The sequence below is a fragment of the Thalassophryne amazonica genome, chromosome 10 (assembly GCF_902500255.1).
Source record: "Thalassophryne amazonica chromosome 10, fThaAma1.1, whole genome shotgun sequence".
In the NCBI taxonomy this organism is placed as follows: Eukaryota; Metazoa; Chordata; class Actinopteri; order Batrachoidiformes; family Batrachoididae; genus Thalassophryne; species Thalassophryne amazonica.
In genome coordinates, this window is record NC_047112.1 from 24,264,683 (window position 1) to 24,391,584 (window position 126,902).

General features: G+C 41.7%; 5 protein-coding genes across 9 annotated transcripts; 2 read left to right on the forward strand and 3 right to left on the reverse strand.

Annotated features, from left to right (window-relative positions):
• Positions 1-6,042: 6,042 nt before the first annotated feature.
• On the reverse strand, positions 6,043-50,047 carry lurap1 (leucine rich adaptor protein 1). The gene is made up of 2 exons (XM_034179566.1): positions 49,660-50,047; positions 6,043-7,992 (listed from the first exon to the last, which is right to left on the reverse strand). The coding sequence occupies exons 1-2, from the start codon at positions 49,858-49,860 to the stop codon at positions 7,078-7,080; spliced, it is 1,116 nt and encodes a 371-aa protein (XP_034035457.1). The 5' UTR covers positions 49,861-50,047; the 3' UTR covers positions 6,043-7,077.
• A 4,582-nt stretch (positions 50,048-54,629) lies between these two features.
• On the forward strand, positions 54,630-76,841 carry ttc22 (tetratricopeptide repeat domain 22). The gene is made up of 8 exons (XM_034179567.1): positions 54,630-54,892; positions 54,974-55,274; positions 57,156-57,211; positions 57,288-57,403; positions 60,508-60,626; positions 66,700-66,861; positions 74,479-74,631; positions 74,903-76,841. Exons 1-8 carry the CDS (start codon positions 54,630-54,632, stop codon positions 75,437-75,439), a joined length of 1,707 nt encoding a protein of 568 aa, XP_034035458.1. The 3' UTR covers positions 75,440-76,841.
• Positions 76,842-82,591: 5,750 nt separating this feature from the next.
• On the forward strand, positions 82,592-94,790 carry LOC117518451 (placenta-specific gene 8 protein-like). The gene is made up of 4 exons (XM_034179572.1): positions 82,592-82,721; positions 91,112-91,213; positions 91,398-91,585; positions 94,181-94,790. Exons 2-4 carry the CDS (start codon positions 91,150-91,152, stop codon positions 94,331-94,333), a joined length of 405 nt encoding a protein of 134 aa, XP_034035463.1. The 5' UTR covers positions 82,592-82,721; positions 91,112-91,149; the 3' UTR covers positions 94,334-94,790.
• Positions 94,791-96,256: 1,466 nt separating this feature from the next.
• Positions 96,257-112,345, reverse strand: ttc4 (tetratricopeptide repeat domain 4). Of its 3 annotated transcripts, XM_034179569.1 has the most exons (11): positions 112,138-112,345; positions 111,462-111,579; positions 110,950-111,111; positions 110,622-110,699; positions 110,354-110,478; positions 109,256-109,342; positions 101,005-101,240; positions 100,019-100,103; positions 98,462-98,544; positions 98,231-98,362; positions 96,257-98,075 (listed from the first exon to the last, which is right to left on the reverse strand). In XM_034179569.1, exons 1-10 carry the CDS (start codon positions 112,237-112,239, stop codon positions 98,263-98,265), a joined length of 1,176 nt encoding a protein of 391 aa, XP_034035460.1. In that variant the 5' UTR covers positions 112,240-112,345; the 3' UTR covers positions 96,257-98,075; positions 98,231-98,262. The 3 variants fall into 3 exon arrangements, with proteins under 3 accessions (XP_034035460.1, XP_034035459.1, XP_034035461.1); XM_034179568.1 differs by having other exon boundaries at positions 96,257-98,362; XM_034179570.1 differs by having other exon boundaries at positions 96,272-98,362; positions 101,018-101,240.
• A 1,633-nt stretch (positions 112,346-113,978) lies between these two features.
• pars2 (prolyl-tRNA synthetase 2, mitochondrial) lies at positions 113,979-124,175 on the reverse strand. Of its 3 annotated transcripts, none has more exons than XM_034179573.1 (4): positions 124,038-124,175; positions 122,085-122,427; positions 115,118-115,363; positions 113,979-115,033 (listed from the first exon to the last, which is right to left on the reverse strand). In XM_034179573.1, the coding sequence occupies exons 2-4, from the start codon at positions 122,394-122,396 to the stop codon at positions 114,155-114,157; spliced, it is 1,437 nt and encodes a 478-aa protein (XP_034035464.1). In that variant the 5' UTR covers positions 122,397-122,427; positions 124,038-124,175; the 3' UTR covers positions 113,979-114,154. The 3 variants fall into 3 exon arrangements, with proteins under 3 accessions (XP_034035464.1, XP_034035465.1, XP_034035466.1); XM_034179574.1 differs by having other exon boundaries at positions 122,085-122,424; positions 124,038-124,150; XM_034179575.1 differs by having other exon boundaries at positions 122,085-122,404; positions 124,038-124,137.
• Positions 124,176-126,902: the final 2,727 nt, after the last annotated feature.

A 126,902-nucleotide genomic window follows, 5' to 3' on the forward strand; every position in this document is an offset into this window, starting at 1 on the left:
GCAATATACAACTCCCACGGCTTTTAAAAATGTGTGCACAGTCGCTGCAGATGCACGATTAGAATGTAAGGTGAAGAGCAGAGGGGGAAGATTTTACTCGAGTTGAACATCCAGTTTTAGCACAGTTTTCCTTTGAGTGATCTTCTGTTGGTGTTTCTGAAGTGGTGTCATCTCCAGGGAGAGTGCACGGTGTGAGCATGATGTGTGCTGGCACAGAGTCAACATTTCCATCAAATTTTGTTGGTGGGAAGTGAGATGAAAAGAAATGCAGGAGGAGGAAACATGACAGTGAGGTGGAGATGTTAATGATGAAGATCATACAGAGATTCTTTACAGTAAAAAAAGAAATCAGCAAGCACAAATAATTTTATATTTTATCTTGTAAATGTCATTAATATGAAAATTCACTATAATATTAATGAAAGCACACATAGTTACACCTTCAGCTGCTTCTGGATTGGGTTGTGAGGGCAACACCTCCAGGAGGGGATCCCAAACTTCCCTTTCCCGGGAGACACATTAGCCACCACTGACTGGGGGATCCTGAGGCGTTCCCAGGTCAGTGTGGAGATATAATCTCTCCACCTAGTCCTGGGTCTTTCCTGGGGTCTCCTCCCAGATGGACATGCCTGGAACACCTCCCTAGGGAGGCACCCAGAGGGCATCCTTGCCAGATGCCCGAAGCACATCAGCTGGCTCCTTTTAACCCAAAGGAGCAGCAGCTCTACTCCGAGCTCCTCACGAATGACTGAGCTTCTCACCTTATCTCTAAGGGAGTCGCCAGCCACCCTCCCGAGGAAACCCATTTCAGCCACTTGTACCTGCGATCTAGTTCTTTCAGTCATGATCTAACTCTGATGACCATAGGTGAGAGTAGGAACGAAGACTGACCAGTAGATTGAGAGCTTTGCCTTTTGGTTCAGTTCCCTTTTTGTCACAACAGGACGGTAGAGCGAATGCAATACCGCCCGTGCTGCGCCAATTCTCCAGCCAATCTCACACTCCATTGTCCCTCACTCGTGAACAAAACCCTGAGGTAATGGAACTATTATTCTTCCATTATTATGCTTCCAAGCATCACAATAATGAATGCTATGACATAAATTTCTGCCTTCCAGTCCTGGATTAAGGGCAACACAGTGACTTAGTGGTTAGCACTGTTGCCTCATTGCAAGACGGTAGTGGGATTGATTCCCACCTGTGGCCTTTCTGTGTGGAGTTTTCATGTTCTCCCTGTGTTTGCGTGGGTTCCCTCCGGGTGCTCCGGTTTCCTCCCACATCCAAAGACATGCAGGTTAGGTGGATCGGAAACTTTAAATTGTCCGTAGGTGTGCGTGCAGGTGTGAATGTGTTTGTCTATATGTGGTTCTGTGATAGACTGGCGTCCTGTCCAGGGTATACCTCGCCTCACGCCCTATGACTGCTGGGAAAAGCTCCAGCCCCCCATGACCCTTAATTCGAGTAAGCAGTTGAAAGTGAGTGACTGAGTCCCTGAATAATTACTGGATAGAGATCAGCTGATGCCAGTGGGTACATATGTACAATTTTATATTTTTATTTTTTATGAATGACTAAGTGTAAAAGGTGGATTGTTTTCCATACCCTCAAACTGCCCTCAGAGTTACAGCATGACCCATGAATGGGTAATTTAAAAGTCAAAAACAATAATTGTACTATATACTTTAATATAAACTTTATACTATATATAAATTACTGTCTTGTCCTGTCATCACTGAGGGAAGGTGAGAAATGAAATTTCGATTCCTTGTAGGTCTAGTACATGTGAAGAATTGACAATAAAGTCGACTTTGACTTACTCACTAGCCACTTTATTAGGCACACCTGTTTGATTATCTGTTAACACAAATAGCATGGCATGGAACTCAATGCATTTAGACATCTAGACGTGGTGAAGAAGACTTGCTGAAGTTCAATCCAAGCATCAAAGTGAGGAAGGATGGGGGGTTTAAGTGACTTTGAACTTAGCATGCTTGTTGGTGCCAGATGGCCTGATCTGAGTCTTTCAGAAACTGCTGATCTGCTTGGATTTTCACGCACAACCATCTCCAGGGTTTACAGAGGATGGTCCGAAAAATAGAAGATATCCAGTGAGCGGCAGTTGTGTGGATGACAATGCCTTGTTGATGTCAGAGGTCAAAGTAGAACGGGCAGACTGGTCGAAATGGGCGACAGCGTGATGCCATCATGTTATGGACCAACATCTCTGAGAAATGTTTCCAACACTTTGTTAAATCTAAGCCATTAAGAATTAAGGCAGTTCTGACTGCAAAAATGGGTCCAACCCGGTACTAGCAAGGTCTACCTAATTTCGTGGCCGACTCTGTAATATTTAGGATGAATGATGGAGCATTCCAAACTGCTTTGCACTGTAGTTGTGAATAACACCAACACAATGTAGGGGATGTTTTTCTACACATAAACAACATGTACTGATTAGATAAAAGCATCTCCATCAGTGAAGAGATTCTATTGTGCCTCCAGCATGAACATGACCCAGTGCAGGTTGGTACCAGCTACACAGGCTCTCAATATAATGAATGAGCTAAAAACACTTAAAACCCTCAGACTCATCTTTTCTGATCAGAAACTGACATTCCAGCTGCGCACATGACCAACAGGCAGTCTGGCACACATGCACACACGCTCTCTCCCTGTCAGTAGACTTAGCGATTGTTGAGGAAAAGGCAATATTATTAGATTTCATTTGCTGACAAGAGGCCGGTTATGTAATGTAAGCCACCACAAAGGCTTCAAAACATTACTTTTTTGTTGTTTTTGCTCTGATTGTGCTGGGTGTGCACACGTTACTCACCATCCACCAAATAAAGCTTTCAGCACAGGGCATGCAATATTCCTCCAGCCTACATAAACACATTCATTACTGCTCAGCACTCGCATGGAAAGAACAAACTCCACCGTCGCATTCGCCATTTAAGGCAGCAAGCAGAGGTCAACAAAATATCAAAAGATCTGTCTAAAAACTCAGATTATCAGAAGAACAGTGCAATCATCTTATAGGAGAGAAGGTACAGGCATATTCAGGTTTACATCAGTCAGGCACAACATGTGCAACAAAGGTCGCCAAAACACACACTCATAATTTACCTACAATCAGTCACGACTAGTACCTGATGCACAGAGTAGCTGCATTGCAATTCAGTTAATATACAATATTGCAGATTTTTTTCAATATTTATTTAGTTCAAGCACTGAAGCTCCACAAAGACACAAATGTATACAAGGAAAAGATTATTTCTGAACGAGGGAAACGTACATTTATTTATTTTTTATTTTTTTACCTCAGTGTTGTGTCGATAAAATCACTGTGAATTTGGTCATAACACCCAAATGCTCAATATTATTATTTTTTGGCAACATTCTAGCAAGTAATACTGTTTATGTTTAGATGTGTCAGGTTCTCTACAATGCAACTTTATTGATGTCTTAGTGGTAATTTGAGAGAAAACAACATCATTCAGAACTTTAAATGCAGTAAAATTGGCTATAACAGTGCAGATTGTGGTGGGGAGGAAAATGGTGATATTTCCCAGAAAAACACCCATAAATTTGTTTTCACAATTTTTAAATTCTTTGTCTTTTTAATGCACTCTTGGGTTTGACTCATGGAGTGAGTACAAGCAGACGAAGTGTCATTTTTTGGAAACATGTTCAAAATAAATTGTATTTATTGTGTGTGTGTGTGTGTGTGTGTATAATTTCAATCAATTTGCATTAAAGTGTATGTTACAACACCTGCTATTGCAATCACCTACTTGGTCTTTAACATGATTTATTGTTTTTGGACAATAGATCAAGGGGTATTCAATGACTCCTATTTTCTTGGAGCCATCCTCTGACTTGTGCTTTTCAGTCATCCTTTCTGCAGTTGCCTGCTGTGTGTTTTTCCTCTGTGCTGAAGGCTTTATGAAAACATTTACTCATCATAAATTAGATCATCTGGATGCAGACATATTTATGCCACAATCATATGAAATCCTTTAAATACACATGGCTTCAGTGTTGGCAAAGTAACTTTGGAAAGTTACTTCATTAGTTACTTTATACAGTTATATTTTACAGTTACTTTATAGTTACTTCATTAGCAACTGCGAACAACTTGTCGGCAGCTGCTGAATGTAATTAACATAGTAACTCATAATCTAATTTGGTTATTTTTAAAGGAGACCTGCATTGAAAAAAATGCAGTCAGATTTTTTGAACAAAAAATGACTTACATTTACACATGAGATCCTTCTGAATGTAGTAAAGTAAATCTGCAAGCCCAGATCTGTCATTCAACGGAGAAATCTTCAAAAATGAAAATGAACAAATTTACAGCTAACATTTAGCCCTCTGCAAATTGTCCCTCTCATCATGGACGCTGCCGAGACGTCACGGACAAGACCCTTTCCCAGCATGCATTGCACCAATTGTAATTTGTGGATTTAAGTCAGTTTGCATCTACACCTTTTCTTGTCTTATACGGAAGGATCTACTTTTTTTAAAACTTCATATTGTCTTGCAGCACGTTTGGTGAGTACACATTTCTTTTATTTGTGCCTGAAAATTATTTTGGGGGACTTTTTCATACGCCCGTTTGATTGACTGGTGTCGCAATGAAAATCTACTGTCTTTCGCCTCCGGTACCATCGCGGGATATGGAGGCGAGACCCGCAAAGAATCCCAGTCATTAAAAATATATAAACCTCTCTCAGCGTCCATGGAGCTCTGGGGCTCCGACTGCCGAGACGTGCGGTGCTGTGGATTTTGCTGCAAGAAGTCTGTCCTTGCAGCAACAGGTGTACCGGCCGCTTCGCATTAAAACAGCGAGTGTAATCTCAAGACTTGTGCCAAGTGTGCTGCAGCTCCATTCGGTAGACAGAGAGGTGATGCCGATGTTGTGCGCTGAATCTGGCACAACACCGGCTGCAAAGCAGACACGGGCAGTGTGAGTGGCCCGTGTCGGCGGTTAACGAGCTCGTTAACGAGCCCGCAGACTTAAGCGCAGCGGAGGCAGAGAGCAGGAGAGGAAGAACGGCGCCCGCTGTCGATGTCGTTGCTGATCTGAGCACACAGATCTGTATCTTACATTCATTGCAGCTTACTTTTGGATGTTGAAACCAGGATGTGTATAAGTAACATTACTAACAGATAAAATCAATTTCAATGCAGGATCGGACTGAAGGTGGGAGCGCGTCGTCTTGTCCCTGACGTCATGGAAATGATACGGCTGTACAAACTGTTTTCACAGAGGGCTAAATTTTAGCTGCAAATTTGTCATTTTAAACGAAGATTTCTCCGCTGAATTACAAATTTGGGCTTACAGATTTACTTTACTGCATTCACAAGAGTCTTATAAATACATATCAGCTATTTCTTTCTGAAATCTGACCACATTTATTTCAGTGCAGGTCTACTTTAAGATTTAGTACTCAGAAAAGCAAATTTGTTACTTTGCTGATGAGTTACTTTGCTAATTGCTCAATCTTAAGAGTAACCAAGTTACCTTAAGATTACTAGTTACCTTATTAGTTACATACATTACTTATTAGTTGCAAGTTTTTGGCAGGTTCTAATAAAGTAATTGCATAAAGCTGCTAATGAAGTAACTGCATAAAGTACCTGTATAAAGCAACTAAAAAAGTAACCTGTCAAAGTTACTTTGACAACACTGCACGGCTTATCGCCAGTTCACTAATTAAATACCTTCTAAAGCCAACTGGCTGAAAAGTAATCAGTTGTTTGTGTTAAAATGAGTATTTATCAGAGGCGGGACAAAGTCACAGTGAAGTCATTCTCAAGTCATCAATCTGCAAGTCTCAAGTCATCTTGCAAACAATTGGTGGTCATCACTTGAGACTTGACTTGGGACTCGCTGATTCATGACTTGAGAGTGACTTGATGGTGACTTGGTCCCACTTTACTTTTGACTATTTTACTTAACTAATCATCCTAGATTGTTTTTCATTTGAGATTAAGGAGCATTTTTTGCAATAATTATTTTACTATTAATTTTTTAAAATGTTTACATCACAAAATAATTAAGTCCTGTAATGCCTCGGTCACATGTCGGCAGAAAGTGGCAGATGAAAAACTGGATGTTCCATTGTTTTCAGTGAGAGGTTGATGGAAAAATTCCACCACCTCTAGCTGTGACTGTGGCAGCTTGTCCACTGCGACAGCACTTGCCATCAAAACTTTAAAAATTTCAACTTGGTGCTGCTTACTGCAGCATCAAGAACAAGATGGATGTTGTTTAATCTTTAACGGGGAGGAAAAACAGATTGTGACAGATGTATTATTTAAGTGCAGAGAGTAGCCTGGTTTTAAACAGGTAAATGTGAATAACTTGATATATTTCAAAAGGGAATTCACTCATAACCTCACAGAAAGTTAACTTTTTAAGCTGCTATCAGAGCCAGGATTTCCTGTTGTAATATAACGCTGGCTAAAGCTCTAAGGCTAAATTATTGTCTCTATTGTTATCACTGAAAAATGATGGCGCTTCTTCACCTGCAGTCTGCTGCTGCAGACGGCATAAGTTCTGTTGTAATGACCGCTGTGACAGTTTTTCTGACACCGACATGTGAACGCAGCATTGGTGTCCAAGTAGGTGATTATTTAGAATATTTATAGGTACTGTTTGTCAAACAATATGAAATTATGTTTCAGCTCTCTGGCAGATCCAACTGTGCTTTACATCCCAGATCAATACATTAAAATAAAATAAAAATCAGGGAATGCCAAGAAACACCCTGAGAATAATACATGAATTTATATTAGGTTTTCTTATGTTTGTGTGAGGCAGCTCTGACGGGCTAAACAGCATCTAAATCCTGTAATGTGCATCCATCTTCATAATGACATCAGTGTGTTTTAGAAAGTTAGTGCAGTCACATTAAGGAACACAAAACATATATCTTTGTGATTCGTCTGTCGGCAAGCAAAGTCCCACTGTGTGCATTTCAAAACAGCAGTTCTTTCCACCTTGTACCCCTTTGACATTGCAAAGGGCTTGCGCAGTTGTGGCTTTTGTTATCTTGGTGATAAACTGTCTCATAAAAATGTCACGTCTTCTTGCGATTGCACCCACCGCCAGTGCGCATCGTACTCCAGATGAAGTTTGCCATTCATTTTGCAAGTATCCATGTCGATTTTTCCGTTTTTGTAAGGTTTGCGTTTGGGGCTCTGACTCATCCCTAGTTTCTCTTTGAGGTTGGCCCGGGTTTGTTCAGGGCCGCCTGTTTTTGTGGTTGTTTTGTCCTTTATGGCGTTAGACATAATGCCGTTTGTCTGAGCATTATTCTTAAAAGTACCTCCTTCAGCTGTCTCTTCAGCTTTGTTCCAGATGGAAGTGTCTTGTTTGGGGCCCTCAATCGTGGACTGCGGGCAGTTAACAGGAACTGCAGAGTTCCCGCTTCCTGTCCCAGAACTTCCAGTGACGGCAGTGGCCGGACCAGTTCCAGACCTGCGTTTCAAATCCATCCCATTTCCAGCCCCGGCTCTACCCTCATTCACCACAACTTGGCTCCCTGATCCAACTTCATTTCTAGTGGCAGCAGTTCCAGACCTCACTCCTACCACAACTCCAGTCCCAGACTGTGCGCCCGAGGCCCCGGGGCCTCCCACTGTCCGACCCACGACTGTTACCTCTGAGACTAACGGTGTGGATGAGCAAATCACCGACTCAGAGCTGGAGGCGCAGTACTCATCCATGTCATCGGCCAGGGTGTCCAGGTAACTGCCAACAGAGATGTTGTCTAGCTTGTCGTTGGGGTCCTGCAGGCTGCTCCAGGAGCCTCTCCAGGACGTGTCAGGTCCCTCGCCCAGACTGTACTGGCTGCTGGTCAGGCTGCTGCAGCGGCTGGTCAATGTGCTACGTTCCTCCAGCAGCCATTTCACCGCTTCGATACCCTCATGGAGCGCCAGCAGCTGTTGCAAGATCTTCACATCCACAGAACGCAAGTGGGCCTGTGAAGTAAAAAAAAAAAAAAGAGAAAAGTTGTGGTGAAATTACACATTTTAATGAACATTTTCATGAAGTTTATGCTTTTACAAGATGATTATGTGTCCATCAGATAACAAAAACTGGTGCAGGTTTGAACACAAAGTGTTAAAAAATGGGGTAGAAAGTGCAACAAAAAAGATGATGTGAGGAAGTGTGACATTTAGATGTTGAAAGATGAAAACAATACAAAAGATCCCTTATTTGAAAAGACTTTTAAAAAGTATTCTGTCTCTGTAATGCAGCTTTTGTCATCTGTAAATAGAAAAAATAATTCAAAAATTTATTTGTGAGTCATCTGGTAGAACGGAATAAAGCAATAAATAATTTGACGTAACCTCCACTGTTGGCTTTTGGAGAAGGGTGAAAAAAATTTAACAGTGAATAAGAGGAAAAAGACAACTGCAGTCATGGAAAATTCCTCCCCAGAACACATTACCAGAGGTCTGTGGTGAAGTGCAGGGCCAAGAGGTGATAGATGGTAGAAACATTCAAAGCTGGAGTTCTCTGTGGGTAACAGTCTCTCCCTAATTCAAGTTTTGGTCTCTCTCTCTCTCGTCCACATAATCAATTTCTTCTTTATTTTCTTTCTCTGTCAATGTTTCCACACGTTGTCAGTCTCTCTTTGTCCAACAAAAGTGCTGCAGGTGACATTAGAAACCATAAGTGATATATAAACTGTGTACTTAAACTCACCATGAATGTTATATTATTATAGCTAATTTCACACCAGTTAAATTACAAAAGCAACGTATGTGCTAGTGCACTTTTTTTTTTAAATCACATTTCAACAGTCAAATGCAATAGGGCAGCGCAGTCTCGTTTGACCCCTGTGTGATATCGTGGGATTTGACCACATTTGGGGACAGCCTGTACAAACAGCATCACTTTTAAAGGAAAAATGGTGTGCTGTTTTGTTTTCGGCTCCAATCACCGAAGCAGTTGAGAAAAATGTGTATTCTCCACTGGTTCCCAGTGGAGAAGAGAAGACAAGCCAAATAGGAGAGGTCGTGTCGGTAAGTGTTAGCCTACACAGCTAGCCAGACTAGCTGTGTTCTCTCACCTGCACAACCGCTTCAACATGTTTGAGCTCCGGGTCATAAACAAACTGCAAAACATATCCACTTTCCACCACATCGTCACTTTTTCTGTGCATTTTCACTTTGTTTGCTGTGTAATTTACCCAAAAACTCAGAGCAAGTGCCATGTTTCTGATGGGGACATACGAGGGCTGTCCCCGGATGTCAAAAAATTGTCATATTTTACCCCTTTTGCGCCCACCCTCAAGCACAACTGTGGTGCCCAATAGTGGTTAGAGTTTGCTGTTGCTACCAGTGTTCTATCCATTCTTTAATCCTAGTTTAATCTCCCTGTTTTGTTGTACATTTTATCCCATGTCTTTCCCACATAATGTTTTTTCATCCTTAGCAAAAAGGGGAGGTGATGGTGGTTGTACAATGGGCTTGAGAGCATACCATCCTTGGTTCAAACTCATCTTGCTGGAACATCACTAATGTCCCTTGTCTATGGGACATTACACTGGAAAAACAAGTTTGCCTTTTCAGTTGATGTAGTCCATCAAAGTTAGCCACTGTCTAATCATCCTCATTATGTGCTTTTAATTTGGTGAGTTAGGGTAATAGCATTCATTGTTTTTTTTACATTGTTTATACAACCTGACAGGGATGGCCTAATACACTCACCCACTCATCTATATTTTTGCTATACAAGCCCTAAACTCTTTCCAGCACATATATTATATTTGAGTATATCTTTTGCCCCCAAAAACATCAAAACAAGCTTGTTTTGGGGGAAGAGACTAGTGGCTTGGCAATAGCAATTTTGCTAGGTTAGCTTATTCACTACAGTATCCAGGGTTGTTTTACAACCACCTGTAAATGACATCTCGATTTATACAACACTTTATACTTCAGGGCAGCAGGAGTTTTTAAATTGTAAAAACATGACATAGCTAGCGAAAATATTCATTTCTGCTGTTGTAATTTTTCTAGGTTAGCCTATTCCGCTCTTGTTTTTAAAACACCTACAAATGACACCATTCTCTTTATAGAACACTTTACACTTCAGTGCATTGGGATTTTGTAAACTGTAAATATATGAGTTAGCTATACTTTTTCTATCGCCTAAAATATTAATGTCCACTATGGAAATTTAGCTAGGTCAGCCTATTCGCCATCTGAATTATTTTAGTTGCTAGAAAGGAATATTAGGATTAACTAGTCTTGTTTACAACCAGCTACAAACTACATCAAGGTGTATGCAAAACACATTATATATGAGTGTAGCAGGATTTTGTAAAAATGAAATGTGTCACAGCTAGCTAAAACAATACTTGTTTCCACTATGGACACAGTTTTCCACAAGTACTTCAAAAGTCAGATCAAGACAGTTTGTATTTAAGATTAAAGTGACAGACTGCGGCTGCCCACTGCTCCTAGTGGTTGGATTGTGTCCCTAATTTCGTTCGTACAATGACAATAAAGACTATTCTATTCTATTCTATGTACGCATGTATGGACAATGACATTAAAGGCCTTTCTTCTTTTTCCACCAGATGTTCGATTCCATCCATCCAGCATGAAAGACGTACGTGTGTGTGTGTGTGATGGTAAACCACCAGGCCTCTTGTGGAACTGACATCACGGGTGGGGTTCAGATTTGACGTTTTACCCTGGCAGGGACTATGTGCTTAATGAGGCTCATAGTAAAACCAGCTCCATGCCTTTCAGCGCTGAGGTGGCACATTGCAAACACAGCAGTGTGCTCCAGCAGTCTGCGCTCACTCTACTGATGAACTGTACGCTGGAGATCCACCAAAATTACTTCATCTTTCACCACCACCATGAACTCATTGTTTGTAGCGGCACATAAGTCACTGATTTCATTAGACATAGTAGCATCCACTCAAAGCTACCCTAAGCTAAATATGCTCTTTCATGGTCTACCCAGCTGTAAATGGCTAACAGCCTTGACTCAGTAAATACAGTGTCTTAAGTCTGGTGTCTTATTGAGGGCAAGTCAGAAACTGTCCACTCTACGATATCTGGCGCCAGCGTGATGGACTTCAGCGATTAGTACTTCTTCTAATTAGGGCAAATAAGGATAATACATACGTGTGTGTGTGTTTGTGTGTATATATACGAGGTCTGTTAGAAAAGTATCTGACCTTTTTATTTTTTTCAAAAACCAGATGGATTTGAATCACGTGTGCTTGCATGAGCCAACCTTGAACCTTCGTGCGCATCGAATGGTTTCCACCTGGCTGGCGCCCAGTTTCTGGCAAAATTTGATGCAGTAGCGCTGCTCCAGTCGTTCCGCCATTTTCCTTGCAATGAAAATCCGCCGAGAGCACTACACACGTCCTCACACAAATGCTGCTTGTCAGCAACTGACGTAATCGACAGGTGTGAAAAAATTCACGCATGCGCACGAAGGTTCAAGGTTGGCTCATGCAAGCACATGTGATTCAAATCCATCAGGTTTTTGCAAAAAATAATAAGGTCGGATACTTTTCTAACAGACCTCGTATATCTACAGTACAGAATAATAGTAGTGCTATGTAACTAAAAAGATTCATCCTGATTTTGAGTATACAAGGTGTATTAGATAAGAAACCGACACTTTTATTTTTTTTTTAACTATATGGATTTGAATGATGTGCGATTACACCAATCATGCTTGAACCCTCGTGCGCATGCGTGAGTTTTTTCACGCGTGTCGGTGACGTCATTTCCCTGTGGGCAGGCCTTGAGTGAGATGTGGTCCCACCCTCTCGGCTGAATTCCTTTGTTTCACATGCTGCTCGAGACGGCGCGCGTTGCTTTATCAAAATTTTTTCTGGACCTGTGAGGAATATCCGAGTGGACACTATTCGAGAAATTTAGCTGGTTTTCGGTGAAAACTTTAATGGCTGATGAGAGATTATGGGGTGTTTCTGTCGCTGTAAGGACTTCCCATGGAGCGGGACATCGCGCAGCACTTCCAGGCGCCGTCGTCGGCCTGTTTCCACCTGAAATCATCTTAATTTAAGGCTTAATTCACCCAGGACGTCGTGAGAGAACAGAGAAGATTCAGAACAGGCCAGCATGAGGACTTTATGCGGTCATTCCACTGTTTAAGGACATTTTGTAATGAAAGATGTGCGCGCAAATTCGCCGAGTCGTTTCCGTGACGACTCGGCGAATCTGTGTGCACCGCGACAGGAAAAACACCTCCGTGTTGAAAACCATTTGTAAAATTCAGGCGGCTTTTGATGGCTTTCAACAAGTGAGTAACTGAGAAATTGTTTAACAGCTTGGGCATGTTCCAACTTGCCCGTTAAGGTTTCCAATGGAGGTGTTTTTCCTGTCGCGACCCCCCGCGGTCGGGTCCGGCCCGACATGCGACTCTGCCTGCACGTTCTTTCATTACAAAATGTCCGTTAACAATGGAATGTCAGAATAAACTCCTCATGCCGACTTCTTCTGAAAGTTCTCTGTTCTCGGACGACTTCCTGGGTCAACAGAGCCTGAAATGTGGAAGTTTTCAACTTGAAACGGTGAGACGCTGCCACCTCGAAGTGCAGATCGCCATCATATGCCGTGGGCCATTCTTAAAGTGACACTACCAGACCAAAATCTCTCATCAGCCGTTAAAATTTTTACCGAAAACCAGCTGAATTTATCAAATGGTGTCCACTCAGTTGTGCCTCACAGTTTTTGAAAAAAATTTTATCAAACAAAGCAGCAGTCTCTGAGCCATTCCTAAACAATGAAAAAACGACGAGAGGGTGGGCGACTCCTCACTCAAAGACTGCCCACAGGCGAATGATGTAACCGACGGGCGTGAAAAAACTCTCGCATGCCCACGAGGGTTCAAGCATGTCTGATGTAATCACACGTGATTGAAATCCATATGGTTTTTGAAAAAAATAATAAGGTCGGATTCTTTTCTAACAGACCTCGTATTTCTTATTGTTACATGGGAAACAAGGTAGCAGTAGATTCAGTAGATTCTTACAAATCCAACAAGACCAAGCATTCATGATATGCACACTCTTAAGGCTATAAAATTGGGCTATTATTAAAAAAAAAAGTAGAAAAGGGGGTGTTCACAATAATAGTAGCATCTGCTGTTGACGCTACTAACTCAAAACTATTATGTTCAAACTGCTTTTTTAGCAATCTTGTGAATCACTAAACTAGTATTTAGTTGTATAACCACAGTTTTTCATGATTTCTTCACATCTGCGAGGCATTAATTTTATTGGTTTGGAACCATGATTTTGCTTGTTTACTAGTGTGCTTGGAGTCATTGTCTTGTTGAAACACCCATTTCAAGGGCATGTCCTCTTCAGCATAAGACAACATGACCTCTTCAAGTATTTTGACATATCCAAACTGATCCATGATACCTGGTATGCGATATATAGGCCCAACACCATAGTAGGAGAAACATGCCCATATCATGATGCTTGCACCACCATGCTTCACTGTCTTCACTGTGAACTGTGCCTTGAATTCAGAGTTTGGGGGTCATCTCACAAACTGTCTGCGGCCCTTGGACCCAAAAAGAGCAATTTTACTCTCATCAGTCCACAAAATATTCCTCGATTTCTCTTTAGGCCAGTTGATGTGTTCTTTGGCAAATTGTAACCTCTTCTGCACATGTCTTTTATTTATCAGAGGGACTTTGTGGGGGATTCTTGCAAATAAATTAGCTTCACACAGGTGTCTTCTAACTGTCACAGCACTTACAGGTAACTCCAGACTGTCTTTGATCATCCTGGAGCTGATCAATGGGTGAGCCTTTGCCATTCTGGTTATTCTTCTATCCATTTTGATGGTTGTTTTCCGTTTTCTTCCATGCGTCTCTGGTTTTTTTTGTCAATTTTAAAGCATTGGAGATCATTGTAGATGAACAGCCTATAATTTTTTGCACCTGTGTATAAGTTTTCCCCTCTCCAATCAGCTTTTTAATCAAACTACGCTGTTCTTCTGAACAATGTCTTGAACGTCCCATTTTCCTCAGGCTTTCAAAGAGAAAAGCATGTTCAACAGGTGCTGGCTTCATCCTTCCATAGGGGACACCTGATTCACACCTGTTTGTTCCACAAAATTGACGAACTCACTGACTGAATGCCACACTACTATTATTGTGAACACCCCCTTTTCTACTTTTTTTTTACTAATAGCCCAATTTTATAGCCTTAAGAGTGTGCATATCATAAATGCTTGGTCTTGTTGCATTTGTGAGAATCTACTGAATTTACTGGTACCTTGTTTAAGCAATCTATTTAAGCAAAAAAATTCAAAAAGAAAAAATAATATAGCACCTTCAACTGCACCACAGACTAAAACAGTTAAATGTGGTCTATTAAACATTAGGTCTCTCTCTTCTAAGTCCCTGTTGGTAAATGATATAATAATTGATCAACGTATTGATTTATTCTGCCTAACAGAAACCTGGTTACAGCAGGATGAATAAGTTAGTTTAAATGAGTCAACACCCCCGAGTCACACTAACTGTCAGAATGCTCGTAGTACGGGCCGGGGCGGAGGATTAGCAGCAATCTTCCATTCCAGCTTATTAATTAATCAAAAACCTAGACAGAGCTTTAATTCATTTGAAAGCTTGTCTCTTAGTCTTTTCCATCCAAATTGGAAGTCCCAAAAACCAGTTTTATTTGTTATTATCTATCGTCCACCTGGTCGTTACTGTGAGTTTCTCTGTGAATTTTCAGACCTTTTGTCTGACTTAGTGCTTAGCTCAGATAAGATACTTATAGTGGGCGATTTTAACATCCACACAGATGCTGAGAATGACAGCCTCAACACTGCATTTAATCTATTATTGGACTCTATTGGCTTTGCTCAAAAAGTAAATGAGTCCACCCACCACTTTAATCATATCTTAGATCTTGTTTTGACTTATGGTATGGAAATAGAAGACTTAACAGTATTCCCTGAAAACTCCCTTCTGTCTGATCATTTTTTAATAACATTTACATTTACCCTGATGGACTACCCTGCAGTGGGGAATAAGTTTCATTACACTAGAAGTCTTTCAGAAAGCGCTGTAACTAGGTTTAAGGATATGATTCCTTCTTTATGTTCTCTAATGTCATATACCAACACAGAGCAGAGTAGCTACCTAAACTCTGTAAGGGAGTTAGAGTATCTCGTCAATAGTTTTACATCCTCATTGAAGACAACTTTGGATGCTGTAGCTCCTCTGAAAAAGAGAGCTTTAAATCAGAAGTGTCTGACTCCGTGGTATAACTCACAAACTCGTAGCTTAAAGCAGATAACCCGTAAGTTGGAGAGGAAATGGCGTCTCACTAATTTAGAAGATCTTCACTTAGCCTGGAAAAAGAGTTTGTTGCTCTATAAAAAAGCCCTCCGTAAAGCTAGGACATCTTTCTACTCATCACTAATTGAAGAAAATAAGAACAACCCCAGGTTTCTTTTCAGCACTGTAGCCAGGCTGACAAAGAGTCAGAGCTCTATTGAGCTGAGTATTCCATTAACTTTAACTAGTAATGACTTCATGACTTTCTTTGCTAACAAAATTTTGACTATTAGAGAAAAAATTACTCATAACCATCCCAAAGATGTATCGTTATCTTTGGCTGCTTTCAGTGCTTTCTGTCTGAGTTATTTTCATTAGTTACTTCATCCAAACCATCAACATGTTTATTAGACCCCATTCCTGCCAGGCTGCTCAAGGAAGTCCTACCATTATTTAATGCTTCAATCTTAAATATGATCAACTTATCTTTGTTAGTTGGCTATGTACCACAGGCTTTTAAGGTGGCAGTAATTAAACCATTACTTAAAAAGCCATCACTTGACCCAGCTATTTTAGCTAATTATAGGCCAATCTCCAACCTTCCTTTTCTCTCAAAGATTCTTGAGAGGGTAGTTGTAAAACAGCTAACTGATCACCTGCAGAGGAATGGTCTATTTGAAGAGGTTCAGTCAGGTTTTAGAATTCATCATAGTACAGAAACAGCATTAGTGAAGGTTACAAATGATCTTCTTATGGCTTCGGACAGTGGACTTATCTCTGTGCTTGTTCTGTTGGACCTCAGTGCTGCTTTTGATACTGTTGACCATAAAATTTTATTACAGAGATTAGAGCATGTCATAGGTATTAAAGGCACTGCGCTGCGGTGGTTTGAATCATATTTGTCTAATAGATTACAGTTTGTTCATGTAAATGGGGAATCTTCTTCACAGACTAAAGTTAATTATGGAGTTCCACAAGGTTCTGTGCTAGGACCAATTTTATTCACTTTATACATGCTTCCCTTAGGCAGTATTATTAGACGGTATTGCTTAAATTTTCATTGTTACGCAGATGATACCCAGCTTTATCTATCCATGAAGCCAGAGGACACACACCAATTAGCTAAACTGCATGATTGTCTTACAGACATAAAGACATGGATGACCTCTAATTTCCTGCTTTTAAACTCAGATAAAACTGAAGTTATTGTACTTGGCCCCACAAATCTTAGAAGCATGGTGTCTAACCAGATCTTTACTCTGGATGGCATTTCCCTGACCTCTAGTAATACTGTGAGAAATCTTGGAGTCATTTTTGATCAGGATATGTCATTCAAAGCGCATATTAAACAAATATGTAGGACTGCCTTTTTGCATTTACGCAATATCTCTAAAATCAGAAAGGTCTTGTCTCAGAGTGATGCTGAAAAACTAATTCATGCATTTATTTCCTCTAGGCTGGACTATTGTAATTCTTTATTATCAGGTTGTCCTAAAAGTTCCCTAAAAAGCCTTCAGTTAATTCAAAATGCTGCAGCTAGAGTACTGACGGGGACTAGCAGGAGAGAGCATATCTCACCCGTGTTGGCCTCTCTTCATTGGCTTCCTGTTAATTCTAGAATAGAATTTAAAATTCTTCTTCTTACTTATAAGGTTTTGAATAATCAGGTCCCATCTTATCTTAGGGACCTCGTAGTACCATATCACCCTAATAGAGCGCTTCGCTCTCAGACTGCAGGCTTACTTGTAGTTCCTAGGGTTTGTAAGAGTAGAATGGGAGGCAGAGCCTTCAGCTTTCAGGCTCCTCTCCTGTGGAACCAGCTCCCAATTCAGATCAGGGAGACAGATACCCTCTCTACTTTTAAGATTAGGCTTAAAACTTTCCTTTTCGCTAAGGCTTATAGTTAGGGCTGGATCGGGTGACCCTGGACTATCCCTTGGTTATGCTGCTTTAGACGTAGACTGTGGGGGGGTTCCCATGATGCACTGTTTCTTTCTCTTTTTGCTCTGTATGCATCACTCCGCATTTAATCATTAGTGATCGATCTCTGCCCCCCTCCACAGCATGTCTTTTTCCTGGTTCTTTCCCTCAGCCCCAACCAGTCTCAGCAGAAGACTGCCCCTCCCTGGGCCTGGTTCTGCTGGAGGTTTCTTCCTGTTAAGAGGGAGTTTTTCCTTCCCACTGTTGCCAAGTGCTTGCTCACAGGGGGTCGTTTTGACCGTTGGGGTTTTTCGTGGTTGTTGTATGGCCTTGCCTTACAATGTGAAGCGCCTTGGGGCAACTGTTTGTTGTGATTTGGTGCTATATAAAAAAAAAGTTGTTGTTGTTGTTTCCCATGTAACAATAAGAAATATACTCAAAACCTGGATTAATCTTTTTAATCACTTAGCACTACTATTATTCTGAACAGTACTGTATATATATATATATATATATATATATATATATATATATATATATATATATATATATATATATATATATATATATATTCTGTGTGTGTGTGACTGCTAGATTTAAAAAAAAAACTGACTTAATTTGTACTTTAAGCCAGTCCAGGGTTTGTCCCGCCTCTTGTCCATTGACTGTTGGGACAGACCCTAGACCCTGTGACCTGAACTGGGATAAATGGGTTTAAAAATGGATGGATGGAATTTATACTTTTAGTTACACAATGGTTACATGCGTTTTCCTATTTCCAGAATGTGGCGTATTGTTTACACCATCCCTCTGGATATTTGTCTGTTAGTAAAACTACTTTGAAACAAATACAAAAACAAATACTGATCCAATACATTTTGCTAATCAAGATCAATGAGTTTTTTTTTATAGATTTGCTTAATGTAGCAGTAATAATAATAGTTTTATATCATAAAAACATTAGGGCACAATAAATAAACATTTTACATCAATAACAATTTATATTTGACTCATCAAGTGCAAATAAAACATACCAACCATACAAATAATTATAGACTGTAGAAAGTATATTGGTTTATTAGCTAATCAAAAAAAAGGAGGTAACTCGGGGGGATAAGTAGTTAGGCCATCAGTATGCAGACCAACGTTTGATTCCCGGTCACACTATCTGTCTGTGTCTCTTGGACAAGACACTTCAACTGCATTGTTTCCGAGGTTTAAGTGGGCACCAGCCTTGAATGTAGGAGAAACCTACGATGAACCCATCCAGGGGGAGTCACGGACTCTCATTCGCTTCACTCTACGGAATCCAGAGATAAGCTCCGGCACCAATGTGCCTCGGGAACTGGACAGAACTAAATTCTCTGACTTCCTAAAAGATTCACTGGATATGGTCTAATTCCAACAGGCAAAATTTTCTACAAAGTCAGCGCATGATAAGCAAAGACTTTTCTTAACCTTGGGGGCACAGGTGATGATGGCATTTTGGATCAATTTAATCAAAACAAAAATGAATCTTAAAAACAAAACAAAAGCTGGTGGACTGATAGATGCTGTTTCCAAGAAAAAAAGAAATTCATTCATTTATTTTTCATGAAAGCTTTCTAGAAAAGTGGGTTATCAGTTTTAAGAATTATTTTGAGTTCATCAAAATTCATACAACTCATTAAAAATTCTGAAAAAAATACTGTTTTGCTTGATTTTAAATGTGAAAATGTATTCAATATCACTGTGTGTGTAAAATACAAAAATAAGCCAACATCAGAGGCCTGCCAGTCTATATGAACGGTCACATCTCGCATTCAATCAATCAATCAATCAAACTTTATTGCAGACGCCAACATCCAAATAGACATAACATCACATACAATACATACAACAAACATATTTATATTTATATCTTAGCCTACTAACTATATTTAATTTTACTACTAGTCTACATACTAATTACCTTTACTACAATCTTCTCCTGTGATGTCTTATCTTTCTTATGTCTTATTATTTATTATATTATATATACTTTTTCTTGAGCCGCTTGGGTGGGTAGAGAGAGTTCCCATGGGATAAAAAAGCTTTTTAACCTACCATCCCTGGTTCTCAAGACCAGGCACCTAAGTGGCTCTACTCTACTCTTTTCTACTCTTCTATTTTACCATTCCATTTGAGATATTTAGATATACCTTTATATACTAGCATAATTCCACCTTAGAATTGGAATATAATATATAAGATATACCTTACTGAATTTTCATATAATGTAAAAAGGTGTTATATCACCTAATATTAAAAACGTGCTTGTGCAAATTCAATAAAAGGTATCTAATAAATAAGAGCAGTAAGAAATGCCACTAAAAAAGTGGATACACATTGTTTGTAGTACAGAGGGTTTTGGTGGGAACTGTTTTCTCCTTGTTATTTCTAATAGTTGATTGATTGACACTGATTTCAGCCTTTAGCTTTTAAACACTCTCAATATGGAGCGGACTAACAAATAAGATCATCCTGGAGCTGTAAGACTGTCATGTGACAGGGTGGAGTCACATGACAGGACGGAAACATCAATAATCATCTGTTCTTATGTTTGTGCCAACAGTCCGCAGCGAAACGGATTTCAGATTTCCTACTCAGGCACGAGGCCAAACACCTCCTGACTGAGCCAAAGGATTCTGGAAAGCTCTTTTTTTTCAACTTATACACAACAACTCATATTAAGCAAGAGAAATTTCTGATGTCTGCCAAGGATTGACGAGGACGCAATATAAAACATATGTGATTCATATCGTGACCCGCAGTTTACCTGGATTTAGATTCCACAACACAAGGCAATAACTGTATACTGATCCAGAATGGTCCGTCTGATCAAGATGCAATCTGATATTTAATTCACAAGCTGAAACAACATAGTGTCTTCCTGATCTTGACTTTACATCGTGGTGTTGTATCTGTGAAGTAGTTTTGACGTTATCCTTAAAAGTCTACAATGTGAAATCCTGATCCGGAATAAATTCTATCTGTGGTACAAATTTGGTGAAGTAGTTTTTTTTCTTAACATAATCCTCCAAAGCCTATATGAATTGAAATCTTGATCTAGAATCCGGATCCGGATCACTCCCAGAATTTAATGGACTTTTCCATGGTATAATATCTACTGTATCTGTGCCGAAACGTTTGTCAAAATTCATGCAGTAATTTTGATGTAATCCTTCTGACAGACAAATAAATAAACATCGATCTATTACAGTAGTGTTCAGAATAATAGTAGTGCTATGTGACTAAAAAGATTAATCCAGGTTTTGAGTATATCTCTTATTGTTTCATGGGAAACAAGGTACCAGTAGATTCAGTAGATTCTCACAAATCCAACTGTCAGATCCTGACTGTTTATGTATTCTGTTGCTGGGGTTTTGGATTGTTTTATTTTCTTCTTGCTTTTGTATTTCTTTTCTGTGTTTGTGAGGTTTTGTTGCTGGGGCCTGTCTGTGGTTCTTTCTCTCTCTCGGGCCACGCCCCTCTTCTGGTTCTTGCTGTGCACACCTGTGTGTGATTCATTGATTACCACCTGAGGCTTTATTAGCTCACAGCTTGTACCAGCTGTTTGCCAGTTTGTTGCGCCCTGGTAAACAGCTGGGCGCAGCTAAATCCTCTCTCGGGATTTAGCTGCATACCATGATCACATACGCACCGTTTTACGAACCCTCCTTAATAACGGGCTCTTTGTGAAAGCAGAGAAATGTGAGTTTCACAGATCCACAATCTCCTTCTTGGGTTTCATTATTTCACAGGGTGAGATAAGGATGGATCCGGGGAAAGTGGCAGCGGTGCAGGATTGGCCAGTACCCATAACCCGTAAAAAGGTTCAACGTTTTTTAACGCTCGCCAATTTCTATCGGAAGTTCATTCGGAATTTCAGTACAGTAGCAGCACCACTGCATGCGGTCACCTCGTCCATTTACCTGGACCACGGAATGTGAGAAAGCATTCAAGACCTTTAAAACATCGCTTTACCACGGCCCCCGTGCTTCTCCTCCATGACCCTGTTCGGCAGTTTGTGGTGGAAGTCGATGCCTCCAATATTGGGGTGGGGGCAGTGCTTTCGCAGCGTAACCCCACAGACAATATGTTGCATCCGTGTGCCTACTTGTCTAAAAAACTGTTGCCGGCGGAACGGAATTACGGCATCGGCGACCGCGAACTGTTGGCGGTCAAAGTAGCCTTAGAGGCGTGGCGGCACTGGTTAGAGGGGGCACAAGTACCATTCATTTTGTATACAGATCACAAGAACCTTGAGTACCTCCGGGCAGCTAAACGTCTAAACTCCCGTCAGGCCAGGTGGGCTATTTTCTTTAGCCGATTTAATTTTACGCTGTCCTATCGACCAGGCTCCAAAAACGGGAAACCAGATGCATTATCCCGTCAGGGGGATTCAGATGACGCGCCAGCTGATCCCGACACCATACTACCCGAGTCTTGTTTTGTGTCCGCACTTACTTGGGACATTGAATCGAGGGTTAAATCAGCATTAGGTACAGATCCCACTCCCGCGGGGTGTCCACCGGGTCGTCTTTATGTTCCCACTGCACTTCAGGGTGAGGTAATTCGATGGTGTCATGATAGCCGGTTATTCTGCCATCCGGGGATCAAGAAGACCATCTCCGTGATACAGCAGCGGTTTTGGTGGATAGGACTTGTCAGGGATGTGACAGAATATGTGAACGCCTGTCAGGGTTGCGCTACGCAGAAATCTGCTAACCGTTCACCTGCAGGTGCACTATTATCATTACCGGTTCCTACCCATCCATGGTCGCACATCACCTTGGACTTTGTTAGTGGTCTCCCACCCTCAAAGGGTAACACAGTGATTTTAACAGTTGTCGATCGCCTGTCCAAGATGGTTCATTTTGTCCCGCTGCCACGCCTCCCGTCCGCTAAGGAGACAGCAGTAGTCATGTCATATTTTCAAATTACATGGATTGCCACAGGATGTTATGTCTGACCGGAGTCCACAGTTTGTGTCACATTTCTGGAGGGAGTTCTGCCGCCTTCTCGGGGTCAGGTCAAGTTTAACCTCGGGCTACCATCCGCAAGCCAATAGGCAGTCGGAGCAGCTTAACCAGGAGTTAGAAAAGGGTCTCCGCATCCTCGCTTCCCAACATCCGGCGTCCTGGTCATCACAACTTCCATGGATCGAGTTCGCGCACAATAGTTTGCCTTCCGCGTTACTCCCCGTTCCAGGTGGTTTTCGGTCACCAACCTTTCGTTTTTCCCTCAATTAACAACAGCTCGTCTGTTCCTTCGGCCCTTAGTCTTATCGTCCGTTGCCGACGAACCTGGGAGCGGGCTAGGCACGCTTCATTGCGTTCCTCCGCAGCCTATAAGACCACCGCAGATCGCAAGAGGTCTGCCACGCCACCGTACGCTCTCGGACAGAAGGTTTGGATGTCGATGCGTCACTTGACCCTACGAGGGGTTCCCAAAAAGCTGATTTCCCGGTTCATTGGTCCCTTCTCTGTGTCTAGGGTTGTTAATCTTGTTTCTGTGCATCTCCGCATTCCCCGGTTCATGCGCGTCCATCCCACTTTCCACGTTAGTCAGGTCAAGCCGGTCCAATCTAGTTCACTGTGCCCTCCTGCCGGTCCCCCTCCCTCCGCCCGGTTCGTGGATGGTGGCCCGGTTTACGCCGTGCGTCGCCTTTTGGCCTCTCGCCGTTGTTTCCAGTATCTGGTTGATTGGGCGGGTTATGGCCCCGAGGAGCGGTCTTGGGTTCCCTCCCGGTTTGTTTTGGACCCTGCTCTCATTCGGGCCTTTCATGCGGCTCATCCTTCCTCCCCTGGGCCGTCGGGGGTCAGCCATGGGGGCGGGGGTACTGTCAGGTCCTGATTTTCTTCTTGCTTTTGTATTTCTTTTCTGTGTTTTCTGGGTTTGTGAGGTTTTGTTGCTGGGGCCTGTCTGTGGTTCTTTTTCTCTCTCGGGCCACGCCCCTCTTCTGGTTCTTGCTGTGCACACCTGTGTGTGATTCATTGATTATCCTCTTGCTTGCCTCTACTGGTGGTTGGCTCTCACTGCGGTATTGTATCACTTCCTGTTCCGGAGCACAGCGGTGTTTTCTTGTATCTAGATAACAATTTGTTTCACAGTGTAATCTTCACGTGCCTTAACTAAAGCACTCCCTCTGCTGAATCACCTCTAAATTATTTACACATTATTCACTTTGTGTGTTGTTAGGAATCCGCTAGCTTAGCGCAGCTACTAGCTCTTAGCCGATTTAGCATGGCGGCTTCTCCTGTCTCTCCCGCACTTTTCTGCTCTGGGTGTGAAATGTTTAGTTATTCCTCGGCCTCCTTTAGCAGTAATGGTACTTGTAATAAGTGTAGCTTATTCGTAGCTTTGGAGGCCAGGCTGGGCGAATTGGAGACTCGGCTCCGCACCGTGGAAAATTCTACAGCTAGCCAGGCCCCTGTAGTCGGTGCGGACCAAGGTAGCTTAGCCGCCGTTAGTTCCCTTCCAGCAGATCCCGAGCAGCTGGGAAAGCAGGCCGACTGGGTGACTGTGAGGAGGAAGCGTAGCCCTAAACAGAAGCCCCGTGTACACCGCCAACCCGTTTACATTTCTAACTGTTTTTCCCCACTCTGCGACACACCCACCGAGGATCAAACTCTGGTTATTGGCGACTCTGTTTTGAGAAATGTGAAGTTAGCAACACCAGCAACCATAGTCAATTGTCTTCCGGGGGCCAGAGCAGGTGACAATGAAGGAAATTTGAAACTGCTGGCTAAGGCTAAGCGTAAATTTGGTAAGACTGTAATTCACGTCGGCAGTAATGACACCCGGTTACGCCAATCGGAGGTCACTAAAATTAACATTGAATCGGTGTGTAACTTTGCAAAAACAATGTCGGACTCTGTAGTTTTCTCTGGGCCCCTCCCCAATCGGACTGGGAGTGACATGTTTAGCCGCATGTTCTCCTTGAATTGCTGGCTGTCTGAGTGGTGTCCAAAAATGAGGTGGGCTTCATAGATAATTGGCAAAGCTTCTGCGGAAAACCTAGTCTTGTTAGGAGAGACGGCATCTATCCCACTTTGGATGGAGCAGCTCTCATTTCTAGAAATCTGGCCAATTTTCTTAAATCCTCCAAACCGTGACTATCCAGGGTTGGGACCAGGAAGCAGAGTTGTAGTCTTACACACCTCTCTGCAGCTTCTCTCCCCCTGCCATCCCCTCATTACCCCATCCCCGTAGAGACGGTGCCTGCTCCCAGACCACCAATAACCAGTAAAAATCTATTTAAGCATAAAAATTAAAAAAGAAAAAATAATATAGCACCTTCAACTGCACCACAGACTAAAACAGTTAAATGTGGTCTATTAAACATTAGGTCTCTTATTTACACCAGGATGTTAATAAAATCAATGCTGGCTATTCTCAGAATTAAGTACTTATATCCACAGTTTCAATTTGCATACGTCAAATGGTGTCCACTTTATTGTCTTCTCAAAACATTAAAATTACTGTTCTGGATGCTCAGAATGCATCTGAGCTTATCTAGAAACCGTTGGCTTCTGGGGGCCTAAAGCAGCACCCAGCCCCCCGGCCTATGGCCTTCTGCCCTGCGGGCTTCGCACTTTGTCCCCACCAATTTCTAGTTCTAAATTGCGCCCTTGAGAAAGATGTGAGATAAGGTGGTCATAAACAGTCGAGGACTTTTTTTGTTCATGCTGTGCAGTATGCACCCCCCCCCCCCCAAAAAAAATAACTATGTGCCACTCAAGATAAATAGATTTTTGTGACAATAACACAAAAATATGTAATACAGGGTTATGAATCCTCAATATTTAGATTCATGTTTTTGCAAAGTTAGAGTAAAATAACACTACTAATCATGCACAAAAAAAGCTTCACAAGCGTAGTTTTTAAACCAGGTTTGCAAAATGTGAACAAGAGCCGTAATATCATTTATGGTGCCGAAGAGGTGTGTGACACTACAGCTTTTGCTTCAATACTTGATACGAAAAATATGTTTTCACATTTCCAAAACATGATGTGATTGGCAAAAACTAACGCCAGATTTGTATTCAGCGTCCCCAAATGACCAGTTATGTAGTGTGAGCCAGATTCAAACCCAGGTCTACATATTAGCAGGCCACCTCATTATCCACTCAGCTACCTGCTCTATATTGGAAAAATAAATAAAAAGGTAGTGAAAAAAAAATCCTGGATATTCCTTGTTATCCAGCTCCATCCCAAATTTGAACTCAATCAAAGTGAGTTGGGCCAAACCCAACCTTTCCACCATGTTTCAAGAAAAGTGGTTCAGTGGTTTTTGAGTTATTATGCTCAAAGTCAAACAACAATCCATCTTTCTCACAGCCACAGGACCCAAAGTGAAAACAATTACATGGAAAAATAAAAAATGACACACCTAACATCTACCCTAAAAAAAAAAAAAAAAAAAAAAGCAAATCTGTTGGATTTACATAATTCAAATCAAAATGTGTCGTTCGTCAGTGAAGTGACACTGCTCTTCTTTAGGTGGCCCTATTCTTCCTCACTCCACTTCCTGGATGAGACTGTTTGCTGAGCAAATAATACCTTTATAATCCTGCCAGACATAACAAAATACACCTTTGCCTTGTGTGAGTGCAGTGAACCCTGAAACCTGGTATCACTCTTTGGACTGGACCAGTCAGGGTACGTGGAGCAGGAAAACTGAAGTTTTTGAGTATGAAATGACAATATTGACTTTCTCCACAATCTGCTCTGACCTTCTCTTTGAATATTTAGTCTAAGTACAACGTTCTACCTCTAAATACAGACCTGACACTGCGACGTGTATATACAATACAACTGAAGCCTGATCTGTGACGCAGTCTCGCCCATGTTGGCAAAACAACATCTCAGTATGACAAAGTTGACTAACAGACTGCTGTGCAGCGCCAACAGGCACACAACCCACACATGATGCACACGAACCAAATAAACAGCCACCTCGTTTACTCTGTGGTGACCGCCCCGCCTGTTCACCTTCCTAATCTGAGTCACACCTTCTGCACATGGACGGCGTCCTTGCAGAGTCACCGTCAGACACCGCAGGGTCGTCCATCTGGCTCCGTTCACGATGACAAAAAACAAAAAAACACTCTCTTTATGAATCTGTTTTAAGAAAATGTGTTAATTTGGTTGAATGTTGGTTGACATTTCCAGTGTGTTGATGTTCTCCACTGATGTGCACTGTTTCTTTCTCTTTTTGCTGCGTATGCATCACTCTGCATTTAATCATTAGTGATCGATCTCTGCCCCCCTTCACGGCATGTCTTTTTCCTGGTTCTTTCCCTCAGCCCCAACCAGTCTCAGCAGAAGACTGCCCCTCCCTGAGCCTGGTTCTGCTGGAGGTTTCTTCCTGTTAAAAGGGAGTTTTTCCTTCCCACTGTGGCCAAGTGCTTGCTCATAGGGGGTCGTTTTGACCGTTGGGGTTTTTCATAATTATTGTATGGCCTTGCCTTACAATATGGAGCGCCTTGGGGCAACTGTTTGTTGTGATTTGGCGCTATATAAGAAAAAAGTTGATTGATTGATTGATGTTCTCCACTGTCTGGATGCACGTCTGTCACTTCTTGAAGGGACGACTTGCATTTTGGTTCACTTTCTGTAATTCTGTTCAATGCACGCATGGACTGGGCGTTGGTTTGTGGATACCTATGAGTTTGGTGCCTTTGCTGGTGAGGAAAGGTTTACTGACTCTGACTTTGCAGAGATGCTGTAATCTTTGAACATCTTGAGAAGATTAGCTATGATCTAATTCAGTTCAATACTTTATAGCCATGTCAACAAAGGTTGAGTGGATTTTGTCTTGGTGAGCTCACACAACACCGACAGTTAAAAACACACCCATACAAAATGGTAAATGGACTGCATTCATGCTGCACTTCTCCATCTGAATCAAAGTGCTTTACAATGACGCCTCACATTCACACCAGTGTAAGGGTGCTGTCGTGCAAGGCGCTCAACTGCACACTGGGAGCAAATGGGGATTAAGGGCCTTGTCCAAGTGTCCTTAGTGATTGTTTTTTTGGTCCAGAAGGGGTTTGAACCAAGGATTCTCTGGTCTCAAGCCCACCTCTTAACCACCAGACCATCAACTGTCTTCAAAATGGTAAATCAGTTAAAAGGACTAAAGTAAATGCATATAACAGATGGTAAAAATGGATAAATAAGACTGTAAATATAGATAAAGTGCTAATGTGCAGAACATTCACTGAGCTGCCTTTAATGAAAACTGTTGTAACAGTTACGTCAGTGGAAAATCCAGGGAGTTAAAGAGGTGGGCAGCTTCAGGACATGTACTATTCTGGAACTTGGTTGTTCTTGTCTTAATACTTGAAAGTGTTGTGTGAGAAGGGAGATGTTTAAAAAGGCAATTACGTGGGTGAGAGGGCTCTCTTAAGGCATTTCTTTAGCAGTCTGGACCTAGAGCTTTCCAGTAGTGGTGGAAAATCACACCAGGGCCCAGTTTCATGAAGCAGTCTAATCTTTTAGTCTACTAAACTTATTTAGTCCACTAAGGTTAGTCGCCCAACATTATCTGTCTAATCTTGGTTTCACATCAATGGCTAAACTTGTACATTAGCCGTCTTATGTTAGTCAGTGATTTTCACGGTCAAAGTGGCCTCACAAGTGCTGTTGCCAAAAAAACGCCTCTAATGCGCGACAGCTTTGTTTACTTCCGGGTTGGAACATCTGCTACAAACATAGCCATCCGCTGCAGCAGAAGAGAAGTGCTCACAACCTTGGTGTCCGTAAACATCTCCAGTGGATTATTCCGGTCCTCGAACACCCGCTCCTGCCGCAAGTCTGACCATCCTTCCTCCCCCATCAAGTGGTTGTACATGACAGCCATCTTTTTTGAGGTAACACACTGAAGTTTGTCAATTAAAATAAGATTAGCCTCCTCTGTACCAGGCTAAAAACGTTTGTCGAGTAACGTGAAACTTCAACAGCCTTAGAAATAAAAGCCTGCAATGAGGTTTCTCCAGAATAATAATTAGAGCGTGTAGGTTCGCGGTTGTCCTGAATCCAAGCTTCCAGTTACTTTCTGGACTCAGCCATTATGTGGCAAAAGTGTCAAACTCACAGGGAGATTCAAGACAATCACTGACGTCACAGTCTTTGGGTGCTCAACCTTTGAGGTCAAGAGATGCCTGAGAGAAGAGCTTATAACGTCACAGGGTCACTGGTCAGAAGAGTTTGGTGATGCTGATATATTTGCTGATAAGTCTCGGTGCTTCCTGTTTGGTTGTAAGACTTGGATTCTCACTTGGAACTCCAGCAAGGACAGTCGCATTCCTCTCCACTTCCCTCACCCTGGGTTCCTCCTTGTCACCTGGAAGGCAGCGCGGTTTTTACTGCTGCAGCCTTCAACCCCCAAGCTGGGCGGCGCGGACCCCTTCTGCTGCAGCCTTCACCCACTTTTGCCTCAATTTGGATGACGGACTGCTTCAAGTTTAGAGCACATAAACAATGTCAAATGTATATGTGTTGTCTTTAATTTTGATGTGTGCCATTATTACGGTAAACAAGTAATAATTGTGGATTAATTGCTGTATCTTGTCTGAGGTAATTGGAGTGTAAACGTAACTGCCCTTTCTGGGATCAATAAAGTTGTCTGAATCTTGGATGCTAACCAGTGACATAAAGCGAAGACTGGATGCCTTTGGTACACTGTCTCTTACCGCTGGAATTACTTTAAGGCAAAGAATCATTACTTAGGGAGACCTGGATGAGCATTCCGTAGAATCATTATGGAATATCAATTATGACATTTTGGCCATGTGGTGCATGTCTCTGTGAATGATCCACTACACAGATGTCTCAGTGTTGAGGACCCCAGTTGCTGAGAAGACCAATGGGTCGCCCACGTTTCACCTGCTTGCAGCAGATAGATGGTTACTTTCAAGTGATGCCTATGAAGGACTTGATGTCTGCCTAGGTGGTTGTCATCCGGAGCCTAAAATGGATTTGTAGTGTGGTGGTTGCAGTGACACGTGGCACCAGTGCCCACTCTGTTCAGTGTGACTTCTGGCTCTCAGTGCAGCTCATTAGTCATTAAGACTGCTGTTCCAGCACGGGGGGGATTTAGAAGAACTCTTCATATTCCTGCACTCCCTCCCTCCGACCCGCTGTCTTTGTGCAGATCGCCACCAGCCAAGCAGAGAAAGAAGACAGGTGTAAAATAGATTTGATTTCGATTTCCTGCAGCGCTACTCTGCACTTCAAACTGACTGCTTTGACATCCATCTGTCTGGAGTTAAAAGGAAAACATAATAGTGACAAAGTCCAGCAGAGAAAAGAGACTGACGTACCTCAGGCAGGAACACTGACATCATCTTGTACGTCTCTCTTTGATAGCTAAAACAGAGTCTGTGGCGGCGTGCAGAAAGCAGGAAGGACAACAGTGTTTGAGTGTGTGCACGCCTGCCTCCAGGCAGCCGTCTGTGTCTCTTTAAAGGACTGTCTCTGATTCCAGTAAAGCTGTTTAGGTTCGATTTGACAGCCAGACACAAACGCAAAAGACAAGATGTTTAAAACGGCAGCACTGAAGTTATTAATAACAATCGCTACCTGCCTGCAGCTGACAGCTCTGTCAATGTTCCTACTCTTGTTTGCACGTGAACATTACACAGCCTATAGACGCTGTGTGTATTTTGCTTTTAAGATCTATTGTTTTCTATTTCTTTGCTGCATTTTTTTTCCAGTAATAGTGACAACATGATGTCTGGGATCTGGTGAGCAGTGTGAACACTTTAACGCTTTACTGCCTTATAGATCATTTTATACAAACGGTCTATTTATTCCAGTCTGTCATGAGCCTAGACTGCATATATGCTATACAAACCATCTGTGACATCACCCATAAGTTTTTTTTTTTTTTTTACAGAGACCATAGATGCTCAAATAGTGCGGATCTGGGTGTCGCCATATTGGCAGCGCTTACTCCGTCTAGGTCCCAGCTAGCCCATAAATAGGTAAATGGGAGAAGCGTGTGTAAGGCCTTCCTGGGTGGGAAGAATGAAGCCTGAACACACCCCCATCTCAGAGTCACCAAGCTAAAACTAACAGTCTAACTACTAACAGTAGAATTTTCCGCACCGTGGAAAATTCTACAGCTAGCCAGGCCCCTGTAGTTGGTGCGGACCAAGGTAGCTTAGCCGCCGTTAGTTTCCCTCTGGCAGATCCCGAGCAGCCGGGAAAGCAGGCCGACTGGGTGACTGTGAGGAGGAAGCGTAGTTCTAAACAGCAGCCCCGTGTACACCGCCAATCCGTTCACATTTCTAACAGTTTTTCCCCACTCGGCGACACACCTGCCGAGGATCAAACTCTGGTTATTGGCGACTCTGTTTTGAGAAATGTGAAGTTAGCGACACCAGCAACCATAGTCAATTGTCTTCCGGGGGCCAGAGCAGGCGACATTGAAGGAAATTTGAAACTGCTGGCTAAGGCTAAGCGTAAATTTGGTAAGATTGTAATTCACGTCGGCAGTAATGACACCCGGTTACGCCAATCGGAGGTCACTAAAATTAACATTGAATCGGTGTGTAACTTTGCAAAAACAATGTCGGACTCTGTAGTTTTCTCTGGGCCCCTCCCCAATCGGACTGGGAGTGACATGTTTAGCCGCATGTTCTCCTTGAATTGCTGGCTGTCTGAGTGGTGTCCAAAAAATGAGGTGGGCTTCATAGATAATTGGCAAAGCTTCTGGGGAAAACCTGGTCTTGTTAGGAGAGACGCCATACATCCCACTTTGGATGGAGCAGCTCTCATTTCTAGAAATCTGGCCAATTTTCTTAAATCCTCCAAACCGTGACTATCCAGGGTTGGGACTAGGAAACAGAGTTGTAGTCTTACACACCTCTCTGCAGCTTCTCTCCCCCTGCCATCCCCTCATTACCCCATCCCCGTAGAGACGGTGTCTGCTCCCAGACCACCAATAACCAGCAAAAATCTATTTAAGCATAAAAATTCAAAAAGAAAAAATAATATAGCACCTTCAACTGCACCACAGACGAAAACAGTTAAATGTGGTCTATTAAACATTAGGTCTCTCTCTTCTAAGTCCCTGTTAGTAAATGATAAAATTAGAAAGGTCTTGTCTCAGAGTGATGCTGAAAAACTAATTCATGCATTTATTTCCTCTAGGCTGGACTATTGTAATTCATTATTATCAGGTTGTCCTAAAAGTTCCCTGAAAAGCCTTCAGTTAATTCAAAATGCTGCAGCTAGAGTACTAATGGGGACTAGAAGGAGAGAGCATATCTCTTATAAGGTTTTGAATAATCAGGTCCCATCTTATCTTAGGGACCTCATAGTACCATATCACCCCAATAGAGCGCTTCGCTCTCAGACCCCTTACCAAAAAATAGTACTGATAAGTATATAAAAAGTAAACTAGAAGTATACTTGAAATATACTTGCATATACTACTTTTTGGTAAGGGACTGCAGGCTTACTTGTAGTTCCTAGGGTTTGTAAGAGTAGAATGGGAGGCAGAGCCTTCAGCTTTCAGGCTCCTCTCCTGTTTCTTTCTCTTTTTGCTCTGTATGCACCACTCTGCATTTAATCATTAGTGACTGATCTCTGCTCCCCTCCACAGCATGTCTTTTTCCTGGTTCTCTCCCTCAGCCCCAACCAGTCTCAGCAGAAGACTGCCCCTCCCTGAGCCTGGTTCTGCTGGAGGTTTCTTCCTGTTAAAAGGGAGTTTTTCCTTCCCACTGTCTCCAAGTGCTTGCTCACAGGGGGTCGTTTTGACCGTTGGGGTTTTTACGTAATTATTGTATGGCCTTGCCTTACAATATAAAGCGCCTTGGGGCAACTGTTTGTTGTGATTTGGCGCTATATAAATAAAATTGATTGATTGATTAACCTTGGTTCAGGTGTTGTATGAAAATATAATACGGTGAAATTTGTTGTTTCATAACAGGTTGACTGGGTGCGGCCATTAAAAATAATGACTAATAGGGCAGCGCAGTCTCGTTTGGGGGCGGGCACTAAAGGGGTAAAATATGACGCATATGATGTAACTTTTCTACTTCCGGGATAAAAACCACACCATTTTCAGTGGGGTTTTGGGCAAATTACACACAAACAAAGTGAAAATGCACAGAAAAAGTGGATGTGTTGCAGTTTGTTTATGAGCACAAACGTGTCGAGGCGGTTAGAGAACATTGCAGGCGAGAGAACTGAGCTATTCTGGTTAGATGTGTAGGCTAACACTTACTGACACGATGTCTCCTACCTCCTCGCCTTTTCTTCTCCACTGGGAACCGAAAAAAAAATACTTTTCACTACTGCTTCGGTGATTACAGCTGAAAACAAAACCATACACCATTTATCCGTGTGAAGTTATGCTGTGTATATTAAATGGGGGTCCCCGTAAAATCCTGGAGGGTTCAAATGAGACTACAGTCTCCGATTTATTTCTTCAGTAATTGTCATCATTGTGGTGTTAGATAATATCTGTGCTAATTCTTTAAGTTATGTTAGCTATCAAGTATTTGTCTGTGTTATTTGTTTGGAAGTTCTCAGAAATTTAAGTAAAGTTTCACTTCCATCATATGTCCAAGTTTCAGACACAGGGAGATCTCCCCCTGTTGGTAAGAGCCAGTAACATTAGAAATGTGAGACTAAACCACACCCACTAAAAACACCCACATTGTATAAAAGTGTTGTACAAGCTACTTCGTGTGCCTTTCACAAGATGGACACTGTCTGTGAGGGACCCAGGCCTGGTTTCTAATGTGACCTTTAATAAAGTCAAAATGAGGAAAATAATGGTTTGGTTTTTGGTAAGGGGCAGTAAATTACATGAAAGAATGGGGTAAAAATAAATGATGCCGTGACCCGGATGTAATCTGTTCCCGGTGTACGACGATGATACGTGTACTTTTATTGCAACCAACAAAGGCGCCCTGGTCATTGCGTAAGCAGGAAACCTGTTATAATCGAATTTCTGCAATATTGACTATTATAAAATTGATGTTGGTTGTTCTAAAGTCTGAAATTTTTGGAGCTAACTTGAAGAGTTGTTGAAAGTCACGGAAAAAAAAAAAAATCCTTTTATTCTAACAGCGGCAATCCCTTGGTGGCGAGGAAGGAAGGACTCCTTTCTTCCGCCTTCATAACATAGCGGTTAGGGTTCGTAACTGGCTTCCTTTCTCTGTGACGTATGATTTTAAGGTTGTGTTACTAACTTGCAAAATTATTCATGGATGTGCACGTCCCTCCCTAGTTGATCTAATTACACCCTACGTACCAGCTCGTGCTCTGTGAAGTGGTGGGCACAGCTAACCAAAACGTTAGCTTCAATAAATGGTAATCAACTAACTGAAAAGTTATCTTTTGTAATGCTAAACCGATAAACTGCCTAAAAAGTTATCAGAAGCTACAGATAACCAATTACTTTCAATTTTGCCTCCCATACTCTCTCAGCTGCTAAAAAGCTGATTTTGAGTTTAAACACCGCCAAAGCTTCTAACAGAACCAATGGCGATCACAAACCCAAAAAGCAAATGTCTCTGTGTGCTCTGCCCCCTGCTGTAGGAAAGCATCATTTACCCTGACACGATACAGTGGTCCAGCAATGAGGCAGAGGTCTTGAAATGGAAAGCAGGTTTGAATTATGGTTTTGCTTTAAAAATATAATTATTCTGGATAGAATAACTACATTAATGTAAACTCTTAAAATGTACAACGTGATATATAACACATATCTGTTCATTTTAAAATAATGCACTAATTCTGAAGATTTGAACATTAACACACAGATGCCCAAAGGGATTATGGGTAACTAAGCCTCCGCACATACTAATTGGTTGATTCATTCATTCTATGTAAAAACCAACACAAGTGAATCAATGTAACGTGCTGGTGTTTACAAATAAATGCGCTTTTGTAAAATATGTCATTTTTTTTCATTTATATAAAAAAGAAAGAAATTTTCAAGATCCCACTAGACAACGCCTAAGCGCATGCGTGATGACATCACAACTCTATCTGGTTAAGGAGACAAGGTTTCTTTCAAGAACAAGAACTGTCAAAAAACTTTCTCATGTGGTTGGAGTTGTGTGGCGATAGGAATCACCTTTTGAATGCTTGAATAACGATGTCAGTCACACAAAGAAATCAAATAATAGTGAAAACATGTTCATTGCACCCAGAATGTTGGTATTTTGGTCGTTGAACTTTGCGGTGCGGTGTCAATAACGCATCGATCAGTCGCTCTGTGTGGCGTCACAACATCTGATCGGTTAGCGGCTCCGTGAGGCGTCATAACATCAAGCCTGGTTCACATGGCAAGATATTTAGGCCAATATCGGACCTGATCTTTCCCTTCCGACAATCTTAAGGATGCCCCGACAATCGTGATTATGCTAAAGATAATCTGATCAGATATTCCTGCCGTGTGTAGTTTGTAAGCGCACTCTGATCTGCTCAGAAGGACGTGAGGAGTTAAATGTGACATGAAGCCAATCAGAAAGCGAGGCGTCTGACCTGGGAATGTTCGTGTATGAAATCTGTTCGTGCGTGTTGTTTTTACCATGTGGCTGACACCACACACTGTACAACTAAACCTGTCTGATCTATGATTTTTTTTTTTTATCTCCACGTGTGTGGTCTCTCAAGTTTTGGAAACCTACAGATAATTTTAAAATCCTGCGGTCGACAACACTGTGATATAACCGGTCACCAGTAGATGGCAGTGTTCTATGCATTTTGACGCTGGTTATATCACACAGCCTGAATCACAATTTAACAGACTTTTTGGCTTTTGGAGACACAACCTGAGCTTCTTCTGGCATTTTTTACATAAAACAAACACAATAACAATGTCTCTAAACCCAGAGAATATATTCACAAGAGTTTTAGGCACAATATAGAAAGACTTTAATGCTGTTGTCCGTCTGGAGCCTGATCAGAGCATCTCAAATGCATTTCTCCTGTTGTGACTGTACCCATAATGCACTGGACAGAGCATGTCCACACTAAACCCTTAGTGCAGTACTTTAAAACTAAAACATATATCTGATATTTTCACTTTATAAAACTTCAGATGTGATGTTAATTTAAATAAGTTGTCTGAAATTACACTCAACAAAAATATAAATGCAACACTTTTGGTTTTGCTCCCATTTTGTATGAGATGAACTCAAAGATCTAAAACTTTTTCCACATACACAATATCACCATTTCCCTCAAATATTGTTCACAAACCAGTCTAAATCTGTGATAGTGAGCACTTCTCCTTTGCTGAGATAATCCATCCCACCTCACAGGTGTGCCATATCAGGATGCTGATTAGACACCATGATTAGTGCACAGGTGTGCCTTAGACTGCCCACAATAAAAGGCCACTCTGAAAGGTGCAGTTTTATCACACAGCACAATGCCACAGATGTCACAAGATTTGAGGGAGCGTGCAATTGGCATGCTGACAGCAGGAATGTCAACCAGAGCTGTTGCTCGTGTATTGAATGTTCATTTCTCTACCATAAGCCGTCTCCAAAGGCGTTTCAGAGAATTTGGCAGTACATCCAACCAGCCTCACAACCACAGACCACGTGTAACCACACCAGCCCAGGACCTCCACATCCAGCATGTTCACCTCCAAGATCGTCTGAGACCAGCCACTCGGACAGCTGCTGAAATAATCGGTTTGCATAACCAAAGAATTTCTGCACAAACTGTCAGAAACCGTCTCAGGAAAGCTCATCTGCATGCTCGTCATCCTCATCAGGGTCTCGACCTGACTCCAGTTCGTCATCGTATCCGACTTGAGTGGGCAAATGCTCACATTCGCTGGCGTTTGGCACGTTGGAGAGGTGTTCTCTTCATGGATGAGTCCTGGTTCACACTGTTCAGGGCAGATGGCAGACAGCGTGTGTGGCGTCGTGTGGGTGAGCAGTTTTCTGATGTCAACGTTGTGGATCGAGTGGCCCATGGTGGCGGTGGGGTTATGGTATGGGCAGGCATCTGTTATGGACGAAGAACACAGGTGCATTTTATTGATGGCATTTTGAATGCACAGAGATACTGTGAGGAGATCCTGAGGCCCATTGTTGTGCCATACATCCAAGAACATCATCTCATGTTGCAGCAGGATAATGCACGGCCCCATGTTGCAAGGATCTGTACACAATTCTTGGAAGCTGAAAATGTCCCAGTTCTTGCATGGCCGGCATACTCACCGGACATGTCACCCATTCAGCATGTTTGGGATGCTCTTGACCGGCGTATACGACAGCGTGTACCAGTTCCTGCCAATATCCAGCAACTTCGCACAGCCATTGAAGAGGAGTGGACCAACATTCCACAGGCCACAATTGACAACCTGTTCAACTCTATGTGAAGGAGATGTGTTGCACTGCATGAGGCAAATGGTGGTCACACCAGATACTGACTGGTATCCCCCCCCAATAAAACAAAACTGCACCTTTCAGAGTGGCCTTTTATTGTGGACAGTCTAAGGCACACCTGTGCACTAATCATGGTGTCTAATCAGCATCTTGGTATGGCACACCTATGAGGTGGGATGGATTATCTCAGCAAAGGAGAAGTGCTCACTATCACAGATTTAGACTGGTTTGTGAACAATATTTGAGGGAAATGGTAATATTGTGTATGTGGAAAAAGTTTTAGATCTTTGAGTTCATCTCATACAAAATGGGAGCAAAACCAAAAGTGTTGCGTTTATATTTTTGTTGAGTGTAGTTTGGTTAAAATTTTAACCATAAGTTAAAACTGTATATCTCTAGATGACTTGGGTGATATTGCCAAAGTATCAGTATGGGGTCAAAAGAAATAAGCTTTCTTTTTCTTTTCTATGACAGTTCTCTGCCTGCAGAGAATAGAGTGGTTTCTTCTAGAACCAGCTCTTCTCTGGTTGTAGAGGATAGAACTGTGCATCTACTACAAAAAGCTATGTCTGCAAAAATGTTAGCAGTCTAAAAATTATTGCACCAAAACTTATCGGAAGATAATTGGTCCGATGATGGTTTTCAAAGTTATCTGAAAAGCTAATCCGATAATCTCCCTGCAGAGATAAAACAGTCAGATTCAAGTACAGACTAAAAACACATCTATTCTCCTACTCGTATGACTAGAACACCAGTGTCTTATGAAACTATGCTTCCTCTCCTTTTAATTCATATTAATAGTAACAGAACAGGCCCTGGCCTCATTACATCTAAATTCTGGGTCTGTTAGTGAAGCACGGGGCTACCTCCTAGCAACCACCTTAGTAATTCTTTCTCCTTCCCTGTTGATCTAATGCTGGTGAATTAATGCCTCAGGTGCAGTTATTTCCAGCGTACTGATTCTGGTCTTTTTCTCTCTGTCTAAGGCACTGATGAAAACTTCAACCGATCCTGCGCCTGCACCCCTGGGCTCCAGACTGACACCAGGATGCCCTACCTGTTGCACCAATAACTGAAAGTCGTACCCCTTATGGACCTGTTAGTGCTGAACATGGACACACATGAATTAAAGACCCAAGATAGACTGTTTTTTTAGTTTCAATCACAAATTCTGTTTTTGCTGTTTTTCTGTTTGTTTTCCATTTCTTCTGTTTGTTAATAAATTCTTGTAAAATTTTACAAAAACCTTGTAACTGTTAGAATGGCCTAATCAGTGGGTCACCCCTGTGAGTCTGGCCTGCTTGAGGTTTCTTCCTTACCACTGTCACCTGTGTGCTTGCTCAGAGGGGGTTGGTAAGGTTAGACCTTACTCGTGTGAAGTGGCTTCGGGCAGCATTGTTGTGATTTGGCACTATACAAATAAACTAAACTGAACTGAGGAAGATTGCCTCTTGATCAATTCCCGGATGGGATGGTGCACACAGAGATTTCTGGACCTATTGTCATCAAGCTATGAACGTAAGTCTCTTCAGTTTCTCCGTTATTTTCACTCAGGGTCGCCACAGCAGATTCAAGGTGGATCTGCATGGTTTTTTTGGCACAAGTTTTACACCAGATGCCCTTCCTGACACAACTCTGCATTACATGGAGAACAGGTAGGGGTGGCCTTGAGCCAGGAACCTTCCATGGTCAAAGCAAGTGCACTAATGGCTTGGCCACCACTCGTGTCATCAAGCTACTGATAGCTATTAAAAGGGCTTATGCCGCCAACATACAAAATAAAATAACATGAAAAATTCACTTGATGGAAATACTGCAGCATAGACTTCTTAGATGATTTGTTAGGACAATTAACTGCACAACAAACCATTTAAAACTGTTTACCCCTGTACAGTTGTCACAGAGGACAAAACTAGCTATAGAGACTAAAACACTTTTTTATTGGTATCACACTTTAAATAAACTGTTTATTGCACCTCTACAGGTGGACATTTTAACATGGGTTTCAATGGCAAATATTTTGAGGCACACATCTTTTATCAACACAAAGCAGATCCTACAGAATGTCACACAGCCACAAAAACTGAAGGAACAGGCTTGTGAGAAGAATTTTAAAAAATGTGCAGAAAAATGTGTGTGTGTGTGTGTGTGTGTGTGTGTGTGTGTGTGTGTGTGTGTGTGTGTGTGTGTGTGTGTGTGTGTGTGCACAGTTTGAGTCTATGAATGAAATCATTCAGCATAGGCAAATAAAAAAGTGAGAAAAAGCAGTGAGGAACACTGCCAGATTAAACGTGTGAGCACCATCGCTCTGCGGGCACCATGCACATCTTACTCAGCACATTTCTGATGAAAGTGCAGTACTCAGAAGTCTTCTTCTCTCCCATTATCAATCAATCAATTTTATTTATATAGCGCCAAATCACAACAAACAGTTGCTCCAAGCTGCTTTATATTGTAAGGCAAAGCCATACAATAATTACGGAAAAACCCCAACGGTCAAAACGACCCCCTGTAAGCAAGCACTTGGCGACAGTGGGAAGGAAAAACTCCCTTTTAACAGGAAGAAACCTCCAGCAGAACCAGGCTCAGGGAGGGGCAGTCTTCTGCTGGGACTTGTTGGGGGTGAGGGAGAGAACCAGGAAAAAGACATGCTGTGGAGGGGAGCAGAGATCAATCACTAATGATTAAATGCAGAGTGGTGCATACAGAGCAAAAAGAGAAAGAAACACTCAGTGCATCATGGGAACCCCCCAGCAGTCTAAGTCTATAGCAGCATAACTAAGGGATGGTTCAGGGTCACCTGATCCAGCCCTAACTATAAGCTTTAGCAAAAAGGAAAGTTTTAAGCCTAATCTTAAAAGTAGAGAGGGTGTCTGTCTCCCTGATCCAAATTGGGAGCTGATTCCACAGGAGAGGAGCCTGAAAGCTGAAGGCTCTGCCTCCCATTCTACTCTTACAAACCCTAGGAACTACAAGTAAGCCTGCAGTCTGAGAGCGAAGCGCTCTATTGGGGTGATATGGTACTATGAGGTCCCTAAGATAAGATGGGACCTGATTATCAACCCCCATTCCTCTTCTGCTCTTTGCTGGATGTCTCTCTCCCTTCCAAAGTGTTTTTTTTATCTCCACCACTTCTCCCCTGATCCTCCCTTCACTGCAGAACTGCTGATTAGTGTTTCAAACTTTTAACAGACCTCTCTCTGCTTGTTTCATCTTGACAGAACCACAGAAAATCTCAGGGCACTTAGTGAATATAAGATTCACAAGAAGAAGTCTACTTGGAGCAGCCTGGATAGTGTCCATGCAGGAACTCTGCAGGTGGGAAACCAGGGAAAGCAATTACTCATTAAGTGTTTTTCTGGTATTAATCATTCAGTGTGAAATAAAACTTGCCGACAAAGACGTGAGAATATTCCCTGATCTTTGTCTGGCAAAAGTCACAGAATGGATCCAAACCCAAAGCCCCATCAGTTTTGGTTGCATGGGCTGATGCCACTACTAGGTCCTGCATCAACCACACAATGGCTCCACATTGGGTCCTGGATGGCAACCACCCAGACAGACAACTGGTTCATTGTGACTCAAAAGTAACATCTAGCTCCTGCAGACCTTCTCCAGCCACTGGGTTCCTCAACACTGAGGTACCAGCATGTTGGATTATAGACAAAGAAATACACCATATTGCCAAATATTGTAGTTGATATTATCACAATGCAAGTGATACTCCTCAACAGTAACACAGTATCAGTAAGAAAGCAGTACAATTACTCATAAAGTATTGGTCGGTCAAAGGTTTTACTACTGTTGATTCTTCTGATTTCTATGTTTTCCGTGGTTGATATTGAGTCACAGTACGGGATGTTATAGAAGCTGGTGTTCATCAGACAAACCAAAAATTACAATCTTAGCATGTGTCACTAACATCTCTCTCCTAATTTACATCAGTTATTTAATTTAACCAGGTTAGTCCCATTGAGATCAAGACCCCTTTTGAAAGGGAGACCTGGACAATTATAAAATTTCCAGTTCACCTAACCTGCATGTCTTTAAATGTGGAAGGAAACCGGAGCCCCCAGAGTAAATCCACGCAAACACGGGGAGAACATGCAAACTCCACACAGAAAGGCCACAGGTGGGAATCGATCCCATGACATTCTTGCTGTGAGTGCTAACCATTGCAACAGTGCTAACCACTAATCCACCATGCTGCCAGTTATTGGTCTTCATTGTAAAATTGGGGCAGCATTGTAAAGTTGGGGTCAGCACAGTGGCTTAGTGGTTACTACTACTGCCTCACAGCAAGCAGGTCATGGGTTCGATTCCCACCTGTGGCCTTTCTGTGTGGAGTTTGCATGTTTTCCCCATGTTTCTTCATCACCTGTGATGGACTGGTGTCCTGTCCAGGGTATATCTCACCCTGTGACTGCTGGGATTGGCTCCAGCCCCCCGGGACCCTTGATTGCAGTGAGTGAGTACAGTAAATGAATGAATGTAAAAAGTTGGCAACATTCATCAGCTGTTGTGTGTTTATGTGTCTCCTGCGTTGTAAAAACATGCCACTTGTGTATGAATGGCTCGAATTAAGACTTGGACCCCCCAAGCGGTTAGTGTGCTTCCTTCTGAAGCAGAACGTTCTTGTTTCAAGACCACCACTGCCCATTCTCCATGTAAAGTGGACTCAACCCAGGAAGGGCATCCAGAATAAAACTTGTGCCAAATAAACATGCAGATCCGTATCAGGGCCCGGTTTCAGAAAGCAGTCTAACCTTTAGTCTACTAAACTTACTTAGTTGACTACGTTGTATGTTAGTCCACGATTTTTTCACAGGCATAATGGCTTTGCTAGTGCTGTTGCCAAGAAATGCCTCCAGTGCACGAGAGTTTTGTTTACTTTTGTGTTTGTCGTGAACTATTCCAGCCTTCGTTTCGTTAAATGGATTTATTAACATTTCGGACACATACAAACTACAGAACGACGTGCTTAGCTCTTAGCCTAGCAGCTCTTCTTCTACATACTTACAGCAAGCCTTTTTGTGCACACAACGCTTCTCGGCATAACACCGACACCCGGTGGCTAATGTGAGAACTGTCACAAACTTTTTCTGTGAAGGCTCTCAGTTGTCCATGTGGTTTCCATAGTAGAGAAGCTTGAATCTTTGACTGGACTGGGTTGTAGAGAAGACTCTCTCTACAAGAGTCAAGACAGAATTCAGACTACCAGAGCAAGAAGTTTAGCTGAGGAAGCTTCTGCGATTAGAAGCGAAACGTCCTCGTGTCAAGCAACCCAGTCCAGTCGAAGATTCAAGCTTCTCTACTAACTGTCACAAACGCATCACATGACATTCATCTGCTACAATAATGGCCAAAAGCGGAGGAAGGTCTCCTTTTGGAGGAACATGAGCAACGTAGGGGTGCTCGAGGGTTCCATCAGTGGTGGTCCATGATAGCTGCCATTGTTTGAGGTAAGACACTGAAGTTTTGTCATCTAAAATAAGATTAGCCTCCTCTATACCAGGCTAACAACTTTAGTTGGGTAACGCGATACGTTAGCCAACTAAGCGCTTTGTGCAATGACTAACTTCCAAAAATTAGTCAGCTAAGTGAGTTTATTTGACTAAACAAGATTAGACCGCTTTATGAAACTGGGCCCAGACCTGCTTTGGCAACCCCTCGTGAAAAAGGAAGAAGCCAAAAAATTTACTACACATGCTTATTACTCATGTTTTTTGCACCATGTTTTTGTTGACCTCCACCTTTGTTCAGTCCTTTCCAAAAGTTAATCACCTTGAGATATCTGCCCAAGTAATTCCCATCAACTTTGGTGAAAATCCATCCAGCTGTTTTTTAGTTGACTTGTTCACAAGCGGACAAACACACAGGACAGATTATAATACCCTGATTCACTGGCACACAGGGTAATAATAGTTTAAGTCCCTAAAGCTGACCATACCTTTAACATTAGATATCTAATATTAGGTAACAATACGACCCCCCCCCCCCCCCCACTACCACCTCGTCCACCCAATTATCACTGCACTCTGTACACGTATGAACGTTACATCATGAATCATTTGTTGTTATGTTGTTATGTTGTGCATCTGGCCACAACATTGCTATCTTTCCTTGTCAACTGAACAACCCAGTCTCACGGCAGTTTGTGGCTGCATTACAAAAAGTACATTAATCTATGGGTTTGTAATGGGGGCACGAAAATGGGGCGCTTTTCGTGACTGGACACAAATTATTTTGTGACAGGGGCACGAAATGTGGGGAGAGGGGGGTGGGGGGGGAGTGCCACAAAAATGGGGCGCTTTTCGTGACCGGGCACAAATTCATTTTGTGACAGGGGCACGAAATGTGGGGAGAGGGGGGTGGGGGGGAGTGCCACAAAAATGGGGCACTTTTCGTGACCGGGCACAAATTCATTTCGTAACGGGGGCACGAATGGGGTGACGGGGGGTCTGGGGGGGTGTTAGGGATGGGTAGACACATACGCTATGGTTATGGTTAGAGTTAGGAGAAGGTGAGGATTATAAATAGCAAAAATACAAAACTGTAATGTAAATGGGGTGCTTTTTGTGATGGGGCACAAATTCATTTCGTGACGGGGGCACAAAATGTGGGGTGACAGGGGGTCTGGGGGGGTGTTACGGTTAGGGGAGGGTAGACACATATGCTATGGTTATATAGCAAAATAAAAAACTGTCATGAAAATGGGGCTCTTTTCGTGATAGGGGTACAAATTCATTTTGTAACAGGTTCACGAAATGTAGAGAAGGGGAGGATTATAGAGAGATTATAGAGAGAAGGGGAGGATTATAAATAGCAAAATAAAAAACCGTCACGAAAATAGGGCACTTTTCGTGACAGGGGGCATGGAAGAAAAATGTGAGACTGCACTGCAACTGAAACAGGTAAAAATGTATCACTTTCCAAGTCTGAATGCAACAAACAACCAGGTACACCCCCTACCCCCCACCCCCAAATCTCTTGGCAATACAAACGTGAAAAACGGCTTCGAGAACGCAGTGGTATGTTTGTTTTCACGGGTCATCCTTGTGATACAAGTCAAAACATTCCAATCTTTTGCAAAATGTACTGTCGTGAACTCAGCCAAATGTAATAAATCCACTGATGTGAGATGATCAGTAGGTCTGATCTTTTCTTCAGCACCTACAGTGCTGATTGCATTTAACACACACACGTGCACACAGTCACAACACGGAGAGAAATCAAACACTGAAGCGTGCTCTGTACAGGACACGTGGCAAACGGAACATTGTTTGAATTTTTTTTTTTTTTTTTTATGGCACCACATTCTGGAAGTCCTGCATCTCATGTTACCTCAGTAAGTGTTTGGTTAGTGTGGGGAAATCTCAGAGTGCATACTCCTGTGCTCATGTGCACGTGCAGCACTGAAAGCTTTTTTTTAAATGTTTTTTTGCCACAGTTGCAGAGAGAAAAATATGTTTCTACTTTTATGTCGTAACTGTCTTTCTGGATGTTTGAACAGCGACTCTGAAAATAACCAGTTTAGTGTCAGAGGTTTTGGTTGCGATGGTGCATGTGTCACAAGCCACTGTGCACGCCTCGTTCTGCCACAGGAATGAATGACATATCCAAAGACAAGATCACAAAGACCACAGAGGAGGGGAGCAGCCGTGCCAAGACCTCTGATCTGACGAGGTGATGCGGGGTCCATGTGAACCACGAGGCTTCAGTTCAGTGAAACACATCAGTCACGCAGCCATTTTTAGTTTAAGGTTAGAGTTAGGTTTGGGTTAGGTTAACATGTTTGGAGAGGCCCCTTTAGGGATTTGTCCCTGGAGATGCTCTTGAACTGCCTCAGATGCGATCCGTATCTGTATGAGCTGATGTTTTTCTCATGCAGGAAAACCAATCTTGTGCATCTTTTTACTTGTTTTGTGCAACCTGAAAAGCCTTCAGCATTTAAACCCTAAACCACATTTCAAGTCACAGACCCCTCTGGTGGACAACCCCTGTCCAAAGGTACATGTTTGTCCTCCAAGTCTGGGTAATTATCTGGATCTGGACAGAAGTAAACACATGGATAAGCATTTTTCTTCATTTTCTCATGAAGCTCGCACCATCAGTCTTTGCAATAAAGGTCCATTAATTAACACGGTAATAAGCATTAAGTAATAGCGAGAGCTGAAGATGCTGTGATTTTCTCTGGGAGTGATGAGGATGGACAGGATTAGGAATGAAGGTGCACCTGATGGTCAAGTGGTTAGAGCGTTGTGCTTGTGATAAAAGGTCGCTAAGGGCCCTTGGGCAAGGTTCTTAATCCTGAAGTTGTCCCTGGTGTGTCATGAGTGTCTCGCATGGCAACATGCTGACATCGGTATATGATTGTGAATGTAAAGCACATTTTGATTGATCATCCCTGCACTGAAGGGTACTGTACATCTGCCTTGCACAGCCCCATTCCACTATATTATATTTATGTGACAGCAAACATAGTTTTGGCCATTTGTCTATTTGTCTCCTACACTTATTTTTTCCTTTTCTTTTTATCATTGTTTATACACCAGTGACACCAGATCAAATTCCTTGTATGTGAAAACTTACTTGGCAAGAAATTCCATTCTGATTCTGATCTGATTCTTTTGGCCATAAATGGCTGTATAAATGCAGTTCATTTAAAATATCAGAAGGACGGCACAGGTAGGACAGTTTAGAGGCAAAGTCAGACATGAGACTGAGACTGAGATGGTTTGCACATGCACTGTAAAAACAAAAAAGTTGTGTCAACTTAAAATTTCAAGGCAACAGTCTCCACTGGATTTTTGTTTGAACAAACAAATAAGTTTTTGTTGAGATAACTTATTATTCATGTGTAATGTAACTTAAATTCTTGAGCTGCACACAAAGAATTCAGATAAAGGAAAGCTGTGCCAACTTATTTTTTGTTCAGAAAATGTACCTTTCATATGTATAACTTCAAATTCTACAAACTAAGTTGTCGTCCATTCGGCTGCTCCCGCAAACACATACAGCCGCTGGTGTTCCAAAGAAGTCTCCCATCCAAGTACTAACCAGATGCCGCACTGCTTAGCTTCTGAGATCTGACGGATCAGGCTAACACAGAGCAGACCAGCTGCAAGCTCTACAAACTAAGAATTCTTGAAAATAGAAGATGTGCAAACATATTTTTTTTGTTCAGAAAATGTACTTTTCATATGTATTCTGACTTCAAGTTTTGACTTCTACATACTAAGACTCATTTTGTCAACATGTTGTCTGTCACACAGATAACAAACAAAACCAAGTCAGTTCAAATGTTTATTAACCTTAACTGTACACTTTTCTGTATTATACAGAGTGTCACTCAGTCTCAGTTTATGTGAACTGAGAGGAATTTCCAAATAATATCTGGGGTTAAAATTGTCTCATTAATATTTGTAAATGCACACAGGGTGATCTACAAATAATCATTGATTTGCAAATGTGTTCAGATATCCACAAATGAAAATTTCATATTTGTAACTTGTAAACTGGTCTTTGCAAATAATGTTGTATTTGCAAATATAAAACTTAATTTGTAAAAAAAAAAAAAAAAAAAATTACATTTGTAAAACTGGAAATTGTATTTGTGAATTGAGTTTCAGCATTTGTGGATCACCAATTACATGCATTCATCACTTTCCTCTGTGACATAATTTTGACACATTCTTTTCGCGAAATCCACACAGATCCACAAACAAATGCCTACTGATTTGCAAATACACACTCACGCACACTGGATATCCACTAGATGGCAGTGTGGTTCCATTCGTTGATGTGGCAAACTGAAACTATATGCTCCCGGATGAGAGAAGACCGACATGATGACGGGTGTTTTACCAGAGCCTGATGCTAGCTGGGTGGCTCTGGTAAAACACCCGTCATCATTTTATACAATAACACATAATTTTAAAAAATAACTGACCTTGCAGACAATATCACCACATAGATACCCATCCATCAGACGCCTCCATTACGGTAATGTGAAATGATTTATTCTGAAATGTTGGTCTTCTCTCATCTGGGAGCATATAGTTTCAGTTTGCCACATCAGTGAATGGAGCCACACTGCCATCTAGTGGATATCCAGTGTGTGTGAGTGTGTATTTGTGAATCAGTCAGCATTTGTTTGTGGATCTGTGTGGATTTCGCGAAAAGAATGTGTCAAAATTACGTCACAGAGGAAAGCGATGAATGTGTGTAATTGGTGAGCCACAAATGCTGAAACTCAATTCACAAATACAATTCCAGTTTTACAAATGTAATTTTTTTTTTTTTACAAATTAAGTTTTATATACAACATTATTTGCAAAGACCAATTTACAAGTTACAAATATGAAATTTGCATCTGTGGATATCTGAACACATTTGCAAATCAATGATTATTTGTAGATCACCCTGCGTGCATTTACAAATATTAATGAGACATTTTAACCCCATAATAATATGCTTATTTGTTCCACACAAAAGCAAGTTTACAATAAATTGATGTTACTGTTGTAATATTTTAAAACTGGTGGAAATGACTTCAACTTGAATGCTTCAAAATCTGAGGGCAGACCAAGAGCAGATGAAGGAGTTACATTGACAAAGTTACACAACACACTTGACAGTCAGTGCCAACAGCCTGGTTTTTCAACTCTTCTACTTAACAGCAAAAGCTCAAATGCCTTTAAACAGTCACAGTACCAACAGTCTGGTTTTCAAAATCAATTACCAACTGCAAAGCTAGAGTTCCAAGACAATACTCAAATAAAATACTCAACTTTATGGAGATAAAAATCCACGCAGGACAAGTGTACAGGAAAAATGGCAGAAAAACAGACCCCTGCAGATTTGAGTTGGAAACCCCATTCTTTGTGAAAGCAAACTCAAAAGAATTCAGTCATAGCCTCAAACCTATAGTTTTAAGTTTTGCCAACCTAACTTTTGAAATGAGACCAACATTACACAACAAACTTATTACAGGTAGTTGAGATAACTACTTTGATGTTGTTTGCAACACAATAAAACATTTCATGTTTATGTGACCAAAAAAACCTTTTCAGGCCAACAATTTTAAGTTTTCCTTTTTGCAGTGTGGGGCCCAGGATATATAGGGAGATGGATGTTGAGGATGAAGCCACCAGACAGGTGGAGAAGAGGGAGGCCAAAGAGAAGGTTTATGGATGTGCTGAGGGAGGACGTGCAGGTGGTTGGTGTGACAGAGGACAGGGGTGATCAAAATGGTTGATCTGCTGTGGGGACCCCTAACGGGTGTAGCCGAAAAGGAAGCGGTATTACGATATTACTGGTGTTTAAGAAAGGAGAGTCCATTAATAAATGTTTATTTAGCACAGTTAAGGCTTAATTCAGTTTTCACTAATGTTTGTTACTGCATTAACTAACATTAAATTAACACTTAACTGTGTTCAGTAATAATTTATTATCCATGCTTGTATTGACTTCGGTAATAATTTATATATTTAATAACTGCATAATTACTAATCATATTAGTTAACTCTTAATTAACTATGAGTTAAGCCGAAATAAGGCATTAACTAACAAGAACAATATTAATAAATTATTACTAAACAGAATTAACTTTTAAGTCACTGTTAGCTGATGCTTAGTATGGTATTTGCTAACATGAATATTGTTAATAAATGATTATTAAATGATTAGTAAACACAGTTACTCTCAATTCACTCTTAACTAATGCTTATGAATAATATTAGTAAATTATTACTAAGCCAGGTTAACACTTAAGTCACTGTTAGCGCATGTTTAGTATTGCTAACATGAACAGTTGACTACTAAATCAGGTTAACTCTTAAGTCACTCTTAGCTGATAGTAAGTTCCTTCGGCTGCTCCCTTGTTTGCACTCGGGGTCACCACAGCAAATCCAGGGTGGATCTGCATGTTGAATTGGCACAGTTTTACGCTGGATGCCCTTCCTGACGCAACTCCACATTACATGGGGAAATATGGCAGGGGTGGGATTTGAACCTGGAACCTTCTGCACTGAAACCAAGCGCATTAACCACTTGGCTACCACCCCTGCTCTCTGATGCTTAGTATTTATTTATTAACATGAACATTGTTAATAAATGCTTAATAAATGATTAGTAAACTTAATTCTTAACTAATGCTTTTATTAACTAACATAAATAACATTAATAAATTAATACTAAGCCAGGTTAACACTTAATTCAGTGTAAGTTAATGCATTGTACTGCTTTCTACCACATTAACATGAATGTCATGAATAATTTATTGCTAAACACAGTTAAATCTTGAATGTTAGTTAATGCTAAATATGGTATTTATGACCATAAATATTATTAATAAAGTCTTGGTAAACACAGTTAACTCCCAATTCACTGTTAGTTCATGGTTATTGTGGCATTAACTACCATGAATACCAAATTTTTACTAGTTAAGTTTTAATCAAGTGTTAGTTAATGTTTATTCAGTTAATAAATGATTAGAAACACAGCTAACTCTTGATTCGCTGTTAGTTAATGTGTATTGCTGCATGAACTACAGAACTGCATGAAGTGTTAATTAACTTACCACATTACAACATTAACTAATGAATGCACACTTATTGTAAAGTGTTGCCAATTAATCTAAATGTCTGAAATCATCCTGTCTCATAAAAGTAAAAAAAACATTCCTGGATCCTCTCCTGGTCTGGATTACACCAAAATTTAATGGGCTCTTGGCCCATGCACCATCTCTCCACCAACCAACTAACCCACCAACACTTTTTGCTTCATCTTGCTAACAAACAAACAAACAAACAAAACACTACCTTCATGACCTTCTTGGCAGAGGTGATGATCGCTAAGTATATTAGAATATTATTTTATTCCATCAGTGACTCCTTCACAGCAGAGGGTGCTTTGTGACGTAGTAGAAACCTTTAGAGAACAATTCTGCCACACGTCCAACAGCCTGTGCCATCACGCGCGGGCACCCCCTACACGCGCACGGACACGAATCCCTCTTACCATTTCCATCTTTAATTTCCTGATCTTTTCGTCCAGGCTCTTCTTGCTGGTGTCCGTGCTGGCGTCGTGCGCGGCGGACAGAGGAGACGCCTCTTCCCGCATCCACCTGAGCAACCCGTCGGGGATCTTCCGTCCCATTTTCACCTCGATGTCTTTCAGATCCGGAGGCGCGTCGCTGCCGGTCACCGTGCCCTCATCCATGGTGCGTAAAGATCAGATCCGTCTGTCTGTTTGGAACCTGCTGGCCGTCGGTGCGTCAGCGGGACGTCTGTGTGACATGTGTGTGACTCCGCGCCAGCAGCCAAGTTCAATCTGTACAAACTCATGCAGGGGGGAAAGAAATAGCTCAAAAAGTGTGCTTTCTTATTCCTCACGCGCCCTGCTGTTCGTTTCTGCGCTCCGCTACGTTGCGCAGATTCCACCTGCAGGATGCAGCGACCAGCAGCCGCAGAGACGACACAAGTTTGACAGAATAATAACACAGCTTCCGGTCAGCACTTTCAAAATAAAACGTCCGGCGGCTGTTATTTCAGTAACTTTCCACAATAAAACTGACTTTTTGTTCAAAGTGGCGGTATTAATGACACAAAATTTTATCTGCACATAGCTGTGGTAAATAGAGTTTGGGTAGTGTTAGTGTTCTTTTATGTGGTGAGTGATGTCAAAAAGAATTGGACAGGAAACGGACTTTAAAGTTTAGCTGTTGTATTGAAAGGAGCCTATACTGATAAGAGAGTCATCTAAGCAGTGCTGGGGTCTTCGAACAGATGTCACATGCACCATTTGAACAAAGAGCCTTGATTTCTCCCTGTGCTAACTTTTATTCCTGAGTCAAGGCCGGCCCCCATGTAGTTGGTCCTTAACATGTCGTGAATCAGTGGTTATGTGATTGGTTGCAAAATGAAGTAGGCGGGTATAAGCTGGTGTTGTACTCACATTGCGTTCAAGGTGGTATATAAAAATTTTATGGTGTATTTATGTTGGTGAGCCAAAAACAAATCAGAGTGTTCCATCATGCCATTCCCATTCTGTTCCAAATAGATACAAATACTTTGTTTTTTTTCAATTAGACAGCTATAAAAAGCAGTTAGGTTAAGATCAGATAGTAGCACCAAATACAAGGCCATTTTGGATGGTAATTTTATGGTATGCATCATGGAAAACTCTGACAGGTAGGGTTCATGATAACTTAAAGTTGTGAACAACAATGTGAATGAGATGCTGTAGTGTAAAGCTAAAGTTAGCTGCAAATGACAGCGACAAGCAGTCGGCTTTGTGGCTTGAAGGGCGTTTCTTGAGGCTGGAATGTTAACACGTCCATAAAATGTCTTGTTTATCACTTCAGAAGTGTTATCTGGTTACAAAAACAACATTTGTAGATTTAGAAGTGTTTATTTCTCGCTAACTTTTACAAAATATATGAGAGACATATTAGATTTATACAGCAATACATCTGTTTCGGAGTGTATTCCGCCATCTTGGGTTATTTTGACCGAGGGAACAACCAGCTGTCACTCCACCTATTCACTCAGATTGGCAGTCGTTGTGGGGTGTTGCTCAGTATTTGCATATATTGCTGTAGCTTGTATGTAGTTAATATGACCGTAGCTTAAGGGGTTTGGTGTTGGACTTCTGAGCTAAAGACTCTGCAATTGAATCCCAGTCATGTTTTTTCTAATTCAAATATAAACCAGCAACATTTCCTGTATGTTCGTTTTGTGAATTGTGTTGTAATTTGTGTCTGTAGCATGGCACAAGCAGAGGGTCACCCCTTTGAATCTGGTCTGCTTGAGTTTTCTGCCTCAGAGGGAGTTTTTCCTTACCACTGTTGGGTTAGTAAGGTTAGACCTTACTTGTGTGAAGCGCCTTGAGGCAACTCTGTTGTGATTTGGCGCTATATAAATGAAAATAAATTGAAATTTAAAATGCATATGTGACAAAATTATAGATATTTACAAATATTTTGGAATTAAGATAAGACTTTATCATCAGATCAGAGATCCGAAATTTGTTACATATTCAGTAGCTCCGTTACAGAATACATAAACAACACAAATAAGACAGATATTTCACAAACAATTTAGAGAAAGTGCTTGAGATTATCACTACAAAATGTAATTTCTGCCCTGCGTACAGATAGAAAACAAAAGTAAAGGGACCTAGTCTCATCATCACGTAACATAGACTGGCCAAGCACAAGTGCTACATACGAGGGCTGTCAATAAAGTATAGGTCCTTTTTATTTTTTTCAAAAACTATATGGATTTCATTCATATGTTTTTACGTCAGACATGCTTGAACCCTCGTGCGCATGCGTGAGTTTTTCCATGCCTGTCGGTGACGTCATTCGCTTGTGAGCGCTCCTTGTGGGAGGAGTCGTCCAGCCCCTCGTCGGAATTCCTTTGTCTGAGAAGTTGCTGAGAGACTGGCGCGTTGTTTGATCAAAATTTTTTCTAAACCTGTGAGACACATCGAAGTGGACACGGTTCGAAAAATTAAGCTGGTTTTCCGTGAAAATTTTAACGGCTGATGAGAGATTTTGAGGTGATACTGTCGCTTTAAGGACTTCCCACGGAGCGAGACGTCGCGCAGCGCTCTCAGGCGCCGTCGTCAGCCTGTTTCAAGCTGAAAACCTCCACATTTCAGGCTCTATTGATCCAGGATGTCGTGAGAGAACAAAGAAGTTTCAGAAGAAGTCGGATTCAGCATTTTATCCGGATATTTCACTGTTAAAGGAGATTTTTTTAATGAAAGATGTGCGGACGGGTCCGCGCGTCGGGACGCAGCCGGCGCGGTGCGGCAGCACAGGAAAAACACCTCCGTGTTGACCATTTGTAAAATCCAGGCGGCTTTTGATGGCTTTCAGTGGAGTGAGTATATGAGAAATTGTTTAACAGCTGGACATGTTCCAACTTGTCCTTAAGGCTTCCAACGGAGGTGTTTTTCCTGTGGCGGAGCGTCGCGGCGGCTGCGAGCCGACGCTGCAATCCGCCCGCACGTCTTTCATTAAAAAAATCTCCTTTAACAGTGGAATATCCGGATAAAATGCTGAAACCGACTTCTTCTGAAACTTCTTTGTTCTCTCACGATGTCCTGGATCAATAGAGCCTGAAATGTGGAGGTTTTCAGCTTGAAACAGGTTGACAACGGCGCCTGGGAGCGCTGCGCGACGTCTCGCACCTTGGGAAGTCCTTAAAGCGACAGTATCATCTCAAAATCTCTCATCAGCCGTTAAAATTTTCACGGAAAACCAACTTAATTTTTCGAACCGTGTCCACTTCGATGTGTCTCACAGGTTTAGAAAAATTTTTGATCAAACAAAGCGCCAGTCTCTCAGCAACTTCTCAGACAAAGGAATTCCGACGAGGGGCTGGACGACTCCTCCCACAAGGAGTGCTCACAGGCGAATGACGTCACCGACAGGCGTGGAAAAACTCATGCATGCGCACGAGGGTTCAAGCATGTCTGACGTAAAAACATATGAATGAAATCATATAGTTTTTGAAAAGAAAAAAAAAAAGACCTATACTTTATTGACAGACCTCGTACGAATAGAATTGCGTATTATCAATACGGCTACTTACAAATAGCCACTGACATCAGCTTTACTGTTGAAGCCATCAAATTCCGCATCTACCTTGAATTCAAAGGACAAATTCACAGTTTTACAAACTTATTTATAATAAGAACATTGCTGGAAGGCCTCTGAGTGCTAATCCCATTTAACAATTGCATCATACGGGGAAAAAAAATTCCTTTTCCCACAAATTAATATAGAGGAAATACATAAATATCAATTAGGCACCTTTAGAAGAACAATATATTAACTCATATAGTTTTTTTCTAAGCCTTCTTGCATTTTAAAGAATGTCATCATTATAATACTCTGTAATCACATTTTAGCCCAGTAACCATGATGACCACCATAGCAACAGTAGTCGAGAGCAGAAGATTTTCACATTTACACTCACCCACATGATCCAAGTGCCCACGCTTCCCACGGGCAACGAAACCTGCAGCATTAAATGCCGATTATGCAAAAACTCTGTCAGCATTGTTCTGACACAAGTGTTAAAAATCAGGAGCCTCAGTATTATTTAACCAGCTGACGTCACGCCGCCTGGTCACTCAGAATGGCAGTCGTTGGTGTGGTGTTGCTCAGGAGCTGCATAAATCTTTGTTGCAACTGATGCTGCAACCAAGACTAAATAATAGCCGGAGCCTGATGTTTGGCATTCTTCTGTTAACTGTCACAGGCAGGTTTAGAGGGAGTTAACTGGGATATTCTCCAAAACAATGACTTTAAACTGTTTTGATGGCAGAAATGTCTGTTTGGGAACCTGATATAATACAGCAGGGTCAAAAATGAAAAGCAGGAAAAGTCCTACAGCAGAAGTCACCAACCTTGTTCCCGGAGGGCACCTGCCCTGCATGTTTTCTAACTCTCCCTGTTCCACTCCCAGGCAATTAACTATCAGGTGTGCTCAGCCAATCAAGAGCTGGAAAACCCCACTCTTAACAAAAAAACAAAAAAAAAAAATCAAGTGTGACTTGAGTATGTAGGCGTGGGAAACATGCAGGGCAGCTGTTCTCCAGGAACAGGGTTGGGGACCCCTGATATTCAGTCTATGGTTGTGGTCTAACTTTTCACAGCCAATATTTAGATTTTTATCAAATTTGCAAGGATATCAATCAAAAGAAGGACTTATCTTTAGGGCAGAGGACAGAAAGAAGTCTTCCTTTAAAGTGTTTCCCCACCCGAGTAACACCCACATCCAACCTGTTTGACCTGTCTGCACCTGGATGGCAACCGAGGGCGTGGCTAATGGTGTCTGCAGATTGGACAGCAGGCTGAGGAGGAGTAACTCTGGTCTTGTGTAATGTGTTTGGTCAAAGTGTGCAGTGACTACATGTGCAAGAGTCACCTTTGACTCTTGTGAGTAAAAGGTAAGTAGGAAGAGGACCAGGCGATGGAAGCAGACAGTGCAGAGGAGATCAAGGCCCTCATGGCAGATATGGATTACATTCCAGGCTACTTTCATCTGGAACTGAATTTGAACTGCAATCCTGCCGGGCCGTCAATTCTGCGACGCAGAGACATTCACCTTAAAAAGAAGAGCCTTCTCGGTGAGCTGGAGGCTGAATCTGGATATCTACGGTTTGCTGTCCGTAATCTTCTTGGTCTGCTGGAATTTAACCTGGGTCAGCTTGATGCAGCAGAGGAGACGTTCAGGTGATAACTGTCGTAATAAATGATGCCATTTTATAATAATTCCCCCTCTAACCCTTATCTATGCCTATAATGACCTTGTAGAAGCATCTGTAAAGAAGACCCGGAAAACTTAAATGCTTGGGCCAACCTGGGCTACGTGTACGACAAGCTGGGGAGAGAAGCGGATGCAGGGGAGTGTGTGGAGAAAGTGTCTCATCTGATGGGCTCAGAGAGTGGAGAGTCCTCTCAAGCAGAGACCAGGTTGCTGGCGGCTCGCTGTCTGGCGGAGCAGGCCTATGTTCACCCCTACGATGTGGAGCTGGAAAATGAGGAAGACCTGAGAGAGCGACTGATCACAGCGCTGATGTTTTACAACAGAGCCCTGGACTATGGGGGTCAGCTGGTGAGATGGAAACAAGAACACATTCATCAGAATGAAGCTGCAGACCTTTATTTGTGAAATCACTTGCATTTCCGCCAAAGTGAAAAGCAAAACGTCCTCCACCTCTATGCTGCAGAGGACGACCTCCCACCTTAAGCCCTGTCCCTACATAAGTCATTTTTGATGGCAACACGACCACGACTACCAAACTGTGGTTGGTCCTGGTGGCATCTTGTTGAATCTCTTTTCTACAGCAACTTTCCATCCCGTTGCAAATACGCAAACTGCTTTACAATGATGACTCACATTTACCTATTCACACACACACACACACTGATGTCCATGTCCTGTGGAGCAAGATTCTCAGCTACACACCAGAGCAATTTAGGGATTAAGGATCTTGCCCACCTTGCACTTACTTGAGCCACTGCAGTCTGTCTTCAGTGTTTCACTCTGTTGAATGATTTGCTAATCAAAATGGAGTCAAACTTTGCATCATTGTTGTTGCTGCTGCGCCTCAGTTGATACATTTCCCTGATCACTGTGTCCTACTGAATAGGCGTCAGATTTATTTTTGGTATTTCTGGTATCTGATGGATAAGGCTATACTTGTTGGGTTGATCTCAGTGTGTTGTTTTCAGCAATGTGGCATCTGGATTTATTGCTGTTCACCATGGTGTCCCTCAGGGTTCAGTTCTTGGCCCATTGTTATTTTCCCTATATGTGTGCATCAATGGCAAAGATCAGTCATGGTTTTAGGCTGAACTTTCATTGTTACGGAGATGATTTGCAGTTGCATTTGCCAGTGTTCACTGGAGAATGGTCTCATATTGCTGCTATGAGCAAAACTGAGGCCTATCTGGTTGCAGTCAGGAGTTGGATGTCAACAAATATTTCTACTTCTCAACTCAAACCAGACTGAGATTATGGTCACTGGGCCACGAAAATTGAGAAACCTGCTTGATCAATTCGCTCTTTTGTTGCGTGACTGTGTGAGTCATCACAGTGAGACTGTTAGGAATGTTGGTGCTATTCTTGATGAGTCTCTCTTGTTTGATGCATACAGTATATTTGAGAGGTGACAAGAGCAGTACTTTTTAATTTGTGATCCAGATCTGGATTCTTCTGGATCAGATTTCCCTTTGCATAGGCTTTGAAGGATTACGTCAAAACTACTTCACGGATTCTCACCAAATTTGCACCACAGATAGATATTAGGGCTTGGAAGACTCCGCTGAATTTTAGAGGTGATTGGGATTGGTAGATGTCAGAAATCTCTGATTGTTCTTGTTTTTGTTTTAGTTTTAATGCAGTAATATCCAGTCATTTTCACATTAGACACTCTCATATTTTTTTTTTTTTTTTTTTTGGCTGTTCCTCTTGTTGCTTGAGGTCACCACAGTGGATATAGTGTAGATATGTTTTGACATTGATCTTAAAGAAAAAAAAAATCTCCAAAACAGAGTAACTTCTTTCCAGTCGTGAAGTCAGTGTTTCCACTAAATGTCATAAAGATGTGTTTAAAATGCTCAAATAAACGTACGACACAAAATCAGCTACAAACAGCATATTCAGCATGGATGCAGAACTAGTTTTGTTGCAACAAAGTTTCAAAGTGTCACATGTTAGTTATTTGTATACTGTACTGTTATTCTAAGACTCATGGAGTTCAGTCTCGTCCAGGATTAGTTGCTTGTTGCAATAGTGCATGTGACTGTTCACATGCACATGCATGTAACACATGCACGAGATGATTGACGCTTGAGAGCTGAACTCTTCTAGGGTGTTGAAGGTTTTAGTTGTTATTGTGTCAATAATTCTGAACATTTTTAGCCACAATCCAGACATCTTGACTGGAATTTTCCTTAGTTTAAGTAAAGACAATTTTTTATTTTTTTCCAGATACCCACAGGGGAAAAGTGCAACTGTTTATTTAAAATGGCAACCATCTATATAAGGTACAAGCTAGATTTTCATTAAAAAAAAAAAATAATAAAAAAATCCCTCTGCTAATTAACCATTGCCTCCCTGCAGATTAGACGACATAGTAAAGACCAAAGAGGACGCTGGATACTCCAGACTCTCTCACTACAATAAAGGACTGAAACTTCTCACAGAAACACTCAAGTCAGAGAAAACCCAACACAAAGGTAATCACAGTATGCCTCTACAGAGCCTGTAAAGGGAGCAGATGCCATCTAGTGTGCACTTAGTCTTTGAGCACTCGGTAATATCTAGTGTGAACTATCTGTTTGACAGCTACATTCAACTACAACCCCTGGCAAAAATTATGGAACCACCGGCCTCAGAGGATGTTCATTCAGTTGTTTAATTTTGTAGAAAAAATCAGATCACAGACATGACACAAAACTAAAGTCATTTCAAATGGCAACTTTCTGGCTTTAAGAAACACTATAAGAAATCAAGGAAAAAAAATTCTGGCAGTAAGTAACAGTTACTTTTTTAGACCAAGCAGAGGGAAAAAAATATGGACTCACTCAATTCTGAGGAATAAATTATGGAATCACCCTGTAAATTTTCATCCCCAAAACTAACACCTATATCAAATCAGATCTGCTTGTTAGTTTGCATCTAAAAAGGAGTGATCACACCTTGGAGAGCTGTTGCACCAAGTGGACTGACATGAATCATGGCTCCAACACGAGAGATGTCAATTGAAACAAAGGAGAGGATTATCAAACTCTTAAAAGAGGGTAAATCATCACGCAATGTTGCAAAATATGTTGGTTGTTCACATTCAGCTGTGTCTAAACTCTGGACCAAATACAAACAATATGGGAAGGTTGTTAAAGGCAAACATACTGGTAGACCAAGGAAGACATCAAAGCGTCAAGACAGAAAACTTAAAGCAATATGTCTCAAAAATCGAAAATGCACAACAAAACAAATGAGGAATGAATGGGAGGAAACTGGAGTCAACGTCTGTGACCGAACTGTAAGAAACCGCCTAAAGGAAATGGGATTTACATACAGAAAAGCTAAATGAAAGCCATCATTAACACCTAAACAGAAAAAAACAAGGTTACAATGGGCTAAGGAAACGCAATCGTGGACTGTGGATGACTGGATGAAAGTCATATTCAGTGATGAATCTCGGATCTGCATTGGGAAAGGTGATGATGCTGGAACTTTTGTTTGGTGCCATTCCAATGACATTTATAAAGATGACGGCCTGAAGAGAACATGTAAATTTCCACAGTCATTGATGATATGGGGCTGCATGTCAGGTAAAGGCACTGGGGAGATGGCTGTCATTACATCATCAATAAATGCACAAGTTTACATTGATATTTTGGACACTTTTCTTATCCCATCAATTGAAAGGATGTTTGGGGATGATGAAATCATTTTTCAAGATGATAATGCATCTTGCCATAGAGCAAAAACTGTGAAAACGTTCCTTGCAAAAAGACACATAGGGTCAATGTCATGGCCTGCACATAGTCCGGATCTTAATCCAATTGAAAATATTTGGTGGAAGTTGAAGAAAATGGTCCATGACAAGGCTCCAACCTGCAAAGCTGATCTGGCAACAGCAATCAGAGAAAGTTGGAGCCAGATTGATGAAGAGTACTGTTTGTCACTCATTAAGTCCATGCCTCAGACACTGCAAGCTGTTATAAAAGCCAGAGGTAGTGCAACAAAATACTAGTGATGTGTTGGAGCGTTCTTTTGTTTTTCATGATTCCACAATTTTTTTCCTCAGAATTGAGTGATTCCATATTTTTTTCCCCTCTGCTTGGTCTAAAAAAGTAACCGTTACTGACTGCCACAAATTTTTTTTTCCTGATTTCTTATAGTGTTTCTTAAAGCCAGAAAGTTGCCATTTGAAATGACTTTAGTTTTGTGTCATGTCTGTGATCTGCTTTTTTTTCTACAAAATTAAACAACTGAATGAACATCCTCCGAGGCCGGTGATTCCATAATTTTTGCCAGGGGTTGTATGCACCAGTCAGTATCCATTGTGCATCTGTTACTATCATGTTTGCACTAGTCAGTATTCATTGTACAACCCCAATTCCAATGAAGTTGGGACATTGTGTAAAATGTAAATAAAAACAGAATACAATGATTTGCTAATCCTCTTCAACCTATATTCAATTAAATACACCGCAAAGACAAGATATTTAATGTTCAAACTGATAACCTTTATTGTTTTGTGCCATATTTGCTCATTTTAAAATTGATGCCTGCAACACGTTTCAAAAAAGCTGGGACAGTGATATGTTTACCACTGTGTTACATCACTTTTCCTTCTAACAACACTCAGTAAGCGTTAGGGAACTGAGGACACTAAGTATCATTGTGCACTTGGTGCTATTGTGTTTGCACTAGTCAGTATCCATTGTACACCTAATATTATCATGTCCGCACTAGTTTGTATCCATTGTGCACCTGGTACTATCGTGTTTGCACTATTCAGTGTCCATTGCACACCCAGTATTATCATGTTCGCACCTGGTACTATGGTGTTTTACACTACTCAGTATCAATTGTGCACCTGGTATTATTGTGTTTGCACTAGTTTGTATCCGGTGTGCACCGCATACCATCTAGTGTGCACCATTTAGCATCCGGGGCACATCAGGTACATCCTCGTGTGCACGAGTTAGTATACATTGTGCACCTGGTACTATCTAGGATACACAAGTTCGTATCCTGTGTGCAACAGGTACTATCTAATTCGAACTAGTTAGTATCTGGTGGACATCAGGTACGTTCTAGTTTGTACTATTCAGTATCATTTGTGAACCAGGTACAATCTAGTGTGTGCACTAGTCAGTATCCATTGTGCACATGGCACTGCGTCGTATCCACTAATTACAATCCTGTGTGCACCAGGTACTATGTAGTGTGCAGCAGGTACTATCTAGCCCTAATTAGTCATCAGTAACCTTTGAGTGCTATCTAGTGTCCACTAGTTAGAATTCGGTATACAAATAACTCTAACATGTGCACAATAGATAATACCAGGTGGATATTAGATACTAAATAATGTACACTCAATAATAACCAGTGCACATGACATATTACCTGGTGTTCACAAGATACCAACTAGTGCACAGTAGCAAGCACTTTTGGCACACCAAATTCTTTTTGGTTTGTATAATATACTATGTAAAGAGAACCAGCATCAACAAATACTAAAGTAGAACCTGGACCAAAAACTAACAGTGCACACCAGTACACAGTAAGTAACTCATTTATTCTGACGTGCCTTCTTTGCCCTTAGCTTTAGCCTGGTGTTATGTTGGCATCATGCTCGAGAGGAAGAACGAGTTCATCACTGTGCCCATGTCTGTGCATGACTGTGGATACTCAGCCTCTGACCCTCTAACCTGCTTTGGAACAGTGAGTAAGAAACATTTATCCACCAGTGTCTTTATTTGTGTCAACAAACACTACACAACAACAACATCAATGTAGCTGTGTTCTTTGTCAACACTTAGCACGTCAATTTTTGACATAGTTCAATTCATTGTGTGTATGTACGGTACTTCCTGTTACTACTTCTGCTACGGTCAGCCTTCTTCTTGAAGGGAGCTCTTTGTTGGATTTTGTAAAAAAAAAGTGTGAAATTAGAGATCTCTTCCACTGCCATCGTCATACACAACAACCTTTTAACTGTGGCTGCCAGAGCATGCTGCCAGGTCCAGTCAGATCTGGAATCTTCTGGGATCATACTCTGATGCCAAGTGTCAACTGCTTCAGCATCCATCCATCCATCCATCCATCCAACCAACCAACCAACCAACCAGAGCCAGGTGAAACATGACCTTTAGTCTTTGCGGTTACTGGGGTCTGCAATACAGGGGCGCCTGTTTGCGGGATCATGCACCAGCTATGACATTTTGGCTAAGGATTCTCCAAACAGACCTAATACCAAAAACATCCAGATTTCACTTTAAGTCATCGGTTCATGTTCAGAAGTTTCAACCAAGACAACAAGCACCACAACCCTAAAGAGTTGGACCTTCGTTCTTCTGCAAAGGTATCAGCATTGCCAATTACAGTACCTCTGTCGTCTTGATTCCACTCTTCCCAGACATCCTTGATGTCAAAGGCTGAGGACCAAGAGACATACTGTACATGTTCCTGCCAAGATGAGTGACTCTCTCTTCAAGTTCGACAGTTTTCCCACATTCAGATAAATGCCTGATGGTCAAGTCTGAGAAGGCACTGAAAGCCAAAGTCTTGATCCAATACCATCTCAAACTCAGGTATTCTCACTCAAGACTCAGCTGAAGTGCTGCAGTCAAAGTATTGACTGATTCTGCAAAGATCACAACAGCCATGTAATCAAAGCCAGTCAGTCTTTCCTCACCAATAAATACACCCAAGGTGCTGGTTTCCACAATCCTACAAAAGACCTAGTCCATGGACCAGTAGACTGCACTGCAGTTTATCAGAAATGGTCGGCCAGTTGTATGGCAGTTGTAGCTCTTCTTCAACAATGGTTGAGGACCCCAGCAACAGGAAAAGTCAAGGTGGCTTCAATGATCAAGAAAGTCAAACAATATTCTCTCCACTTGGAATTTGCTTCTTAATATTAGGGTGATTCTTAGACTACGGGCACTTATTATGTCCTTTGATCATATTGTATGAAAAACAGAAAAAAGGGGAAATTTCACACTTTATAGTTATCTTTACAATGAAAGTGTGTTAAGAAATTTGTTCTAGTAGTCTATGATGACTTAACCACCTTTTCTCAGCATCATTATATGCAAATATTGCCGTTTTGTGCTTGTCCCACACCCAGACTTTTGATCTTCAATGATAAAAATGAATGGTAAAGAAACGTTTTTTCTAATGTTTTAAAATATCGATGAATAAAATATCAGTAAAATAATCAAAACATAATTGGGGTATTCAATGTCATACAACTGTTGTGATTTTTTTTAAACAAAATGTAGTTGTCCCACACTATTGCCATAATTTCCACCACAACACTAATGTCCCTTTAAACAGTTTGTATGAAAGATTTTTTGGGTATGGAGATAAACAGTGACATCAGAGCACATGTATATAGTGCCAAATCACAACAAACAGTTGCCCCAAGGCGCTTTATACTGTAAGGCAATGGTGTGGTGGAAATTACATTTACAAGGCCAATAGTGCCCGTAGTTAAAGAATCACCCATTAATGTACCAATGACAACAAGGGCCTTCACAAGAATGGCACAGCCAGTGTTTTGGCAGAGTTCCTAGAAAGGTATTTTTTATGTCTTTCATTTAATCCTGTTTACGTTGTACACACAATACAATCCCAATTCCGATGAAGTTGGGATGTTGTGTGAAATGTAAATAAAAACAGAATACAAATCCTCTTCAACCTATATTCAATTGAATACACCACAAAGACAAGATATTTGATGTTCAAATTGATAAACTTTTTTGTTTTTGTGCAAATATTTGCTCATTTTGAAATGGATGCCTGCAACACATTTCAAAAAAGTTGGGACAGTGGCAACAAAAGATTGGGAAAGTTGATGAATGCTCAATTAACACCTAATTGGAAACAGGTGAGTGTCATGATTGGGTATAAGCATCCCCAAAAGGCTCAGCCGTTCACAAGCAAAGATGGGGTGAGGATCGCCACTTTGTGAACAACTGTGTGGAAAAACTAGTCCAACAGTTTAAGAACAATGTTTCTCAACATTCAGTTGCAAGGAATTTAGGGATTCCATCATCTACAGTCCATAATATAATCAGAAGATTCAGAGAATCTGGAGAACTTTTTACACGTAAGCAGCATGGCCGAAAACCAACAGTGAATGCCTGTGACCTTCAATCCTTCAGGCGGCACTGAATTAAAAACCGACATCACTGTGTAAAGGATCTTACCGCATGGGCTCAGGAACACTTCAGAAAACCATTGTCAGTTAACACAGTTTGTCGCTGCATCTACACTCAACAAAAATATAAACGCAACACTTTTGGTTTTGCTCCCATTTTGTATGAGATTAACTCAAAGATATAAAACTTTTTCCACATACACAATATCACCATTTCTCTCAAATATTGTTCACAAACCAGTCTAAATCTGTGATAGTGAGCACTTCTCCTTTGCTGAGATAATCCATCCCACCTCACAGGTGTGCCATATCAAGATGCTGATTAGACACCATGATTAGTGCACAGGTGTGCCTTAGACTACCCACAATAAAAGGCCACTCTGAAAGGTGCAGTTTTATCACACAGCACAATGCCACAGATGTCGCAAGATTTGAGGGAGCGTGCAATTGGCATGCTGACAGCAGGAATGTCAACCAGAGCTGTTGCTCGTGTATTGAATGTTCATTTCTCTACCATAAGCCGTCTCCAAAGGCGTTTCAGAGAATTTGGCAGTACATCCAACCAGCCTCACAACCGCAGACCACGTGTAACCACACCAGCCCAGGACCTCCACATCCAGCATGTTCACCTCCAAGATCGTCTGAGACCAGCCACTCGGACAGCTGCTGAAACAATCGGTTTGCATAACCAAAGAATTTCTGCACAAACTGTCAGAAACCGTCTCTGGGAAGCTCATCTGCATGCTCGTCGTCCTCATTAGGGTCTCGACCTGACTCCAGTTCGTCGTCGTAACCGACTTGAGTGAGCAAATGCTCACATTCGCTGGCGTTTGGCACGTTGGAGAGGTGTTCTCTTCACGGATGATGCGAAGGAGATGTGTTGCACTGCATGAGGCAAATGGTGGTCACACCAGATACTGACTGGTATCCCCCCCCCCCCCCAATAAAACAAAACTGCACCTTTCAGAGTGGCCTTTTATTGTGGGCAGTCTAAGGCACACCTGTGCACTAATCATGGTGTCTAATCAGCATCTTGATATGGCACACCTGTGAGGTGGGATGGATTATCTCAGCAAAGGAGAAGTGCTCACTATCACAGATTTAGACTGGTTTGTGAACAGTATTTGAGGGAAATGGTGATATTGTGTATGTGGAAAAAGTTTTAGATCTTTGAGTTCATCTCATACAAAATGGGAGCAAAACCAAAAGTGTTGCGTTTATATTTTTGTTGAGTATACAAGTGCAAGTTAAAACTTTACCATGTAAAGCGAAAGCCATACATCAACAACATCCAGAAACGCCGTCGCCTTCTCTGGGCCTGAGTTCATTTGAAATGGACAGACGCAAAGTGGAAAAGTGTGCTGTGGTCTGATGAGTCCACATTTCAGATTGTTTTTGGAAATCATGGATGTCGTGTCCTCTGGACAAAAGAGGAAAAGATCATCCAGATTGTTACCAGCACAAATTTCAAAAGCCAGCATTTGTGATGGTATGGGGGTGTGTTAGTGCCCATGACATGGACAACTTACACACCTGTGATGGTACCATCATTGCTGAAAGGTACATCCAGGTTTTGGAGCAACACATGCTGACATCCAAGCAACATCTTTTTCAGGGACGTTCCTGCTTATTTCAGCAAGACAATGCCAAGCCATATTCTGCATGTGTTACAACAGCGTGGCTTCGTAGTAAAAGAGTGTGGGTACTAGACTGGCCTGCCTGCAGTCCAGACCTGTCGCCCATTGAAAATGTGTGGTGCATTATGAAGCGCAAAATACGACAGTGGAGACCCCGGACTGTTGCACAACTGAATTTGTACATCAAGCAAGAATGGGAAAGAATTCCACCTACAAAGCTTCAATAATTAGTGTCCTCAGTTCCCAAATGGTTATTGAGTGTTGTTAGAAGGAAAGGTGATGTAATACAGTGGTAAACATACCACTGTCCCAGGTTTTTTGAAACATGTTGCAGGCATCCATTTTAAAATGAGCAAATATTTGCACAAAAACAATAAAGTTTATCGGTTTGAACATTAAATATCTTGTCTCTGTGGTGTATTTAATATATAGGTATATAGGTTGGAGAGCATTTGTAAATCATTGAATTCTGTTTTTATTTACATTTTACACAACGTCCCAACTTCATTGGAATTGGGGTTGTAAATCCAGCAGCTATTTCGAAGAACTGAAAGATCCGGGATCATGCCACAATGTCAACAATTTAGTCTCGCTAATGTAGTGGTTTGTTCTGTGTTGTTGCACGTTTGAACTCCTCCGGCTTGCTCCCCTTGGGACACAAACTCACGATCTCCGGCATGAGAGTCAGACGCTCTGACCAGCCGGCCAAAAACCCAGGCTCTGGCATGAGTGGCCAGAGTGCCCTTTATGCACCGCGACTCCCACGGCTCCGTCACACTAACTTGGTAATCCACATATGAAGAATGGAGACCAGGGACTTTTACAGTATGCATATTTGCATAAATTACACATTTTAAATACATATGTGGACTTGCCAGTTGATCAACCCAAACTCAAATCCATAGCTGTGGGAAGTGGGTGTACTGAGTGTTGGGGACCTCAGCACCTGGAGAAGGCTCAAGGGTATGCCCACATTTTACCTGGCTGTGGCACATAAGGGTGATTCTTAGACTACGGGCACTTATTATGTCCTTTGATCATATTGTATGAAAAACAGAAAAAAGGGGAAATTTCACACTTTTATAGTTATCTTTACAATGAAAGTGTGTTAAGAAATTTGTTCTAGTAGTCTATGATGACTTTTTCACCTTTTTCAGCATCATTATATGCAAATATTGCCATTTTGTGCTTGTCCCACACCCAGACTTTTGATCTTCAATGATTAAAAATGAATGGTAAAGAAACATTTTTTCTAATGTTTTAAAATATCTCTGAATAAAATATCAGTAAAATAATCAAAACATAATTGGAGTATTCAATGTCATACAACTGTTGTGATTTTTTTTAAACAAAATGTAGTTGTCCCACACTATTGCCGTAATTTCCACCACAACACTAATGTCCCTTTAAACAGTTTGTATGAAAGATTGTTTGGGTAGTTTCTATGGAGATAAACAGTGACATCAGAGCACATGTATATAGCGCCAAATCACAACAAACAGTTGCCTCAAGGCGCTTTATATTGTAAGGCAATGGTGTGGTGGAAATTACATTTACAAGGCCAATAGTGCCCGTAGTTAAAGAATCACCCATAAATGGTTATTTTAGAGCTGTGGGGATAAACCAGTTATCTGCCTGGTGGTTGTCACGCAGGACCCAGGGTGTCGTGCATTGCGGGAAAGCACAGCACCAGTACATTCTCCCAGATTTGACTTGGTTTGATAGTTAATGGTGTCATTGTATCTGCAAGAAAAGCTCTTTGGAATCACATCTTGAAACAGGATCCTTGTGTAATTATGAATCTTTTTTTATCTATCTGAAAGTATCTACCAAGCTTGAATAACTGTCAGAACCTTTGAGTGCTGTATCTATATCCTTAGTGAGCTCAGTCCCACTTTAACACATTTACACTGGCAGCGGAAAGAGCATGATGGGAATTTTTCCTCTGTCTGAATGTTCTCCTGTCATAATCTGTGATCGGCTGTGTCTTCAGGCCATAAAGTTGGCAAGTAACGATGCATTCATCCTGAACCTTCTGGCTAAGATGTTTGTTGAGCTGGGCAAACACGAGATGGCCCTAGGAATTTGCAACATGGCTCTCAACGTGCTGCCGGACCCCGAGCTCAACTGGCAGGCGTACTGCACCCGGGCTAAGGTACAGCTGACAAAACTACAAACCTTTATTACTCTGTACAGCAGAGTGTGTGATTGTGTGTCTATGGACAAGATAACTCAAAAAACAGCTGGGCAGATTTCCCTCAAACCTGGTGGAAATATTACTTGCAGAGATATATATATATATAAAAAAAAGTATTGGCATTTAATTTAAAGTAGTTGATTGTCACCCGTTGTGTATGCTCTATTGCTCAATTATTCTACTATACTTCAGTTATGGTACTGAAGTCTGTGTAACACATATAGCAGTACCACTAAGTCCTTGTATCTGTTACAGAAAACAGCCATTAATTATTAACAAAAAAGGCTACAGAGAGCATGCCAATAAGTTGTTTATTAAAATTAGTCCATTAAAATTTAAAGATGTTGTTGACTTAAAAATGGCACTTATTATGTGGAAAACTAATACCCCCCGTCACACATATGCCAATTGAGGCTGAATTGTGTCAGAATGGCACATCCTGCCACAATTGGGAAATACTGACTTGCAGTCTGAAGACTAACAGGCGGTAGTCTGTGAGCATCTATATATTTAGGCCCATTCGCTTCGCTGTCCCGAGTGGGTTGCACATTTTCAAAACACTCTTGGTGCTGTCGAGATGGGACACACATCTGACGGCGGTCTATATGCAGTTTTTACATCATCTGATTGCAGTAGAGAAGCTTGAATCTTCGACTGGACTGGGTTGCTTGACGTGAGGACGTTTCGCTTCAAATCACAGAAGCTTCCTCAGCTAAAATTCTTGCTCTGGTAGTCTGACTTCTGTCTTGACTCTTGTAGAGAAGAATAAACCAGAAGCCATCAAAAGCTGGAGTTTTTAACCTAACCAGACCCCTCCTACCGAGAGGCCGACTGCTATAGGCTAGTGACTAAACAATAGCTCTAATTAGCACTTATTGTGCACTCTCCTAATGATGGGATGGAAGCCTCCCCTGATGGCTCCCTTGACGACTCTCCTGATGACGTGAATGACTCATTACCATGAAAAAAAGACTGAAACTGCTTAGACCTGAGTACCCCATTGTAAACAGGGGACAAAGCGTGTCTGAGACCCGCCCCCCGGTTAAGGCTGGGTTTCAACTGTTTTACAAAGAATGCTTCCTTGACACCGCTCTCAAACCATTTCTTCTCTCTGGCTAAGATTTTAACTTCCTTGTCCTCAAACGTGTGGTTAGTGTCTTTCAGGTGGAGATGAACTGCAGACTGAGGTCCACTGGCGACCTCTCTGCGGTGCTGGTATAGCCTCTTGTTTAAAGGTTGCTTAGTCTCACCTATGTACTGTTCATTACAGTTTTCCTGACATCTGATATAATACACTACATTGCTCTGTTTGTAACTAGGGATCCTGTCCTTAGGGTGAACTAATTTCTGTCTCAAGGTGTTAACCGGTTTAAAGTAAACTGGGATTTTGTGCTGTCTGAAGATCCTCTGTAGTTTTTCCCCTACTCCTGCTAAATAAGGGAGAGACACTCCTCTTCTTCTTGTCTCCGTCTCCTTTCTATCTGGTCTCTTTGTTTTCTGGGACTTCTGCACTTTGTCCAGGGACCATCGTGGGTACCCATATACTGTGAGGGCTTTCTGTACAAGTTGTTGTTCTTTAGCCCTTCCCTCTGCAGTTGTGGGCACCTGTAGGGTTCTGTGTTGAAGAGTCCTGATCACCCTGAGCTTGTGTTCAAGGGGGTGGTTTGAGCCAAAGAGCAGATATTGGTCAGTGTGAGTGGATTTTCTGTAAACCTCTGTCTGGAGCTGCCTGTTCTCTCCAATCGTAACATCACAGTCCAAGAAGGCTAAATGGTTGTTTCTGGCATCCTCACGTGTGAACTTGATATTAGAATCCACCGAATTGATGTCAATCAATCAGTTTCAATCAATCAATTTTATTTATATAGCGCCAAATCACAACAAACAGTTGCCCCAAGGCGCTTTATATTGTAATGCAAGGCCATACAGTAATTACGTAAAAACCCCAATGGTCAAAACGACCCCCTGTGAGCAAGCACTTGGCGACAGTGGGAAGGAAAAACTCCCTTTTAACAGGAAGAAACCTCCAGCAGAACCAGGCTCAGGGAGGCGCAGTCTTCTGCTGGGACTGGTTGGGGCTGAGGGAGAGAACCAGGAAAAAGACATGCTGTGGAGGGGAGCAGAGATCAATCACTAATGATTAAATGCAGAGTGGTGCATACAGAGCAAAAAGAGAAAGAAACACTCAGTGCATCATGGGAACCCCCCCCAGCAGTCTAAGTCTATAGCAGCATAACTAAGGGATGGTTCAGGGTCACCTGATCCAGCCCTAACTATAAGCTTTACTTTTAAGATTAGGCTTAAAACTTTCCTTTTTGCTAAAGAGGGTGTCTGTCTCCCTGATCCGAATTGGGAGCTGGTTCCACAGGAGAGAAGCCTGAAAGCTGAAGGCTCTGCCTCCCATTCTACTCTTACAAACCCTAGGAACTACAAGTAAGCCTGCAGTCTGAGAGCGAAGCGCCCTATTGGGGTGATATGGTACTATGAGGTCCCTAAGATAAGATGGGACCTGATTATTCAAAACCTTATAAGTAAGAAGAAGAATTTTAAATTCTATTCTAGAATTAACAGGAAGCCAATGAAGAGAGGCCAATATGGGTGAGATATGCTCTCTCCTTCTAGTCCCCGTCAGTACTCTAGCTGCAGCATTTTGAATTAACTGAAGGCTTTTCAGGGAACTTTTAGGACAACCTGATAATAATGAATTACAATAGTCCAGCCTAGAGGAAATAAATGCATGAATTAGTTTTTCAGCATCACTCTGAGACAAGACCTTTCTAATTTTAGAGATATTGCGTAAATGCAAAAAAGCAGTCTTACATATTTGTTTAATATGCGCTTTGAATGACATATCCTGATCAAAAATGACTCCAAGATTTCTCACAGTATTACTAGAGGTCAGGGTAATGCCATCCAGAGTAAGGATCTGGTTAGACACCATGTTTCTAAGATTTGTGGGGCCAAGTACAATAACTTCAGTTTTATCTGAGTTTAAAAGCAGGAAATTAGAGGTCATCCATGTCTTTATGTCTGTAAGACAATCCTGCAGTTTAGCTAATTGGTGTGTGTCCTCTGGCTTCATGGATAGATAAAGCTGGGTATCATCTGTGTAACAATGAAAATTTAAGCAATGCCATCTAATAATACTGCCTAAGGGAAGCATGTATAAAGTAAATAAAATTGGTCCTAGCACAGAACCTTGTGGAACTCCATAATTAACCTTAGTCTGTGAAGAAGATTCCCCATTTACATGAACAAATTGTAATCTATTAGATAAATATGATTCAAACCAATGAGAATGATGTGTTCTGTAAAGTCCTCAACCTCCTGTTGCTTGATTTTAACCCATGTGTCATCGACATATCTGAACCAGTGACTGGGAGAGATGCCCATGAACGACGTCAAGGCTGTCTTCTCCACTCACTCCATGTACAGATTGGCCACAATGGGGGATACCGGGGACCCCATTGCACAACCATGGATCTGCCTGTAGTAATTCCCCCTAAACAGGAAATACATGGTGTTAAGACAGACCTCCAAGAGTTGGCAGATGTGGTCTGGTGTGAGTTTGGTCCTTTCAGGTAGAGACACATCCTCCAGCAGTCTCTGCCTCACAGTTGAGATGGCCTCAGCGGTGGGGATGCATGGAGCGAGTGGAGAAGACAGCCTTGACGTCGTTCACGGGCATCTCTCCCAGTCACTGGTTCAGATATGTCGATGACACATGGGTTAAAATCAAGCAACAGGAGGTCGAGGACTTTACAGAACACATCAATTCGGTGGATTCCAATATCAAGTTCACACATGAGGATGCCAGAAACAACCATTTAGCCTTCTTGGACTGTGATGTTACGAGTGGAGAGAACAGGCAGCTCCAGACAGAGGTTTACAGAAAACCCACTCACACTGACCAATATCTGCTCTTTGGCTCAAACCACCCCCTTGAACACAAGCTCGGGGTGATCAGGACTCTTCAACACAGAGCCCTACAGGTGCCCACAACTGCAGAGGGAAGGGCTAAAGAACAACAACTTGTACGGAAAGCCCTCACAGTATGTGGGTACCCACGATGGTCCCTGGACAAAGTGCAGAAGTCCCAGAAAACAAAGAGACCAGATAGACACGAGACGGAGACAAGAAGAAGAGTGTCTCTCCCTTATTTAGCAGGAGCAGGGGAAAAACTACAGAGGATCTTCAGACAGCACAAAATCCCAGTTTACTTTAAACCGGTTAACACCTTGAGACAGAAATTAGTTCACCCTAAGGACAGGATCCCTAGTTACAAACAGAGCAATGTAGTGTATTATATCAGATGTCAGGAAAACTGTAATGAACACTACATAGGTGAGACTAAGCAACCTTTAAACAAGATGCTATACCAGCACCGCAGAGAGGTCGCCAGTGGACTTCAGTCTGCAGTTCATCTCCACCTGAAAGACACTAACCACACGTTTGAGGACAAGGAAGTTAAAATCTTAGCCAGAGAGAAGAAATGGTTTGAGAGAGGTGTCAAGGAAGCACTCTTTGTAAAACAGTTGAAACCCAGCCTTAACCGGGGGGCGGGTCTCAGACACGCTTTGTCCCCTGTTTACAATGGGGTACTCAGGTCTAAGCAGTTTCAGTCTTTTGTTCATGGTAATGAGTCATTCACGTCATCAGGAGAGTTGTCAAGGGAGCCATCAGAGGAGGCTTCCATCCCATCATTAGGAGAGTGCACAATAGGTGCTAATTAGAGCTATTGTTTAGTCACTAGCCTATAGCAGTCGGCCTCTCGGTAGGAGGGGTCTGGTTAGGTTAAAAACTCCAGCTTTTTTTGGCTTCTGGTTTATTCTTCTCTACAAGAGTCAAGACAGAAGTCAGACTACCAGAGCAAGAATTTTAGCTGAGGAAGCTTCTGTGATTTGAAGCGAAACGTCCTCACGTCAAGCAACCCAGTCCAGTCGAAGATTCAAGCTTGTCTACTATGGAAACCACCTGGACAACTGAGAGCCTACAGAGAAACATCTGATTGCAGTCTATTAAATGTTTATGTAATAACATATATGTGGCACATATTCATCATGTGCAGTGGGTGTGGACAGCGCACAATCAAAGTACCGTCGCTGTGTCTCTCTGTGGTCTCATGCGCAGTAATGTGTCATAGCACACGTCAGGTACGGAGCTGAATGGCTCTCACCACTGTAATGTACATATTATTACTTGATCACCATCTAAACTCTGTAGGAGGTGTGACGTGGAACTGTATCTTCAGGCCATGACAACATTATTAAACATGAAACTCATCTCCAGCACGGAACCAGGATCGTTTCACAGCGCAGAGCGCAAAGGATCCAGGAACCAAAGCTTGTGGTGAAAAGCCTCTCACCTGGCTGCTGTGTGCTGCAAACAACCACAGCAAAAATAAATCCCATGTGATAATCCAACCAACATCACGGTGCACAGAGTTGTGTTGTGCTGCTGAAGTGAGCAAAAAAAAAAGAAAGAAAGAAATGAAAGTTCGCTGGAAAGGCTGCGTCTGACGCATGGAGTGAAAGCTTGGCTCACTGCCAGCAAAACTTTCAGCAAAGGTGTCCAGTGGCTGGCAGTGGTGCACATGTGTGCCTGCCACATGCTTAGCAGCTTATTCAGCTGTTATGAACACACACACACAGCTGAGTGATCATTCTAAGCATGCACACGCACGTGAGGTGACCTCATACTGCGATGTCCAGTACCAGCAGGTCTTGTACAAAGGGGGGACACAGCGCTGCCTTCCACTCCATCCCGTGTTTGCCATCCAGACGTTTGGACATCGGGCAGTCTTCAGTGCCTTTTATGGCCGCCTGACAGCAGTTTGTGTAATCTAACTGTTGTCTAAATATGCTTTGGATGCAGTCGTGCAGGTGTGGACAAGGTAGTCTGGATGGGATCCGCCCACAGTCCACACGCTTATTTCCCTCCCAGCTGCGTCTGGATTATGGCCATATTTGCCGCGTCGGCCTGGTTCCTGCACATTCTTGCTATGCATGATGAGGACTTAAGCAAGGAACTTTGCCAGATGATGTCCAGAATTTATTTAGGTTTGTTACACAGGCCATAGCATTTTTCAGACTATGTGCACACAGACAACTATGAAACAAAAGTGTCTCTCTGTTTATGGAGTTAAACTTTGGAATGCACTGAATGAATATATTAAATGCTGTACAAATGTTCAGAAATTTAAAAAAATGTGCAAGGACAAAATTATGAGAGAATATAGAATATTAGAAGAAAAATGAATGTAACTGCTGAAATGTAAGACAGTCACGTTATTGTTAATGATGTTTATTTGATGTCTGGTGACTTGACGAGGAAAAGGCATTTGGGGTTGGAATTGAGGTAAGAAATGGATTTATTTTTTATTTTTAACAAGGAACAGAGAATTCAAGATTTTTTTTTATCTTCCTTCTGTTCCTTTTTGTTCATGATAAATGTTTATATAAGTAGGCAATGAATGAAATGACACGAATATGAACAAATAAGGTTGATCTAAAATAAAGTTAATTTGTACAGGTGGTTAGATTTTGGATTAGGTTGGTGAAAGGTCAAGGAAAACATTGTCCAAAACATATTTTTTTTAATTATTTTATTTCAACAACCAAACTTGGTGGGAATATTACTTGGATAGATATCTAGAGGTGAGTTTGATTTTGGAGTAGTTTGGTCAAAGGTCAAGGAAAATATGGCCTGAAAAACAATTTTTGGGGGGCTATACCTCAACAACCAAGAAGCCCAGATGAATAATTTTAATTTATATATTGATCAGAAAAATACTTGTGATTGATTGGTATGAATGACTTCATAATCACACAGAAGTCATGTGATGAAGTCATACATAGTCAAAAACATGATTACAGACAAAAGTAGATTTACTTGTATATTTATATTATGGTCTGTAGAGTACACAGGGTGTATATCAGCCCCCTGACACCTTTAATGTTTTTGTTGTTGTTGAAATTGGCTGATTCACAGTATTTGCACTTTCAAATAATTTCAACTTTGAAATTCACTTTAATCAACCATGAAGGAGTTTGTGAGACTCATGACTCCTTGTGAGCCGCCTTGGGAGTCTTTGTAGTTCCCTCAATTGTTTCCTTGGTGCACGCTGACTTAGTGATTCAGGGCGTCGAGTTCTGAATAGATTTATATGCTTTATATTGCTTATCTGGAAAGTCGGAGTGGGCAAACCTCTGCGAACGCCCCACAATCTTCTTTAAGTTAAGATCCAAACCAAATGTCATTCCTTAAACCACTGTAGTCAGGCATAAGAATGATTTTTGGGAAGAAATAAAAACATTGAAAATGGCCTGGTGTCAGGGAGCCAAGTCAGAGTTCCACAACCTGTTGCAAATTTGAGCATTTTTGAGGGTAATCCCTTGTATGCTTTTTATGAATCTCAAAATTTCACGTGACTTGAAAGTTATTATCCTCAAATCAAAACTGAGTGTCTGCACTACAGTGTTATTTATAATGTCTCAATGTCCACATACATGTGAATCTCTCTGTTTATCCCATGATAATATTCAGGTTTCACATACATGTGCTTCGTCCTGCTAGGTCAGTGTCTTGCTCTATGTCAAGGATCTGGAAAAGGCAAAAAATGGTCAGGGTGGAATTCCAGACAGACAAAATTTAACCGAGGCCAGAAATGACCTGGACAAAGTTCTGGCTGTGCGTCCATGTCTGAGGACACACCTGGAGATGGCACAGGTAAATGTACACATGGCTAAACAGAGACCTTGGACCTTGGTAGAGGTCTTTGGACTTGTTATTGAAATTGTAGAGACCTTGGTAGAGACCTTTGGACCTTGGTAGAGCTTCCACTGAATGCTCATTCAGTGGAAGCTCTACCAAGGTCCAAAATGTCCCAACTTCTAATACCCTGAACTTAATGTAAAACATAGTGGATCCACCCACTTAACCCGCATATCTGGACTTTAATGGATTGTTGGATCTTACTGTACTGGTTTCTTGCTATTAGGTGTACTACTACATGGGTGTAGACGCTCTGCAGGAGAGTCTGCTGGTGGACGAGGAGGCGGTGAACAAGGCCTTGGTGTGTCTGTCCGACGCCCTGCAGTTTGAGATGGGCGACAGTTTGCCAGACCTCCACATTCTGAGGGGCCGATGTCTCCTACTGAAGGGCGAGGAGCAGAATGCCGCTGACTGCTTCAAACAAGCCTTGGAGCTAATGAAACCAGGGAGCACAGACACCACACCCCTACGCTGCCTCTTACAGGCCCTCGTGGCTCTGTTCATGCAAGAAGGTGCCGATCACAGCCAGGCCATCTCCCAGCTGGAACTGTGGGTGCAAAAGGCGTCCGAGCGGTTTCCTGAGAATGTACTGAAGGCTGAGCTGAGGTGGCTGTACAGGACCCACACGGCAGAGATCACAGAGCTGTCAAAGGTTCTGATCAGGACGGGCCGACTGGACCTCGTGAGGAGGCTGCTGGAAACGGTGCAGCCGAAGGAACGTCCCAACACCAGACCAATGGGGAGGTCTTACTCCTGCAACTGAAGGGATCTTTTTGTCAACTTAAAGGATATGTTCAGTTTTTCACAATCTCATCCACAACAAGCAGTGGTGGTCTTTGTGGCCAGTAGACCTCATCTATCTCCTCTGCTGGAATCAGCATAGGGCTTGGACAGCAAAAATGTATGAGTGAGTGAGTGAGTTAAGCCGGTCAGCCATTGAAGATTTTTGGCACCTCGTTGATTACTATATTGACTTAAAAAAAATAAAATTGGATACCCAATCTGATCATGTCATATTGTGCAACCAATGCTCACAGCGGCATTGTAGAATGTTGCAAACACTCATGAACTTTTTTAAACATATTCAAATTTATCGGGATGTTTTGAATCATTGTGACCAGAAAAGTCAACAATCTGATTGCAATCTGTACAGAGTGGAACTAAAATGTGACTTTTACGTCAATTTTAAAGAGGCGTTTGGTTTTAATTTCATCTCTGCATCTTGACATGAATCCTTTCTGCTTGAATGTGGTTTGGTCAGCTCGGCTACTTTGACGATGCCAGGGTACAATGTAATCTGAAATTAAAATAAATTTCAGATTATGTTATTTGTGAAGTGAGCTGAGCTGTTGGTGAGTGTGCAGTTCGAAGACTCACCTTTGGAAATATAATATTCCCATGACAAATATACTGCACTCTTCAAAAGAACATTTTTTTTTTTCAGATGTTAAAAAATAATTTTAGCTTCGTAAGATTTTGTTATAACCATAGATATTAGCGCAAGGAAATTTCTATTCATACATATAGTATTAATAATCACAAATTATATTTGTACGGGGCACAGCCTTGTTATGGGTTAGGGTTAGAGGTTAGAGTTAGGTTTAGGGTTAATGGTTGTGGTGAACATAGTTTAGGAATTTATGTACCAATAACAAATACATGTACAAGTACGTAGTCTCATGGTCATGTGACCACTCTTGACCAATGAGACAGATGCTATGTACAAATAGAATTTCACTATACAAAAATATGGCTGTGTATGGATAGCCACCGCCTTAGTGCAAATTCACACAGTACTGTTGGGAGCCACATGGTGCTGTGTTCAGTGCCGCTTGTAATTTCCAGTGATGTGACAATTGCGTGACAGCACAACTGTGGACTGGTGTTGTGGACAATCAGAAGTGATTGATATTGATACATCAATCTGGGCCAAAAATCGCCAATGGGAGTCCAACCTTAGTCCATCTGAGTTAACTTGTGGAACTCAAAGGCAAAAATTGTTGTCATGTAAAACACCAAATTAAAAAGAACATAATGAGGTGAACTTTGATGCACCAAATCACAGCTTGTAAATATGAGCTTTTCCATTAGTGTTTGTGGTGTGTGAGAAAATGTGCTACAATCCTAAATCAGAAAAATGTGGGACAACATGCAAATGAAAATTAAAAATCCCTCCCCCCAAAAAACAAATTTTAAAAATTGCAATGATTCTTACATCTATACATGAAATTTACAGGTGTCTCGTTTGGTGGTTGTGATGCTGCTTCTAGGACGCGAAACAAGGTGAATGCCATCATGATTAAGTACAAACGCAGTATCCACAACAGGCTTTGCAGTCTTTGAGGAGCAAAGATGGGCAGAGGATCTCCAGTTTGTCAAGAAATGTGAGAAAACTTTTTAAATGTTTAAAAACAATATTCATCAAAGACAGATGGGATGAGATTGGCATATTTCTCCCTCTGCAGTGCTTAATATCATTGATGAACGCCTGTGATCTCAGATCCTTCAGGGGACCCTGCTTCAAGAACAGTTTTTCATCAATACCTGATATAACCACATGGACAAGGGATTACTGTGGAAAACAATATGGAGTTACATTCAGTAATGCCACAGAAATCTTTATTGTGCAAAAAAGAAGGCTTATGTTAACTTTGTCCAGAGGTAGCACTGAATTCTCTGGGCCCAGAAATACCTGGGTTGGACCATCACACAATGAGAATGTATAATGTGGTCAGGTCAACGAACATTCCAGATCTCTTTTTGGAAGAAACAGATGCCATATACTCCTGCACCATCCAGACTGTTATAAGCAACAACTCTAAAAACCAGGGCCTGTCCTAGTATGGGGTTGTCAAAGACAATTTACACTTTTGTGACAGCAGCATTAATGCAAAAAGGTACAGTGATATTTTAGACAAGATAAAATATTTTCCAAGAGCGCCCATGCATTTTACAACAAGCCAATGCAAAACCACACTCTGCACACATTACAAAGTTAAGGCTGTGTGGAAGAAGTAGATATGGATACTGGACTGGCCTGTCAGCAGTCCTGACCTGTTCCTAGTGGAGAATGTTTGGAGAATTTTTATAATATATTAATATATTTATTTAAAAAAATGCAATAAGACCCCATACTGTTGCATGCTTTAAGATATGTTTGCAGGAACACTCAATCATCATTTTAAGTGTTGTAAGAAGGAATGGAAACATTACAAAGTAGTAAATGCTTTAGCGTCCCAACTTTTTTGTTTTTTTTGTGGGGGGGTTTTGGAAATGTGTTGCATGCCTTAAATGCAGGCATGGGTGTATTTTATTAAATGCAATGAAGTTGACCACACAAAACATGAAATGTATTGAGTTCATACTGTCTGCTGTGAAATACAATTCAAAGTAAATATAAATATCATTGCTTTGTATTTGTTTAAAATTTGCTTTTTCCATGATGTTCCAACTTTTTCTGATTTGGTGTTGAATATGTAGCCAAATGTGAGAAAAACAAAACGAAATAAAGAAAAGGTCATCTGTCTGCCATTAATGACCAGCAGATGGCAGTATGTACTACCAAGACGTTTGTTTTTAAAAGGCGCTTCTTTTTGGTGAAGATTCATTTTCAAGTTTTAAACTTTTTTCATGATAAATAAGATTTAGTAATAACAACAACAACAACAACAACAACAATAATAATAATATTTTTCCGTAAATGCAAAAAAATGCAAAAAAACAAAAAAAAAAAAAAACAGTTATAATTTATGATATGCATCGCAACTGCTGAATAAACATCGTCTCAGGCAATTACATGCACATAAATCCACCCCATTCCTGTCCATTAGGTGCACCAGCTAACAGGTACTTGGTCAGTAATTAATCCAGCTATCCAACATTTTTGATACACCCACCAATAACCACGATTTTCACCTGAAGTTTGAAGTTGCTGGTCTGTGAAAGTATCCACCTCTGTTTCATCTTTTTCTCCGCCTGAACAAAAAGGAAATGTGGCTTAAATATGTTCATTGGTTGCATGTGACCAGAATGGTTCAAAGATAAATAACAGAATTTTATTACGTATCTCAATTAGATACATACACTCACCGGCCACTTTATTAGGTACACCAGTGTCGCCAACCGAACGGTCCCCCCCTAAAAATCGGTCCACCCTGCCTTCAACACGCATGGGTCATTAGCCGCAGTTCACCATGACGCATGCGCAGCAGAGGCACGGCAGGCTAATTTTTAGGGGACACCAGGTTGGACCCCGTTTGTCTTCAGAACCGCCTTAGTGCTTTGTGGCATAGATTCAATAAGATGTAGTCCTCAGAGATGTTTGTCCATATTGACATGATAGCATCATGCAGTCGCCCGTTAGACCAGTCTGCCCATTCTCTGACATCAACAAGGTATTTTCTTCCACATAACGGCCGCTCACTGGATAGCTTCTCTTTTTTGGACCATTCTCTGCAAACCCTGGAGATGGTTGTGAGTGAAATCCCAGTAGATCAGCCAGTTCTGAAGTAGACAAGCCTGCTGGCACCAACAAGCATGCCACATTCACAGTCACTTAAATCCCCATCAAGTATATATATTGAAGCAAAGGACAGTGAAGAAAGAGTGTACTAATCGTGAGTCACTGACCCGGGAAAGTGTGCAACAGTATACTGAGACAACGTATTAGTTTCCAAAGCTTTCAAAGCATTTTGACGTAGCAGCTATAACAGACACACTGAACCCTTATTTAAGAAGGTTAAACTTCATCTTTTTTTAAGTCCTAATAATTATGAAATGTCTGACTCTGTAGTGGAATGAAAATAGATGTAACTTTTATTTTTTTCTGATTATGTTATGACGTCAATAAAATGTATCTATCACAACACCAGGTGGCAGTAAAAGACATTTGCAGCTGTAACAGCGCCACCTAGTGTATACTGAAGTATGATGGGAATGACAGATTATAATAAATTATGAGAATGCACGAAATCCAAGGCAAGACGGGAAAGAAAGTGTAATAAAAACATGCTGAGATTTGTTTGCAATAATTAAGAAGCAATGCTTTTACAAAACTACACTGTTGATGGCAGATGGCAGATTTGGAATCTGTGGATGTTTTTGCCCTAGAAAACATCTTCAGATAATTTTCAATGACCTACCTTGATGAAATATGGACAAAAAAGCAGTGCTCAGTGACAATGCATTGAACGTCATACATAGAAGCTGGACGGGTTCATACTTGCTAGGTGCAAATGCCTTATGGCAGAAATTGGCGGTATATCACAGATCGAAGGTTCTAATTAACTGCAAAATGTGTGCAATTAAGGGGATTTGTGAAAGAGACATGATGTGTGTCTGTAACTACAGAGGATACCGGAAGATCAAGAATGTAGAGATGATGTGTGAGGTGAGCAGATCCAGAGAACATGGAGGACAAAGCATGGGGCTGCCACGCTTAGTATAGTATACAAGGGCTGTCAATAAAGTATAGGTCCTTTTTTATTTTTTTCAAAAACTATATGGATTTCATTCATATGTTTTTACGTCAGACATGCTTGAACCCTCGTGCGCATGCGTGAGTTTTTCCACGCCTGTCGGTGACGTCATTCGCCTGTGAGCACTCCTTGTGGGAGGAGTCGACCAGCCCCTCATCGGAATTCCTTTGTCTGAGAAGTTGCTGAGAGACTGGCGCTTTGTTTGATGAAAATTTTTTCTAAACCTGTGAGACATATCGAAGTGGACACGGTTCGAAAAATTAAGCTGGTTTTCAGTGAAAATTTTAACGGCTGATGAGAGATTTTGAGGTGATACTGTCGCTTTAAGGACTTCCCACGGTGCGAGACGTCGCGCAGCGGTCCCAGGCGCCGTCGTCAGCCTGTTTCAAGCTGAAAACCTCCACATTTCAGGCTCTGTTGATCCAGGACGTCGTGAGAGAACAGAGAAGTTTCAGAAGAAGTCAGTTTCAGCATTTTATCCGGATATTCCACTGTTAAAGGAGATTTTTTTAATGAAAGACGTGCGGACGGGTCCGTGCGGATGGGTCCGCGCGTCGGGACGCAGCCGGCACGGTGGCACACGAAAAACACCTCCGTGTTGATAACCATTTGTAAAATCCAGGCGGCTTTTGATGGCTTTCAGTGGAGTGAGTATATGAGAAATTGTTTAACAGCTGGACATGTTCCAACTTGTCCTTAAGGCTTCCAACGGAGGTGTTTTTCCTGTGGCGGAGCGTCGCCGCGGCTGCGAGCCGACGCTGCAATCCGTCCGCACGTCTTTCATTAAAAAAAATCTCCTTTAACAGTGGAATATCCGGATAAAATGCTGAAACCGACTTCTTCTAAAACTTCTCTGTTCTCTCACGACGTCCTGGATCAATAGAGCCTGAAATGTGGAGGTTTTCAGCTTGAAACAGGCTGACGACGGCGCCTGAGAGCACTGCACGACGTCTCGCACCGTGGGAAGTCCTTAAAGCGACAGTATCACCTCAAAATCTCTCATCAGCCGTTAAAATTTTCACTGAAAACCAGCTTAATTTTTCGAACCGTGTCCACTTCAATGTGTCTCACAGGTTTAGAAAAAATTTTGATCAAAGCGCCAGTCTCTCAGCAACTTCTCAGACAAAGGAATTCCGACGAGGGGCTGGACGACTCCTCCCACAAGGAGTGCTCACAGGCGAATGACGTCACCGACAGGCGTGGAAAAACTCACGCATGCGCACGAGGGTTCAAGCATGTCTGACGTAAAAACATATGAATGAAATCCATATAGTTTTTGAAAAAAATAAAAAGGACCTATACTTTATTGACAGACCTCGTATAGATAGTATAGTATGGTATATAGATAATATATAGATTCATGAAAATATCATTGCTAAGTAGAATATCAAGAACAGAAACTTCTGTATTTTCAAGATTGATAGATTTATTGAATGATCAGTGTAATTTACAACAGTAGTAAATAATGTTTATGTCGCCAACATTAATAAGATCCTCACCATGTCACCATGTTATTTAGGACCTTTAGACTTTTTTTTCAGTAAAATGGTTCTGGGAATCATTAGCATGGCTAAAACCCTTCAGCCACCAATCACAGCCCGCTTGACGCCCCCCCCCCCCATTTTAAGCATACAAAACACACGTACAATGAAGTTAAAACAGCACAAAAAAAAAAAAAAGAAAAGATGGAACAGCACCACTGAAACCCATCTTAAATTTTTTTGTTATTGCTTAAATTTAAATAGTTTGGGTACTACCCACTACTTACTTTGAAAACCAAGATGCGTTTTCGGTGTATTAACTTGGTCACACATCCGGGCACTCCATCTATGAGGTTGTAGCAATGTGCTTAGCAACGCTGGCGACTGATTTAATGCAGAAGCAAACTGGAAGTGACGTTCCGCGACCAAATCTTTTTTTGTTTGTTTGTTTTTGCCGGCCGAATCAATTGAAGATCACATCGTGTAACCTTCAAAATAAGGATGAACAAGACTAAACATAATATTACAAAGTGAGAATGGCTCACACTAAATTATTTTTATCATTTAAATTAAACCTGAAAAGGTAACACACATTTTGTGAATCAAAAATATTTCCAAATGGGACCTGGACCATATCAGAATGGCACTAATGCACAAAACTCCCAGAAGTGCCCAAAAACCACGGCCTGGAGATGGAAACATTGCTTGAATTTCCAAAAATTTTATACATTTTACAAAAATTATATCCTAACCCAGAAATTACTCATAAGGTGACTCCCCCCACCCCCCCTTGCTTAATCCACACAGTAATTCTTTCAAAAGATACTGACTATACTGAGTCCACACATAAAGTATGTTTGTGGAAGCACTTTTGTGTTCAATGACCACACCTGGCTGTTGCGATTGGGGGGGGGGGGGGGGGGGGGGGGAGAAGTAGCAGTGAGCACAATGTGTTTCAGTGATACTTTGAGTTTACATTCAGGTTGTTCAGCATTTTTGGTCATGCACAGGGAGCCACTCCTTATCACAATACATGACTGTGCAGTGCATTTGATCACAGCTAGCAACACTGTGACACCTTCACCAGGTAAGACAATAAATTAGTTATCAAAGTTTTACTTTATCTGGTTATGCTGCAAATATTTTAACATACAACATAAGTAAAGAGACCACTGAACTGAACTGACTTAACACATATTCATCTCTGGATTGTGTTTAACTCTGGATTCTGATGCTTGTGTGCGTGTATCTCAAAAGGTATTACACAGGAACAAGAACTTTTCTGCAAATTAATACAAACCTTACTTTTTAAAAAAAAAAAACTTTCTGCAGAAATGTTTGTTGTAAATGTAGTGCAGAATGTAACTGGTTTGTGGTCATAAAGTTCTGTGCAAAACTGTGAGTCATCTGAAATGATCGATAAAAATTTGTCTGGTGCTTTTTTCCGGTAAGTGGTCATGTTTTATTAATCTGTATAACAGCTGTTTAGTAAGTTCATTTGTTTTCTTGTTTTATGCCGGTTAAATATGCCAAAATGAGACCACAGATGGATCAATAACTCTGCTTCTTCTGCACCAAAACAACAAACATCAGACAGGTTAAAGCAATGCAAGCCCAGAAAGCAATACAAGCAATGATAATGGATTAAAATGCAGCTTTCAAAACACATATGTACACACACACAGACGAGGGGCCTGACCCAGAAACAGTAGGGTGAGGTTCTTCATCTATTGCATTCTTCAAGAACATTTTTCCTACTTTTTCTGGGTGTGGTTCTCTATCTTTTGCCTTGTAGGAAAACATTTCTCAAAATGTGTGAAATTCTGATTTGCTAGGTGCAATATTAAGAAATTTCAGTTTCTCAGAATATCTATCTATCTATGCCACATATATATATATATGTATATATACATATATATATATATACATATATATATATATATATACATATATATACGTATATATATATATACACATATATATATATATATATATATACATATATATACATATACATATATATACATATATATACATATATATATATATATATATACATATACATATATATACATATATATACATATACATATATATACATATATACGTATATATACATATATATATATATATATACATATATATATATATATACATATATACATATATATACATATATATATATATATATATACATATATACATATATGTACATATATATATATATATATACATATATACATATATATATATATATATACATATATATATATATATACACACACACACACACACACACACACACACACACACACACACACACACGAGGTCTGTTAGAAAAGTATCCGACCTTTTTATTTTTTTCAAAAACCATATGGATTTGAATCATGTGCACTTGCATCAGACAAGCTTGAACCTTTGTGCGCATGTGTGAGTTTTTTCACGCCTGTCGGTTGCGTCATTCGCCTGTGGGCAGGCTTTGAGTGATCACTGGTCCACCCCCCACCCCGTTGGATTTTTATTGTTTAGGAATGACGGAGCGACTGCCGCTTTGTTCCATGAAAATCTTTTCAGAAACTCTGCCAGACAGCCAGATAGAAACCATCTGGAAGATTCAGATGGCTTTCGGTGAAGATTCTATCAGTATCACACGGATTAAGGACCATTAAAACTGGATTAAAAACGGCCCACGGCGGCGGAGGGCGCACCGCGCCCTGAGCGGCCATCGACAGGCTGGAACGAGCAGAACACTTCCAAATTTAAGGCTCTGTTGATGCAGGACATCGTGTGACTAGCAGAGAAGTTTCAGAAGAGGTCGGGATCAGCACTTTATCGGCACATTCCACTGTTAAAGGAGATTTTGTAATGAAACGTGCGGATGGATTCGCGCGTCGGGACGCAGCCGCTCATGGCGCGGGACAAACAACACCTCCGTGTTGGAAGTCTCACAGGACAAGTTGGAACATGCCCAGCTGTTAAACAATTTCTCGGATACTCACTCGACTGAAAAGCCACCGAAAGCCGTCTGAATCTTACGAATGGTTTCCAACACGGAGGTGTTGTCCCGCGCCATGAGCGGCTGCGTCCAGATGTGCAAATCCGTCTGCACGTCTTTCATTACAAAATCTCCTTTAACAGTGGAATGTGCCAATAAAGTGCTGAGCCCGACCTCTTCTGAAACTTCTCTGCTAGTCACACGACGTCCTGCATCAACAGAGCCTTAAATTTGGAAGTGATCTGCTCGTTCCAGCCTGTCGATGGCCGATCAGGGCACGGTGTGCCCTCCGCCGCCGTGGGCCGTTTTTAATCCAGTTTTAATGGTCCTTAATCTGTGTGATACCGATAGAATCTTCACCGAAAGCCATCTGAATCTTCCAAATGGTTTCCATCTGGCTGTCTGGCAGAGTTTCTGAAAAAATTTTCATGGAACAAAGCGGCAGTCGCTCCACCATTCCTAAACAATAAAAATCCGATGAGGGGGGTGGACCAGTGCTCACTCAAAGCCTGCCCACAGGCGAATGACGCAACCGACAGGTGTGAAAAAACTCGCGCATGCACACGAAGGTTCAAGCTTGTCTGATGCAAGTGCACATGATTCAAATCCATATAGTTTTTGAAAAAAATAAAAAGGTCGGATAGTTTTCTCACAGACCTCGTATTTGCGCCACTCAAAAAAAATTTAAAGGAACACTGAAAACAAATCAGATTTCAATGGGAAAAAGTCATGTTGCATATCTCTCCTGATATGGCCTGGGTAATATGTTAGGAACAAAAGGATGCCACATTGTTTGATGGAACTAAAAATTGTCAAAACTACAGAGGGCTGAATTCAAACACCCCAAAAATCAAAGCAAAAACAAACAAACAAGACAAAGCTGTGGCAGGGTTGTTAATTTTGCCAAAATTTCACTGCATCAACTCAAAATGGTACCGAGTAGTTTGTATGTGCCCCACGTTTGTATGCATGCTCCTAATGAAACAACGGATGGGGATCTCCTCCCAGATCTGGACCAGGGTATCATTTAGTTCCTAGACAGTCTGTGGTGCAACCTGGTGGCATTGGATGGACCACAAAATAATGTCCAAGAGGTGTTCTGTCAATAGTATCAATTCCTTCCTCCTCCAGGAGCTGCCTGCATATGTTCAACACAAGAAGCTGGGGATTGTTGTGCACCGTGAGGAACTCGGAACCCTCTGCACCAGCATAGGGTCCAAGGATTTCATACCTAATAGCAGTCAGGGTGGGGTTGTCAGACCTGTTGAGGTCTCTGCATCCTTTTAGGGATATGTTTCACCAGACCATCACTGACCCACCACCAAACCCGTCATGCTGAATGATGTTGCGGGCAGCATAACTGTCTCCACGGCATCTCCAGATCCTTTCACGTCTGTCACATGTGCTATACTACCACTATCAACACTAACTCTAACCAAATGCAAAAGTAGTGAAAAATCAGTCAGAAAAGAGGAGAAAAATGTCAGTGGCCCCCTTCTGTAAAGTCATTCCTGTTTTGGGCGTCGTCTCACTGTTATCCCTCTAGTGCACCTGTTGTTAATTTCATTAACACCAAAGCAGCTCAAACTGATGAACAAACCTCCTCTGCTACTTAACTGACCAGATCAATATCTCAGAAATTGAAATGAGTTGATGCTATACTCTGATTAAAAAGATTTCCTTTAATTTTTTTTTTTTTTTTTTGAGCAGTATATAAAGCCTTAGAAGGGTCAGATTTTCAGGCTTCAACAGGACGGACAACTTGAACCACAGATGATTTCTTGATTTTCTCCACATTGAGCGAGATTTGGGACACAAAACCTGGCAAACATAAAGAAGAGGATATACTTTACAATCCACCTGACGCTGGTTGCTTAATTCTCAGTAATATAAAGTTGACATTTGTTGAAAATAATATTTTGGACACTCCTCCCCTTTTGAAATGTGTGAAATCATCACACAGCAATGGGTATGCAACATGTTTATATATCCTAAGTCATTCCTAAGTCATTCCATGACTTCAAACCATTGTTTGTGTTTTAATTGGTTGCTGTGATCCAGCGGAGACATCATTTGAACTAACCTGTAGGAGAAGGTCTGTGTCCAAACTCCTGTTTCAGATCACTGAAAGGAAACTGGAGATTACGTGATCTCTGTTCCTCATGTGGAATCAAGATCCAGAACAATGAACTCTGGTAAAAATGTTGAACCCAAGGGCAATTCAAGGGCGCACACCCCTTACAGACCTACTCAAAAATAATTTCAGTCCTGTCCCCTCGATTGGATCACCCCTTCCCAAAAACCTATTTTAATCCATTGTGTTGGGGGAAAAATGGATGTTTTCCTAAAGTACAGTAGTGTTCAGAATAATAGTAGTGCTATGTGACTAAAAAGATTAATCCAGGTTTTGAGTATATTTCTTATGTTACATGGGAAACAAGGTACCAGTAGATTCAGTAGATTCTTGGGTGATTCTTAGACTACGGGCACTTATTATGTCCTTTGATCATATTGTATGAAAAACAGAAAAAAGGGAAATTTCACACTTACAATGAAAGTGTGTTAAGAAATTTGTTCTAGTAGTCTATGATGACTTTTTCACCTTTTTTCAGCATCATTATATGCAAATATTGCCGTTTTGTGCTTGTCCCACACCCAGACTTTTGATCTTCAATGATAAAAATGAATGGTAAAGAAACGTTTTTTCTAATGTTTTAAAATATCTCTAAATAAAATATCAGTAAAATAATCAAAACATAATTGGGGTATTCAATGTCATACAACTGTTGTGATTTTTTTTAAACAAAATGTAGTTGTCCCACACTATTACCGTAATTTCCACCACAACACTAATGTCCCTTTAAACAGTTTGTATGAAAGATTTTTTGGGTAGTTTCTATGGAGATAAACAGTGACATCAGAGCACATGTATATAGTGCCAAATCACAACAAACAGTTGCCCCAAGGCACTTTATACTGTAAGGCAATGGTGTGGTGGAAATTACATTTACAAGGCCAATAGTGCACGTAGTTAAAGAATCACCCATTAATGTACCAATGACAACAAGGGCCTTCACAAGAATGGCACAGCCAGTGTTTTGGCAGAGTTCCTAGAAAGGTATTTTTTATGTCTTTCATTTAATCCTGTTTACGTTGTACACACAATACAATCCCAATTCCGATGAAGTTGGGATGTTGTGTGAAATGTAAATAAAAACAGAATACAAATCCTCTTCAACCTATATTCAATTGAATACACCACAAAGACAAGATATTTAATGTTCAAATTGATAAACTTTTTTGTTTTTGTGCAAATATTTGCTCATTTTGAAATGGATGCCTGCAACACATTTCAAAAAAGTTGGGACAGTGGCAACAAAAGACTGGGAAAGTTGATGAATGCTCAATTAACACCTAATTGGAAACAGGTGAGTGTCATGATTGGGTATAAAAGGAGCATCCCCAAAAGGCTCAGCCGTTCACAAGCAAATATGGGGTGAGGATCGCCACTTTGTGAACAACTGCGTGGAAAAACTAGTCCAACAGTTTAAGAACAATGTTTCTCAACATTCAATTGCAAGGAATTTAGGGATTCCATCATCTGCAGTCCATAATATAATCAGAAGATTCAGAGAATCTGGAGAACTTTTTACACGTAAGCAGCATGGCCGAAAACCAACACTGAATGCCCGTGACCTTCGATCCCTCAGGCGACACTGCATTAAAAACCGACATCACTGTGTAAAGGATCATTTTTTTTTAAACAAAATGTAGTTGTCCCACACTATTGCCGTAATTTCCACCACAACACTGTAATGTCCCTAAACAGTTTGCATGAAAGACTGTTTGGATAGTTTCTATGGAGATAAACAGTGACATCAGAGCACATGTATATAGTGCCAAATCACAACAAACAGTTGCCCCAAGGCGCTTTATATTGTAAGGCAATGGTGTGGTGGAAATTACATTTACAAGGCCAATAGTGCCCGTAGTTAAAGAATCACGCTTTCACAAATCCAACAAGACCAAGCATTCATGATATGCACACTCTTAAGGCTATGAAATTGGGCTATTAGTAAAAAAAAAGTAGAAAAGGGGGTGTTCACAATAATAGTAGTGTGGCATTCAGTCAGTGAGTTTGTCAATTTTGTGGAACAAACAGGTGTGAATCAGGTGTCCCCTATGTAAGGATGAAGCCAGCACCTGTTGAACATGCTTTTCTCTTTGAAAGGAAAATGGGACATTCAAGACAGTACCCAGAAGGACAGCGTAGTTTGATTAAAAAGTTGATTGGAGAGGGGAAAACTTATACGCAGGTGCAAAACGTTATAGGCTGTTCATCTACAATGATCTCCAATGCTTTAAAATGGACAAAAAAAAAAAAAAAAAAAAAACAGAGACGTGTGGAAGAAAATGGAAAACAACCATCAAAATGGATAGAGGAATAACCAGAATGCAAAGGCTCACCCATTGATCAGCTCCAGGATGATCAAAGACAGTCTGAAGTTACCTGTAAGTGCTGTGACAGTTAGAAGACGTCTGTGTGAAGCTAATTTATTTGCAAGAATCCCCTGCAAAGTCCCTCTGTTAAATAAAAGACGTGCAGAAGAGGTTAAAATTTGCCAAAGAACACATCAACTGGCCTAAAGAGAAATGGAGGAATATTTTGCGGACTGATGAGAGTAACTGCTGTTTTTGGGTCCAAGGGCCGCAGAGTTTGTGAGATGACCCCCAAACTCTGAATTCAAGCCTCAGTTCACAGTGAAGACAGTGAAGCATGGTGGTGCAAGCATCATGATATGGGCATGTTTCTCTTACTATGGTGTTGGGCCTATATATCACATACCAGGTATCATGGATCAGTTTGGATATGTCAAAATACTTGAAGAGGTCATGTTGCCTTATGCTGAAGAGGACATGCCCTTGAAATGGGTGTTTCAACAAGACAATGACCCCAAGCACACTAGTAACCAAGCAAAATCTTGGTTCCAAACCAACAAAATTAATGCCTCGCAGATGTGAAGAAATCATGAAAAACTGAGGTTATACAACTAAATACTAGTTTAGTGATTCACAGGATTGTTAAAAAAGCAGTTTGAACATAATAGTTTTGAGTTTGTAGCATCAACAGCAGATGCTACTATTATTGTGAACACCCCCTTTTCTACTTTTTTTTTTTAGTAATAGTCCAATTTCATAGCCTTAAGAGTGTGCATATCATGAACGCTTGGTCTTGTTGGATTTGTGAGAATCTACTGAATCTACTGGTACCTTGTTTCCCATGTAACAATAAGAAATATACTCAAAACCTGGATTAATCTTTTTAGTCACATAGCACTATTATTCTGAACACTACTGTATGCAGAGCAGGAGGCTTAAGGTCATCCACATCTTTGTTGATATAACACTTTGTGTTTCTCCAATTTACAACTAAACATCTTATCATAGCGCTGACTAAAGGCCATATTTGTATTATGATTTTATTTTGTTATGGCGGAGGTCCTTAAAATTGGTCTCTGAGAATGGAAAGGCAGGCGGTACACTGCATGCTGTATCTTTCAGGGACTTCTCCGAATGCATCTGTAACGGCTTCAACCAAAAATAAATCTCTCTGCATTAATATGTCTGTCTCCTGAATGCTCCTTCACCACCCTTCTCTTTTTATGTTGAAGATCATCGCAGAAATTCCACAACACATTGGCTCTAGATCAGTAGCAGGGATGGTGGCCAAGTGGTTAATGTGCTTGGTTTCAGTTCAGAAGGCTCCGGGTTCAAATCCCACCCCTGCCACATTTCTCCATGTAATGTGGTGTTGCGTCAGGAAGGGCATCCGGTGTAAAACCTGTGCCAATTCAACATGCAGATCCACCTTGGATTTGCTGTGGCAACCCCGAGTGCAAACAAGGGAGCAGCCGAAGGGACTTACTATTGGCTCTAGATCAGTAGTGGAATCTGTATCAAAGCCAAACTATGAACAATCAGCTGATCCAGATCATCCAGGTTTTTGTTCACTCTTCCTTGACCCTGATCTTTGATAGTGATTGCTGATTGTTAATGTTGACCATCAATCCCAATTGCCAACAGCTGATCTTGATCTCTGTACTTAGATTCTGCTTGCTTTGATTTTGTAATCAGGATCCAATGCAACATCTGGATCAAAGGAGTCCAGATGAAAAATTAAACCTGAAAGCTCAAAAGTCAGGAGCCACCTCTTGATTCCAACCTGAGAGTCAGGATCAGAGCTCAAAAACAGGATGAGGATCAAAAGACTTGGGGCCAAAGATTCAAAGGTGGAAACTCAACAATTAAATGTTGATTGGTCCAGATAAACACAAACATTTAATCAACTATTCCTCAATTCCAGGTCTACATTTCCACCAAATTCCACTGAAATCTGTTCATGTCATTTTGAGATATCCGGCTAACAATTAAACATCTCTGAAAATATAATATCCTTGATTAATTTTACGTTGGTGTTACAGGAGAATTCTTCACAGTCTGTGGATCAAGCTGACAGACAATGGCACAAAGGCTAACAGCGTGGAACAGCGGACTCTTGGACTGCTTTACTGATTTGAAGTCTTGTAAGAATTCACAATAAAGCACTGAGGCATGCACATTATTTGAGGGATTTTTTTTTTTTGGTATAGTAATTATCAAGTTAAGTTTATAGATTTTTGTCAATTTTAATACTTCATAGAAAACCACTGAAAATAATGTCTTTTCATACTAATACTAAAACTATTTCATTTTATTTATTTATTTTAGGTTGCTATGGCTTCTGGTGCTGCCCTTGCTTTGCCTGCTCCACCTCAGCAAGTTTTGGGGAGAACCGTTGTCTGCCCATGTGCGACATATGCAGCCCTGCCGTACTGTCAGCCTTTGGAATACCACTGGCAGTTCCTCCTGCGCTCTTAGCACTCAGGGTAGCTGTTCGACACAAGTATGGAATCAAGGTACATGAGTGAAACTGACAGTTTATAAACCACACAGTGAAGCAAGAACTAGATTGCGGGTACAAGCGGCCGAAATGGGCTTCCTTAAGAGGGTGGCTGGTGTCTCCCTTAGAGATAAGGTGAGATGTTCGGTCACCTGTGGGGAGCCCGGAGTAGAGCCACTGCTCCTTTGCGTTGAATGAAGCCAGCTGAGGTGGTTCGGGGATCTGGTAAGGATGCCTCCTGAGTGCCTCCTAGGGAGGCGTTCCAGGCACGTCCAGCTGGAAGGAGACCCCGGGGAAGACCCAGGACTAGGTGGAGAGATTATATATCCACACTGGCCTGGGAACGCCTCGGGATCCCCCAGTCAGAGGTGGTCAATGTGGCACGGGAAAGGGAAGTCTAGGGTCCCCTGCTAGAGCTGTTGCCCCCATGACCCGATCCCAGATGAGCGGTTGAAGATGAGTGAGTGATGAGTGACAGCGAAGCACTATTATCAAAAAACATAAACTAATTAACAGCTTTTTTTGTTTTAAGGAATTTTCAACACAGCATATCTAAACATCCTAGTTTTATTTTGGATGCATAAATTATTTTACTTTGCACACAGAAACAAATTTATTTCACAGAAACAACCAGTGTCAACATGATTAGCCCCAGCTTGTAAAATCAAGTTAAACCTGAGGGTCATCTTCTAATGTACACACAGTACAAAAACACCAGTAAGGGTCTGAGCTGTCACTTGAGAAAGCATCCAAAGAAATCAGTTTAGACTCGAGAAAAAGCATTTTTGTTGCTCACAAAGCAGGAGAAGGAGTTAAAGTGTTTCCAAGGGTCAAGGACTGGAGTGAGAAGTGTGATCAAGAAATTCAAAGAGAACCACACAGTACAGAACTTGAATCTTCGACTGGACTGGGTTGCTTGATGTGAGGACGTTTCGCTTCAAATCACAGAAGCTTCCTCAGCTAAAATTCTTGCTCTGGTAGTCTGACTTCTGTCTTGACTCTTGTAGTCAATCCAAAACTGTTGGAAGCTACAATTTTATGGAAATATTTTTTTTCTGAATCAATTCAAATAGTAAGAAAATTAATGCTGCCCCCATGGTAGAAGGCTGTAAATGTTTGGAGTTTAATCACAAGTTTCTATATAAAACTTTAATTCCCTATCCCTTAAATATGAGAAAGGGTGCACTCCACACACTATATAATGAAGTACACAAGTTTGAAAAGCATTTATTCCCGGCCCCACCTTGATTTCGATTATCACCAGGATTCCTGATATCATGTTGAATGGAGCACTGGAGCTAATGATGTGACCACTTAAGGAAAATTGAGGCTTGCATTTTGCTTTTTTCAATTTCTCTCCCAAATTTTCCTTTGAAATTCTCATTTATATTGAGTTTTCCATGATGATCCTTCCTTTAATTGTTCCTTTTTAAAAATTTTCCAAACAAATATATATTATTTTTAAGATTTTAATTTTTGTAGGCCTAACTGAAGTTCATAATGCTCCGTCCAAATTATTTTTATATTTCATCACAAATAAACACTCAGCTATCACTTTTATGCCTGTGGCCGGGAAAAAAATTCAGTCGGAAACATTAACAAATGCATGAGTTCCCGAAGTGTACAGCGGCGACACCTTCCAAATATAGACCGTACATACTAATGAATCCAACATGGCGATGAATTACCTTGTGTGAAATAAAAATTTGCAAAGAACTACTTCCAGAAGATCAAACTGAACGTTACCAACTAGTCGGCACAAAGCCCCGACTTGAATCCCATTGAAAACCTATGGGTTGAACTGAAGGCCAAAGTCCATGCCAGAAGACCATCAAATCTGTAGGAGCTTGAGAGATTCACCAAAGAATGAGCTGGGATTCCTCAGGAGACATGTCCAAGACTTGTTGAAAACTACAACAAATGACTAGAGGCTGGCAAAAAGTACACACAACTGACTATTTGTGTTAGAGGAGCTAAGAATTTTGACCCTGGTAGCTTTTGTGAAATAATTTTGTTTCTGTGTGCAAAGTGAAATAATGTAAGATCCAAATTAATCTAGGATGTTTAGAAATGCTGGGTTGAAAATTTCTTGCTGTTAAAAAAAAAAGGAAAAATTTGAAGAAAATGTTAAATTTAGTTGGAGTTGGGGTGCTAATAATTTTGTCATCATTTGTAAATACACATACATGTGGCATGTATAGGGCTGTGTGGAGATTTTTTTACTGGATGTGGCAAATTAATAAAAACTAGAAGCACAGGGGTGGGGCGCTTTTTGCTTGAGTGGTGTTGTCATTTCATGACTATTTTTCTGATCAGTACATCTCCATTTTCTCTATGGATTACCATGTCCCAATTATTACTGGACAATAATTAAGGTTTTTGGTAATCAACTGCCTGTGTAATTACCACTGAAAAATTCTCAATTGCTGGTTTAGCAATTATCAAAATTTGGCTTGTTTCTTGGTTTCAGGCCACAATAAAGAAATTAAAGTACTTTTGTGTTTTTGATTGGTGTTCTGGACTAAAATGTAATTTGGTTAATGTCACCTTGGGATTTTTTCCAGTGGTTTTGACATTTTATAGAGTAAAAAGTTGCCTTTGGTGTCCACAGGGTGACATCTGCACTGACATCCTGACTGCCTGTTTCTGCGAGTGGTGTGCCTGGTGTCAGCTTTCTCGGGAAATCAATTATCACAAGAAAAACCCAACAACCATTAATGTGCAGCCAACTTCACACCCACCCCCTGCTGGATTTGTGGGTTAACACTGATCTTTGGGTAGTTCTAATAGGTCAGGTGTCATGAAGGAATGATCAGATTATTTCATATCATCAACAGGACCTGCTTGTTTAGTGTTGTTTAGGTGTGGGGTGATGGGGATAGTTAATCATCCTTTTGACTTGCATTTTACAATGCTGCTGGTTACCGGTTACTTCATTAAGATGATCAAAAATCCTGTTTTGTTGTCTAAATTAGTGAAACATGAAAATACAATTGTTTAAAAGTGGGCATCAGTGCACTGATACTGGATGACTGGCACATCTGTAATGCTACCATAAAAACAATTTTATTATGAATTTATTGTGATGTCACTGAGGTATCTTAGTTAAGACGCACTTATTTTCCCTTTCGTACAGATAGCATATGGCATAGTATGGTACCATGCTTTTGACCCTTTTTTTTTTTTTTTTTTTTAGTAAAGAGAGCAACTTTATCTAAATTCTGGGTCGTTTAGTGAAGCTTAGGACTAGTGGCCGGTGATCACCTTAGTATTTCTTCCGTTTTTCTTGTTGCTTAATGCTGACAAATTATACCTTATTTGTTGTCTTTCTGCCACCTGACTTTTTTTTTTCTGTTTGAGGTGCGGCTCCATCCAGAAGTGGTAGTGGGTGTCTTCTTCTGCAGGCCTCCCGTTTTGGACACCAGCATGGACTCCCAAAGTTTCCCATTTGTATTATCAACTGTGTCAGTAGCATGGCCCAAGCAAAGGGTCACCCCTTCGAGTCTGGTCTGCTTGAGGTTTCTTCCTCAAATCATCAGACAGAGTTTTTCTTTACCACTGTTGCCTCAATTCAGTCATTTTGATTTCACTAAGTAATAGACCAGGATAAGACCAAGTATTGGAAGGGGAGATACAAGTGCAGCGCACAGTGCTAGTATCTTGTAAGAGGCAGGACGCATCAGCACCTTTGTCACCTTTATCCTTTATCAGTATACCACAGTCTGAGCCCATTAAGGAGAGGATCAAGTGACCAAAGATGTCTGATATCAAGGAGTGGGCTAGCTTTGACAAGGTCCTTGAAGTCACACTAGCGTGACAGCAGAGCGGAAAGTAATCACTCACTGAGCTCACGTACAACCTAGCACAGGAACAATTAGGAACAACAGAAAGGTTGACATCAAGGCAGGAAAGCAACCAAACAAAAGAGAGGGAGATCCATAATTTAAGGAAAAGGAAGGGATAAAGGAGCTCATAAGCAACCTTCGGGAGTGCCTCAGCAGACTAAGAAGGGAAGAAAGGGCACGGAAACTGAGAAGAGGTCCCAGTTCATAAAGGATGAACCTCACCAGGTCCATACTGGGAGAAGCAAAATCTGGGAGTCTGAGTAGCTTGAAAGAGGATGTGGAGGTGTTCCTCAAGGAAACACACTGTGTGACCCATACAGCCATCTTCCCAGATGAAAATCCAAAAATTGGCAGGACAGAACCCCCCATCATGTTCAACACCGACGAACCAACTTGGAAGGAGGTCAAGGAAGTGGTTAAAAAGGCACGAGCAGCTTCAGCTCTAGACCTTAAAACATTCCTTAACCTCTGCTTAAATTAATTTTACAGCTGTAATTTCAGGGTCAACCTTCACCAACATACCAAGTTTGGAAGAAACTTGCAAAAAGGCCTGGGAGACACCATTCAACTACCAGACAGGCAGACATAACCTTGGTCCGAATGACTGACTGTTCCTGTGCAATTCTAGTATGCACCTCCATATACGTGTTGCGTTTGGTGAAAACCACAAAAAAACTTAAAGTTCATGAACTGAATACATAATCCTGACATTTGATCATATCTAATTTATCTCATGAAAAGCCACTTCACAGGACTGACTTTTTAAATTTTTTTTCCAAGGTAAAAATTTGTGGAATGGGAAACTAGTGCTGGTGGAGGTTTGCACTCTATGAGCGTTGTGATCTAGTATATATATTTGTTATTTAATTTGTATATCAAGTTGTAAAGATTTGCTTTGAGCTTATGGAGGCTAACTCAAGATTTTTTTTTTTTAATATCGAGCAGCCCGAATAACTTTTTGTATGTGAAATGGCAATACAATCTGTGGAATACCAAAGGGCCCAATACTTTTTCAAGGCACTGTAACTATGATAAATACCTGAATTAACTGGTCAATTTCTGTATGTCTAACAGCCAAATACAATGCAAAAAAAAAAAAAAAAAAAAAAATTCCAATCATCTCCTCTTGAAGATGTCAGATGGGAATAATTTTCATTCCTGTCCATCTTCAAATGGTAACGTTTAACTGAAATTCACCTCTGATTTCGGAGTTGTGCTTCAAATATTTGTTCAGACAGATGTATAGGATGAAAAACAGTCCCATCTTTATGTGCATGTACAAAAAACAAAACCAAATACAGATTTAAAAGCAGGTTACTTAAATAAATTTTAAGTACTGATCAGAGCGGCGCAACTGCGCTACATAATCATGTATTGCCACTGATAGACGTGACTACTGACATGCACTAAAGCTCATTGTGGCTTGCACAAATTTGATACCTGCATCAGCATGCAATCTTGTGACGCTGCTTGCTAGAGTGAAAAGAAAATTTTGAATTAGTCATGAACATTCCGCAACCTATTTGCAAACGCTGCGTGTCAATGTGTGGAGGGCCTCGCAGCTTGTGCACAATTTACGAGTTTAGTCATTGGCACGCAAGATTGTGTGTCAGTGCAGAGATCAAAGGCATGCTCGTGTCAAGGTAGCTTAACACTGTAGCAGAGCACAAAGCCTGAAAAGCCGGTTTTTACACTGACAACCAAGAGCATGTGAAACTCCTGAGGGCTGAGCTTTAAACCAGTTTCACTCCAATAAATATCCCTGAACTCAGTCCAAAGCACAACCCACTGCTTCTGCTGCACTATCAGGTTAGGTCTTCCAACTCACCTGGATGCCAACCAAGCAGACAGACAGCTACAGTCCAGTGTTCCCCCTATAATAGTACAGGCCTGGTGCACAGCAATGCCACCTAACTGAGGTGGTGAAATGTTAAACTACACGTTCTACAGCACCAATGAATCATGCTTGAGTCATAATGTGGCATTTTTCCAAAGTTTATTTTTATACAATAAGATATGCCAGTGAGGGTTTTTTTTTCCCCACCGTTTGTGCATTTGTGAGCACCTCACATTTTCTGGTGTATTCCCCCCCCATCCCAGAACAACCAGGCCTGCAAAGATTTCTGGGGGAAACACTGCAGTCTGACACTTTATTTTTTTGGTGGTCAGTGTACTAACCTAAAACACACTCACATTCTCTTCTTACGCTTAAATTCCTGCTGATCTGTTTTAAACTTTGTGAACATTTAAATGTGAAGGATAAACTCTGGAATGCACTAAAAGCCAATGAAGGAAAAATATCAGTTCTCCTTTACAGATCACAGCATTTATTTTTGTATATATATATATATATATATATATATATATATATATATATATATATATATATATCTTTAACCAGTCTCAGTTTTCCGTGTTATTTTGTCTGTACAGGAAGTTATTTGGTTCATTCTGTGTGGGATAAAGTATCTGTTCAGTAAAATCTCTTCAAACCATAAAATGTTTATAATGTGTACGGAATCAAAGAGGACAAATCTCTATTGATTACTTTTAGAAATTGTGTTTTACTGACTTATTCTGACAGCTGGTGTCAATAAATGTGTTTTACTCACAAGCACAAGAGTCAAAGTGTGTAAATGTCTTAATGGATCTAAAACTGGAAGATACGCTGGGGTAAATATACACGAGGGCGACTGTCCTTGTTCTGATTTGGGCACGACCCACTGCTGACCTGACAAGATGTGCAACAATCCTACAAAAATAAACTGTCTAAATGTTGATCACTGTGTCTTTTTCAGAACCAGAGTCACTGTCAGACTTTATGTGTTACGCCTGGAAGCCACTGTTTTCATAATCTGTGTATTTTCTTTTCTGTTAAAAACTGTTTCCTGAATGACGAGTCGTGGACCAGCACAATGAAACTGGGAGTGCCTGCTCTGACAGAAACCCTGTGAACAGAAGAAGAAGAAAGAAAACATAAATAAATCAGCAGATATCACTGAAGCTGAACTATTTTACAAATTAAGCTGCATGAAAATCTGATCTACCTTTTATGCTGCAAAACTTCCAGAAGTGACTTTTCTGGTTCCACCTGGTAGAGTGTATCCTCCTCACAGTTTTCAAAGAACAGCTACAAAGTGGGGAAATTATCTTAATAACTACAGAATGAAAACACTTAATTTTTTTAGTTTTTAAATGCCAATATAGTGGTTGGATTGTGTTTAACCATAATTAGGGTGGGTTAAATGCAGAGGACAAATTTCAATGTATGTATATGTAAAATGTATATGTATATATATATGAGATAAATGGACTGCATTTATATAGCACTTCCCATCTGCATCAGATGCTCAAAGCGCTTTACAATAATGCCTCACATTCACCCTGATGTGAGGGTGCTGCCATACAAGCAGTGGTGGGCGCAGTTCCACTAATCTGCTAACAGCTACTTAGCAAAGCTAACTTTTTTGTTAGCTGATTAGCTTTTCAGCTAACTTTGAAAACCATCAGCAGACTAATTAACTTCTGCTAAATTTAGATCCAATAACTTTTAGACCCCTAACATATTTTGCGGCCATAGTGAATAAAGCTTAACAGTTAAAAACATTTGTAAAGCCTAAAAATCACATTTTAGTGCCTGCCTGCTACATGTTTTGTAGAAGACAGACAGCTATGAGAGGTAGAGCTTAATCCTTTGCCAGCAGAGGAGAGCTGGCTACCAGAGAGACGGGGGGGATCATTTATTTTCACAGCGACACAGACATATCACAGGAGTCATGAACAACAAGACAGTTTTGACTTATGGTTAAAATTGTAAACTAATTCCGGACAAGTTATTGAAATTAACTTCACCTCTGTTGTTTTACAAAGTGAAAATATCAATTATATGTTTTAGCATTTACAGACACACATGCCAAAAGGCATTGTGGGAAAATTTGTTTCCTGTCAGTGGTTGGTATATATAAAACCTAACACCCGAGTTACTGTAATGCGTGTGTTGGTTTTTACAAATAAATCTGTATTAGTAAATATGTCCTTTTTATTTGTAAAAAAAGGCAATTTGAAAACTGAAAATTGTTTGTTGTTGTTTGTTTATCTTTTCAGTTAGCAGTTTAACGGTTATCAGTTCTTTCATTGGGATTTTTCTGCATTGTTGTAGTGTACTTTCTATTGTTGGCATTTATTGTTTTATTATCAGTTTATTTTGTGTTGTACTTTGATTCCTGGAAAAGATATAAACACACACACACACACATCTTCAACCGCTTATCCAAAATCGTGTAGCGGTGGGTTTAAGCCTATTCCAGCAGTCATATGGTATGAAGCAGAGCACGCCCTAGACAGGACGCCAGTCTGAAGCAGGGCCACATAGACAAAGAAGCACATTCACACCTGCACACACAACCACGGACAATTTTATTGGACAACTTAATTGGAGTAAGATGGAATACTTGATTTTTCTGTATAAAAGTCGCAGAGCCTCCAAAACTAGTAAAAAAAAAAAAAATGCAACCAGCACCCCTGAAAATACAGTAAGAACATATATGTGAATATATACATATACAGACAAAATATAAAGTGTGCTTATGCAAAGGAGCACAAACCTGCAGGTTTGATGGAAGATATTTTCTCTCTGTGTCCCAGGGAGGAAGTTCTTCTCCAAACATGACAACCAGGTGGTCCAAAAAACTGGAAAGAATATGTACAAACAATTTCAACACTTTTTTGAAATAAAAATGGAGCATCACCCAAAAAGACCATCATGCAAATAGATGTTGGACATAATGGAATAAATTGCAATTAAGGTCATTTAAATTCACAACTGCTGAACAAATAGTTCTTCAATTATGTTCATTCAACATTAATTTGTGTATAAGTACAGTATACAACAGAAGTGACGCTCCTGTGCAGTGAGGGCCCCTTGGTGCGCCATCTGGTGGTATAGTGTGGTAACAGATGCAGTAAAAAGGCAGGTCTGTGTACAATTATGTTGAGGATGCAGCCGGTTGTCTACGTGCAAGTAAATTTCTACCATAAGATGTGAAATTTCTGCTGCAGTTTGCTCAAAGGCACAGAAGAAACTCGAGCTAAGATGAAATCTGTTTTTGTGTGTATGTGGGATGGTCTTCCCCACCCCGACTAAGTCTGGTCTGCTTGTGTTTTTTTTTCTTCATACTACTGTCAACCACATGCTTGCTCAAGGATGGGGAGGGGGGTGTCCACATTTAAACCTTACTTGTGTGTACCGATTTGAAATGACTTGTGTTATGATTAGGTGCTGCATAAGTTGAATATGAAAATCTCTAGCTGATTATTTAAATGATTAATCATGTATTTTTCAATTGACAGTAAACTTCTTTTCCGTGACCATTTCCATTCAAAATAAGGTGATTTTTCAAGACGAAGCTCAGCAATTTCTCTCAAAATATCCTAGACTGATAAACAAATATCAAATTACTTAAGACGATTAAGGTTAGCTGCAGTCAAAAAAAATTGTTAAAATTAAAAAAAGCATATCTCAGCTACAATGAAGAAGAAAACAGTTCAAATTATACACATAAAGCACTTAAAATATAAAGAAGGCATTTACCAGGAGCTCTCACAGAAAGCTGAGATGAAGTCACTCTGTTGGTGTTCCGGGTAGAGGAAAAGGACCGGCCAGTGCAGAGATCCATGTGTGTCCATGAAGACCTGAGCCCCTGTGGCCTCCTGGGAGCTGAGGCCATCCAGCTTCAGCTGTGCTAAAGCTGCAGAGGAGCCTTCATCCTCAGAGTCTGAATTAGGCTGCGGAGCCTTCACGGGCTGGTGGAGCTTAATGCCTCGCTCCTGCACAAAACATACAATCACAATCCTATCTGTTTTTCTTGAAGTCCATGATGAGTTCTTTTGTCTTATGAGCGCTCAGTGTCAGGTTGCTCTCCGAGCACCAGAGCGACATTTCCTCCACCTCGGCCCTGTATGCTGTCTCATCCCTGTCGCAGATGAGTCCAACCGCTGTGGTATCATCCACATATTTTATAATGTGGTTGTTTGGGTTGGTTGGACAGCAGCTGTAGGTGTACAGGGCGTACAGTAGAGGGCTCAGAATGCAGCCTTGAGGGGAACCAGTGCTGAGTGCAAGTGTGGAGGAGTGGTGGGGGCCAGGTCTGACAGACTGTGGGCTCGTCAGAACGTTTTCTAACCAGTTACAGGTGGGGAGGGGGATCTGCAATTCCAGTGATGAGAATGTCTTGTATGATGGTGTTAAACATTGAGCTGTAGTCCACAAAGAGCATCTCACATAGCTTTTTGTTCTCCAGGTGGCTCAGCGCTGTGTGGAAAGGGTGACGGCATCCTCCATAGACCGGTTTGCCCTGTACGCAAACTGGTGGCAGAGACAGTCTCTGATGTGCTGGGAGACTGATCACTCCAGGCACTTCATGATTACAGAGGTCAAGGTGATGGGTCTGTAACCATTCAGGCTGTCTATGGCAGGTTTTCTGGGGATGGGGAGGTGCAGAGGTTGAAGAGTTGGTGAGGATCCCCGCCAGTTGGTCTGCACATGCTTTAATCATAACTCCCTGTATACCGTGACGGCTAGCAACTTTCCTGGAGTTCACTGCTCTTAGGTTTTTCCTCACCTCATGCTTCTGGAGAGAAGTGAGGTGCTGGAACCAGGGGGAAGCAGTGACTGCAGGTGTGTGGTGGTGGTCTTGAACTGGACAAAGACATCGTTTAGCTCCTCCCCCAGTATGCTACTAATGCTGGAGGGGGGTGGCCTTTGAAGTTGGTTCGGGCCTGGATGCATCAGGTATCCCTCTATTTTCTTTTGGTAGCCTGTTTGATGTCCCTCCTCAGGTCAGCTTTGGCAGTACTATAGAGACCTCTGTCTCCTGTCCCGAAGGCCGACTTACGAGCTCTGATCAGGGTCTGGACTTCGTCATCCAGGGCTTCCTGTTTATGGGCTTGTTTCCAGTGCAGAAGATTCTGGGTTCAGAGCCGCCTCTGCCCATTCTCCCTGTAATGGAGAGTTGTGTCAGGAAGGGCATCTGGTGTAAAACGTGCGCCTAATCAACATGCAGATTTGCTGCTGTGACCCAAAGTGAAAGAAGGGAGAAGCCTACTTTTAATAACCGTTGAACACAAAATCCATTTTGGCCACTACTTATTCATCACATTATAAAATTCAGTCCCTTCAGAAATTTGCAATGCCAGGATTTCATCAATTACCATATCCACTGGAGGGCCCCAAGGAATTCTGTACAGAATTCTGCCTGATGAGGGGGTGGGCTGGGGCATGAGCCTGGCCAATATTATGGTCATCAGACTGCCTATTTTAATAAAATGTCTGATTACATCACAATTAAAAAATAAATCACAAATAACTTTTTTTTTGTCCTCTTCTCATTCATTAAATGTTTTCCTTGACAACTGAAGTCTGGTAAGTCCATCGGAAAGTTGTGTACATGTTCAAAACTTTGAGCCGATATCAGACAGAGAACTTTCCTGATGATTGTTTTATCCTGTCCTTGTTTGTAGCTTGCTAGTTGACGTCCTGCTGATATTAAGGTGCTTTCTCACATCAGCATCATAAAAACCATCACAGCAGAATTCCGTCTTAACCTTTACGAAGCTAGCCATCATCTCGAAACATATCCTGTTTTCTTGTACAAGACCCTTTCAAACTAAGAGCACAGTTCAGCATAAATTCAACTACTACCAGCACACATGGATGATGCAGAAAAGATGAGAAAAACATCATGAAAACTCACTTTTTTTGCTTTTTACAATATGTTGGAGTCATGAAATTAATTTATTTTAGTGTGGACATTTAATATACTTTAATAAAAAATACTTTAATTTCTGGTGGGCTTTTAACTAACTTTCTTCAAAAAAAAAAAAGAGGTGGGCTGATGTTCAGCCCTGGGTCCTCTGACATGAAGATACTGTAATTCAATCAATATATCTACATATCTGATAGCTATATTTATCTATCTCTCTATATCCACATAAATATTGGTTGAATTCTTTGTTGAAATTCTGGCATTGCAAAATTCTAGAGGGTCTGAAAAATCCTGTAATTTGGGAGAATTCTGCAATAACCATTTCCGGGTTAATGCTTTTTTTAGTTGCCAGTGATTACTATGTATTTAGATCCCTCCCCCTCGAACTGCCACCTTATCGTGGTGGGGGAGTTTGTGTTCCCGGATGATCCTAGGAGCTACGTTGTCGTGAGCTTCGTGCCCCTGGTAAAGTCTCTCATGGCAAACAGGTCCTAGGTGACGTGCCAGACTAAGGGCAGTTCAAAAGCTCCCATAACCGACACAAAATCAAGGACTGAGACGTCGCCCGGTATGGCGGAGCCAGGCCTGGGGTTGGGGCTCGCGTGCGAGTGCCTGGTGGTCGAGTCTTAGCCCATGGGGCCCAAAAGGGCAATGTGGGCACACCCTCCTGTGGGTTCACCACCTGCAGAGGGGGTCATGGGGGTCGGGTGCAGAGAGGACTGGGTGGCAGTCGAGGGTGGGTGGCCCGGCGGCCTGGTCCACGCTCACAGCCTCTGGATGTTGGGACGTGGAACGTCACCTCGCTCTGGGGGGAAGGAGCCTGAGCTTGTGCGGGAGGTTGAGAGGTACCGACTAGAGATAGTCGGGCTCACCTCCATGCACAGCTTGGGCTCTGGTACCCAACTCCTGGAGAGGGGCTGGATGCTCCACTTTTCTGGCGTTGCTCACGGGGAGAGGCCGCGAGCTGGGGTAGCATTGCTTATTGCTCCCCAGCTCAGTCGCCATGTGTTGGAGTTCACCTCGGTGAACGAGAGGGTCGTGTCTCTACACCTTCGGGTTGGGGACAGGTCTCTCACTGTTGTCTCGACCTATGGGCCAAGCAGGACTGCAGAGTACCCAACCTTCTTGGAGTCTCTGGGAGGGGTACTAGATAGTGCTCCGACCGGGGACTCCATTGTTCTCCTGGGGGACTTCAACACCCACGTGGGCGGCGACAGTGAGACCTAGAGGGGCGTGACTGGGAAGCACAACCTCCCCGATCTGAACCCGAGTGGTATTCAGTTGTTGGATTTCTGCGCTAGCCACAGTTTGTCCATCATGAACACCATGTTCGAGCACAGGGGTGTCCATAAGTGCACATGGCACCAGAACACCCTGAGCCGGAGGCAATGATCGACTTTGTAGTCGTATCATCTGACCTTCGGCCACGTGTCTCGGACACTCGGGTAAAGAGAGGGGCTGAGCTGTCGACCGATCACCACATGGTGGTGAGTTGGATCAGCTGGGAGGGGAGGAAGCCGGTCAGACCTGGCAGGCCCAAACGTATCGTGAGGGTCTGCTGGGAACGACTGGCGGAACCCTCTATCAGCGAGGTCTTCAACTCCCACCTCCGGGAGAGCTTCTCCCAGATCCCGGGGGAGGTTGGAGACATGGAGTCCGAGTGGACCATGTTCTCCACCTCCACTGTCGATGGGGCCACCTGGTGCCTGTCGCGGCGGCAATCCCCGAACCCAGTGGTGGACGCCAGAAGTAAGGGATGCCATCAAGCTGAAGAAGGAGTCCTACTTGTCTTTGGTGGTAGGTGGGACACTGGAAGCAGCTGACAGGTACCGGCAGGCCAAGCGTGCTGCAGCCTGTGCAGTCGCAGAGGCAAAAACTCGGGTCTGGGAGGAGTTCGGAGAGGCCATGGAGGAGGATTATTGGTCGGCCTCGAAGAAATTCTGGCAAACTGTCCGACGCCTCAGGAGGCAGAAGCAGCTCTCCACCAACACTGTCTATAGTGCGGGTGGGGAGCTGTTGATCCTGACTGGGGATGTTGTTGGGCGGTGGAAGGAATACTTTGAGGATCTCCTCAATTTCATCGTCACGTCTTCCGAAGAGGAAGCAGAGACTGGGAACTCAGAGGCGGACTTGTCCATCACCTAGGCCGAAGTCACCAAGGTGGTCAGAAAACTCCTTGGTGGCAAGGCTCTCGGGGTGGACGAAGTCCGTCCTGAGTACCTTAAGTCTCTGGATGTTGTAGGACTGTGTTGGTTGACACGTCTCTGCAACATCGCGTGGCAGTCGGGGACAGTACCGCTGGATTGGCAGACCGGGGTGGTGGTCCCTCTGTTTAAGAAGGAGGACCAGAGGGTGTGTTCCAACTACAGGGGGATCACACTCCTCAGCCTCCAACGGTAAGGTCTATTCCAGGGTGTTGGAGAGGAGAATTCGACCGATAGTCGAACCTCGGATTCAGGAGGAGCAGTGTGGTTTTTGTCCTGGTCGCGGAACACTGGACCAGCTCTACACCCTCCATCAGGTGCTCGAGGGTTCATGGGAGTTCGCCCAACCAGTCCACATGTGCTTTGTGGATCTGGAGAAGGCGTTTGACCGTGTCCCTCGAGGCACCCTGTGGGGAGTGCTCCCGGAGTACGGGGTCCTGTGCTAAGGGCTATCCGGTCCCTGTACGACCGCAGCAGCTTGGTTCGCATTGCCGGTAGTAAGTCAAACGTGTTTCCAGTGCACGCTGGCCTCCGCCAGGGCTGCCCTTTGTCACCGGTTCTGTTCATTACCTTTATGGACAGAATTTCTAGGTGAAGCCAGGGTGTTGAGGGAGTCCGGTTTGGGAACCACAGAATCTCATCTCTGCTGTTTGTGGATGATGTGGTCCTGTTGGCTTCGTCAAACCAGGACCTTCAGCGTGCACTGGGGCGGTTTGTATACGAGTGTGAAGCGTCCGGGACGAAGATGAGCACCTCCAAATCCGAGGCCATGGTTCTCGACCGGAAAAAGGTGCCTTGCCCTCTTCAGGTCGGTGGGGTGTCCTTACCTCAGGTGGAGGAGTTTAAGTATCTCGGGGTCTTGTTCACGAGTGAGGGACGGATGGAGCCTGAGATCGACAGACGGATCGGTACAGCATCTGCAGTGATGCGGTCGCTGTATTGGACCGTCGTGGTGAAGAGAGAGCTGAGCAGGGGGGCAAAGCTCTCGATTTACCGATCGATCTACGTCCCGATCCTCACCTATGGTCATGAGATTTGGCTCATGACCGAAAGAACAAGATCACGAGTACAAGCCGCCGAGATGAGTTTCCTCCACAGGGTGGCTGGGCGCTCCCTTAGAGATAGGGTGAGGAGCTCTGTCACTCGGGAGGAGCTCGGAGTCAAGCCGCTGCTCCTCCACGTCGAAAGGAGCTAGCTGAGGTGGCTCGGACACCTTTTTCGGATGCCCCCTGGACACCTCGCTGGAGAGGTGTTCCGGGCACATCCCATCGGGAGGAGGTCCCAGGAAGACCCAGATCACGCTGGAGGGACTACGTCTCTCAGCTAGCTTGGGAACGCCTTGGGGTTCTCCCGGAGGAGCTGGGGGAGGTGTGTGTGGATCGGGAGGTCTGGGCGGCTTTGCTTGAGCTGCTGCCCCCGCAACCCGACCTAGGATAAGCGGAAGAAAATGGATGGATGGATTTAGATCCAGCATCCATTACGACAGATATATATTCCCCAAATACAGAAAATAAATTTATGGTCAAATCCCATGTTTCCTCTAAAATATTAATAATCTTCTATTTAAGGACAGCCACAGCAAATATGGAAGTAGTCTGCCTCCATTTCACCACACCGTCACCAACAATTGGAACCATCATAAAGATATTTGTTTTGAAGTGATTTCATAAAGAATCTCAACATTCTTCCAACAGAACTCCCTCCAATTATCTGAGTATGTTGTATGCCATTGAATGTTAAATTTATTTTCATGTTATTCTAAAGACATCAGATTACTCTTGTTTCCCCCAATTTCTTCTTGATATATCAAGTTGATTTTGTTTTCAGGTTCAGAAGTCGCTCATATAAATTGGAAATACTTTTCTGAAGAGTCTGCAATTTATGTGGTGAGCAAAATAATTCCATGAAACTGGTTTTGCTTTGAGTCTTTTCCTTAATTTTATGATAAGAAATGTTATCCTAGTGTCAGGAAAGATGACTTTAAGCTTGCTTTCAGCTTGTTTTCATCTTGGAATATAATACGTGCCATGGGATTAATATACATGCTGTTGGATTAAACTGCACAGTGTTTGGTACCTTACAGAAGTAAGTGAGGTCATACCGGACTTTTCCATTGCAAATGGGGAGGCCCACGGAATGAACTCGGTGATGAAGACGATGGAATATGTCTAAGAATGATTCTAACATGACAAGTATGATCAAATTAAGTATTAATGTGTTAAAATTAAGAGTTGATTAGAAAAAGTATGTTACAAATAAGTGAAATGAATGATTATATGAGTTGTTTTTCATAAAGAGTGCAGAGTCAGATAAAGAGGAAGTGAAGATGATGTCGCAAGCAGGGCAAGAAAAGCTGATGTTAAACAACTGATCAAATGATTAAGATGTTGGTAAAATATGAAATGAATAATAAGGAATGAAAATGTATATGATATGAATTGTGAAAGAGAGTTGTAATGAAATGATTGAATATGATTGATGTGATTCTAAAGAAATGATTTAAAAGAATGAATTCTCAGAAAAGCTGAAGTGTTAACAGAGAAGAGAAACTTGAGAAATAAGTTACTGTTAAGAGCTGCAGAGATTTCCAGTAAGTGGAAGGAGAAGGGAGGAGGTTTTGAGTCAACAGCGTCCCCATGGTAACCAAGATCATCTGAGGACAACAAGAGTCAAGCACATATATAAACTGTGAAACACCAGAAAACGGGGTTATTCTTCCAGGGAGAGGTGCTGTTGCCACTTCTCCCCTGCTACGAGGAGATCACAAGACTTGACCATCTTGTGAGCATCAATTGGAATCGTGGAGTGAGAGGATTGGAGCCATAAAGATCGTTTGAGAGAGTTTTCAACTCCCACTCAGGCCGTCCAGTCACGGAGTAGCAGAACATTGGAGAATAATCACTGGCCTTAAGTCTGAGTGGGGAATGTTCAACGATTTCTCTCTCAAGGAACATCACAGCATACCAGAATGGATTAGATCAACTTTTGGTTGATTGAAGAAGGAATAAACTCTTATGTGGATCAACTTCCTGAAGGATTACAACATCACACAAGGATCGTGGTCAGCTAACAATTAACAGCTGATGAAGAGGAAAACAAGTTCATCGAGCTGGGGACCCTAACCTCAAAAACCTCCTTCCCTCACGCCTAGAGAAAAAACTGTTAAGTTAATCCAATCCCAGTCGAAGTAAGATCAGTCAGAATTATTGAATTATAAACAAAAATCTCTGCTAATCATTATTTTAATTATATTTGAATTACTGTTGTGAAATTATCATCATATAACCTATTTTGATTATGTTGTCGGCACTTGCAAAACCTGCAATAAATTTCCAAGCATGCAGTTAAAGTGTTAAGGCTCGGACATTGGATTATTGATGGTTCTTAAGGTGTAAAAGTTAAAGTTTATTGGGTGTACAACATCAAAAAGGCTCTAAAAGGTTAGTCTGTTTTTTTTTTAATGAAAATAACACATCCTGGGGACTCGCTGTACGAGTCACTAAATTCAAAATCTAGCAACATTCCAAGAGCCCTGATCCATAAGAGGAGAGCTGCCGTTAACGGGCATGGCCGGTTCGTATCCTGGTTCCTGAGAAGGCTATTCGACTGGGGTGCGAGATCAGCTTCAGCGGGGTGGACGTCCGGATGGAGGCAGTGAGCAGCTAGACGAATCTCCTCGCCACCAGCTTGAACAGCCTTTGTGCAGCCCTGCCGGGTAATACCCGTGGAGACACGAAGGTCGGACCCCAGAGATGGAGAGCTGGTTTTGTACACAAACACACTCATCGGAGGGTGAGCGTGTGCCGTGTATCTAAAAAAGCGGGATCTGACAATAGCTCAACAACTTTGCAATGTTTTAATATAGGGTACTTACCTTTATAGCAGCCAAGAGTGCTTCTTTTTCACCGTGCAATTTTTTTTCTTTGGCTTTTGCCTTCCTGGCATCTCGGTCTGCAGCTCTCTACGACAAGCACACAAAAATCCAGCGAGGCAAAGTGTGTGAATGACAGAACTTCCAAAATAACCCCTAAAACCTCAATCATACGAGGTCTGTCCAAAAAGTATCAGACCTTTTTATTTTTTTTCAAAAACCTTATGGATTTGAATCACTTGTGCTTGCATGAGCCAACCTTGAACCTTCGTGTGCATGCGTGAGTTTTTTCACACCTGTCGGTTGCGTCATTTGCCTGTGAGTAGGCTTTGAGTGAGCACTGGTCCTCCCCCCTCGTTGGATTTTCATTGCGAGGAAAATGTCTGAACGATTGGAGCAGCCCTGAATCAAATTTTTCCAGAAACTGTGACAGACAGCCAGGTGGAAACCATTCGGAAGATTCAAACGGCTTTCGGTGGCTTTTCAGTAAGAGCTGGACATGTCACAACATGTCCTGTGAGACTTCCAACTTCCGCACGTCTTTCATTACAAAATCTCCTGTAACAGTGGAATGTGCTGAAAAAGTGCTGATGTCCACCTCTTCTGCAATTTCTCTGGTAATCAGACGACGTCCCGGATCACACAGCGTTCACTTTGGAAATGATCTGGTCGTTTCAGCCTGTTGATGGCCGCTCAGAGCGCGGCGCGCCCTCCGCCATTGTGCGCCGTCTTTAAACCGGTTGTAACACTCCTTAATCTGTGTGATGCCCATAGGATCGTCACCGAAAGCCGTCTGAATCTTCCGAATGGTTTCCACCTGGCTGTCTCTTACAGTTTCTGGAAAAATTTGATGCAGCAAAGCTCCAAATCGTTCCACCTCGCAATGAAAATCCAACGAGAGGGGAGGACCAGTGCTCACACAAAGCCTGCTCACAGGCGAATGATGCAACCGACGGGCGTGAAAAAAATCACGCATGCGCATGAAGGTTCAAGCTTGGCTCATGCAAGCACACATGATTCAAATCCATGTTTTTTGAAAAAATAAAAAGGTCTGATAGTTTTTTTGACAGACCTCGTATAACCGATCTAAGAGCAGTGCACCTTCTGTTGATCTGCTGCTGCTCGCAGCTCCTGCAGCTTCCTGTCACTGGGATGAAATTTAAGGCCTTCGTCGCACCACTGTACGGCCTCTGCAAAGAGCCGCAGTTTAATGCAGCACTGAGCACCTGCACAAACAAAACAGGTGCACTCAATATTTGAGTTATTTTCACTGCATTGCTGAATTCTGTCATTTGTCAGAACACAAACATTGGTTAATACAGGCTTTTCTTCTTGTTTGTTTAAAAACCCGCCTGTGCACATTATGCACCTCTGATTAGGGCTTTAAGGTGGTCTGGTTTGATTTTCTTTGCAGCTGCAGCATCGTTCAGTGCAGAGCGCATATTACCTGAGTAAAAGAGAGAACAGAATTTCCAATAAATGAGTCAGATTTGTCAGTCGAGAAAACTCAGATGAATTTCATTCAAGAAATAAAACAAAAAACAAAAACCCCCATCTCGTCCCCTTGACTCAACTGTCTCCTCCTTAAAAATTCCCTAACCCTGATGAGAGCAACATCCATCAGACTGGAAGATTAAACAAATGCATTTTTTTTTTTTTTTTTAACATTTAAATATTCACATGAGAGGAATCGGTACCAATATGGAAGTGTGCTGCGGCTCGGTTGGTGAGGAGGACTGTGTTGAGATCTTGGTCACCACATTGTTTCTTCAAAGCTGCTGTGTATGACAGTATTGACTTCTGGTAGTTCTTCTCTTTGAAAAAGGCATTTCCTTCATCTTTCAGACTCTTTGCTTGCTCTGGAAATAGATGAATTAAGTAAAAAGTGAACTGGAACACAGAAGTGCTTTGTCAAGAAGAAGAGATTTCAGACAGAGTTTGCTAGAAGGCATGTGGAAGATTTTAGCCTAGATTTCTTCTGTTTGCTTGTCCTTTTCTGTTCAACTCCAATGTGAAACTTTGCAACTTGCACTATGCCAGTTTTTTTCCCAGTCAGTTTGGGGAACGACATCAAATATGCTCAAAAATGTTCCCGAGATACTGATTAGGAATTCCCACCACTTGTAGAGTTTTCTTCTTTTTTTCTCTCATCAGAAACTGAGAATAACAAGTTCCTAGTTTCCACTGAATGCAGCACAAGGGGTCTAACCTTCTGGAGGCCGATCTTCATTGTGGATGACAGCCTGAAGACAAGCCAATTCTGGGTATTTGTTTGGGTCGATGTCTTCAGGGGCAGTTTTCATGAACATGGGCACTTTATCAAACTCCTGGAGGAGAGATATAAGAGTTACTGGAGATTAATATGAACCTTTACGCTTCTGTTTTATCCTTCTGACATGTTCCAATGTTCCAGCTAAGGCTATGTTCAAGTTATTTGATGAAATGACCTGAATCTTTTTTTTTTGTTATCTGGGTGGTTACAACTGAGATGAACCTGATCATTCTCACAACAATCACAGAATCAAACATGAATCAATCAACAAATGTCATGCAAGTGACTCAAAAGTGATGTGAAATAAAACAGACCAGTCACATGTAAACTACAAACAAACAAAAAATTATTCAGGTTACTTCTTCTGAACATAAACATGAAAAAATATTTATTGTTATTATTCAATAAAGTGTTAGCAGAAAATTAATATTTAGATATTTATATAATATAAAAAAAACTCGACATTTGCTGATCTCGCTAGTTTTAATCAGTGATATGTGACTGTTGTTCAGACAAGATATTTATAGTAAACTTATTTTTCAAAAACGATCAAGTTAATGGACAGCTCACAGTACTAGCAAAAAGGTTAATTTAATTTGTTTTTTATAATTACCTCTTCCCAGTTGTTTTCATTGAAACCTTTTCTGTATCTTTGCGTTTTAAATTTGTCATAGAACTCGTCCATTCCGTCGTCACTGTCATCCTGCTGATTCATTCTGGCTTAAACTGTTTCCTTAATCATATATTTGACCAATCCTGGAACATAAACCACTAGCCGTTAGCCAGCCTTTTCAACCATGTGTTGGAAAAGTGCTACATAAATGCAGTCCGTGCAGAAACAAAGGACCGACACAATTGTTCCAATTAACAAAACTTGAAAGGCCGGACACAGAACTTATGAACACAAAATAAATTATTTTTTATATCCTTTCAAAATTTAATTCCAACCATTTCTCACTTTTTCCGATTTAAAAAGACTCACTTCTCATGAACGCACTTTTTCTGGAAATACAGATTTTTTTTTTTTTTATGTCAGATCTTCCAAGCTTCCAATGGTTCTGAATGCAGCATTATACACAGGGACACACAGTGCAGTGCTTCACTTTTTCACCATTTTGTTACCTTATTCCAAAATGCCACCCCATGACAACATGAAAAAAAATTCTTGAAATGTATGCAAATTTATTAAAAATGAAAAGCTAAGAAATCACATGTACATAAGTATTCACACTCTTTGCTTAATACTTTGTTGATGCACCTTTAGCAGCAATTACAGCCTCAAGTCTTCTTGCAACAAGCTTGGTGCACCTATCTTTGGGTAGTTTTGTCCATTCCTCTTTGCAGCACCTCTCAAACTCCATCAGGTTGGATGGGGAGTGTTGGTGCACAGCCATTTTCAGATCTCTCCAGAGATGTTCAATTGGATTCAGGTCTGACTAGTCTCCCAGTTCCTGCTACTGAAAAACATCCCCACAGCAAGATGCTGCCACCACCATGCTTCACTGTAGAGATGGTGCCTGGCATTCACACCACAATTTAATCTTTGTCTCATCAGACCAGAGAATTTTGTTTCTGATGGTCTGAGAGTCCTTCTGGTGCCCTTTGACAATCTCCAGGTGGGCTGTCATGTGCCTTTTACTAAAGAGTGGCTTCTGTCTGGTCACCTGATTGGTGGATTGCTGCAGAGATGGTTGTCCTTCTGGAAGGTTCTCCTCTCTCCACAGAGGAATGCTGGAGCTGTGACAAAGTGACCATCCTACCAACACTGGAAGCGTACAGAGTTCTCCCACAAATGGTGAGTTTGGAAACATTAATTTTAGTCCACAATGTGAATAATTCAGCAGCACTTCTTTTCTTATTGGTATGTTTTGTTTTTTGGAGGGAAGGGGGTCTGTGATGTTCAATATCACTCATGTCCACCATCTCGGATGTTCCTCGGAGCATCATATACTGTTTAGAAAAGCTTGTTTTTTAAAAACACCACAGGAAGCATTTTGTGCTGTCATCACCATGGTGCTCTGTACCCGAAGAACACCTGATTTTAATCAAACTTGGCACGTACAGTGGACTGAATGGGAGAAGTGATTATGTTTGGTTGATTGTCAACAATCAAGGTCAATTTTCCAGCCCTGTGCTTATATATAGCAAAATGGCAAATTTTATAGAAACGAGCGCAAATTTTTTATCTTTATTGAAGCTGATTGTTTAAAGCCCATGTACAATTTTCTGTGTACGAGTACGACTAATGCTTTGAAATATGGGCGTGGCATCCCCGTGCCCCATAAACACTTTTGACGGAGTTGATTTTTTTGTAAAATAAAATGTCTGCAACTCAAACTTGTAATTATCAACACCTCCCTGTTAGATATTTACAGTATTTATTACGTTAATAACTTCACAGAGTTATACCAAGATAGTAGCTGCATGTCAAAGATACAAACATGTATTGGGAAATAAGTGTAATTCCTGCTCACCTCAGTGAGCAAATTTTTATTAAGACAGGCCCATTTACCATACAAAATAATGACAGAAGCCAACACATCTTTTACATTCACCCCATTAACACCACATTTACCAGCTCCCAACACAGAAAACAAAGAAATATCATTTATTGGCACCTTTAGAATTAATCACACAGTTTCCACTCTTCCCAGTAAGTCTAACAGTCCGTCCTTACTGAGAAACATTGTCTCATTTATCTGCTGACAGATCACCTCAAACCTGGGCATTTCCTCCAGAGCACTCTGTCCTATTGCGATAACATACGGGTAGCCTAGTCTGTTAGCGTCCTTCAACCTCTTACCAATGGTCATGTGCGTACGGTCATCAAGAATAACTTCATCTCTCAATCCTGGCAGTTTATCTTGCAACGTATTAATTACTTCCTCAGCTAAGTCTTTCATTTTGTCCTTACTGCCTTTTTTAGGTGGTAGAACACACACCTGGTACGGGGCCAGAAGTCCTGGCCACCGGATGCTCTCTTCTGTTGACATCACCTCAATGGCTGCAGCAAGAATCCGAGTTACACCCAGACCAAAGCAGCCCATCTCAGCAACACAGGACTTGCTTTGAGCATTACTGAAGGTGGCATTGAATACATCAGAGTACTTTTTACCCAGGTAAAAGGTGTGGCCAACCTCGATACCCTTTGAATCTACCAGGGTGCCCGTTTTGCACTGCGGGCAGTCACTTCCACCAGATGACAAAGTCTCTGCATTGGCAGAGAAGGAACAGTTCCTACAAAGACGAAGCCTGTCCTCACCGATGTCTGCAGGCAGCTGGAATTCATGGGATAGTGTACCACCGATGTTCCCCGTGTCCGCTTGCACCTGGATGCAATGAAGGCCAAGTCGGGAAAAAAGCCTCATGTATGCCTGGCACACCGATTCATACGTCTGGTGAGCTGCTTCTTTGTTGACATCAAAGGAGTACATGTCCTTCATGTAGAACTCCTTTCCTCGCAGCAGACCAAACCTCGGCTTCAGCTCGTCTCTGAATTTGCGGGTGATCTATTTTAAACCAAAGGCATGTGCTGGAGTAAAAATGGTAAGAAATAACACAAACACACTCGTGACAACACAATGAATGTTCACCTGGTAAAGAAGCAGTGGGAGCTGTTTGTAGGAAAGTGTGGCTTGGTGAGCCACTAGACTTGTCACCGCCTCCTCGTGTGTTGGACCCAGACAGTAGTCGGCACCGTGGCGGTCTTTCACTCGGAATAGGTCCTTTCCCATCAAGTTCCAGCGCTCGCTAGATTTCCAGAGGTCAGCTGAGCACAGACTGGGCATGTCCAGTTTCTGTCCGCCGATCGACTGCATCTCCTGGTCAATAAGCCTCACCTGTGGATTGGGGATGGTCATTAGAACAAAGCTGTTCTGTAAAATATACAAACCCATCGCCTTCTCAGAAATGTCTTAACTGAATACAACCCCTGGCAAAAATTATGGAATCACCGGCCTCGAAGGATGTTCATTCAGTTGTTTAATTTTGTAGAAAAAAGCAGATCACAGACATGACACAAAACTAAAGTCATTTCAAATGGCAACTTTCTGGCTTTAAGAAACACTATAAGAAATCAGGAAAAAAAAATTGTGGCAGTCAGTAACGGTTACTTTTTAGACCAAGCAGAGGGAAAAAATATGGAATCACTCAATTCTGAGGAAAAAGTTATGGAATCATGAAAAACAAAAGAACGCTCCAACACATCACTAGTATTCTGTTGCACCACCTCTGGCTTTTATAACAGCTTGCAGTCTCTGAGGCATGGACTTAATGAGTGACAAACAGTACTCTTCATCAATCTGGCTCCAACTTTCTCTGATTGCTGTTGCCAGATCAGCTTTGCAGGTTGGAGCCTAGTCATGGACCATTTTCTTCAACTTCCACCAAAGATTTTCAATTGGATTAAGATCCGGACTATTTGCAGGCCATGACATTGACCATATGTGTCTTTTTGCAAGGAATGTTTTCACAGTTTTTGTTTCGAGATTCATCACTGAATATGACTTTCATCCAGTCATCCACAGTCCACGATTGCTTTTCCTTAGCCCATTGTAACCTTGTTTTTTTCTGTTTAGGTGTTAATGATGGCTTTCGTTTAGCTTTTCTGTATGTAAATGCCATTTCCTTTAGGCGGTTTCTTACAGTTCGGTCACAGACATTAACTCCAGTTTCCTCCCATTCATTCCTCATTTGTTTTGTTGTGCATTTTCGATTTTTGAGACATATTGCTTTACATTTTCTGTCTTGACGCTTTGATGTCTTCCTTGGTCTACCAGTATGTTTGCCTTTAACAACCTTCCCATGTTGTTTGTATTTGGTCCAGAGTTTAGACACAGCTGACTGTGAACAACCAACATCTTTTGCAACATTGCGTGATGATTTACCCTCTTTTAAGAATTTGATAATCCTCTCCTTTGTTTCAATTGACATCTCTCGTGTTGGAGCCATGATTCATGTCAGTCCACTTGGTGCAACAGCTCTCCAAGGTGTGATCACTCCTTTTTAGATGCAGACTAATGAGCAGATCTGATTTGATGCAGGTGTTAGTTTTGGGGATGGAAATTTACAAGGTAATTCCATAATTTTTTCCTCAGAACTGAGTGAGTCCATATTTTTTTTCCCTCTGCTTGGTCTAAAAAAGTAACCGTTACTGACTGCCACAATTTTTTTTTCCTGATTTCTTATAGTGTTTCTTAAAGCCAGAAAGTTGCCATTTGAAATGACTTTAGTTTTGTGTCATGTCTGTGATCTGCTTTTTTCCTACAAAATTAAACAACTGAATGAACATCCTCCGAGGCCGGTGATTCCATAATTATTGCCAGGGGTTGTAGCTATTAAGTCTGATTAAACAATGTGGTCATAAAAGAGCAAAGAGCAAATAACTGGAGAAGCTATTGTACATATTGCTGCTGTCAACCACCTTACTGATTTGTTTGCTACATGGGCAGTTTCAGAAATTTGATAAGTTACTCATGTTGACACGCCGGTTGACCAGCACATACACAAAGACATGTCACACGAAGAATGGTTAATGGTAAGGTAAAAACTGTTCACTTTAACAATGCATTTTGTTCTATTTGCATACGCAGGAGTGTGTGAGTTGTTTTTCCTGTTAAGCCTGGAGGGCAATTCTATGGTAATGGAAATACAATCACAGCAAAGGTTACTCTATGCACTTTATCATCACTTATACATACACTCAACAAAAATATAAACGCAACACTTTTGGTTTTGCTCCCATTTTGTATGAGATGAACTCAAAGATCTAAAACTTTTTCCACATACACAATATCACCATTTCCCTCAAATATTGTTCACAAACCAGTCTAAATCTGTGATAGTGAGCACTTCTCCTTTGCTGAGATAATCCATCCCACCTCACAGGTGTGCCATATCAAGATGCTGATTAGACACCATGATTAGTGCACAGGTGTGCCTTAGACTGTCCACAATAAAAGGCCACTCTGAAAGGTGCAGTTTTATCACACAGCACAATGCCACAAATGTCGCAAGATTTGAGGGAGCATGCAATTGGCATGCTGACAGCAGGAATGTCAACCAGAGCTGTTGCTCGTGTATTGAATGTTCATTTCTCTACCATAAGCCATCTCCAAAGGCAATTCTATAACTGAATTCTTGGCTCTCACTGCGGTATTGTATCACTTCCTGTTCCGGAGCACAGCGGTGTTTTTCTGTATCTGTTAGCTGTTTTATCTGCGCAGTTAGATTGATCTAGTTATCTAGATTACGATTTGTTTCCCAGTGTAATCTTTACGTGCCTTAACTAAAGCACTCCCTCTGCTGAATCACCTCTAAATTATTTACACATTATTCACTTTGCGTGTTTTTAGGAATCCGCTAGCTTAGCGTAGCTACTAGCTCTTAGCCGATTTAGCATGGCGGCTTCTCCTGTCTCTCCCGCACTTTTCTGCTCTGGGTGTGAAATGTTTAGTTATTCCTCGGCCTCCTTTAGCAGTAATGGTACTTGTAATAAGTGTAGCTTATTCGTAGCTTTGGAGGCCAGGCTGGGCAAATTGGAGACTCGGCTCCGCACCGTGGAATATTCTTCAGCTAGCCAGGCCCCTGTAGTCGGTGCGGACCAAGGTAGCTTAGCCGCCGTCAGTTACCCCCTGGCAGATCCCGAGCAGCCGGGAAAGCAGGCCGACTGGGTGACTGTGAGGAGGAAGCGTAGCCCTAAACAGAAGCCCTGTGTACACCGCCAACCCGTTCACATTTCTAACCGTTTTTCCCCACTCGACGACACACCCGCCGAGGATCAAACTCTGGTTATTGGTGACTCTGTTTTGAGAAATGTGAAGTTAGCGACACCAGCAACCATAGTCAATTGTCTTCCGGGGGCCAGAGCAGGCGACACTGAAGGAAATTTGAAACTGCTGGCTAAGGCTAAGCGTAAATTTGGTAAGATTGTAATTCACGTCGGCAGTAATGACACCCGGTTACGCCAATCGGAGGTCACTAAAATTAACATTGAATCGGTGTGTAACTTTGCAAAAACAATGTCGGACTCTGTAGTTTTCTCTGGGCCCCTCCCCAATCGGACCGGGAGTGACATGTTTAGCCGCATGTTCTCCTTGAATTGCTGGCTGTCTGAGTGGTGTCCAAAAAATGAGGTGGGCTTCATAGATAATTGGCAAAGCTTCTGGGGAAAACCTGGTCTTGTTAGGAGAGACGGCATCCATCCCACTTTGGATGGAGCAGCTCTCATTTCTAGAAATCTGGCCAATTTTCTTAAATCCTCCAAACCGTGACTATCCAGGGTTGGGACCAGGAAGCAGAGCTGTAGTCTTACACACCTCTCTGCAGCTTCTCTCCCCCTGCCATCCCCTCATTACCCCATCCCCGTGGAGACGGTGTCTGCTCCCAGACCACCAATAACCAGCAAAAATCTATTTAAGCATAAAAATTCAAAAAGAAAAAATAATATAGCACCTTCAACTGCACCACAGACTAAAACAGTTAAATGTGGTCTATTAAACATTAGGTCTCTCTCTTCTAAGTCCCTGTTGGTAAATGATATAATAATTGATCAACATATTGATTTATTCTGCCTTACAGAAACCTGGTTACAGCAGGATGAATATGTTAGTTTAAATGAGTCAACACCCCCGAGTCACACTAACTGTCAGAATGCTCGTAGCACGGGCCGGGGCGGAGGATTAGCAGCAATCTTCCATTCCAGCTTATTAATTAATCAAAAACCCAGACAGAGCTTAATTCATTTGAAAGCTTGACTCTTAGTCTTGTCCATCCAAATTGGAAGTCCCAAAAACCAGTTTTATTTGTTATTATCTATCGTCCACCTGGTCGTTACTGTGAGTTTCTCTGTGAATTTTCAGACCTTTTGTCTGACTTAGTGCTTAGCTCAGATAAGATAATTATAGTGGGCGATTTTAACATCCACACAGATGCTGAGAATGACAGCCTCAACACTGCATTTAATCTATTATTAGACTCTATTGGCTTTGCTCAAAAAGTAAATGAGTCCACCCACCACTTTAATCATATCTTAGATCTTGTTCTGACTTATGGTATGGAAATAGAAGACTTAACAGTATTCCCTGAAAACTCCCTTCTGTCTGATCATTTCTTAATAACATTTACTCTGATGGACTACCCAGCAGTGGGGAATAAGTTTCATTACACTAGAAGTCTTTCAGAAAGCGCTGTAACTAGGTTTAAGGATATGATTCCTTCTTTATGTTCTCTAATGCCATATACCAACACAGTGCAGAGTAGCTACCTAAACTCTGTAAGTGAGATAGAGTATCTCATCAGTAGTTTTACATCCTCATTGAAGACAACTTTGGATGCTGTAGCTCCTCTGAAAAAGAGAGCTTTAAATCAGAAGTGCCTGACTCCGTGGTATAACTCACAAACTCGTAGCTTAAAGCAGATAACCCGTAAGTTGGAGAGGAAATGGCATCTCACTAATTTAGAAGATCTTCACTTAGCCTGGAAAAAGAGTCTGTTGCTCTATAAAAAAGCCCTCCGTAAAAGTAGGACATCTTTCTACTCATCACTAATTGAAGAAAATAAGACGGGGACTAGAAGGAGAGAGCATATCTCACCCATATTGGCCTCTCTTCATTGGCTTCCTGTTAATTCTAGAATAGAATTTAAAATTCTTCTTCTTACTTATAAGGTTTTGAATAATCAGGTCCCATCTTATCTTAGGGACCTCGTAGTACCATATCACCACAATAGAGCGCTTCGCTCTCAGACTGCAGGCTTACTTGTAGTTCCTAGGGTTTGTAAGAGTAGAATGGGAGGCAGAGCCTTCAGCTTTCAGGCTCCTCTCCTGTGGAACCAGCTCCCAATTCAGATCAGGGAGACAGACACCCTCTCTACTTTTAAGATTAGGCTTAAAACTTTCCTTTTTGCTAAAGCTTATAGTTAGGGCTGGATCAGGTGACCCTGAACCATCCCTTAGTTATGCTGCTATAGACGTAGACTGCTGGGGGGTTCCCATGATGCACTGTTTCTTTCTCTTTTTGCTCTGTATGCACCACTCTGCATTTAATCATTAGTGATCGATCTCTGCTCCCCTCCACAGCATGTCTTTTTCCTGGTTCTCTCCCTCAGCCCCAACCAGTCCCAGCAGAGGACTGCCCCTCCCTGAGCCTGGTTCTGCTGGAGGTTTCTTCCTGTTAAAAGGGAGTTTTTCCTTCCCACTGTAGCCAAGTGCTTGCTCACAGGGGGTCATTTTGACCGTTGGGGTTTTACATAATTATTGTATGGCCTTGCCTTACAATATAAAGCGCAATGGGGCAACTGTTTGTTGTGATTTGGCGCTATATAAAAAAATTGATTGATTGATTGATTGAATTTGGCAGTACATCCAACCAGCCTCACAACCGCAGACCACGTGTAACCACACCAGCCCAGGACCTCCACATCCAGCATGTTCACCTCCAAGATCGTCTGAGACCAGCCACTCGGACAGCTGCTGAAACAATCGGTTTACATAACCAAAGAAGTTCTGCACAAACTGTCAGAAACCGTCTCAGGGAAGCTCATCTGCATGCTCGTCATCCTCATCGGGGTCTCGACCTGACTCCCGTTCGTCGTTGTAACCGACTTGAGTGGGCAAATGCTCACATTCGCTGGCGTCTGGCATGCTGGAGAGGTGTTCTCTTCACGGATGAATCCCGGTTCACACTGTCTAGGGCAGATGGCAGACAGCGTGTGTGGCATCGTGTGGGTGAGCGATTTTCTGATGTCAATGTTGTGGATCGAGTGGCCCATGGTGGCGGTGGGGTTATGGTATGGGCAGGCGTCTGTTATGGACGAAGAACACAGGTGCATTTTATTGATGGCATTTTGAATGCACAGAGATACCGTGACGAGATCCTGACGCCCACTGTTGTGCCATACATCCAAGAACATCACCTCATGTTGCAGCAGGATAATGCACGGCCCCATGTTGCAAGGATCTGTACACAATTCTTGGAAGCTGAAAATGTCCCAGTTCTCGCATGGCCGGCATACTCACCGGACATGTCACCCATTGAGCATGTTTGGGATGCGCTGGACCGGCGTATACGATAGCGTGTACCAGTTACTGCCAATATCCAGCAACTTCGCACAGCCATTGAAGAGGAGTGGACCAACATTCCACAGGCCACAATTGACAACCTGATCAACTCTATGCGAAGGAGATGTGTTGCACTGCATGAGGCAAATGGTGGTCGCACCAGATACTGACTGGTATCCCCCCCAATAAAACAAAACTGCACCTTTTAGAGTGGCCTTTTATTGTGGGCAGTCTAAGGCACACCTGTGCACTAATCATGGTGTCTAATCAGCATCTTGGTATGGCACACCTGTGAGGTGGGATGGATTATCTCAGCAAAGAAGAAGTGCTCACTATCACAGATTTAGACTGGTTTGTGAACAATATTTGAGGAAAATGGTGATAGTGTATGTGGAAAAAGTTTTAGATCTTTGAGTTCATCTCATACAAAATGGGAGCAAAACCAAAAGTGTTGCGTTTATATTTTTGTTGAGTGTACAATAAAACCCCAAATGTAATCTCACCAGCTTCTCCATGGAGCGGACTGTAGCAGGAAGGTAGTAGTAACAACCCGGGCTGGAGGGATGAATGAGTCCAGCCTGTTGCATGAGTCTCTGGCTCTTACAGGTCATCTCTCTGGGTAACTTCCCATCCTGCCCCATATCGCGCAGACTGGAGGGCTGGTACAGGTTCGACACTCGGACTGTGGGCCTGATGTGCGCTGAAGGGGTAGACGCAGGACTAGCTGTGTGCTCAGTACACCTCAAATTAATCCTCCTTTGCGGTATCAGGTGTTTCTGGAAGTGCTGGAAGATTCTCTGCCAAACCTTGTACATTATGCTCTCTGTAGTAAAGCCAGATGTACTGCTGGTTTCAAAAACAGACGGGGCAAATGCACATTACATATTTGCTAAATAGAATCTGTGTGTCAGAGGATAAAATAACTGCCAAAGCACCTTTACTCAATAGCTATAATTAAATACAGATTTTTCCACATCATTTTATGGTTTTTTGTTTCTTCTGTATTTCAAAACAAATATTACATTACTCTAATTTCACAGCTGTAGTTGCACATTAACACAAATTTACAAAACTAAATGGATATTTTGCCAGATACGGCAAACACGCACCTAGCGCTATTTGACCAGATCTCCTCGCTGATTGGCGAGTTCAAATTATGTCATCGAAGAGTTTATTTCAACATGGCGGCAACTTCGGCATTGAGTGTTGGTGCTAATTTTTCATCTTTTAATGCCGTTTTGGGTGCCATAAAGTCGAAGGGATTCTATGTCGTTTTGGGTGCCATAAAGTCGTTTGAATCGGAACAGAAAATCACCAACTGGCAGAGGGATTCTATGCCGTTTTGGGTGCCATCGCTAAAAGCAGCTCAAAAACGTGGCATAGTCGTGCCCGAAATGATTTCCACCGGCGCTTTTTGCCACGCGGTGGAAATAATTTTGGGCACAGTGGAAATCATTTTTGCAGTCTTGGTAATTTTTTTGTGTCGGGCGGGGATGATAAAGAACTTATTTTTAAACAACTTATTTTTTTATTTGGCCTTAAGTGGCCTCATTTTGTGTAGCTAACATGATAAAACATTCAAAATGCCATGGTAAACAGAAATACAGAAGTCCACGTCGGCACGTGTGTTTCTCCTGTTTTTTCTCTGTCAGTGTCATGTCTGCAAAACCTTCGATCAGTCCACCCCTGAAAATAGCGAATGGTAAAATATGCCAATTTTCAATAATGAAAATCACCAATATCAAGCTACTATCATGAATGTGAAATAAGGAGATGTTAAACTCCGATTGCCTTTAAGTTCCAGTCCGCTCGCGGCTGTTCCGTTGCGTTGTGAATAAATTTAGACGGGCGGCAAAACAGAGCAACCCGCCATTTTGCCGGTGCCACGTACGGTGAAATATCGTCCAGTTCAACATTGCAGAGGACACCGCCATGTTGAAATAAAGTATACGATGACGTAATTTGAACTAGCCAATCAGCGAGGAGATCCGGTCAAATAGGTGCATGTTTGCCGTATCCAAAATATCCACTGCCTTTACAAAAACAATGAAATAAAATGTGACATAATCTTAGCAACTTAAGTATCCAGTATTACATATAAAAACTGAACCCCAAAACAAAACTAAGTATTATAATACATAAATAATAAAAAAAAACATTGTTTCTCAATCCACTCCTTTCCTCTCCATGTAAAGCTTTTGCAAGAAACAGATCTGTGTTTTTACTGAAGTGTATTTCTATTTATAGTGATACTTTTAGCACCTGGTACAACACCTAAAGATTATTTAATATATGAATACAGTAAAACCATAGCCGTTTATTATTTTGTGATGTACATTTTACCGACAGTGACAGTTGGCAAAAATAAAAAAAAATAGCAGTTAGCTTCTCTGTTAGCGCACTTAGTGTAAGTGAAGAACGACTTTATTGTCTAAGTTTCCTTTAATTCAACTCACCATAGGAATGACAGGCAAAGACGTCAGCGTATATTATTGTTCCAAACTGACGCTGATAAATGAGCAACAAGAAGCACCACAACCACGAACACAACCTACATAAACCAGGTCCTTAGCTACAAGCATGTCCACTGCATATACATCTTGCCCCACCTACAGGTCAGGAGGACTAAACACACAGTGCAGTCGTCGCACAACTATGTGCTTAAACTTTTTCGTACCTAAAATTTGTTCGTACCCCCGCGAACAAATTTAGAACTTTCTCAGACTATGCGTACGCGCAGATGATGAAGCCTCAGTTGCCCATCCACACCCCCAAATAAGTAAAAACACACCCTTTTAATTAAATGCAATATTAAAAATATTCATGTTTTCACACCTGTTTGTTTGTTTGTGAACATTGTGGAGCACAGAAGATTCGTATCCTGATAGGCAAGAACTGATTCAATTTTCAAGGTCATCTCAGGGTCAAAATCAGGAAAAATCCCTATACTTTAACATTGTTCTGTCAAAAAGGTCGAATTTATTTCATATTTGAGAGAGTTATGTAGGATGGTATCTTTAATCGACTAACAACGTTTGAGCCAGATCTGATCCAGATTACAGATTTTGTGGCTATTTAAATTTAACACTGAAAACCCCATTTAATGTGTACTGCCTGTGGAGATCCATGAGCTCTAGATTAGTGTTTATATTATTAGTGTTTTCAAGGGTGGTAATAAATTGTGCAAAGTTTCTATAATAAGCTGGAATGGCGTGTGAGTCCACAAGGTTTTTTTTGTTTTTTTTAAGAACTCAACTCTTTTATTTCCTGTTAATTACGTAATTTTTAAAATGGTCATTTCCTGTCTTCATGTATTTATAAATTGTGTAGGATCTTATTATCATATATACAATCTATTATTATTATTATCATTATTATTATCAGTATTACTATTATTTTATTTTTATTTCTATTTTGTCATTTGATTTGTAAATGGACCACAATTGAAATAAGTGTTTTCACCCACTTTACCTCAATTTGGATGACGAACTGCTTCAAGTTTAGAGCACATAAACAATGTCAAATGGGATCAAGAAGGATCTGGTAGCTGGAGGTACTTCCTGTCTTCGGAGTGAGATTGCATCAGAATTTTGGCTCTCTGTTGGGACTGTTTACACAGAGACTGCTACCTGCTGCTTTGGACTTTGAACTAACAGTCTTTTTCAAGACTTTTTTACCTTTTTACTTTTTTTTACTTTTTTACTGTGCTCCAACGCCTAAGGAAGACCTCTAACGGTCGAAACATCGCGACGGAGCACTTTTATCAGCTAACTTTCATCAGCGTTGGCAAGCTAACTAGCTTGCTAACGCTTTCGTTTTTATTTTATTATTTTTTTTTATTTTTTATTTTTAGCACTGTTGTCGTGCGTTACCTGTGCTGCTCCACAGCGTGTTTGGTCTATTTTTGTTTTGTTTTGGCACCGTTGTCGTGCGTTCGCTGTTGTTGTGCGTTGCCTGTGCTGCTTCATGGCCTGTTTGGTGCCTTAATTAAGGCACTCCTTCTGCTGAATCACCTCTAAATTATTTACACATTATTCACTTTGTGTGTTTTTAGGAATCCGCTAGGTTGCGTAGCTACTAGCTCTTAGCCGATTTAGCATGGCGGCTTCTCCTGTCTCTCCCGTACTTTTCTGCTCTGGGTGTGAAATGTTTAGTTATTCCTCTGCCTCCTTTAGCAGTAACGGTACTTGTAATAAGTGCAGCTTATTCGTAGCTTTGGAGGCCAGGCTGGGCGAATTGGAGACTCGGCTCCGCACCGTGGAAAATTCTACAGCTAGCCAGGCCCCTGTAGTCGGTGCGGACCAAGGTAGCTTAGCCGCCGTTAGTTCCCCCCTGGCAGATCCCGGGCAGTCGGGAAAGCAGGCTGACTGGGTGACTGTGAGGAGGAAGCGTAGCCCTAAACAGAAGCCCCGTGTACACCGTCAACCCGTTCACATCTCTAACCGTTTTTCCCCACTCGACGATACACTCGCCGAGGATCAAACTCTGGTTATTGGCGACTCTGTTTTGAGAAATGTGAAGTTAGCGACACCAGCAACCATTGTCAATTGTCTTCCGGGGGCCAGAGCAGGCGACATCGAAGGACATTTGAAATTGCTGGCTAAGGCTAAGCGTAAATTTGGTAAGATTGTAATTCACGTCGGCAGTAATGACACTCGGTTACGCCAATTGGAGGTCACTAAAATTAACATTAAATCGGTGTGTAACTTTGCAAAAACAATGTCGGACTCTGTTGTTTTCTCTGGGCCCCTCCCCAATCGGACCGGGAGTGACATGTTTAGCCGCATGTTCTCCTTGAATTGCTGGCTGTCTGAGTGGTGTCCAAAAAATGAGGTGGGCTTCATTGATAATTGGCAAAGCTTCTGGGGAAAACCTGGTCTTGTTAGGAGAGACGGCATCCATCCCACTTTAGAGGGAGCAGCTCTCATTTCTAGAAATCTGGCCAATTTTCTTGGATCCTCCAAACTGTGACTGTCCAGCGTTGGGACCAGGAGGCAGAGCTGTGGTCTTATACACCTCTCTGCAGCTTCTCTCCCCCTGCCGTCCCCTCGTTGCCCCGTCCCCGTGGAGACGGTGCCTGCTCCCAGACCACCAATAACCAGCAAAAATCTATTTAAGCATAAAAATTCAAAAAGAAAAAATAATATAGCACCTTCAATTGCACCACAGACTAAAACAGTTAAATGTGGTCTATTAAACATTAGGTCTCTCTCTTCTAAGTCCCTGTTGGTAAATGATATAATAATTGATCAACGTATTGATTTATTCTGCCTAACAGAAACCTGGTTACAGCAGGATGAATATGTTAGTTTAAATGAGTC

Bases quoted from the DNA above. Each gene is read 5' to 3' on its own strand.
- pars2 (XM_034179573.1), bottom strand. From the start codon at position 122,396: ATGTACAAGGTTTGGCAGAGAATCTTCCAGCACTTCCAGAAACACCTG. The intron at 115,364-122,084 runs GTGAGATTACAT...CCCAATCCACAG, and splicing joins TCCGCTCCATGGAGAAGCTG to GTGAGGCTTATTGACCAGGA. The intron at 115,034-115,117 runs GTGAACATTCAT...GGTTTAAAATAG, and splicing joins TCCCACTGCTTCTTTACCAG to ATCACCCGCAAATTCAGAGA.
- ttc22 (XM_034179567.1), top strand. From the start codon at position 54,630: ATGGAAGCAGACAGTGCAGAGGAGATCAAGGCCCTCATGGCAGATATG. The intron at 57,212-57,287 runs GTACAAGCTAGA...GCCTCCCTGCAG, and splicing joins ATGGCAACCATCTATATAAG to ATTAGACGACATAGTAAAGA. The intron at 57,404-60,507 runs GTAATCACAGTA...CTTTGCCCTTAG, and splicing joins AGAGAAAACCCAACACAAAG to CTTTAGCCTGGTGTTATGTT.
- lurap1 (XM_034179566.1), bottom strand. From the start codon at position 49,860: ATGGATGAGGGCACGGTGACCGGCAGCGACGCGCCTCCGGATCTGAAA. The intron at 7,993-49,659 runs GTAAGAGGGATT...TTTACTTCACAG, and splicing joins GGAAATTAAAGATGGAAATG to GCCCACTTGCGTTCTGTGGA.
- LOC117518451 (XM_034179572.1), top strand. From the start codon at position 91,150: ATGGCACAAAGGCTAACAGCGTGGAACAGCGGACTCTTGGACTGCTTT. The intron at 91,214-91,397 runs GTAAGAATTCAC...TATTTATTTTAG, and splicing joins CTTTACTGATTTGAAGTCTT to GTTGCTATGGCTTCTGGTGC. The intron at 91,586-94,180 runs GTACATGAGTGA...TGGTGTCCACAG, and splicing joins GACACAAGTATGGAATCAAG to GGTGACATCTGCACTGACAT.
- ttc4 (XM_034179569.1), bottom strand. From the start codon at position 112,239: ATGAATCAGCAGGATGACAGTGACGACGGAATGGACGAGTTCTATGAC. The intron at 110,479-110,621 runs GTGCATAATGTG...TTGTTTGTGCAG, and splicing joins CCTTAAAGCCCTAATCAGAG to GTGCTCAGTGCTGCATTAAA. The intron at 100,104-101,004 runs GTAAATGCCTTC...TATTCTTTCCAG, and splicing joins GCTTTCTGTGAGAGCTCCTG to TTTTTTGGACCACCTGGTTG.